At 39.3% G+C, this 144,179-nt stretch overlaps 1 protein-coding gene across 2 annotated transcripts; it reads left to right on the plus strand.

Moving 5' to 3' along the window:
- Positions 1 to 9,050: 9,050 nt before the first annotated feature.
- MRO (maestro) lies at positions 9,051 to 68,784 on the plus strand. 2 transcript variants are annotated; one of them, XM_072606028.1, is made up of 13 exons: positions 9,051 to 9,298; positions 27,884 to 28,011; positions 46,140 to 46,248; positions 46,725 to 46,869; positions 54,427 to 54,578; positions 57,113 to 57,270; positions 57,725 to 57,862; positions 58,084 to 58,186; positions 60,217 to 60,363; positions 62,761 to 62,943; positions 65,292 to 65,447; positions 66,802 to 66,918; positions 68,370 to 68,784. In XM_072606028.1, exons 5-13 carry the CDS (start codon positions 54,429 to 54,431, stop codon positions 68,421 to 68,423), a joined length of 1,206 nt encoding a protein of 401 aa, XP_072462129.1. In that variant the 5' UTR covers positions 9,051 to 9,298; positions 27,884 to 28,011; positions 46,140 to 46,248; positions 46,725 to 46,869; positions 54,427 to 54,428; the 3' UTR covers positions 68,424 to 68,784. The 2 variants fall into 2 exon arrangements, with proteins under 2 accessions (XP_072462129.1, XP_072462130.1); XM_072606029.1 differs by lacking the exon at positions 9,051 to 9,298 and adding an exon at positions 11,517 to 11,768.
- Positions 68,785 to 144,179: the final 75,395 nt, after the last annotated feature.

The raw sequence follows: 144,179 nt of genomic DNA on the forward strand, positions 1-144,179 counted from the left end.
GGAGCACACGTCAGCTTCAGATAATAAGAGCCTGAGAACATAATCCATATAGCATTTTCTCATTCAGCTGAACTGGAGCTTATCAGGAAGGACAGACCAAGGTTACACTTGCCCACTTCATCTACGCTATCATTTCCTTTTCTTATCATCTATATAAGTCTTCATTTAACACAAGGTTAAATAAACACACACACACACACATGCACATACTGCATGTAGAGAATGCATTTTGTTATGTTTCTTCTTAAACATCAATTCCCCCAAGAAAGTTCAAATCATGCGGAAATAAAAAAAGAAAAAGAAAATATATAAAATTTCTTTTAAGCCTGCTGCCTAATTTTCATTAGGTTTCCTTCCTGGATTCCTCAAAACCTGTTCTTATATCTTTTTATATCCTGCATAAAGGGGTCAATACTTATTTTTCTAGCTGTTATTTATGATAATGCTAATTTACTTTTTTTATGTCAAACACAGGCATATTTTTTCCTCACTTATTTAGCCTCTCTTTTGCATGATTTTCTCAATTCTATGAACAGTTCCCAGAGGGTCTAAATCAGTACATCCATGAGGAAAAAAAAAGCTGAAAGGGCTCTCCATCACCAGCTCTATTTGTGACCCTTCTTTCCTCATCAGCTGCAGGTAAGTAGAGAAGAGAAGTGAGAAAAGAACACAAGAGAAAAAAACTCTCTGGAAGACTTTATCCTCTTTCTGAGTTGGAGGAGTTCCCACAATTTTCCTCTTCCTTTCTTAGCCTTCTGTTCTTCACAGAATTCTTCCCTTCTGTTATCAAATAGACTCTGAATTGAGTCCCCTAAATTGAAAAAAAAAACAACTAACCAACAACTTTGCTTGAATGGTTCTTCCTACCATTCATTCTTTCCTCTTCTCACGTCAAGCTGTTCAAACATGGTATCTGCCTGTTGTTTTATTTATTTATTATTTTTTTCACCTGTTTTAAAATTTCTGATATGCTCATTCTCTTAATTCCTTACATTATGGCTCCTTCTTCAGCACTTGAAACTTGACACTGCTTTATGGAAGTGAAATCTAAAGGCCCTTTTTGGATTCCTCCCCCTTTTAGAAGCATATAAAACTATTGACTACTCTGTCCAGCTTGAAACTTGTTCCTCCTTTGACTTTTATGATGCAGAAACCAATTACAGATGGCAGATTAAATATGGAGAATTAAAGAGAAATAAGAATTAAAGATGACGTTAAAGTTTCTAGCTTTGGAGACTGGGAAAAGGATAGTGCCTCTAGCAGAAATAAAAGTAACCTTAGTGTCCAAACCAAAAACTGTGAAGTGATTTAATCAAGTATGTTCATTTTTCTTATCGTTGTTAGAAGAATGCTTTGCTTGAAATTATTCAATAGGCCAAATTACTTGTATCAACAGGGACCCCAGCATGCACAGGAGGGCCTGTTGTACAAGTTCTTAGATCTGCTTTTCTAAAAGGAAAGCAACACCTGAGGGGTCAACAATCTACTTTAATCCAGTACATCCTAGTTCAGGGGGAAACGTCTGCACCCTGAACTTAGGGAAAACACAAGCAGAAATTACAAACAGAAAGACCAACAGACAGGGCTTCCAATTGTCCAATCATAGACAACATATACATCATTACCAGAGAGAGAAGCACCAACATCTGGGTTTTCAAGGGAGGGGAGGGGCTTCTTAAAACAGCTTCCCAGAGTTTTATCTGACTTGATCCTTCTTCCAAAAACTAAGCCCCCAAGGAAAACCTCACCTGAGAGTATATATACTCTTTTCAGGGCTGAAGGGCAAGAAGCATGACCCAGTGCCTCATTAGAAATTAACAAAAGGTGTCCGAGGTCTACTAATGGGTGGGGAAGATCTTTAACTCTTCCCCACACCCACCTTACAATGCCCCTGCCACCTAGGGAACTTTTAAGGCTACAATGATTTGTGTACATATCTAGCCATTCTAGGGGAGAACCAGAAGAAGAAACAGAGAAGTGGGATAGAAAGTACCTGCTAATGCACAAGGATTTCTTCCTATACCGTAAGACAATCAGGGTTTTTCCTTCCTCTTTTGATGAAGACTTTTGCTAATGGAGGTAGGAGCCACACAATCCAATGGTGAGTTTTGTCTCATGCTTGGTTTAGATTCAATCCAGTTGCATTCATTCAGACCCTGGGAAGAATCATTACTACATCTATAATAGGAGAGCAGAGGGCAATTCCTAATTTTTCAATCATTCATGAAGTTAACAGCAATAGCATTAAGTCATCAAGATGCAGTACCTTTTGTGTGCATCTCATAGGCAAAGTATTAATCCATCATATCTTGATTCCCTTTGTGTGGGATGGCTCAGGTCCCTACATAAATCAATTACTCAGAGGCCTCTCAAAGTGATTACAGAAAAGAGATTTATTCGATTCTTGAGAAGCAGGGCTAACCTGTAGGAGTAGGAAAGCCAAAGACAAAGAAAAGGCAGTGATTTATATGGACCCTAACGCAAGTCCCTCCCCCCCCATTGACCATTATTCTCATTAGCTGAGAATACGATCTTACATTCTAGACACGAAATCTAACCAATCCCTTTTGAAATGAAGACATTGAAGAATTAGGTAAACTTTATCCAATCATTGAGACCCTAATGTACTACACAGTTTTATATCCTTATATGGAATTATTCTGTTCTAAAAATATAGTAACCTTGAGCCTCTCAGTCTTACCTCACCCCTGGGAGAAGAATTACAATCTGAGAAGTCTTCACTAAACCTATCCCACTCACCTTGATTGACCACGAGGTCAGGACCAAGCTAGATTCAGCACTGTCCATCCCTAAGATTTTTGAAGGAGGTGAAGTGCTTTGATTGAGGTCATGTATATATAGAGTGTTGGCTGTTAAATTTTCTTCTTGATATCCTCATTGCTTTTACACTACATTGTTCTCACTATAAAATAAAGCTATCTGATAGATTCTGACTGTTTTAAAGGGACGAAATACAGTCATTAGCAACTTGTAAGCATTATATTAAGTAGTTTTGAAACCAAATCTGGAAAATGTCTTGGGGGTGGCTGCTTGGGGATTATTGTAACATGTGAACAGCATCTGGACACTGATTCATGTGAAGAAGAAACAGTATGTTGTTGCCCTCTGGAGGGAATTCACAGTTACCATGGTGGATGGCATAAAACTCTGTAGGGTCTGGACATCCACGAATCCCAAGGCAGAAATGGAGTTAAAATTCATAGCTGTATAGTTTCTTCCACTTCCTTTATCAAAAGTCTGCAATGCAAGGTATAAATTAAAACTTTAATATCTTACAGCATAGAGAAGAATTGTGGAGCATCAGTAGGCATTTTATACCCTATTAATTCCTCTCCATATCTCTAGACCAAGAAGGTCTGGATGTGTGAGTAAACTGATGTGGTGCTATGAGCCCAGTAATCTCAGGCTGTGGTTTGTTTTATGTTTCCTATTATACTAGAAAACCTCCATGAGAGAAAATTAAAGAGGATGAGCTTAATTTTAGACAGGCTAAGTTTGAGGTGATGGCAAAATCTTCAAATGGAAATGTCTGAAAAGTAGTTGGAAATATAGGATTCTAGCATTTATGAAAGATCAAGCCTGGATAGATTTGATTTAAGATATAGATTTGAGAGCTATCTGCCTAGAGAGGCAGAGTAGAGTGCTGGACTTGAATCCAGGGAGACTCTGACACTGCCTAACTGTGTGTTCATGGACAAATCACTTAAGCCCTCTTAACTTTTTGAGTTTCTTCGTCTGTAAGATGGGGATTATAATAAGATTTTAGCTGTAGAGCTAAAAGGACCTTAGGAGATCACCTAGCTTTAGGAGATTCTCTAGCATAATTCCCTCATTTGACCTATTAGGAAATTTGAGACCCACGGAGGTGAGATGCTTTGCCTATGGTCACTCAGGTAGTAAATAGTAAAGCCTGGATATCATTACTACTTGCCTTCTAGAATTATTGTAAGGCTCAAATAAGATAAAGTATATGAAATACTTCCAGGGGTGGGGAACCTGCGACCTTGAGGTCACATATGGCCCTCTAGGGCCTCAAGTACAGCCCTTTGAATCAAAATTTGGGCATCGCTTGAGGCCTTAGAGGGCCACATGTGTCCTCGAGGCTGCATGTTCCCCACCCCTGGAAACCATAAAGTGATATGTAAGTGCTCATTGTTATTACTGCAGAGGTAAAGACACAAAATTTAAAAGGCTCACCAAAGGAGTATTTTTAAAGAAATAGAAGATAAAGGACTGACACTATCCTTTAGAACTGCTGTTCTTCATGGAACATACCCATGAGGAAGTGACTACCCAGAACAGATTCTGCTCCCATTGTAGTATTACTAAAACCTTTGGGGGCGGAGCCAAGATGGCTGCATAGAAAGGCACACATATGCAGCCCATAAAATACCTGTAGAGAGGGACTCTCAACAAATTTTGGAGCAGCAGAAGTGGAGAACAACAGAGTAGAGATTTCCAGCCCAGAGTGATCTGAAAGGCCCAGAGAAACGTCTGTTGCACCAGATGCTGGAGTGGAGCCCAGCCCAGCCTTAGCCATGGCTCAGGAACAGCCCTCGGGGGCAGAATCTCTAGTCACAGCAGCAGCAGTTCGCAGATCCCTCAACCCACAGGCACCAAAGGTCAGTGACAGGGTTTTTCAGCTGGCCAGGAAAGGAGAAGGGCCTTCCCATAGCTCCAGCCTCAGGCAGCGGTTGCAGAGGCCACATCCAGCAGGCGGCAGCAGTTCCCATAGCAGCTCACACCCATTGCTGGATTGTAAAAACCCTGGGGGCACTAAGGAGCTGAGTCTTACCTCAGCCCTGTGTAGAGGCCCTGAGGGAGCTGATCTTTATCTCACACTGAATAGCTGCGGAACTGGAGGCCAGGTGGCTGTGGAGAGGAAACTCTGCTAAGATTCTGGGCACAAAAATCTCTTGCTGTTCCCACACCAGTGTACACGCTTGATTGTGCCACCTTGGAGGAACTGAGATCTTACAGATTCCCAGAGTATACCCTACTCTTGATAAAGGCCCCAAAAGTCAAGTAACTGGTTGGGAAAATGTCCAAAAAAGAGAAAAAAATAAGATTATAGAAGGTTACTTTCTTAGTGAACAGATATCTTCTCCCATCCTTTCAGATGAGGAAGAACAATGCTTACCATTAGGGAAAGACATAAAAGTCAAGGCTTCCGTATCCCAAACATCCAAAATAAATATTCAAAGGGCTCAGGCCATGGAAGAGCTCAAAAAGGATTTTGAAAATCAAGTAAGAGAGGTGGAGGAAAAATTGGGAAGAGAAATGAGATGCAAGGAAAGCATGAAAAGCAGGTCAACACCTTGCTAAAGGAGACCCAAAAAAATGCTGAAGAAAATAACACCTTTAAAAATAGACTAACTCAATTGGCAAAAGAGGTCCAAAAAGCCAATGAGGAGAAAATGCTTTAAAAAGCAGAATTAGCCAAATGGAAAAGGAGGTTCAAAAGCTTACTGAAGAAAATAGTTCTTTCAAAATTAGAATGGAACAGATGGAGGCTAATGACTTTATGAGAAACCAAGAAATCACAAAACAAAACCATAAGAATGAAAAAATGGAAGATAATGTGAAATATCTCATGGGAAAAACAACTGACCTGGAAAATAGATCCAGGAGAGACAACTTAAAAATTATGGGACTACCTGAAAGCCATGATCAAAAGAAAGAGTCTAGACATCATCTTTCATGAAATTGTCAAGGAAAACTGCCCTGATATTCTAGAACCAGAGAGTGAAATAAATATTGAAAGAATCCACCAATCACCGCCTGAAAGAGATCCAAAAAGAGAAACTCTTAGGAACATTGTGGCCAAATTCCAGAGTTTCCTGGTCAAGGAGAAAATATTGCAAGCAGCTGGAAAGAAACAATTCAAGTATTGTGGAAATACAATCAGGATAACACAAGATCTAGCATCTTCTACATTAAGGGATTGAAGGGCATGGAATATGATATTCCAGAAGTCAAAGGAACTAGGACTAAAACCAAGAATCACCTACCCAGCAAAACTGAGTATAATACTTCAAGGGAAAAAATGGTTTTTCAATGAAATAGAGGACTTTCAAGCATTCTTGATGAAAAGACCAGAGCTGAAAAGAAAATTTGACTTTCAAACACAAGAATGAAGAGGAGCATGGAAAGGTAAACAGCAAAGAGAAATCATAAGGGACTTACTAAAGTTGAACTGTTTGCATTCCTACATGGAAAGACAATATTTGTAACTCTTGAAACTGTTTTCAGCATCTGGGCAGTTGGTGGGATTACACACACAAGCACACACACACACACACACACACACACACACACACACACACACACACACATAGAGAGAGAGACAGAGAGCACAGGGTGAATTGAATAGGATGGGATCATATCTAAAACAAAATGAAATTAAGAGGTGAGGGAGATATATTGGCAAGAGAAAGGGAGAAATGGAATGGGGCAAATTATCTGGGCAAGTTAATTAATTAATTAATGGGGCAAGTAAAAGACTTTTCAGTGCAGGGAAAAAGGGGGGAGGTGAGAGAAAAACCATGAAGCTTACTCTCGTCACATTCGACTAAAGGAAGAATAAAATGCACCCTCATTTTGGTATGAAAACCTATCTTACAATACAGGAAAATGGGGAAGAAGGGGATAAGCAGGGTGGGGGGGGATGATGGAAGGAAGAGCAATGGGAGGAGGGAGCAATTAGAAGTCAACACTCCTGGGGAGGGCCAGGGTCAGAAGAGAGAGCAGAAGAAATGGGGGGCAGGATAGGATGGAGGGAAATATAGTTAGTCTTACACAAAATGACTATTATGGAAGTCATTTGCAAAACTACACAGATAGGGCCTGTATTGAATTGCCTGCCTTCCCAAAGGGGATGGGTGGGGAGGGAGGGAGGAAGAGAAGTTGGAACTCAAAGTTTTAGGAACAACTGTTGAGTTGTTCTTGCATACAACTAGGAAATAAGAAATACAGGTAATGGGGTATAGAGAGTTATCTTGCCCTACAGGACAAAAGAGAAGATGGGGATAAAGGAAGGGAGGGATGTTAGAAGGGAGGGTAGATTGGGGTGGGGGGAGGGGAGAAATGGGGAGAAAATTTGGAACCCAAAATTCTGTGGAAATGAATGTTGAAAACTTAAATAAAAAAAACAACAAAAAAACCTTTGTACCATATGTTTTCCCTCAAACCTATCACTTTAACATAATTTCATTTTCTTTCGAGGATATCACCATCCTTCAAGTCACCTAGGTTCACAACCTTGGTGTTCTTGATTCTTTCCTCTCTCTCATCCTATATAGCCTATCAATTTCTAAGCCTTGTATGGTCTGTCTGCAAAGCATCTTTTGAATGCATTTCCTCCCTCTGTTCTACATCAGCCATGAATTTTACCTGGTTAGTGCTAAATAAACATTCTTTGATAATAAAAACTTATCCTAATATGGATTGAACTTTGCACTGAGAGAAAAACAAAATTTCATATGATGATGTAAGAAATTGTTATTATTGTGACCAGATTCAAATGACTCGAGGAGCCACTAAAAGCCATTTAAACAGATGACTAAAATCACTTTATTATTTTTTTATACCATTACGCAGATGGTATTCATAGGTTCTATAAATGAGTGTGTATCAAGTGAGAAGAAAATCAGAGTTGGGACAGCCTCATCAAGGATCATAGGATTTTAGAATGAGAAGGGATCTAAGAGATAATAATCATTCCAACTTCCTCATTTTAGAGATGAGAAAATTGAAACCCAGAGAAGTAGGGAACTTGTCAGAGGGCACAAGGGGAACAGAAAAAGCATTTATTAGGTATCTATGCTGGATCAGGCATTGTGGTAAGCACTTTACAGATATTTTCCCAGTTGATCCTCACCTACCTTTCAAGGTGAATGCTGTTACTATCCTTAAGTTAAGGAAACTGAAGTAGACAAGAGGCTAAGTGACTTTCCCAGGGTCACGTACCTACTAATTATCTGAGATCATATTTGACTGGTCTTTTGACTCCAGGCACAGAACTCTATCCACTGCACCACTGAACTGTGTTGGATTTGACACATAGAGCTCTTTCAAACTAGGCAACTAGTCCAGTCAAGAGTAGTGGGTTTTTAATTTAACCAAGATAAGTAGCCAATCAAATTATTATAGGCTTATTGTGTGCTAGGTACTACTGATAAAAAGATAAAAATGAAATCATTCCTGTTCTCAAAGAGTTTACGTTTTATGGGTGAATAAAATGTGTGTGTGTCTATGTCTATATATTTATGTGTGTATGTATATATGTGTACACACATATGGACCTGAATATATTCTCTCTTCTCCTCCTCTCTGCTCCCCTCCCCTCCCTTACCCTCTCCTCTCCTCTCCTCTCCTTCCTTGCTTGGGTTGCTCTGCCCAGGGTAAGGTACACTTTGATGGCCAAAAGCTGCCTTTTTTTCCTTTGGGTTTACTGACTATATTTCTTGCTCAAAGACCAAGCTTTAAGCCCAATTCACTCTGGAGCTCATAGATTGAGCAACAGGTCCCCACCCTCCTACCACAGAATGAATGTAAATACTACATAGTAACTGTTTCTCTTTTACCCAGGAACCCTGAGTCACTCCCTAGGGTTAAAGAGGCCTATTCATTGAATGGGTGTATCTCACTCAAAGTGAGAATCTGATAAGACCTTATCCACAAAATGGCGAAGGTCTCTCCTTGCATCCTGGGGTGTCTCCCATCTTCCTGATGAATATCTGGCCACTGGACCCAGATGACTCTGGAGTAGAAAGTGAGGCTGGTGACCTTGAACAGCCCTCCCTCACTCAACTCAAAGTCAAGTTCAAATCATGTCATCATCTTGATGTCATGGTCCTCTTTGAGAATGAAGGACAAACACAACAGAATATACTGCATTGAAAGCATAAATTACATGAATATATAGGCCATAGACCTATAGTATTCTGTCCTGGTTTGAGATGAATTAAAAGAGTGCTGAGGTTATTTTCTATTCGGAAATTTTGTGATACTATGATTCTAGCTCTACTCTAGTGTCATTGCTGACTCAGTCTTTATTACCTTTTTTTGTTTCAGGAAGGAGCAGATTGGCATTTCTAAGCACTGACACTGGTTTCATCATAGCAGAACTGGTCTGGCTAGACTTTATGTCTCAGTAGAATGTATTGTAGGAACTAGGCTATTAACATTAAAGAGAGAAGTTTTCAACTGATTCATTTGTTTGCTATCTTGTAGGCAACACTGATTTGCTCTGGCTTCTGACATGAACTGCATAAAAGTAAGTAGGAAACCAGGATTATATCTTGTATATCTTGTATTTCCATGCTCTGACCAATGATCTATGTTGAGGGCCAAGATGGAGTGCAGTTGACAAGTTCAGGATAGACCTTCAGGGAAACTGTTCTTTGAAACTGTACTCATTATTGTCCGGAATGGCTCTCCATGCCCCCCCGGGATGTTGCTGTCTCTGTGAGACAAACAAGAGAACTACAGAATATAAGAGATAGGTAAAATAGATGCTCTCTAGGCTAACAGTCTTTAAGACAATAAGACTGGCCAAATCACTAGGACAGGAGACGAGCAGAATGTCACATAGACTTGCAGTTTCTGTCCATAAATACCCTGACCCTTGGATCAATAAACGGAGTTGCCCTATCTTCTTTCACCTGCCTATGTCTTTCTTTTTCACCACATCACTCAGCTGCGTGGGGATGAAGACCATCTGCCACAGATCTAGATTTTTTAAAATAAAAAGAAAACAGATAGTAGGGTTGAAAAAAACTTTACATATGTGATTATCTCATTTGGTCATTTCATTTTTAAATTTAGGTTCATAGAACCTAGAATGAGAGATCTGGAAGATCACTGAGTTTTCAACCCTCTAATATTACAAGGGAAGAAACTGAGGTTCAGAGTCATGAACTATCTTGTATTGGCTATCATGTTTTTGGAGGTGATAATGTGGATGGTGTTTATTTGTATTTGTGTGTGTGTGTATCTATGTGTATGACTGAATAGATAAATGAGTCTTTATACAATGGAGCTCTTACTGGAGTTCCATATTTTATGGGACTGAATTTAGGAAAACTCTCAACCTTCCCTTTTCTGGGCCTGAGCTACTATTTACTAGTATACTTGAAAAGATTGTGTTTTATTAAGCTGCTATCATGAATAAACTGAGGTTCAAGGAACTGACCTCTCTTTCATGCACTTTTTAATTTCTTCTTGTTGTTGTGTTTGTTCTTTGGTCTTGAAGACGACCATGACATCAGGATGATGACATGACTTGCAATTGACTTTGGTTTGAGTTAAGGAGGGCTGTGCAAGGTTACTAACCTCACTTCCTTCTCCTGAGCCATCTGGGTCCAATGGCATGATATTCATCAGGATGACTGGAGATGGCCCAGGATGCAATGTGAGATCCTGACCCTTTCAGGCTATGGTCTTATAGCATTCTCACTTTACTTATTAGCTTTATTGCCTCTAAAAACTACCCTCAAACTTTTTATGATAGACATGATGACCTGACTGCAAGGAGACATTCAATAGCATATCAGGTTGCCATTGCACATTTGTTGTTATCGTCCCTAATCACAAAATCTTCAGATTGGAAGAGACCTCAGAGGTCATTTAACTTAAACTTCTACTCAATGAAGGAAACTTTAGAGTATCTTTAATAAGCCTTTCCTTGAATATTTTTAGTGATGAGAATCTCAATGCCAAAGGCAACCAAGCTGAGTGGTGGATAGAGTGCAGGAATTGGAATCAGAAAGATCCCAATTCAAATCTAGTCTCAAACACTTACTTGTGTGATGCCAAGTCACTTAACTTCTGTCTGCTTCAGTTTCCTCAACTATAAAATAAGGATACTACTAGCTCTTACCCCCCAGGTTGTTGTGAGGATCAAATGAGATATTTGTCAAATGCTTGGCATGTAGTAGTAGTAGTAGTAGTAGTAGTAGTAGTAGTAGTAGTAGTAGTAGTAGTAGTAACAGCTTAAGTAGTAGTAACAACTTAAGAAATACTTGTTCTTTCCCCTTCTTAATAAAACATTTTGGGGCAGCTCTCTTTGCCCATAAATTTTTCTTTATATAAAAGAGGTGAGTTATGCAAAGAAAGTGATCAAATTTAATGGAGTACATAGGATATAGGCCACTGTTAATTTTTGACCAAATTGAAAAAGATCCTCAGTTAACCTGAGGAGGTTATAGGGTAATGAACATTAGATCAAGGCTGATGGAATACTCAAAACTCTTAGTGATTGAATGACTGAGGATCCTTGTGCTCTATAAAAAACAAATTACTCCCATCCTGCTCAAGCTCTCAACTCTTGAGGACTTGCTCTTCACCTTTTCCCCCTGTACCTTTTCCAGAATACAGCAAGGGGGAAGAAGATTCCCTAGTTCCCCCAATCAGAAACAGTAATGGTAGCTTATGGCAGTAGCACATGGTTATTTGAGACATGCTTATATTCACTTGGAGAGGAGAAAATAATGATATTGTTTCCTAAACTCCAACTTTCTGTGTAGAGATGGGGGATTCTTAATTTCTTAGACAGCATGATTCCATAATCTTGTGTTACAGCAGCAGAAGGAGATTTCAAGGCCAGCACCAACTTTGGGAGTTGCTCCATGAGCCACTTCAAATTCAGGAGTTCGTGGGGGTTCCAGCCTCTGATGAATTCTGGTTTTTGGAGAAGACAATTCACATGGTTCCTGTGCAATATCCTGCTTATAATGTCACTCCAGGTAGAGATTCTTGTTCTGTTAAAAAGAGTATTGCAATGCTCTAGCTGAGGATTTCAGCATAGCCAAAAGCTGGAGAGGGTAGAGTGGAAACTAAAGCCCAACAGACCAAGCAGGGCAACATCTGGCAGATGCTAGAGATCAAGGTTAGGAGAGCAGGTGAAAACACAAAAAGCATCCATATGGTATCAGATCCATGAGCTGCCCCTTTTCACATATGCTTTAGCAACATATATTCCTTGTAAATATGCCTCTTTCTGTGGCTTTTATGTGCATGTACATTCCCTACTGATGCCGAGTATATTTGTGGAAAAGTGCATCCCAGGTTTTTTGGGGAGATATTTTGTGGTGAATTTTTTTACTATGTCATTTCAGTAAATGACTTTGTTTTGAACTAATTGTCAGTCAACAAGCATTTATTAAGTGCCTACTTTTTTCTAGGCATTGTGTTAAGCAGTAGGGATATGAAGAAAAGCAAAAGACAGTCCTTATTCTCAAGAAGCTCACAGTCTAAGGGAGGAGACAACATATACACAAACCATATACAAACAAATCAGAAATAGGATAAATGGGAGATAATTAACAGAAGAAAGGCATTAGAATTAAGGGGTATAAGAAAAGACTTCTTGCAGAAGATGAAATTTTAATTGGAACTTGAAAGAAGCTAGGGAAGCCAAGAGGCAGAGATGAGGAATGAGAGAATTCCAGAATTGGAGAACTGCCAGTGAAAATGCTTGGAGTTGAAAGAGTGTTTTGTGTGTGGAACAGTAAGGAGACCAGTTTTACTGGATTCACAGGAGTGTGAACAATGTATAGTTGTATCCTCTGGCTACACTGAAAGGTAAACATATTGCCACGCGTTTGTGAGTAATGAATTTAGAATTGTGGGACTTCAAAGAATACCTTGAACCTGAGGTCACCATCATCTAGGGGACCCATCCTGTGAGTTGGGGTGTGCCCCAGGTGCTATAACTGCCTATGATTGCTGCCCTCTGGAAGAGGTACAATGGAAAAGATGAAGAACACATAATACAGAATCGAGAGCCTGAGCAGTGGGACCAGTTTGCTTTTATAGACCATAAGCAATATGACTAATCCTCTCTTAACCAGTCACTAGAAATTCCCTGTGTCTTATCACTTGCCTTCATCCAATCCCCAACACTTTATAACCTCATCTGATTGGTGAATTTTTTTCAATTTGATCAGCAATCAACAAATGTCCCGTACCCCGATATTTGATCAGTCTCCCCATATTTATCTTCTTTACATCTATATTGAGCCAAAATCTGCTTGTCTTTAAGTTTCACCCCCTGGGTCTAGTTCTAATCTCTGACATAGTGACATAGTGTCATAGTGACATATGGAGTGACATAGTGACATCTGATTCCTCTGTGGTACCTCTTCAGAGACTCTACTCATTCTCCCACTCCATCTGGGGCCCCATTCCAGTCTCAGCCTTTCCAGGCTAAATATCCCTACTTACTAATTCTTTCTTCATATGATATGACTCCAGATCATTCCTATTTTTCTCCATTAAGACATAATGTCCACGTAATCCAGATGTGGTCGGACCAGTAGTGAGTTGATTAAGGTTATTACCTTTTTTAATCTGGACATTATATGTCTACCAGTGTCCACTAACTTTTCATTGATTACTTTACAATGTGAGCTCAGTGAATTAGTCAACTGAAATACCTAAATCTTTTTTCATATGAACTGCTATTAGGTCAACTTTCCCTCAAGCATACTGAGACATTGTTTTTCTCCCCTTAGTTCAGGGCTTTGGTTATACCTATTAAATTGAATCTTGTAAGTTTGGGCCTATCATCCTAGCCTGTTAAGATGTTTTTGAGCTGATTCTCCTGTTTATATATGCTGCATAGGCATATCTCACACCATTGCCACAACCAAGTTGCTTAATACATTTGTAAATACATTACAACTAAACCCATTCTTATCTTCTCTCCATTTTGTCCTTTTCCCTTTTCTCCTCTTCCTCTTCTGATTTCCCCTTTCTTCTTTCACTTCTCAGTCCCACCTCTCTTCTTTCATAGCCCTTCTGTCTTCTCTTTCACTTTCATCTCCTTTCCCATCTTTCTGCTGTCTCGAGCCCCACATTGGATGCCAGATTGTTAGAAATGCACATGACACCAAATCTCAGTATCACGGTAATTTTTATTGAGTAAGTTCCAGAGGATGGACACTCCTGGCCAGAAGTGGTCTCCACTCCTCTTTGAGAGGAGTGAGCACTGAGTACAGAAGCAAGAAGGCTTTTAAGCAGTTAGCTTGGCACAGTTCCTCCCTTCAGACACGAGATTGGTCTGGTTTCTTTCAGGTTACAAACTTCTGTGTACTCCTCCTCCATGTTTCCCCTTGATATGTGTAAGCATGTAACCCCTACCTCATCATACATCCTATGTTCAAAAATGGTGGCAATCTCCACCTTTAAGGTATGTCAGCTAATATTAATGAAAATTATTAAGCATGCATAGTTGCATTTTGTCCTAATTGCCTAGTTAGTCCTGACTAGTTTGAGCTGGTTTAGCCTATATCTTGATTTTGAGGTTGAAGCAAACACATTAACTTTAATTGATTGACTGCAGGAACCTGCAAGGATATGATTTCTTTGTGTTAGAAACACCGACAGGTATTGAACCTGCAGTTGTGGAGACTTAATCTTTGCCTAACTCTTACAACTCGATCAATAGTAGGTAATATGACTTTCTAATCTGTATATTCCCACACCACCGAAGACTATCTTCTAGCTCTTAGTAAATATTTGTTGAATGGAATACAAGAAGTGAAATCAGATTGAAACAATCTATCAGTGAGCTCACTGCTGGTTCATAGTGATTACTGCTTCCTTTTCTAAATACTTACAAATCAGTGCTTTAATAACTGATCTAGACTCTTACTCAAGATGGATATCAGGCTCATTTAACTGCAAGTTATAAGAATATGCTTTTTTAAATCTGTTTTGGAACCAGGACATTTGCTAATTGCCAATTTTGCTCACTTCTCCCGTTATCTCTAATAAGCTAATATTTACACAACACTTTAAGATTTGCAAAGTGCTTTAAATATGTTAGATCATTTCATCCTCACAAGAACCTTGTTAGAAAAATCCCATTATAATCCCTTAATTTCTCAAAGACGATTGAAGGTATTTCAGAGACCATATTGACAAATTCTTTTAGTATTTCATGATGTTTTCATTGTTCAAGTTTGGGCAGATCTGAATACATTTAAAGTAATTTGGTGCTCTCTTACAATCTCTTTACCTGTTTTGGACTTTGAGTTCCTTTTAACTGTGATTGGTTTTTTTTCTTTCAGCTTCGATAAAGGTAGTATCTTCTTGGTAAGGAAGACACAAGTGAAATAGGCATTCATCACTTCTATTTTCTCTTTGTCATTTGTTGATGGTATATCATCTATCCCAAGCAGAGAATCGACTCAGTTCAACGCAACCCACATTTCTTAAACAGCTATAAAATACTGCATACTATGTTTGATGAATAGGTTACAAACATTAAAATGAGACAGTCCCAGCCCTTGAGGAGGAAACAGCAGTACAGAAATAAAATGATCCATGTGAATTTGAGTAGGGAGGGAGCATTTACAATTTACAATGTAGATTAGGTGGCACTCCAGTTCAGCCTAGAAGGAAGATAAGAGTTCTGAGAGATAGTGATATGAAGAGGAAATATATTCCAATAATGGACAATAGCTTATGTGAATGCCGAAGAGGCAGGCCATGGCGTCTTGGGATCTGGGGACACCTAGTAGTTTATTTTAGCATGAAAAGTAGGGGGAAGGAAGGGGAATAATGTAAAATAAGCTTGGAAAGGCTAAATTGGAGTTAGACTATGGAGGGCTTTAACTGTCAGGCTGGTATATTGTTTTCTTAGAAGCAATAGGAAGCCAGTGATAGCTTTTGATCAGAGGAGTGTGATGGCTAGATCTGTGTCCTAGTTTTTTGGTTTTTATTTTTGGCAGTTATGTGGAAGATGAATAGGAAGGAGGAGAGTATAGAAGTAGAGAAACCATTAGGAGGCCATTAAAATGATCCAGGCAAGAGGTGGTGAGGGCCTGAACCAGGACGGTTAAGGTAGAGAGCAATATACAAAGAATGTTGTTGAGGTGGAATTGATAGCACTTGGTAGTGATGGCAAATGGTAATTTGGAGAGTAGATAGCTCTGCTTTTCTTAGTGGGAAAGCTACCCATGTTTTTCCATTACATATAATGACATCTCTTGGTTTGAAATAAAAATTTCATTTGGATCAAGTAGGATTTATATTAGGAATGAAAGGATGGTTTGAAACCAAAGAAACTGTGTAATATGCAACTCTACTGTCCAGAACCTGACATTCTGAGTTTGCATGAACCTGGTTCAGTCTTTGGAATTCAGTTAGTAATTCTTTTTGGCATATGACCAGTGAAAACATCAAAATATGGCACATTTTTAAGTCTATCTAAAAAAGAAAAAAGTCTTCAGCTCCTATATTAATACTCAGGCTAATAAAACATCAAAAATAGGACACAATTTACTTTATTCTGGAGAAAAAATGCCTAAGACTCACACCTGAGTCTACAAAGTCAAGAGAATTCTCCTTTTCTCTGTGATGAGCCTTGTTCCCATCCTACTCCTGGCTACTCTGTCTTGCTGCTCTGATGATGCAAATTCACACCCCTTCAGCTGCCAGCTTGGCTCAGGAGCCCTGCACACTAGACCACTGCACTATCTACTGAGAAACCTACTCTGATACACATAGCTACATGGAAGGGCTATGTGGACACACAGACTCCAAAGAACCAAGTCCATGCCTACGACTTCTCAGGTCTTGTTCTCTTTCTTTCTTTGCCCTAATCTCTTTTATAAAGACGAAGTCCAAGGGTGCAGTCCAGATTTTGAACTGTGCATGAATTGAACATTCATCTTCAATGTGCAGTCAATGGGGAAAAGCAGAGCCAGGCAAGGAATTCAGACCTTATCAAGGAATCATTTTGAATGCTGATCAAAAGTCCTCATTGGTGGGGCAATGAAGATTTTTATACTTTGTACAGGGAGACATAATCAATGCTAGAATAAAGTCCTTATTATTATGGTCAAAGTGAATTGAGAATAATGCCCAACCATACCCACTATGAATAAATCATATCAATAAGAAAAGTCAAGGAAATCTTATATTGTATCAATACATGTGAAGTCTTTGGTAGATGTAGATAAAGCTATATGCTACATGCTAAGTATAGAAATACAGGCAAAGCATGAAAATCCTTGTCCTCAAGAATCTTACATCCTAACATATTAAAGGGAGCTGAAAGGGGATGAAGGGCCACATACTGGAGCTGGTAGCCAGGAAATGATATAAAATAGAATAACTATTTATCTTAAAAAATACTCACAGGGTTAGAATGGAAGTTTTTCCTTAACATGATAAAAATTACTTATTTATAAATTAATTGGAGTTTTATTGCTGTCCTTATAATAGCTCTAACTAACCATGATTATCAGATTTCCCCTCAAATAAATTCTCTTCTATTATGGTTATTTAAATTGTTTTATAGTGTTTAAATAGATCATATGCATATTTGATTGATTTTGTTATTGTAAATGGCATTTTGCTATCAATTCCTTTTGAGTTTTGTTAATGACAGAGATTACTAAAACACACATATTTTGTAAATCCTTATATATTAATATTCTCATGATGAGAAATGAAAACATTCCATTGGATTGCTTATTGATCCTTACATACAACATTCCATCTCCTTTCTCTATTCCTTTGTATGTTGTTCAGTCACAGGTGATTCTTCATGACCCCATTTGGGACTTTCTTGGCAAAGATATGGAGTGGTTTGCCATTTCTTCCTCCTGATCATTTTGTAGAAGAGGAAACTGAGTGAAGAGACTTCTTCTTGCCCAGGGTTACACAGCTAAGTGTCTGAGATCAGATTTGAATTCCAGGCCCTATCCACTGCACCATCTAGCTACTCTCCTTTGTATTCTCTATCAAAATAATTCTCTCCAGCTCCAAGTCTTCTAGTAAATCAAATCATGGATTGGGCTCATCTTTCCAATGATTGTCTTCCCCTCCCATACCACAGTGAATACTGAGAAGGCTTCTCCTGTAGTACAGCTGGCACTGACTAAGAACTCTTTCAAATTCACAAGACTTCCTCTAAGCCTAGATGTGACCATTTGGGGAATTGCTGCTTAATTACTTATGATCACTCAAAGAAATATCAATCAAAAGAAGCAGCTAGCCAGAGTCCTAGGCTCAGTTTACTGTACTAAGCTTTTGCATTAGCTATCCTATGTGAACAGTCACCATGTTATCAGGGTTATCATAACTCTGAGATGTACTCATGGTTACTATGGTGCTACCTGGAGAATTGAAGGAAGAGCAAGTGAGAGGGTAAGACCACCTTCCTTAAAGGAGTCAGAAGGTCTTCTTGATCAGTGGCCAATAAAGAGATTACTTTCTCATCTCAACATGCTGTGCCATGCTTCTTGAATACTGAGCCATGTGTATCCCTTGTATCCCCAGAAGCTTCTAGAACACACTCCATGTGATAGCCCCTATAGATCTATCCCTGCACAATTTCTATAAGGGTCAACCCCTCCTATGCTACATATGTGTATATGTGTATGTATACATGGACATTTTTACACATGCATATTCCCACATGTATATGTATGCATATGTACATATGTGTATATACACACAGAGTACATTTTTGAGACAGATAATCTATGCAAAGGAACAAGGGCAGGAGAGGGAATGCTATGTACATGGACCAGCAAGCAGCCCTATTTGTTTGGAAGGAAGAGTAAATGAAAAGGGACAATGTACTATAAACATGTAAAGTTGTCCGTGAGGGGCATGGGGCAGGTGCAGGTAGGAAGGGCTTTAAATACTAGAGGAGTTTATATTTTATCCTAGGGGGCAATAAGGAACACTGGAAAAGTACTACAATCAAATTTGTACTTTAGGAGTATCACTTTATCAGCTGTGGAGGATAGACTGCAGAAGGGGTAGAAAAGAGGCAAGGAGACCAATTAGAAGATTACTGTAATAGCTCAGGGGAGAAGTGATTAAGGCTGAACTAGGGAGTCAGCTATTTGAGTAGAGAGATGGGGTTGACTGCAAGAAATGGTGTAAATGTGGACCTAACAAGACTTGGCAATATGCTGGATATGAGGGGTGAATAAAAATAAAGTTCCGAATGGTTCAGAGGTTGTGAATCCTTTAAAATTAAAGTGATGTCAGTGTTCTGAACAGATATAGGGAAGTTAGACTGAGGGGCAAATTTTAGAAGAAAGGTACTTAGCTTTGTTTTGGGCATAATGAATTTGAAATGCCCATGGGTTATCCAGTGGAAAATGTTCCATAGGCCATTGGTTAGGGGAAAGGAGCTCAGGAAAGAGATTGGGGTGGTGTCCTTGCTGCAAATAGGGTCGCCGAGAAGAGGGAAGGTTTTGGGGTAGAGATCATAAGCTCCATTTTGAACATACTGAGTTTGAGTTGCCTCTGAGACATGCAGTTGAAAATGTCTAATGGTGATGTGGAACTGAAGCTCAGGTTAGAGATCAGGGTCAGATTTATAAATCTAGAATTATCTTCATGGAGTTGAACCCATGGGAGTTGTTGAAATCACTGGAAGAGAGAGTGTAGAAATACAGAAGATGGCACAAGACAAAGCCTTGTTAGATGTACCTCGGGGGTACATCTACACATAGCTAGCATGACATGGATGATGATTCAGTAAAAGAGATGGAGAAAGAGCAGCTAGGGAGGGAGAAGCAGAAGCAAAAAAAGAGTATTATAAAAAGTGAGAGAGAAGAGAATATTTGATCACTGTTGTTAAATTGTAGGGTTTAGTATGAGACAGTTTGGATGAAAAGCAGCAGAGCCAAATAGGGAGAGTTATTAACAAAACTTTATTATTACTACAAGGGGAGGAAGAGAATAGATACCAGTGGAAACAGTCTTGGTGTGTGGTACCCATTGCCCTCAACTGAGGTCAGTACATAAGTACCATGACTTCCAGGTGTAAAATCATGCAGTGGAAGTTTTGCCCAGGGTTCCTCAGGGATCAAACTCATTAGAGTTTTAGGCAAAGAACTAGTTGGTCCAATAGGAGAGTTGCCTGTCATCTTCAGGGTAAGATGGTCCAGACCAATGAAATCCTCTGATAAAGAGTGAGGAATGAATGGCAGAGACATAGAGAACTTAGTTCTTATTTAACCATGCCATCCCATATTAGGCACCTAGGTGGCACCTTTGTGCATAGAGCACTGGGTCTGGAGTCAGAAAGACTTGTCTCCCTGAGTTCAAATCTGATCTCAGACTCTTACTTGCTGTATGATCCTGGCCAAGTCACTTAATCATCTTTACCTCAGTTTCCTCATCTGGAAAATGAGCCCAAGAAGGAAATGGCAAATCATTTCAGCATCTTTGCCTAGATCCAAATGGGATCATGAAGAGCTGCACACAATTGAAATGACTGAACAGCAGCAGCAACAACCACATGCCATCCCACAAGAGGCAAGAGGAGTGGGGTAGTGCCCTTTCTTTGGGTATATTAACATTGCCATACATGCAGTCCCTGGCTGGGAACGGGGACTGTAGCTGTAGCAGTCGAAATGTTTTTTTTATTGGTTCACACAGGGAGGTTAAGAATATGAAAAATGAGTAAAAGTCATTGGAACGAAGCCTTGGAGAGACCAGTTTCACGAGTGATGAGATCAAACCCTACATTGCAAAGGAGAGAGGTGGAAGAGGAGAGTGGGTGGAAGCCACCAGTTTATACAGCTCTTTTCTGGAAGTTTGGCTGTGAAAGGGAGGGAAGATATAAAATGGTAATCTGAATGGAAGATGGGAAAACTGAAGTAATTCCCCCATGGTCACACAGATAATAGGCGAGAGAGCACAGATATGAATCCAGGTCCTTTGACTCAGACTCTACCCCCCTTTTCCCTATAGCATGATGCTCTCTGCAGGAAGACTTGTTGGGAGTGGGGAGACATGTCAGGCAGAAAGGCCTGCTACAAAACTGTTTCCATAATCCAAGAGTGAGTTGAGGAGGGATATAGAAGAAAGAAGAGGTGTCATTTAAAAAGTTAATAGACAGTACTTGAAAAATGTAGAGTCAGGGAGTCAAAGAGAATGAGTCAAAAATGACTAAGATTTTAAGCTTAAGCGTCTGAACGATTGTATTACCATTAACAATGGCAGGGAATCTGGGAAGGGAGATATTTTATGGGATGAAGGGGAGAAAAATGATGAGCTCAGCTTTATACACCAAGTGTTTCTTGCTGCTAAACTTCCCTACATTTAAGTTGATCAGACCCACATCTTATCCCCTCTGGGTTCTTGGAGGCAACTACTTAATCCAAAAGTTAATTTGAGTTGCTAGTGGAAACTCCCTATCCAGCTACATAAGGATAGTCATAGTCACTTACTCTGCATGAAGTAAAGGCAATTCTTTAATTTCTGTTTGACCTGAATTATCTAGAATATCTCTTGTTTTCATAGACTGAATTCCATGGAGACTCAGTAAATTGGGAACTATGCACCTGAGGTACGAGGAAGTGATTTTATATGGTAGCAGCCATTTCCTTCCGTAGAATGAAACCAGGACATGCCTCTGATTCTTTTCCTGAACCAGAAGAACTAGATGTTTGGGAATGGAGAGGCCTGAGACAGTCGTTCTTTAGTCAATGTTTTTTTCTACGTGTGATGTGGGTAACATCTTGCTTGCTAGATTCAAATTCCTCCAAGTCAGGAATGAGGTTGTGCTGTAAATGCAGCATCATTTTCTACTTTATGGATAGATTAGGATTATTAAATCAAAACCAGCATCTACAAGTACAAGAGTATGACAGAAATTGTTTGGCAATTCTGACTTATGGTAGGAACATGGAGCTCAGGCCTGAGACCCGGCCAGATCCCAAAGGGAAGCAAAGATGTGGCAAGCACCAGTCTATGCCACAGGCTATGTGCCTGTGATCAGCATTGTTGGAGGGGCTGGCACCATGGGATCATAGATTTGGGCCATAGGCTGTTCTGAAAAGGGTCACTTTGCTGACATTTGGTTTACATTGAGTGCCCTTATCTATGCATAAAATAGAAAATAATGCTGCATTTATAACAAAAATGGTTCCTAACTTTGACCAGCTTAAATCTAGCAAATAAGAAATACATTACCCAAATCCCACACAGAAAAAAAGAAGACTGATTGAATGGAAAGAGGGGCAAGGTCTGTAGCTATTTAGTTATTTGACACGTTAGTGGTGTCAAACTCAAATAGAAAGGGATCGCTGCACCTACATATTGACTTAGAAAAGTTCAAATGAACATTATTGTTGTTGCATTTCATTTTCATTTGTTTTGTTAAACATTTCCCAATTACATTTTATTCTGGTTAGGGCTACACTAGAGAATTTTGCAATTGACCTCCATGAGTTTGATGTCATTTCTGTATTTCATGTTCTAGAGGTAGCTGTGGTGTAGTGGATAGAAAGTTGAGTAAAAGGTGAATACCAAAGATGGATGAGCAGCCCTGGAAAGAGCTGTATAAGGTGTCAGGGAGAACTAGTCTTCTGGTGTGAGGGTCTGCCAAGTTACACAAGTAACAAGTAGCCAGAACTATTTTCTAGGGACCTACATACTTGTAAAGAATTTTTTTTTTCTCCAAAAACAACCAAGTTTTTGATGATTCTGCAACATCCAAGCCAAAATTTGATCTATTGACTTGAGTAGGAGTTATAATAGATCATTTCCAAGCTCTCTGAACACCTTAAGATTCTATAATGCTATGATTTTATTCTACAGCACAATCTATGAACATCCTAATCTAAGGTGGCATTTCATATTCCCTCTTTTGATGCTGTGATGCGTCAGATGCACCAGAAACAGAAAGCTGTGATGCTGGTAAAGCTAACTGGTTAGCAGTCTATATAGAGATATCATAACTTCTCTGAAAATTTGGTGTCATAGCTCTATATTCACAGTAAGAGCTAAAACTTAGGCAAATGGAGAGAGAACACATGGCTTTGAGATTTAATAGCTTTACACTCTAGGTTCATGTGTCATTTGATTGCACGTTATTGCTTTTCCAACCAAAAAGCTGTAAACAGAATATTTAAATATAATGACTAGGAACAGAACTGGGAGCTTAACTACAATTTTTGACACAATCCTACAACATATCATTAAAGGGAGGGATTGTGCATTTAGAAGAAGGAGTGGCAAAGACTATAAGCCAGCATGACTTCATCATAAAGGGTTCATTCCAGATGAACTTCATTTCCTTTTCTGACAGGCTTACTACAATGGTAGGGCAGAGGAATATTGTAGATATACTATGCCTGGATTCTGGAAAAGCATTTAATGAAATCTGTCTATCCTGGTGGACAAGATGAAAAAAATGTGGGCTACATGATAACGCAGTTAGGTGGATTTGGAACTGGTGGAATGACTAGATCTAAAGGATTAAACATTAATGAACTGATACCAACCTGGAGTGCTTTCTCACGTGGAGTCTCACAGGGATCCACTCTTGAGCTTGTGATGTTCAGCATTTTTATATTTACTTGAGTGAAGAATTTAATAATTCTTATTAAATTTCCAAAACATAAAGCTATTCCAGGAGGTAGTTCTCACATTGTATGAAATAATAAGGGCCCAAATTGATCTTTAAATGCTAAAAGTCAATAGGTATACCAAAGCATTGTTGGTAAATTTGTGAACTGGTCCAATCATTCTGAAGAATAATTTGAATCTATGCCCAAAAGGTTGTAAAACTGTGCCTACCCTTTGACCCAGCAATACCACTACTAGATCTGTGTGCCAAAGAGATCAAAGGAAAAGGAGAAAGACCTATGTGTACACAAATATTTATAGCAGCTCTTTTTTTTTGTGGTGGCAAAGAATTGAAAATTGAGGGCATACTCATGGGGAATGGTTGAGCAAGTTGAGGTATATAATTGTGATGGTATGCTATTGTGCTATAAGAAATGTTTCAAAAAAATCTTAGGAAGACTTAAGTGAACTGATGCAAAGTGAAGTGAAAAAAATGAGGAGAACAGCAACATTGTAATGATAAACAACTGTGAAAGACTTATCTACTCTGATCAATACAGTGATCCATGATGATTCCAAAGGACTCATAATGAAAAATGCTATTCACTTCCAGAGAGAGAACTGATGAACTCTTAGTGCAGACTGAAGCATATTTTCCTACTTTATTTTCTTTGGTTTTTTCAAAGTGGCTAATATGGAAATATGTTTTGCATGACTTCACACGTATAATAGGCATCATATTGCTTGCCTTCTCAATAGACAAGGGAGAAACTAGAGGGAAAAAGAGAGAATCTTAAATTTATTTAAAAGATGAATGATTTTTTAAAAAAGCCATAAGTCAAGGAACATTTATTAAATACCTACTATGTGCCAAGAACCATGCTAAGTACTGACAATACAAATAACCTGCAGAGAGTTCCTGCCCTCAAAGAACTTATATTTTAATGGGGAAAGATACTGCATTAAAGGAAGCAATAAAGGGGCTCAAGATATACCTGAGGGTGGCATCTTCCATTTAAAGGAAAACATCCAGGCTGGAAAGGAAAGAAGATGTGACTAACCTAGGTGTTTTCCTTTAAATGGAGGTTCTGGGAGGAACCAGCTAATTAGGGAATGGGGATGGGGCAAGGAGGGAGGGAGCAGAGAATATTTCCAGTGTGAGAAGTTCCAGGGAGAGGCTTCTGTGGTATGATAGGGGAAAACTCAGAGTCAGGAGTGGTGCCTAGAAAGGAATAAGGACAAAATCAGCCTCTGTGTTTTCCTTAAAACAGAGGCTCTAGAACAATGAAACAAATTGAATAAGATTAAATTTAGTTGGAATAAATGTCTTGCACTTGGGTTTAGAAAAAATCAATTTCATAGTTACAGGATCAGGGAGATATAGTTAGACAACGTCTTGTGAAAAATATCTGGAGGTTTTTGGGGAACATGACTCAGCAGCTAAAAAAATGTAAGCTTAGGTGGACTTAAAAGACGGAGTGCCCAAAATGAGGAAGGTGACAGTTTCACAATATTCTCCTGAGGTCAGATCTCAGGTGGTTCAGCTCTGGGCACCACATTTTAAGGTGGGCATTGGTGACCTGGAGAGGATCTAGAGGAGGATAATCAGGATAGTTGTAGGACCATAGATCTGTAGTTGTTTGTCCGTCGTTCTCAGAGGACCATGACATCAGGGAAGTGATGCTATGACTTGCAAGTGAATTGGATTTAAGTGAGGCAGGGCTGTGCAAAGCTACCAGCCTCACGGGAGTCATCTGGATGGCAAGATATAGATCAGAAGGACTGGAGATGTCCCCCTGGATCATAGATCTAGGCCTGGAAGGGACTGCCGAGACAGTCTAGTCCAGTGATTTAACTTCAGTCCAGGGAAGTTAAGTGGTTTACCCAAGGTCATAGAGGATATATGTATCAGAGGTAGAATTTTAACCCAGGTTGGCTAACTCCAGTGCTACCTTCCTAAAGGACCTTGAAATAAATAAAAGGACCTTGCATAATGAAAGAATAGGGATTTTTTTTCCGAAAGAAAAGAAGACAAGGGGAATATGATGGATGTATTCGAGTGTTTTATAGGCTGTCACATAAATGTGGTATTAAAATTATTTTGCTTGAGCCAAATAGGAATCTTTGTATCAAATTTCTCAGACAAGATACATAGATGTAATGAAGTGCCCCAAATTTACACAGAGTCGGCTCCTCACATGTAGAGAGAGCTGTTGTGTGACTTAAAGAGAGACAGAACAGACATCTTGAACCTCTTCTCCCAGCCTTCTTCAAGGGAGATTTTATTTCTGTCAAGAGGAGAAGCCAGAGTTTGGGGCCTGAGGTCACCACTGTTCTCTTCAGAGGGAAAGGAATTTCAGCTATCTGCTCCTTTAAATATTGTTAGTCTAGAGGGTATGATCAGGTTCAGTCTAATGTCTGTTCACTTTGTCATTATGGAGGGCAAGGACTTTTATATCCAAGGCTTGACTCCTTTCACATCTAATACTAGTTTGGCAATGAACACACACAGCAAACAGCAAAAACAAAAAAAACCTCCAATCATTGGTCCAAATTGGTAGCAAAATAGAAATCAGAGAAGATAAACATAGCAGGATATATAGCAGATAATACAGAATGAAGGCATTCTCTCATTGGGAGTGAGATAATTGAACCAAGAGTGTCCTAGATCTCACCCAAGGAGAAACTCCCTGAAGTCTCTAGAGTAGTAAGCTAGGTATAGGGACATGATGGAGACTGTCAGCACCTTTCATGTCTTCCCACAGTCTTTTCTTTCAGTAACCTGAAATAAGGTTGGCCTTTTCCAACTTCCTTCTTGAAGCTCCTGAAGCTTGAAGCCAGAAATTTCAGAAGTGACTCAATGCTTGAAGACTCTCAAAGAAGAATTGAAGCTTGGAGAGTCCTGAAAAGGATTAGCCTTGAAGAGTCCCAAAGAGGATTGGTCAAGAATTTTCTCACCTTTCACCAATTCCCCTCCACTCCTCATGCAGGGCATTCAACTCTACCAGTAAAGACAGAGTCCCCTATCAATGGGCTTTGATATAGGGGTTACATAGACAATTTATATATGCATATAAATACATATGTAATATATGTATGTACATAATGTATATGTAACCAGAAGCCTCTGAGCAGTTCTCATGAGAGAATGGCAAATTGTTTTAATCATATGAATGCTTCAAATAACTAATAAAAAGATAAGCCCAGATCAAAATAACCCTGAGGTTTCACTTCAGCAAATTTGTAAAGGTGATAGAAAATGGGAATAATCAATGCTAGAGGGGCTATGGGAAGATATGCACACTAGTGCATTTTTAGTGCAGTTAAAAATTAGTATTATAAAAATTTTAGAAAGTCATTTATAATTATACAAATAAGGAGACTAAATGTCCATATCTTTTGACCCAGAGATTCTACTATTAGGCATAAACTGCAAAATATCGTGTTAAGAAAGAAGTCCTCATAGACACCAAAATATTTATAATTGTACTTTTTGTAATAGCAACGAATTGTAAACAAAGTAGATTCCCACCAACTGGTGAACAGCTAGGCAAAATGTAATGGAGTGTTGCTCGCCTGAAAGAAGTAACGAATATGATAGATAGATGGATAGATGGATAGATGGATAGATGGATAGATGGATGGATAGATGGATAGATGGATAGATAGATAGAGATAGATAGATAGATAGATAGATAGATAGATAGATAGATAGATAGACAGATAGATAGATAGATAGATAGATGGACAGATAGATAAACATAGACTTACATGAACTGTTACCAAGCGGAGTAAGCAGAGTCAAGAAAACAATATAAACAAAGAATACAGTCATGTCAATAGGAAGAACACACTGCAAAATAACCCAAAGTGAATGTTGCAAAATTACCAAGAATATTTATGTCCCCAAAGAAGAAAAAACACACCTCTCCTCCTTTGCAGAGGTAAGAGGTCCAAGGGTGTGGAACATGGAATGTATTTCTAGACTGTTGGATGTATTGATCAATTTTTCTGATTTTCCCCCTCTTTTTCCTCTTTTTTTCTTTAAAAATTATTTTTTGTAATATGTGATGGCTCTCTAGGAGGGGAATGGAAAGGGATATTAGGAGACATTTTGGTGATGTAGAAAAAGATATAAATAAAAATTACTTTAAAAATAAATCATTCTGCATGGTCTTAAAGGGCTAAACCAAAAGTAATAAAATTTTCAAACAGGTATATTTGGACTTGATGTAAATTTGTGGAGCCATCTTGCTAGGTAGTTGGTACCCCTACATATTAAAAATTTTAAAGAGAAAGCAGAATGACCATTGATTTGAAAGGGGATGCTTTATACTCAGGTTCAAGGTCCTGGAGTTTCCTTTCAACTCTGAGTCTGTTACAGATATAACGCTGATTGACCGCAATAAAAGAATTCAACTACTAGGGATAATCTAAAATAGTTTGTAAATCTATAGCTTTTATTGGTGTCTGAGCAGATTTTAGGCCACAGACTCTTATCAGAGACTCTTCATAAATTTTGCAGGGCAACTGAAGAAGTGACTGAACCTCTTTCTGCCTCAAATTCTTCATCCTGGAGAAGAAAAAGTGGAAAGGTCACCGGATTGTCAATGAAGAGACCAGCTCTTGACCCAGCCTTGTCATTGGTTACCTGTGAGACCTTGGATAAGTTGTTGACCTTTTTGCCTCAGCTTTCTCCTCTGTAAAGTGAAGGTGTTGCCTAGAGGATGTCAGTGTTTCCTTTCAGCTCTAACATTTTATGATTCTTTAAAGCAGAACTCCAAATTTTAGAAGTATTGGTTATTTTAGAACTATCTATCATTTTCCCAAGACAATCCCAAAGGACTCATGATGAAAAATGCTATGAACCTCCAAAGAAAGACTAATGATATCTGAATACAGACCAAAACATCCTTCTTTCCTTCCTTCCTTCTTTCCTTCCTTTCTTCTTTCTTTCATTCTTCCTCTTTCCCTCCCTCTCTTTCCCTTCTTTCCTTCCATAAAATGAATAATATGGAAATATGTTTTACATAATTGCACATGTATAAATTATTTCAGATTGCTTAGTGTCTCAGGAAGCAGGGAAGAAAGAGAGGGAGAGATAGAATTTGGAACTCAAAACAAACAAACAAAAAAACCCTGAATGTTAAACATTGTTTTTTACATGTAATTGGGGGAAAATAAAATATTATTTTAAAAAACTATCATTTTGACAAATTCATGCTTAGAAAAATTTGCTGCATAATTTTCATATTCAGCAATGTTCTGGTTTAAATGACCTGTCATGTGTATATGTCCCTGGAATGATATGGCTTACTGCCAGGCTCAAAATGCTGGCTCTGCAGTATGGCAAAAAGTATCAAAGCAGGTTTTACAGGGTGGGAACGAAAATGACAAATGAAAATACCATAATAATCCCTCACATGCACAGTGGTTTTACAGACATTTCATTTGGTCTTCATCATAGCCCTGTGAGGAAGGTTACGAAAGCATTATCATCTCCTTTCGCAGATAAGAAAAGTTAGGACAAAAGTGATTAAGTGTCTTGTCAACAGTCAGCCAGCTGGGAAGTACTGGAGTCATGATTCAAAACCCGGAACTCTGACTTTAAATCCTGTGCTTTTTCTACTATATTATGTGGTGGAAATTATGTAATTTGTTTATTATTATGAGGATTTGAATATGCCCCAAGTCAAACTGTGTCTGCTAAGATGTTACAGCTACTGAACACTAGCCTTCAATACTGAACCCTGACACCAGGGTTTTAAGTGTTTTTATTTGATATACCAATTCTCTATATTTCAGACGTATTTGTTGTTATTGTTCTTCATGACCCTGCTTGGGGTTTTCTTGATAAAGACACTGGGGCAGTTTGTCATTTCCTTCTCTACCTCATTTTGATGGGGAAACCGAGGCAAACAGGGTGAAGTGATTTGCCCAGGGTCACACAGCTAGGAAGTGTCTGAGGAAAGATTTGAAATCAGGTCTTTCTGATTTGAAGTCTGGTACTGTATCCATTGTGCCACCCAGCTGCCTGCTTCAGACATTTAGGGGCAATGCCAAAGCAGATGACTAAAAACTATGAGAAATCAACGAGTCCTTCTCCAGCTATCTCCATAAGGCATTATGCAGAGGTTACGGGAGAGAGGTAAAAAGATTGCATTATTGTTTAATGGGTTTTTTGGCTTGATCCCCATATTGCTTAATTCCTTCCTTGCATCACTTTCTGCCCCAAGCTGCTAGAGATGAAAATAGGTGACCTGCAGGCCAGAAAATTGGGAGTTAAGTGCTGGAATTTTTAATTAGATTGATGTGTTGGATGATGTTTAGCTTCCCAAGCAACAAAGATATGGTGAAGAATTTCCCTTTAGCATTTTCGGAAACAATTGAGCCTTGTTCTTCCAAAATGAGCAATGCTGGTCCTATTTCATCTTGGAGGCTTTTTGACAATTATATTGCTTATGCAGGATCATAGATCTAGGGTTAGAAGACATCTCAGAGGATATAACTATAATCATGGTCCCAGGACATATACCTCTCTGAAGGATGAGGATGATACTTTTATTGTTTCAGTTGTATCTAACTCTTCCTAACTCCATTTGGGGTTTTCTTGGCAAAGATACTGTAGTGGTTTGCCATTTCCTTCTCCAGCTCATATTATAGATGAGGAAACTGAGACAAACAGAGTTAAGTGACTTGCTGAGAGTCACGCAACTAGTAATGTCTGAGGCTGCAGTTGAACTTAGGTCTTCCTGACTCCAGATACAGCACTCCAGCCACTGTGACACCTGGTTGCCCAAAGGATGAACCAAAGTATGGTTCTTTGAATTCCTTTCCTCTTTCACTTAATCCCATGTTAGAGAGACCAATATAATCCTTTTCATTGATTTCCACTTCATTTTCTACCCCCCCCGACCCAAAACTTGTCCAGATGGCTCTGTAGCTGGCTGAGCTTCATAAAACAAACCAGAAAAATTCCCCAGGAAAAGTTTTCAGGGAGCAGCAGGTCACTCGTTCTTTCTGTGTGAAGTCTACAAAAAAGACTACCAGGTAAAGTGGAAAAGGTTAGCTCTAGAGTCAAAGGACCTGAATTCAAATCATGAGACACATCTGCTACGTGACATTGGACAAGCCACTTAACTATGGATCTCAGTTCCATCATTTGTAAAATGATGAAATTGGACTAGATGACCTTTTTTATGTATCAGGAGTTCTGCCTCACTAGCCAACAAAAAAAAAAATTTCCATCACTAAACAATTTTCCTTAATAAGGAAAGTCAAGATACCTGCAAATGTGCTGAATTTGGGCAAAGGTTCCTCCATTACACATGCACAGAATCAAGCTTTCCAAACTTTCACATGGATTAAAATGAAGCAGAGCGTTGTGTTCAGTTAGGCCTGCCTTTCCAATGTATGGGCCTGGGCACTTACCCTCATGGTTCTGGCAGTATCATTTCTCAAAGGGAGGTCCAGGTGTGACTTTTCTCTAAAGCTGGGATCAGGGAAGTTGGGATAAGATCCCTGCTGTGTTTCTGTTTCAATATGAGCTCAAGTCTAAAGTTCTTAGAGAGGAGAGTCTATAATCAGTTAAAATGAGACTGGAGGTAGAAAAGACCACGATTTTCTGGTGAGTGTGGGGCAATAGACAGAACTTATGTCTGGGTATGTGGAAGAAATCCTGGTAGAAATCCTGGAAAAGAACTCAACTCAAAGAAGCCGTTAGAACTTTTTCCGATGAAACGCCACCACTGCAGCAGAAAGGAATGAGCAGATGCCCAGTTCCCTTTGAAATAAAGTGTAGATCCACTTTTTATCATAGTCATGGAAATTGTCCAGTGCAAAATTTATTGGAAGAGGCATTCTTGGTAGCTAGTGAAATTTTCTCAGTGCTCCTTTTTATAGATGACATTATGCTGATCGCAACAAGCCTGGGAATGTTTCAAAGCACCGAAAATGAGAAATATGTTTACAGGAATATCAAAGTGGATGAGAAATGCCTGTTGTCCAGACTATAATATGTGGTTGGATGAACAACATGTAGATCTGGTCCATCAGCTCATATAGCTTGGAGGGATTTGGTAGACATGGGGCCAGAACTGTATAGGAGAAGAATGAGCTACGTTGCCTTTGGAAAAGCGCACAGTTCTTTTAATGGTCCTGGCTTTTCTCTGTGAAACAAAAGTCCATTTTTAAAAAATGTTATTGCTTTTTGTTTTTATACCACAGCCATCTCCTCTAAACCATATTCTTAATTGTAATAAAGGACAATATCTAAGCAAAGTTAAAGGACACTGTGATTCAGTCTGACAAAGTATGCTATATCCATTTACCATTTCTGTAGGAATGATAGTATTTATTTCAATTCATCAGAGATCAAACTGTTTTCATGGTTGTTATTGTTTACATTATCACAGTTGTTTATATTGTTCTAACGGTCCTCCTTCCTTTATTTTGTCTCATTTCACATGTCTTCCTGTGATAGTCTGATTTCCTCATATTTGCTATTTCTTATAGTACACTAATATTCCAATAGATTCATGTACCACAATTTATTCAATCATTTTCCAATCTGTGGGCATCCATTTGGTTTCCAGTTCTCTGTTATTATGAAGAAGGTAGCTATGAATATTTCATTACCTATAGGTCTTTCCTTTTTGTCATTGACTTTCTTAGAGTATATGCTCTGTAGCAATATTGCTAGGTCAAAAAATATCAAGAGTTTAGTGACTTTTCTTTCATTCTTCTGAACTGATTTCTAGAATGGCTTACAGGATCATAAAAGGCCAGAGATCTAGAGCTGGAAGAGATCTCTGAGGTGATCTAGTCCAACTCCCTAATTTTATAGCTGGGAAACTGAGGCTCAGGGAAGTTAAGTGACTTGCTTACAGTCATATCAATTAATAACTTTACCAACAATACATTAATATGCCTCATTGAACACATACACATGTAGACTTCTGGTGATACTACATGGTTTGAGTTTGGAATACCACGTCACGTATAATCAATGAAGAATTCTATGGGGAAAGATGAATAAATGATATTACTAGAGAAAAATATAATTGGAAAATGAGGAGAATTGTTCATGTAGTGAGAGTAGGATAAACAGTTGATAGTCTGTTGGTAATGACACAATGTCAACAGATCTATCAGGAAGTCCTCAAAACTTCAAGAGGATTCCCTATGGAAGTTTTATGGAAGTCCATTGGCAAGACAGGGCAGATAGGTGGTACCATAGTGCATAGAGTGCTGGGCCTGGAGTCAGGAAGACCTGAGTTCAAATCTAGCCCCAGACAGTAGCTGTATGATCCTGGGCAAATCACTTTAACTCTGTTTGCCTAAATGTCTTCATTTATAAAATGAACTGGAGAAGGAAATGGCAAACTACTCCAGTATCTTTGCCAAGAAAACCCCAAATGCATTCACAAAGAGTCAGACACAGCAGAAAAGCAATGACAATTGGCAAGATACATAGGACCTTGAATAGAGAACTAGATGGAATCTTTTTTTGTTGTTGTTTGGTGAGGCAATCAGGTTAAGTGACTTGCCCAGGGTCACATAGCTAGTAAGTGTCAAGTATCTGAGGTCGTCTTTGAACTCAGGTCTTCCTAACTCCAAAGTCAGTGCTGTGTCCATGGTGGCACCTGGCTACCCCAGCTAGATGGAATCTTGGAGGTCATCTAGTCTAACTACCTCATTTTACAAATAAAGATACTGTGTGTCTGAGAAAAGTTAAATAACTTGCCAAGATAACCCCCATAATAAATGACAAAGGGAGAATTTGCACTGAGGTCCTCTGACTCCCCATCAAGTCTTCTTTCCACTGTATTAGTGGAAAAGCTGGAGGGGGTACCTACAGTGATGACAGCACAGGTCTATGGACTAGATTAGGGACCTCAGAATTTATTGAGTCCTGCCTGATTTCATTGGTATAGAGGGGAACATGTTATAGAGGAGGAAACTGAGGCCAAAGAGATGGAGTAGCTTGTTCAAGGTCATTCCAGGAGTGAACAACAAAGCCAGGATTTGAACCTAGGTTTTCAGACTCCAAATCAGCTTTTCTCTCCGCTGCTCCATGCTGTATCCATAGCCTATGGCCCATTGGGTCAACATTTGTGCAACCTATCATGAATTTCAGACCCCAAACTATTTATGGTAAATTAGTTTAGATAATCTAATGTTAAATAGGAACCTGGGCTCTGGAGGAGAAGTGAGGCTGGTGACCTGGCACAGCCCTCCCTTACTCAAAACAAAGTCACATGCAAATCATGTCATCATTTCTCTGATGGCATGGTCTTCTTTGGGCAACGAAGGATGAACACAATCCTGTGAGAAAATGCAGTAGGCTGAGTGGGGACCCAGCTAGCTGGGTAACTCAGTTCCTCCTCTCCTGTCTGCCTCCCCCTCCCCTTCCTTCTCCTCTCCAAAGGAAGGTAAATTTGGATGGTCAAAAGATGCCCAGTTTACTTGGGTTTTACTGGCTCCTTTCCTTTCCTTTTGTTTGCCTCCCCTTCCTCCCCTTTTCCCTTCCCCCCTTCCCTCCCCTTCCCTCTTTTCCTGCCCTGTCTTATCCTTTCTCACTCTGAACCTGGGATGCCAATGGGCCCCTGCCTAAAGGCTCTTCTGGACCCTCCTGGCTTTAGAGTGACTATCAATAGTAACTGTTGCTGATTCCATCCCAGTCTGATGTCTTTTCTTTTTCTTGACCTCATTAAAGGGGCCATGCCCTGGCTACTTCTTAAACAGGGCTATTCAATGAATGGGTGTTGCCTCATCCTAAGTGAGTACCTGCAAAGACCTTGGCTTAAAGGGTCCAAGGTCTCCCAGTGCATCCTGGGTCATCTCCAGTCATCCTGAGGAATATCTGGTCACTGGATCCAGATGGTCCAGTAGGGGAAGTGAGGATGGTGACCTGCACAGCCCTCCCTCACTCCAAACAGAGTCAAGTGTAAGTCATGTCATCATTTCTCTGATGGCATGGTCTTCTTTGGCGAGGAAGGACAAACACAAATAGGAACCTAATTGCTTGCAAGGTTACTGTTATCAGCTTGTCTGACTCTTTGTGATCTTATTTGAGGTTTTCTTGGCAAAGATACTGGAGTGGTTTGCCATTTTCTTCTCCAGCTCATTTTACAGATGATGAATCTGAAGCAAACAGGGTTACAAGATCTGCCCAGGGTCACACATCTAGTAACTTCTGAAGCCAGATTTGAACTCAGAAAGATGAGTCTTCCCGACTCTAGGTCTGACACTCTATATACACTGTGCCACCTACCTGCTCTGATTGGAAGGTTAATAGTAAAATATGGTAAGATATAGTGATGAGATACCTTCTTCCCATTGGTATTTCTTATACATTAAAGGGAAACTAACCTCAAAAGTAGAGAGAGAGCATGGCATAATTGACAGAGGGTTGACCTGAGAGCTAAGGCAAGTCCCAGATCCAAGTTAAAGTCCTGCATTAGCATATACTGGTTATATGATTCTGGGCAAGTCATTTAATATTTTAGTGCTCTAGGCAGCTTTTAAAATAATATTTTATTTTTATTTATTATGTAATAAATTATTTTATTTAATAAATTACAATAAAGAATTATGATTATTTTATTTAACAAGTTATCATTTAATAATATTTTATTTTTTCCCATTGTTGTTATTGTTTAAAATTTTTGAGTTCCAAATTCTATCCCCTCCTCCCTCCCTGAGATGGTAAGCATTCTGATATAGGTTATACATATGCAATCATATAAAGCATTTACATATTAGTCATTTTGTGCAAGAAGACTCAAAGAGAGAGAAAGAAAGAAAGAAAGAAAGAAAGAAAGAAAGAAAGAAAGAAAGAAAGAAAGAAAGAAAGAAAGGAAGGAAGAAAGAAAGAAAGAAAGAAAGAAAGGAAGGAAGAAAGAGAAAGAAAGAAAGAAAGAGAGAGAGAGAGAAAGAAAGAAAGAAAGGAAGGAAGGAAGAAAGAATGGAAAAACAGTTTGCTTCTGGCTGTATTCAGACAATACCAATTCTTTCTCTGAAGATGGATAACATTTTTCATCATGAGTCCTTTAGGATTATCTTGGATCATTGTATTGCTAAGAATAGTTGTCTTTCACAGTTCTTCATCATATACTATTGCTGTTCCTTTGTACAATATTCTCCTGGTTCTGCTCACTTCACTTTGTATCAGTTTGTTTAAGTCTTTCCAGTTTTTTTCTGAAATCATCCTGCTTGTCATTTCTTATAGCACAATAGTATTCCATTACAATTATATAGCACAACTTTTTCAGCCATTCCCCAGTTGATGGGCATTCCCTCAATTTCCCATTCTTTGCCACGACAAAAAGGGCTGCTGTGAATATTTTTGTACAAATATGTCTTTTCCCCTTAAAAAAAAAAATCTCAAAGCTGTTACAAAGCTAAGAGTAGTATTGCTGGATGAAAGGGTGTGCACATTTTTATAGCCGTTTAGGCATAGTTCCAAATTGCTCTCCAGTATGGTTGAATCAGTTCACAACTCCATCAACAATGCGTTAGGGTCCCAATTTTCCCACTTCTTCTCCAACATTTATCATTTGCCTTTTTTGTTATGTTAGCCAATCTTATAGGTGTGAGGTGGTACCTCAAAGTTGTTTTAATTTACATTTCTCTAATTAATAGTGATTTAGAGCATTTTTTCATATGTGTATAGAAAACTTCAGTTTCCTTGTTTAAAAACTGCCTGTTCATATCCTTTGACCTTTTATCAATTGGGGAATGATTTGTATTTTTATAAATTTGACTCAGTTTTCCATATATTTGAGAAATGAGGCCTTTATCAGAGATACTTGCTGAAAAATTTCTCTCCTCCAGTTTTCTGCTTTCCTTTTAATTTTGGTTGCATTGGTTTTGTTTGTGCAAAATCTTTTTAATTTGATACAATCAAAATGATCCATTTTACATTTTTTAATATTCTCTATATCTTGTTTAGTCATAAATTCTTCTCTTATCCATAGATCTGACAGGTAAATTATTCCATGTTTTCCTAATTTGCTTATGGTATCACCCTTTAAGTGTAAATCATATACCCATTTTGATCTTATCTTGGTATATGGTGAGATGTTACTGGTCTATACTTAGTTTTTGCCATACCATTTTTCAATTTTTCCAGGAGTTTTTGCCAAATAATGAGTTTTTGTTTCAAAAGCTTAGATCTTTGGGTTTATCAAACACTAGATTACTATGGTCATTTACAACAATGTATCGTGTGCCTATTCTATTCCACTGATCCATCACTCTGTTTCTTAGCTGGTACCAGGTTGTTTTGATAATTATCCCTTTATAATACAGTTTGAGATCTGGTATGGCTAGCCTATGTTCCTTTACACTTTTTTCATTGATTCCCTTGATATTCTTGACCTTTTGTTTTTCTAGGTGAATTTATTATTGTGTTTTTCTAGCTCTATAAAATAATTTTTTGGTAGATTAATTATGGCATGACACTGAATAAGTAGATAAATTTAGGTTGAATAGTAATTTTTATTATATTGGCTTGGCCTACTGATGAACAATTAATATTTTTCCAACTGTTTGTATCTGACTTTATTTATGTAAAAAGTACTTTGTAATCATGTTCATATAATTCCTGAGTTTGCCTTGGCAGGTAGGCTCCCAAGTATTTTATGTTGTCTGTATCTAGGAAGCTTTTTAAGAACTTAAGTTTCACAGAAAGTGCTGACTTTCCTCAAAATGGAGAAATTACAAGTTTGGGTGCTATTTTCTGTCCTCATAAATAGTTAAAACTCCAGAGATCACAGAAATAGTATTCAACACATGACCATTTGCTGAAATGAGCTTAGTGCTTCAATTAGAAAACTGCTGTGAAATAAAAAATTACATTTTTTGGCAAACAGCTAATTATTATTCATAGTCCTCTTATGCACAATTAAACTTGAATTAACAGTGTTTTAATTCTTAATGAGCAAAAATGAACTTTAAATATATACTCACAAGAGTAAATATATATGCCATCTGTTTTAATACTTCAGTAGGTCTATGATCTTGATCTGTATATTTCCTCTAGCAGCGCCAGTTGCAACCTGTCCATACTTTCTCATTTTTTGCTAATCTTGGCCATGTCCTTCCATTAGTCCTCTGTAGGGGATCCACTCAGTGTGCTGGGGGCTTTCACTAGATCTTTTGAACTTGAGCAATACTTGGACTCCCTTTCTCTGGCTCCATGACCAATCCACCCCCTTTCCTTTGTGTGTCTCCTAGATCATTTCTTTGGTATGACTCCTTCCATGCCAGTTATTCTAGTATTCCTTTCTGCTAGTTTGCTTCTGCCCACCAGAGGTCTCCCAAAGGCCCTTTGGGCCACCCATAATTTTGATTCTTTGATGATTATGTTGTTTCATGATTCCTAGCCATGATTCCATAACAGAACTGGAATTCTTCAACTAAGACCTGTGATTTCATCAGTGGGGAACTGGCCCTACTTACACAAATAACTTAAAACCTTATGTAATTGTCTGAGGCTCAGTGAAGGTAAATGAACATGGTCCAAAAACTAGTAAATATCTGAAGGAAGTAAACAAGAATTTATTAATAATAATAATAATAATTAGCTTTTATATGGAGCTTACTATGTTCCAGACACTGTGCTAAGCCATTTACAAATATGATCTCATTTGATTCTCACAAAATCCTTGGAGGGAAGGTACTTTATTTTCTCCATTATAGTAGAAGTACTTTCCCAGAGTCATGCAGCTAGTGTCTGAATCAGGATTTGAATCCAGCGCTCTGTCTGCTGTGCCTCCTTGTTGCCTATAGGAGGTTTTCAAACCCAAAGTTACTGACTTGCAGTAATTCCCCATCTCTGGGCCTCAGTTTCTTCATTTGTAAAATAAGGTGGCCTCTAAAGTACCTCCTGCCTCAAAACTCATGAACCCATAAGTTTATAAATTGTCAATTTTTTCTTCCCAATTGGAGATTATTTGAATTACAAAGCAGGAGTTTTCATTTAGGGAAGGTTCAGGGAAATTGTCAAAAGTATTGCATAATTTCCCAAATACAATTCTCACTCTTTCTCCTAATGAGTTTTCTAATTAGTAATATCACATAAAGAATAAAACAAAAAAGATATATGCTCACCAAAGGTATTTACTTCTCTCACTGAAAGTTGAGTACAGAGTCCATCCAGAAACACTGCTTTCTTGGAGAAAAAGGGGTTCCCTGAAATTTTCCAGAAGCTCCAGTTTGGCTATGATGTTGCATAGATGGCACCATATCCCAGAACACTATGAGATGCTAAGTAAGATTCCCCAACTATACAAGAGTGAAAATAGAAGTGAATGCCTATTGTCCAAACTGATATGAAATTGAACTGGTAGCTCATTTGTGCTGGTTCATTGGTATGTGATAGCCATGGGGAATGGATATTGAATTTGTTATTGAACTGGATATTGAATTGAATATTTATGTCAATTATGGGAAAATAAAGAGTAGTTAAATATGACTTGTAAGAGATGAATAAGAGTACAGTCTGACCACCATTTATACATTGCTTTAAGATCTGCAAAGTACTTAAAATAACTGGTGCTACCTTATTTGACAAACTGAAGCTAAGTTCTTAAATACATATAAATGTAGTTCTTGCACATTGGTACAACTACCACTTTTGGAATTTTGGCAGGCACACTTCAGTCTGAACAATGTAAACATGGAAGGCAAATATTGTGTCTAAATGAAAGAAATTCAGTGAGGCAACAGAGAGGCAGTATCTGTGTCACAAAAAGACCTTGCCCAGGAAAGACAGAGATATTGAAACAATATTTAGAACTTCATTTCCTATGAGTAAAAGAAAGGAATGTGTATTATTTGTTACCAAAATGTTTCATTCCCATCCCTGGGCATAGATAAAATGGAACAAAGAAACTATTTAAAATGCGAAACACTAGTGAAGTTAGACAAAACAAAGCAATCCAAGGAAAATTTATTGTGGGCAGAGCGCCTCCGTCTTCCTTCTCTGAAGAATGTCTTTTAGAACATGTCTTTAAATATTTTGTCAAATTTCCTTATATGAGTTATGAACATGAATTTTTCTGTTCTTTAGTTATGAAATCAGAAATGACCAAATGAAATATGAAATAAGAAGTTCACCAAATAAAAATCTTTGTTTTTTTCCTTATTGATGGACATATAGCTAGGCTTCATCCAACTGATGAGAACTATAATCTCATCCATCATCCATCATTAATTTCTCACTTGCAGAGCACAACCCCAACCATTCCAGCAAGGAGTTCTTCAGGAGTTGTCATTCCTGGAAATCTAAGAGAATTCAATTTTGCATGCGTTTAAAACTATGTCTTCAATTTTAGGACCAGTGGCAAATTAGGAGAGAGAGAGAGACAGAGAGAGACAGAGAGACAGAGACAGAGACAGAGAGACAGAGACAGAGACAGAGACAGAGAGAGACAGACAGAGAGAGAAAGAGAGAGAGAAATTCCATTCTATTTAATCTCTAAAATATTTTACTCTCAAGGAGAAAAAACAAACCAGAAACCAGGGCTTTGCAAACCACTCCTTAAGTTTATCTTTGATAGTGATCTCATGCACTGCTGGTTTAACAACTTTTCCAGAACTGGATTAGTCAAGAGAAAGCTGGGTTGAATGGTATGCTGATGACTAAATAAATCCATAACTATTTACTTCTGGTTTATTGGTAGGTTTTCAGAAGGAGGAATGGAGGTGGGGAGGCCAAGAAGGAGTAGGAAGAGAAGGTGATTAAAGTCAGGGTGAATATTTACCTCTGGGTAAAATCTCCATTGTAATCCATTCAAAGTGCATTAAGATTCTACTATGTGCAAGGTACTGTAGGGAGTGGAGGTGGGGGGATACAAAGAAAAAAAAAGAAACAGTATCTGCTTTATCATGAGCTTACCTATCAAAAGCTTCCAAGGGGTAACTGCTATAGATCCAATGATTTTGTTAGGCATGGTACCTGATTGCTTAGAACCAACAACTTTATAGGTTAGTTTATTTCAAAGATCCCTAATTTTACTTGAAGGGGTACTCTCTCCAAGGATACATGTTGAAATCACTGTCCACTCTAGAAGATAAATTTCACATCTGCAGTGGCCAAAAAATGCATCGCTGGGTAACCCAGCTTTTGTTAATGAGTCTTTCCTTAATTTAGGGAGTTGAGGTTCTCAGAATGATACTTTTTTGTTTGTTTGTTTTAGTTAATTTATTTATTTTTAGTTTTCAACATTCACTTCCATAAGTTTTAAATTTTCTCCCCCTTCCTGTCTTCCCCCCTCCCCAAGATGGCATGCGATCTGATACAGGCACTCCATATACATTAGTCATGTTGTATACAAGAATTAGAATGAATGGGAGGAACTATGAGAAAACAAAACAAAACAAGAACATAGTCTACTTAGCTCTGCATTCAGACTCCATAGTTCTTTCTCTGGATGTGGATGGTATTTTCTATCATGAGTCCTTTGGAATTGTTTTAGGTCCTCGCATTGCTGAGAAGGGCTAAGTCTATCAAAGTCAGTCATGGTACACTGTGACTGTTACTGTGTACAATTCTCTCCTAGTTCTGCTCACTTTATTCAACCTCAATTCATCTAAATCTTTCTAGGTTTTTCTGAAGTCTGCCAGTTCATCATTTCTTATAGCATCACAAGTATTCCATTACATTCATATACCACAACTTGTCGAGCCATTCCCCAATATCATTTGGCATCCCCTCAATTTCCATTTCTTAGCTACCACAAAAAGAGCTGCTATAAATACTTTTGTACATATGGGTTCTTTTCCCCTACTTTATGATCTCTTTGGGATACACCCTAGAAGTGGTATTGCTGGGTCCTCAGAATGATACTTGAAGTTTACCCAGCTTACTGGGACCTAGTAGAATTTTTGTTGGCATAACTTTCAAGAAAACAGATAAACCCAAAGACCCCAGCCTTTGGGACAGAAAACCTCATTATTTGGATAAAAACTTCTGGGAAAATTAGAAAACAGAAACTAGACCTATATTTCACACCATATAACAAGATGATATTAAAATGGGTACATGATTTACACATAAAGGGTGATATCATAAACAGATTAGAAAAGCATGGAATAGCTTACCTGTCAGATTTATGGATAAGAAAAGAATTTATGACTAAACAAGATATAAAGAGCATTATAAAATGTAAAATAGATATATGAATTACTTGGGATGAGTAATAATTCTGAAATTTTTTCACTGAATAGTTATTTGATCTACTGACACTAGGCTGGCTCATCATATCTGGCCTCGATGATATAGAACCGGATTGAACTCGTTTCTCCATCTTTAGTTAGTTTTCTGTTGAACGATGGACTTAACATCATATACCTGTGCTTTATTGCTTTTTTTTGTTGTGTTTCAAATTCCCTGGTTTTCAAGAAAATGTGTAAAAATTGTAGCTCTTAAAAAGCACATTTCAATAACTCTGTGTGTGTATGTGTGAAAGCCAAGTGTTTCAGAGCACATTTGAGCCCACAATGAAACCAGATCAGTCTCACTGAAGAATAAAGGAAAATGTAGCTTAGAATGGGAAATGATGCAAAGCCCTGCAAACTATTGCTGTGAAAAAGCCTAATTAATCTTGGCAAAAACAAGTCAGACCTTCAGAGTTGCCTGGCACCTACTGGGGTTGTTATTGCTTCCTCCACGGTAGAGTGTAAGCCAATTGAAGTTGGAAGAACAGCAAGAAGACCAGTAAAAAAAAAAATAGAGTTGGTAACATTGTTATGAAAAACAAGCAAAACAAAGCAAAAAATCTGTGTCATCAGTAAGAAAATACAAAGCCTGGCATACTGAAGATTGAAATAGTACATACATACGTACATATATATACACACACACATACATATATATGCACATATACATGCATACATATATATATATTTTTTACTATGAAAGTTACTTTTTTATTCACAGTTATACCAAACTTCTTGTTAGAAGTTCAGGTGAACCATAGAATCTGGGTCCAACAGACTGTTGAAGTCCACCAGAATGTAAAGAGAAATGCCATTTAAAATAGCTGTAAACAATATGAAATACTTGAGAGTCTACCTGCTAAGACAAAACCCAGAACTATATGAACATAATTACAAAACACTTTTCACACAAGTAAAATGAGGTCTAAACAATTAGAAAAAATCAATTGCTCATGGGTAGACTGAGCCAATATAATAAAAATGACAATTTTACTTAAGTTTATTTATTTATTCAGTACCATACCAATTAAACTACCAGAAAAATTTTTATAGAGTTAGAAGAAATAACCACAAAATTAATATGGAAGAACAAAAGGTTAAGATTATCAAGGGAATTAAGGGGAAAAAAAACGAAGGAAGGTGGCCTAAAAATACCAGATTTCAAACTATATTATAAAGCAGTGATCATCAATATAATCTGGTATTGACTAAGAAATAGAGTGGTGGATTAGTGGAATAGATTAGGTACATAAGATACAGTAGCAAATGACTATAGTAACCTAGTGTTTGATAAACCCAAAGACCCCAGTCTTTAGGACAAAAACTCATTATTTGGACAAAAACTGCTGGGAAAATTGGAAAACAGTATGGCAGAAACTAGATATAGACCAACATCTCATACCATATAACAAGATGAGGTTAAAATGGGTACATGATTTATACATAAAAGGTGATATCATAAGCAAATTAGGAAAGCATGGAATAGCTTACCTGTCAGATCTATGGATAAGAGAAGAATTTATGACTAAACAAGATATAAAAAACATTACAAAATGTAAAATAAATAATATTGACTAAATCAAAAAATTTTTGCACAAACAAAACCAATGCAACCAAGATTAGAAGGAAGGAAAGCAGAAAGCTGGGAAACAATCTTTGTAGCAAGCTTCTCTGATAAAGGCCTCATTCCTCAAATATATAGAGAATTGAGTCAAATTTGTAAGATTACAAATCATTCCCCAATTGATAAATGGTCAAAGGATATGAACAGGCAGTTTTTAGACAAAGAAATCAGAGTTATCTATAGGCATATGAAGAAGTGCTCTAATTTACTTTTGATTAGAGAAATGTAAATTAACATAACTCTGAGGTACCACCTTATTATACCTATCAGTTGGGCTAATACGACAAAAAAGGAAAATGATAAATGTTGAAGATAACGTGTGAAAATTGAGACACTGATGCATATTGGTGGAGTTGTGATTCAACCATTCCGGAGAGTAATTTGGAACTATGCCCAAAGGGCTATAAAACTGTGCCTACCCTTTGATCCAGCAATATTACTACTAGGTCTGTATCCCAAAGAGATCATAAAAAAAGGGAAAGGACCTACATATGCACAAGTATTTATAGTAGCTTTTTTGTGGTAGCAAAGTATTGGAAATTAAGGGAATGCTCATTAATTGGGGAATGGCTGAGCAAGCTGCAGTATATGAATGTAATAGAACAGTATTGTGCAATAAGAAATGATGAACAGGCAAATTTCAGAAGATCCTGGAAAGACTTGGACGAACTGAAATGAGCAGAACCAGGAAAACGCTGTACACCATTTTGGCAACATTATGTGATGATCAACTATGAATGGCTCAGTTCTTCTCAGCAACACAGTGGTCCAAGACAAGTCCAAAGACCCATGAAGGAAAGTGCTATCCATATCCAGATAAAGAACTGATGGACTCTAAATGCAGATCAAAAGAGTATTTTTTCACCTATTTTATTATTTTTCATGTTTTTCTTTTTAATGTTTCTTCTTTCATAACTATGACTAATAAGGAAATACCAAAAATTTGTAACTTTAAGTCTTGTACAAATGAATGTTAAAAATTTTCTTGACATGTAATTGGGGAAAAAGTACTATTAAAAAAATTCACAGAAAATGTTTGGGGATTTTTTACTTCGAGTGTGACTTGCCCCCATTAAAAATAGTATAAACTCTGATAACTATATTAATAAAAGAAACAGAATTGTTCTAGGATTACAGAAATTTGGAAATCAACTTAGAATACTATAACACAACCTTGCACCATGCAACATGTTGCAAAAGGCTAGTAAATGCATGTAAAAGATGGAAGTTTTCATTGAATGTCTCCCACATCAGGGATGCTCTGCCACCTCGTCTTTCTTCCTGGCTTCTTTTAAAGAAGTTAAAATCATCCTTTCCAGATCCGTCATAATTTTAGTGCCTTCTCTCTGTTGGTTGTTTCCAATTAATCCTGTATGTAACTTTTTGCTTAGATCCAGAGTTGAAAGTCATTCTTTACTGAGATTGTATGTACAGATTTTATACACATGCATATAATATATATGTATATATATGTGTGTGTATACATACACACACACACACACACACACACACACACACACACATATATATATATATATATATATATATATATATATATATATATATATATATATATATATATATATATATATATACAAACAGCAGATACAGAGGGAAGATACTTGCACTGAGGGACCAGGAAAGGCCTCCTAAATAAAGTGGGACCTTAGCTGGGACTAGCAGGAAGCCAGGGAATCCAGAAAGGCAGAGATGAAGAGGGAGAGAATTCCAGGTACTAGGGACAGTTAGTGAAAAAACCTAGAGACAGAAGATGGGAGCATCATACCAGGAACATCAGGGATGCTACAAATTTGCCCTTCTGTAAACAATCATTAGGATCTGATACTAATAGCCTTATGGCTACAAAGCACTTCACTTTTATTCCTTCTTTGAGTTCTTTTACAATGGCCCTGTGAGCTAGGTGGTACAATTTCACTCACCCCCTATTTTGTAGATGAGGAAACTGAAACTCAGAGAGGTTAGGTGACTTGAGGACAAAGGTCACAAAGCAAGAGTGGATGGCAAGACCTATACATGCCCAAATTCTTTTCCCATTTTATACCTTTTGTGAAAATTGTCTTATGATCTGCATCTAGAAGTCTTCATAGAACCTAACATTTAGGAAGACTACTTGACACTTGAGTTATAGCTGGCACCAAGGCTCTAGCCCAGATCTCCCAGCTTTTCATCCCATTCTTCTATGCATTTCTTCGCTTCCTTTTCATTGATCTTTTTTCTTTTGCCAGTAGCATTTGCTTTTTGAGTCAGAATTGCTACGTCATCAACTCAATTAGCCAAGCTATTTACTTATAACAGTACACACATATGTATGGCATCTACCACAACTGTACCTAATGGTAAGAGACACAAATTTTAAAAAGTGGGAGAAAATTGTTTCTTAAGCTTTTGAGAACAATGAATGTCACAAGCTGGGATTTAGGCAGAAAGTTTTTTGTCTGTCTTGAAATTTAATTTATAGTGTTTGTAAATTCAGTTCAATGAACATTTATTAAGCACCTACTGTGTGCCAGGCACTGTGCTAAGTACAATGGATATAATTAAGAAAAATAAAGACAGTTCCTGCCCATAAGGAGCTTACAATCTAATGCGGAAATGCAAACACAAAAGGAAACTTGAAAGTGAGGGGTGGGGAGAGTTTTAAACGGGGTGAGTGTAGCATCTTATTCTGTTGAGTTGAAACTATTATCAATGAGGCACTGATTACCTCATTAGGACCTCATTAACTCTGTACATCGTCAAGAGAATTGGGTAATGTATCTAGAGTTGTTTGCTGGAGGTCAATAGTATAGGGGAGGAGAAAAGTGAGAGTGAAGAAAAAGAGTATGAAACTAGAAGAGGAGAGAAAAAGGAGAAAGGAAAAAATGCATTGAGTATGTCTGAGTAATAGAGTATTGTCCTTTGATTTCAGGGACACAGGTTGCTTGATGCTCAGAAACGCCAATTTTGAGAAATATCTGTGCAGGACCAGAACTCAGGACACCTGGGTTTTAGGCTCAGTTCTGTCTTTGACTAGCGAGGTAATCCTTAGTCACGTCTCTCAACGGCATGAGAGATAGAGATGATGTTACTTGCTTCTTATACCTCCCAGGATTATTTCAAGGATAAAATGGGATATCAAATATGCCAATGTTTTGAAATATTGTGCTGAAAATACAACATAATGTGTTTTTCTTTGTTCTTTTTAATCCACTTTCAATCCTCAGAATTTGTTCGAGTAAATTTATATATTATGCCATGGCACTGGTGTTTGGGTCTCCCTGTGTCACCCTGGTAGGGACCCAATTCTTTTTCAACAGGGGACACCTAGAGCTCTCACTCACTGGTCACCTCCATCCATAGGCAATCTAAATAATCATTTAAATATTATGATATCTCAGTGTCTGTAAATAAATGACTTCTAGCCATTAGCTGTGTCAAACAGTCTGCAAAGTTTTTTTGAGGCATTTTTTCTATTGTGATAAAACTCTAATCTGTTCTATGTTTCCTTTTCAAGGACAGCTGCAGCACTGTGGTCTACCCCCATGCTTTCTTCAAGAGCAGAGAGCTTTGTGGTTTTCATTCCATACAGCACTCATCAGGATAAGCACTGAGGCAGAAACAATTGATATCATATGCGTGCTTATAGAGGACTACCTAAGGTAAGCATTTTGGAAAGCTTGGAAGCCAGAAAGAACCATAAGCATTTCTTGATTTAAAAAGTTATGTTAATATTAATAGTTTAAAATACTTGATTGTTTTCTGTAGATTTTATCAACTGAGGTGATAAACATATAAGCTTGTTTTGAGATGATTAACCTTGCAACTAAAAATGGTATTGAAGAATTTTTCTCCTTGTACTTGTGCTAACATTTTTTAAGTGTTGAAATAAATGCTACAGGAATAATAGATAGAGCTGAAGAAGCAAAAAAAGAGTTGCCAGAAAACTGAAAGATCCAGAACTGGGAACTCCTCTCTATTCCTAGAACTGTAGAATGGTCATGGACTTTGGAAGTTAGAAAGTCCAAGCCAGTCATTTTAACGATGAGGAAAAGTAAGATTGAGGGATGTTAAGGGACAAATCCAAGATCACAGACTGGTAGAATCACAGCTAGAAGTCTGATCTCTTGGCTCCCTGTTACGTGCTGTCTTATCTCTACTATACTGCCTGGGTGAACAATTAGTCAGCAGTAAAGATCAAGGAATCCTGATTAATCCAAAGGGAACTTGGTACTGCTCTGCTGCAACGTAGTTTAGGTTTACTAATTTACAGAATCATAACATTTTAAGGCTGGAAGAGACCTTAGAGATCATCTAATTCAATCTTCTCCTTTGGCAGAGAGAATACCGAGGCCCAGACAAGTGAAGCAATTCATGTGAGGTCACATATCTAAGTAGTAGAGAGAAAATTTCAATTCAGGTCTCTTGACTGACCACAGAAGCTTCAATGAGATCCTCATGCCTCTGACTACATAGAGGCAAACCTCATTCATTTGGGTTTCATGAATTTAGAATTTGCAATTATTTTGATAGTAAATGGAATGCAATTTATTGTTTATTTGTGAATAATGATAATACTAGTAGTAGTAGAAGTAATGTAGCTGGGAAAAATGTTTAAGACAAGATAATGAGCTGAATTCAAGATACCCTGGGTTCTAGTTTAGACAAATTCATGTATCAGCAATTGTGTATTAATTAGAAGGAATCATTATTTATTCACTAAACCAATCTATTAGCTTAGTTCTAGTTACTGAATATATCTAAAAATAACAAGTCTAAATTTTTAAGGAATATGCATTTTTGTTGTTCATTTGTAACAAAACTCTTCACGAGCTCATTTGAGGTTTTCTTGGCAAAGATAGTGGAGTGGTTTACCATTTCTTTCTGCAGATCATTTTGCAGATGAGGAAACTGAGGCAGAGATTAAGTGATTTACCTAGGCTCACATAGTTACTAAGTGTCAGGCCAGATTTAAATTCAGGAAGATGTGTTTTCCTGACTATAGGTTGGGTACTCTATGCACATCACCACCTCTCTGCCTCAGGAATATGCGTAGGAAGTGAGAATTAGGAGAGGCTTCTGAAATGTAGGATAGTAGGATAAGTTTTAATTGTCTCTAAATTCTAAATAGTTCTAACATTCTAGGATTTCCACAATATTCTGTACTTGAGACTTACTTATTCAGAGTGATCTTTTCCTCAAGTTAGGTTAAATTAGTGAAGTTTTACTAAGCCATTTTTAAAAATGAAATTCTCTTGTAAAAGACTTAAAGCCACTTTCAAATTGGATGTAGGATTGGAGAACACAGTAGGATGGGAGAACAAAGATTCTGTGTTGTCCTAAAAAAGACACTTGCTGAGCTGAGGTTTTTAGATCTTTGTTTGATGAGATAAATGTGTGTATATTTGGATTTTTTTTCCTTTTTTTTTGGTTCTCAAAAGTAGCAGGCAGAACGCTTTGCTAGGAAAGGAAATGCTCTGTCTGTCCTCTAATTACATCTGTGATTTCTAGTTATATTTCTGTCCTTCACTAAGAAATTATTGGCAAAAGACTGTATGTCTGTGCTCCAAGGAAGATTCTGGCTAAGATTAAAGAAACACTCCCAGGAGGCTCCCTGCCTGGATGACGCTGTGCTTTTCTTCTCGGGATCTTCTGAAAGGTTCTAGGACAGTGTAGTAGAGGGAACGTAGTCGTCACAGACGGAAAGGATACTGAGAGGCAACCTTGTTTAGTGAATTTAGTGTTTCAGATGTGGCTTCCCATCCTACCTCTGGCAATTGCTAATCACTTAATTGCCCTGAATCTCAGTTTCCTCCAGTTTAAAACTGAGTCAAAAAACACACATAATCTCTGCCTCAGGGTTGTCTGTGATGGTTGAATGAGTTAATGTATGAAAAGTACTATGTGCCTGTCAGTTATCCTTACCCATACCAATGAAATCCTACTTCTGCCTACATAACTACATATACTACAACACGTAAACCAAATGTGTCATATAGAAATTAAAAATGCCTTCCTTCAACAACCATACCTTCTATGCTCAGAACCCTGTACTAGGCACTGGAGCAGATACCAGGATTAGGTAAGACCTGGCCCCTTTCCTCATGTAGTTAACGGTCACTGGGGGGAGATCACACAAAGACATAGTTTTTTTACACAATATTATATGATAAGCACAGTGAGGAGTTGCAACACAAAGTGCTTTGGGAGAGAGAAGATGATAACTGAGGCATGAATGCACAGAATATTAGGGAGGGTGCGATCAGGTAAGGCCTGCTGGAAGAGGTGACATCTGATTCGGATTTTAAAGGGTTGATAGGAATTTGAATCTGAAGAGGAGGAAGGCGGGCATTGCAGGCCCAGGGAGCAGAATAGGTAGAGGCTTGAGGAAAAGTGGGTAGATGGGACATTGTGAGGGAGAGAGGGAAGGAATAAATAAGTCTGGCTGTTAAACTAGCAGCTTAGAATTTTTTTTTCCTCAGATCTACAATTCAACAAATTTCACCTTAATCCATTATTTAAGTGATTAAAAAAAAGACAAATAAACTATGAAGTTTTAGGAGGCATTTAAAATAAGGAAGATTAGAAAATGAAAAGAAAGCAGAATGTCAGTTTTCACAGGATCAGTTTAAGGATCTTTGGTGCATATCTCCCAGTTCCCTCCCACTCTCTCCATCCGCTCTGTGTGAGTCCAGCATTGTTCTTAGACCTCTCCCCCTCCCTGTGTCACCAGGGCATCTGCTCTCTGCTCATCTCCTCTCTCTCTCTCTCTCTCTCTCTCTCTCTCTCTCTCTCTCTCTCTCTCTCTCTCTCTCTCTCTCTCTCTTTCTCTCATACACACAGACATACTCTTTCCCCTCTCTTTCTTACAGATATACTCATTTTCCCTCTCTCTCGCATATCCCCTCTCTCTCTCTCTCTCTCTCTCTCTCTCTCTCTCTCTCTTTGTGTCTGTCTGTCTGTCTGTCTGTCTGTCTCTCTCTCACACACACGCACACACACACACACCCTTCCTCCCCCTCTTCCACCCCTGTTCCAAGTCACAGAGCTCTGTACAGATGAGGTTGTGGGAGAAGCATCAGTACTGTGGTCCCACCACAACGAGTGCCTCTGCTGGCACACCCTCAGCATGACAAGAATGGGGCCATAGCCAAACCCAGTCAGGGTATTGGAAAAGAGAAAGTGAAGGAGTAATTAACTATTTCTAGGCACAAATGGAATTGTAGCTCCTCAGGAACTTGAAATAGTATAAAGAATTTGAATTGAAGAGGATGGGGAAAGGAGTGAAGGAAGAAGGGAAGGAATGTGAAGTGGTAATGAGATGCCAGTGGTAAGCAAGGGACATTTTGCAAGGACTTTTTTTTAATTTTTAGCTGGTATGAATTTGAGCAGGAAAGCTGAGGTTATTGAAAGGAAAATGAATACTCTGAAGGTCTGTGAAGGAGAAATGACAGATTTTTTTCTTATGTTTGGAAGGGTAATTGAAGGCAGGACTGGGCCCAGACTGGGCTGTTGACTGAAAAGCCCCACCTCCAAGGAGGGGTCCAAAATAAACCCGTTGGGACAATTTCCCTAGCTAGTCACACACAAGCACATCTGTAGTGGGGTCATTCTGAAAGTATTTCAGGCAGTCTCTGTCCTGGTGATTAGTCACTAGGTCTTATATCAAAACAGAAGAATTGTTTGCAAGTGTAATGGCTCATTCTTTTCACCAATAATAGCAACTCTGTAAGAAAATGGGTTACATCTAAATACATGTCCTTGTCCCAATAGGCTGCATGTTGTTGGTGATCAGGAATATTAATCAATGGTGAAAAATAGAAGTCATGTATAAAATGGCGGTATCTAATTCTGAGGACATAATGCCATTCTGAAATGTATACGATGCCATAAAGTGATCAAAGATGGCGTCTCCCTCCCCAAGCCAAAGCATGTTTGGCCTCAGACTCAAAGCAAAGCAGGAAGAAAGTAGCTGAATGGGCTGGCAGCCACTTAGTGAAAACCTTAGATTCCCTTGGGCCTTAAAACTTCATTCCTGTGCTGGTGTTGTGTCTGCATCTTATTTGAGGCTATTAGCTACCTTCCTTTCACCTCAGAGAAGTATTGAAAATATCCACAGGGTCAAAAATAGTAATGCCCATAGCAGGGATCAGAAAGGACATCCTGATGCTAACCCAGGAGCTGACTCTGGATTTCTCTGGGGCCATAAGCCACAAAAGGAGACAGATGGCTATCCATTTTCATTCCCCATAGATTAAATGGGGGTGGGGTGAGAGGAGGGAAGAAACCTTGTTTCTTCAAGTCAATCCAATTTCTCACACATTTATGAAGGTCTAGGCACGAACAAAGAGAGCTAAGACAAAGAGAGCTATGATATGGATCTTGCTGTCAAGAAGTTTATTGCTTAATTAAGAGTGCGGAGGGAATGACAGGGACTAGGAGATAGGCCTGAATAACCTGAGGTATAAGGGAGAGAGAGAAGCACAGAAAGGATAAGTAGGCAAATACTGTGAGAAATGGGAGGAGGGAGAGAACAATCGCTTTCACATGGAGGTGAGAGAGGCCAGGGAGGCCTTGAAGGAAGAGATGGCATCAGAAGTGGGCCAGAATCATGGACTCTCAGTGTGCAAAGGGACCTCAGTGACCTTCTGTTTGCCCTCATACCAGATAGAGTCACTTCTCCTACAGACAGTGCTGATGAGGTATCACCCAGCCTTCATTGGAAGAGCGAAAACAGTGTCCCCTTCCTCCTCCCTCCTCCCCAGGCAGCTCATTCCTCCTTGGGAGTCTTTCTGATTGTTAGCAAGTTTTTTTTATTACATTCATCTAAAACTTCTACATGAGGCTCTTAGTTCTTCCTCAGGGAGCAAGCAGAAAAAGTCCAGCTCTCTTTTGTGTGACAGTCTTTCATACTCGTGAAAATGGTCATCCCATTAAGTCTTCTCCAGGTTAAACAATGCCATTGGGACACCTACGTGGAGCAATGGATAAAGCACTGTGTTTGGAGTAAGAAAGATTTGAATTCCAATATGGTCTCAGATACTTCCTAGCTGTGTGACCACACCAGTGCTCCTCCTCATCCCAGCACTGCCACTCAGAAATGAGACTATAGATTGGCTTCTCAATTCCCCTAGGGTCTTTAGGCCTATGGTTCTAAAAGTGGATGCTGCTGCTGTAAGTGGCTGCCAGTGCTCTGGGACCTCACGGCCTCTCACTCAGGTGAAAGAGCTTTCTTACTGACCTTTGAAGCTATCTTTGGCATTTGTGGATTAAAAAATCTGGGAACTGCAGCTGCTACCTGTGATTCTGAGCCCTGAAGCCAGTCCTGTCCATGCCACACTGCACAGCCAAAGCTGGGCTGTGCTCTGAGCCTGGTGTGATAGACCTTTCCTGTCGGCCTTCTAGGCTGTCTTGGGCTGGAAATCTCTTTCACTCCGTCGTTTTGTGGCTTCTGCTGCTCTAGAATTTGTTTAGGGTCATTTTTTTATAGGTATTTTATGGGTTATTGGGGCAGAGCTAGAGTAGATCCATCTTTCTACTCCACCATCTTCTCTTACTGAATCTTTTGCTGCCAGACTTATCAAATAAGTAGTTAACGATCATGACCTTCCTAAAAGTTTTAAAAGCTAGTGTCTTCCACCACTGTAGTACTGAAATAGTACTCTTAAAAAGTCCCTTCTAGCCAAATCCCAAAGCTTTTTTTCCTCTTTGACAGTAGCATTTTGTCAGCAGCATTTTTGCTGGCCCCCACACCCCTGTCCTGTCTCATCTCTTGGTACATTTCTTCTGTTTTACGTGATACTATTCTTATCAGTTCTACTTCTCTGATCTCATCTCTTTTTGTGATTCTTCTTCTTCTTATTTCTTAACTGTGGATGACACCCACAGCTCAATTTAGTTCCCTATCTTTCTCTTCTTCATTCATTAAGAATTATCATCTTTACTTGTGATTTCAGTGAGGCTCATGCTGCTAACTCACAGATCCACATCTCTAGCCCCAACCTGATATGTCTATTAGTATATTCCACCATTATTTCAAATTAAACATGCGAATTTGGACAAGTTTCTTAATCTCTCTGGTCCCTAACTGTTTGCAGATTGTTTGTAAATTGTTTGGGGTATTGGATTTTGAAATTCTTTAAACTGTAACATTTGTTTGAATATTTAGAATCAAATGCATGAGAGGCAGCCAACATGGGAGAGTGGATAGAGAGCCAGAGTCAGAAAGTGCTGGGTTCAAGCTGGGTCTCTGGCACCCATTGGTTAAATCACTTAACCTCTCAGTTAGCTCTGCAAGTCTATAGATTACTGAACAATTGCTGATCTGAATTAGTAGAGAATTTCCTATGGAAATAAATCAGATTCATATCACAAGAAGAACTCATTATCTCCTCTTTTTATCTCCCAACTGTATTCCCCTTCCTAATTTTATAATTTTTTTAATTAAAATTTTTTGTTCTAGTCACCCAGGCTTTTGAATCATCATTGACTCCTCCTCCTCTTCCCACCTCTGCGATCAATTCCATTCCTTCTTTCTAACCATGATCTTCTTTCCCCCTCCATTCTCAGTGATATCACCCTGGTTCAGGCCCTCATGAGACCTGAATTACTATAACTGCTCCTAATTTTTTTTTCCTGCCCTCTAATCTTTTTCAATCTGTCCCATGTGATTCACTGGGGAGAAGTGGAAGGAATTCCGGGTTTTAAAGCTCTGCTTCTTTTTACAATGGCTAGTCACACTAAGCAACCATCAGGGCATCCAGTGTCCTGTTTTGTAGATTGAATGCTTCTCCAACTAGGTCATGAGAAGGGAGTTCTGGCACAAGCTTTGGGGGTTTCCAGCATCCCTGATATGGTTTGGTAGGATGCTGCTGCCATCTGGTGCCTTCATGAGGAAATAGTTATACACAGGGTACTTGGCAACAGAGAATGATGAATTCAGTGCAGCTTCTTGGCTTGGAAAATGTTGGTGAGACTCAAAGAAAAGGACATTAGAGACAAGGGGAAAGAAAGAGCGTCTTAGCACTCCTTTGGGAGGTTCAGTTGGCATTTGTGGATAAGTTCAGTTACTGATAGTTGCCCAAGAACTGCAGAACAACCTTGGCCACAACTGGGCTTCTGATTTGACCAGAGACGTTGGGGGTGGGGGAGAGGTGCCACTAATTCAGCTACCAAAGCTCCCTTTTCAAAATACTCTTTCTTTTGTGTTTTAAATGCAGGAATGGGGAAATTGTATGAAGTCATCACATTTATCTACCCAAAAGAAGTTCACCGGGTCATCTCAAGAGTTACTGTGAGGCAGCTGTCCATGGCATTTTCTGCAGGAACTCTTCATATCCTCACCAGCCAGTCCAGGCTTTGGGAGTTGGAGGTGAGAACCAGGTTTAACACAGTGGTCCAAAATTGACTTGTATGTGAGGGGAGCAGAAAAAGCCTTCCCTTCAGGTGCATTGCATTAAGCCTTTCCAAATCCTGGTAGGGTTATGGTAAAACTACATTCTGAATTAGGGCATGGTCTACCAAGTACTGTTCACTTCAATGCAGTCAGAAAGAATCCAGTTTAGGAATCTTATATCCCTTGCCTTTTCCTCATTAGTTACATAAATACTGATTATTATACAGAATCCACAAGTAGAGATGGAATGTCAAGATATTATAGGGGAGACAGTTCACTTTCACCATGATATTTCTAGCTTGTCATTCAGAAATATTTTATGATTATCTCCTATACTAAGGGCTATAGGCAGAATCATTAGACTTAAAAATATATAGGGCTGGAAGGGACCTTAGAAATCAGCCAATCTCTTTTACCAATGAGGAAAAAGAATGACTGAGTCAAGGTCACTTGGTAGATACAGTTAATAACAAGGGTCAAAAGGAAGCTACCATTGAAAGTCAGATTCAGGAGTGATGCTCATGAAAATACGCTTGGATATCAACCACAGGGGTGTGTGTATGTGTGTGTGTCTGTGTGTCTGTGTGTCTGTGTGTCTGTGTGTGTGTGTGTGTGTGTGTGTGTGTGTGTACCTATAATCACTGATAGCCATTCAGATCAGTATTTGGCCATGGGGCTGTTTGCCATGCTTAGGCTGACTAGAATTAGGCAGAGTTAGCCTGGGAAGGACTTAGAGAAGCAAGAGAAGAACATTGGTTGGTGAGAGGAGAAAGCAACACATTTATGGCAACCAGGAGGAGTGGTGAGTATTAAGACAAGTGAGTCCTCTGGGGGAAGTCCTAATCTAGCAGGAGCTGAGAGGTAAAGGGTGTGAGGAGCAGGTAGGTCGTGTTAGCAGAGAGTACTATTTGGTGGATGATTCATTCTTCTGCTGAAGTGCTTTAAGAGATTGGGTCCCTGGGCAGGATTTTTAACAGAAGACTTGATTTTACTCGAATGTAGAATTCCACATATCAGAATTATTTGTTAGAATATTAGAATGCCAAGCTCTTATGCAGTTAGGTGGCACAGTGGATAGAGCACAGAGTTTGGAGTCAGGGAGACCTGAGTTCAAATACTGCTTCAGACTTAGCTGTGTAATCCTGGGCAAAGGACTTCACCTCTATCTGCCACAGTTTCCTCAACTATAAAATGGGGATAGTATTAACATCTACTTCACAGGGTTGTTGTGTAGACCAAATGAAATTTTATATATATATACATATACATATAGCTTAACACAGTGCCTGGCACATAGGAAACATTTAATAAATGCTTATTCCTTTCCCCCCTTGTTGCTCAGCCCTTTCTCCCTATGCCCTAATCTAGTTAAGCTCTGCATAGTACAAGTAGAAAGAATGCTGCATTTGGAATCAGAAGGCCTGGGTTTGAATCCTAGTTTGGCTGCTTATTGCCTGTATGACCATAGCTTATTCATTTCACTGTCTTGGCTCCAATTCCCTTATCTGTAAAATGAGGCAGTTAGACTATACAGTCATTAAAGTCCCTTCCTGCTCAAACACTCGAATCTTCATGGTTAATGTAAAAAAAAAATAATGTAAAAAAATTAATATGAATATGTATGTAGAACCCATATCAGATTGCACACTGCCTTGGGGAAGGGGAGAAAAATTAAACCTCAAAAGCTTGTGAAACTGAATGTTGTAAACTAAAAATAAATAATAAATTTGTAAAAAGTAGCAATAAAGAAAGAAAATGCCATCCACATCCAGAGAAGGAACTATGGAGTTGGAATGCAGATTGTAGCATATGATCTGCTCTCTTTTTAAAATTTAGTTTAGTTTTTCTTTCTTGTGGTTCCTCCCATTTGTTCTAATTTCTATACAATTTGGCTAATGTGAAAATATGTTCATAAGAATGTATATGTAGATCCTATATCAGATTGCACACTGTTTTGGGGAGAGGGCAGGGTCGGGAGGTGGAGAAAATTTAAAACTTAGGGAAGTGAATGTTGAAAACTAAAAAAAATGAATTTATAAAAAACAAACAAACCCAGAACTCAACTCTTTAGGGGCAGTGAGCTCAGATAACAGATACTCCATCATCCTGGACGTATCTTACTTTTAGAACTTTCTGCACGAAGGATTGAGGTCAGTCCTAAGATTCTGCCAGGATTTAGACAGTCTCAGATCTGGTGTTACACAGCCCAAAGAAGCTACAGATATCAATCATGGGAGAGAGGTAAAGACCTCATATTTCTCTCCCCCTAACTGAACCTTTTCCACTGTTCAGTTTCTCTCTCATTCACATTAAACTTCTCTGGTGCCCATGCTTGTCATCAGACCTCAATATAGAATTTAAAAGTGCTGTCTGTCCTAATTTTCAGCCTCTGAAATCCAGGAAAGCCGTCACTTGTTTGTGGCCAGAGTTTGCTAGCCTCTGATCAAATTATGAAGGAAGCCAAAAAGATGAAAAAACCATTGGTAACTTGTGTTTGTTTCCTTTCCTAGCCGACAGCAGGGACAGGCAGAATTTTCCTGTGTCTCCTTGACTTGGACCAGAGAAAACTGAGCTTTGTTATCATGAGCGATGCCATCTCCTTCTTGGAATATCAACGGCTGGAGGAAATTGTTGCTGTCCTTTTAAGCAAGTCCAGTCTATTTGTCAGGTACCTTGTCAGGGCTGACCCAGAGTTTCCATCCTGATCAACGAGAGGTTTCAGGGGAGCCTGGGCTGGCAGTTCAGAAAAAGCTCAAATAGAGACAACCATGAATGTTTTCCCTTGGTTAAGAGTGAAAACGAACTCTTTATCATGGGGACATCTAACATAATGATGAGAAGTGGTCTGCTTCTCTTCATGGTCACTATTGTTGGCTAGCCTTTAGGTTAAAGGAGAAAATTGGATTGTGAGCTCCTTGAGGGTAGGGACTCTCTTTTGCCTCTTTTTGTACCACCTGAGCTTAGCACAGTGCCTGGCACCTGGTAGGCACTTAAATGTTTTTTGATTGTTGGAAATCTTGAATTGGATAAATCAACTGTGGTAGATATCATGTGACAGTCTTGCTTATCAGTGACTTTTTCCCATGTTGATAGCAAGTGTGACTTTGTATTTTTTATTTTAGTTTCCCTTTTGAGGTGCCTGGGGACAAGCCAGACCAGGCTGCAAGAAAGAAAATGTCTTTTCAGCTTCAGGAGAAAAACAGTTGGGCTCTCTTGGGACGTCCTCAACTACATTATGCGGGAGCACTCATTTTGGCTAAGTATGGGACAATGGTGATGGCGGAGAACCAGATTTCTATTCAGTTTTGTGTGTGTTATATAAACATGCTTTCTTTCCATCTGGACTCTAAGTTTCTTGGAGTACAGAATTTTTCCTTTGTACTTTGTACCCCTAGCACCTGCAGGCACAGTGCCAATAGAATATTGGATAGGATTTTGGAGTGTACTTTCTGGGATTCATATGGTGATTTTTCTTTTTCAGATCTGTGGATCAACCCCAAAGAGAAATCCCAAGTGACCAACTGCCTGAACCCAGCTCTCCAGCTAAGAAGCAAAGGATATCTCTAAAGTCTCTCTTTTCCAAGGTTCAAGTCAGAGAAATGAAGGCTAGGCATAGGAGAGCGATTTTTATTTGCTCCTTGGGGTTTCTTCCTATGCTTAGAGCTTCCCCATGTGGAGGGAAGCATGTCTCTTTTATGTCACTTGGGTTAACTGAGCCCCACTGCCTATACTGCCCAAAGCCTTACTTGGGAGTTTAAATCAGAGAGTTAATAGCAACAATACCACCCCACTTTTTTCCATAGTAAATACCAATGGGTGGGATCTACTTGGTGGTAACTGGATTTAGGACATAGGAATTTAAGAAGAAATAAATGGCTCCTGAGATATTAGCCTTATAAACTCAAACCTTCTATGCCAGCAGTCGTCACAATTTTATACTTTTCAAAGTTTGCGGAGATATTATCTTATCTCATCCCTTCAGCTTAACATTTTCTTCTCATAGAATGCACTGCAAGCCTTAAGGAATGATGGTCCAATTTCTAAGTTTTTGATGGTTGGGCAATTTTAGAGAATAGGGCTGGCCTCAGCCCTGGTATGGGAAGGCACTATCCTAATTAACCCCCCCAAGTCTCTTCTTACTTGTTAGCAAATGCTTGAAAGTCCAGAGCTAATTCACTTTAACTCAACATACATTTCTGAAGCAGCTGCAATGTGCCAGGCTCTTCTGTTAAGTGTCTGGAGGGGTTGGGGAAGGAAGGGAACCTCTGTGCCAGGCACAGGTGCCAGGTTAAGTGCTTTACAAACATTATTTCATTGGATCATCACCACAACCCTGCACGAGAAGTGCTGTTATTATCCCCATTTCATAGCTGAGGAAACTGAGTAAAACAGTGGTTAAGTGACTTGCTCAGGGTCACACAGCTAGGAAATGTCCAAGGCTGGATTCGAACTCAGGTTTTCCTGTCTCCAGGCCTAGTACTCTATCTACTGTACTATTTAGCTGCTTTTATTAAAGCACTTTACGAGGTCCTAGGGTTACAAAGACAAAAATGGAGAAAAAAATAGAAATCTATTCCTTTTGCCTTAAGGCTTTATTATTTTTATACTTGTTTTGTTAAAATATAAAAAATAAAAATCCCTTGAGTGGGGAGGGGATCATATATGTTATCAGCCTTTTATACTTTAGTAGTACTGATGGGGAGTGGTGTGTGCATGTGTGTGTGTATGTGTGTGTGTGTAGGGAGAAAGCTGGGCACCTGAGGAGTGAGAAAGAACTGTCACTGAGGGGAAAATACAGAAGCGTTTGGGGTAGGGTGGGGTAAAAACAAGCTTTGAAGTGTTGGATAGGTCCAAAAGAAGCTTATCTGTAAAGTAAAGGGTGTGGACTATATACTTTTAAGACCCTTTCTAACTCCAAATCTGTGGTCCTGGTCTAAGTAGCATTGCCCAGGAAAGGCCAGGGAGTCCTCACAGCAGCCAGGGGTTAATATGTACACTCTTAGATATGGTAGTGGGGGTTTGTGTGAGGGAGGGAGGATCACTTTGAAATTAAGGAAGCTAAAAGGGGTGGAGGGAGGATGTTGAGGACAAACTCTGCCTACTTTACACTTTTATCCAGAGCCGACTCTGAAGGGTAAAAGTAAGTTCTCTTCTCATGTCCCAATCTCTGCTTCACCATCTTGTATCTGCTTATCCTCTTGGTCTCTGTTCATCAAGTGCATCAACTCTTTTGCCATATCACATATTCACCTGTAGTGACTTTCCCAGCAGAATTAACAAAGACATCCTTGAATCCACATGGACTCTCACTAGAAAAATATTGGCTAAATTTGGTGAATGAATGTTGGAATTAAAAGAGACAGTCAGACTAGTCAAGGTCAATTTTACATAGAGGGAAAAGGAGACTCCGGAGGGTGAGTGACTTTCCCAAGATCAAACAGTAAAATGGTAAAACTAGGACCAGAAGCCAGGCCTCTTGACTCCTCCCAGTTCAGACCTCTTTCTACTACATCACACTGCCTTCCTTTCTATTTCTTATTTCATATTCTGTCATTACAATTAATGAATGATTGATTCAGCTTCAGCTGAGACCTAATGAGTGTGTTGATTACAGATATCACGGAAGCTCAGGCTTCATAACCGGGAGCCCCTGAAGAATGTGTTTTACCTTTTGGCAGAAAGGGCTCGGGATACCAACACCAAAAGACGTCACATGGCAATTAAAGGCTTAGGAAAGATGGCTTGTGAAGCGCCTGACAAGGTAAGAATTAGGAGATTCTTAGTCATTTCTCTACTTACCCAACCAGGTATCATCCATATGGCAGAATTTCCCAGTGCCAGGAATGAGGAAACTAAAATTTCCTGGAGAGCAAGGTTGCTGGTAGTATTTACCGCCACACCCTTCTTGTGCCACCCTTCTGGGTGTATTAGGTATCATCTGTACCCATTTTTTACCCAAGGCAAAATGATGTACTAGAGAAACACTCTCTTCAGCCCTCTCCTGTGTCCCTGTGTATACTAGGGGGAATGCGACATGGGGAAGAGGAGAACATCAGGGACACTCCCCTACATGCACTGCCCTCAATATATTTTGACCAGGCGATTCCAAGAGAGGTTAGAGAAGCATTGAACCAGAGAGTGAAAAGGAGCAAGTGAATTTGCTTTGTGAACAGCTATACCAGCATTTCAGAGATGAGCATTTAGTTGGTGGTGAAGTAAGATGGTACTGTGTAATGTAGTTGATGTAGAACTAGTCTCAGAACCAGGAAAACTTGGGTTTAAGACATACCTCTTACTCATCCTGGCTGTGTGATTCTGAATAAGTCCCTCCATCTCTCAATATTTTAGGCAACTCTCTAAGAACAAAATTTGCAGAAAAGATGCTGATCTGCTTTGGTAGAGGGAGTTTCCTCGTCTGGGAATTCTCTATCAATGGTTCTCAAACTTTTTGGCCTTAGGACCCCTTAGTGAATTAACTCCCCCAGAGACTGGAGACACTCCCCCTCAACCCCTCTTCCTCCCCCCTGCTCCATGGTCTGGTTTGGAGGTGTTATTTTGAGTAGATAGAAGCAGGGCAGATGGCAAGATGGCTGGGGTGGATAACTGAATGGGATGTGAATCGTGGCCTAGTTTAGTGATCTGGGGCTGGCTAAATGTAGCGGGCCTTGATGCTACAAGCTATTTTGAAGGTACAGTTAGGGCCAGAGTAGTGCTAAGAGTGGTTTTTAGGATTCCTCAGCCTTCTGAAGGGAGCAAGGCAGGAAGGAAACCCAATTGAAAGAAGATGTATAGTGTGTGGGACAAGGGGATCTGCTAAGAAGTTTTTCCTACATGCAGTTGATAATCTAGCAGAGAACCATAGATTACCGAAGTGCTGCCCAGAATGCTAAGGAAGGAGAGATCTTTGCAGGCCTTGGTTGTTTTTCCTTTGGGGCATATGGGGAAGAATGCTAACTCTTGGAGAAAAAAGTGGGGAGGGGAGGAAACAAGCATTTATTAAATGCCAACTCTGTGCCAAGGACTGTGCTAAAGCACTTTACAAATATAACAGATTTAGAACAGATTTTAGAGATGGGTCCTATTCATGTAGCAGCAAGAATGGGGCCCTGTGGAGTGGAGGGTGGCCACATGAAGATTCCCTGTTATTTATGATCATATGATCCCTTTGGACAGGCAATGAAAGCCAGGGGAAGCCAGAGATAAAAAGGGGAGCTGGCTGAGCTGCCATATAAGTAATAGCTCAATCACTCCTAACATAGAGAATCAGCATTCAGTGAAGATATTTAAAGAGGAGGGTCATTTAGAGGGCTGATCTGTATTGGTAGTTGGAGAGGAATTCTCAGGTAGGCCATCGACAGCCTGGGATAGGCCCAGATGAGGCTATGGAGGTAACCTGGAGTGTGTCCTTCCATGAGTGTTTTACGTGCCCTGGACAGATGACAGTGGTGATGGTGGTGGCAGAGGTACAGTTGTGATGTGTCTGTGTCTGCCCTTTTTCCTGCCCCCTCCAAGGGACTATGCCATGGTTGTGGGACCTTTCTCAGTGTATATAAGGATGTGATGGGGTAGGGGTGTGAAGGTGAGCATAAGAGAAGAACTGGGAGTGTGAGGAAGGGGTGTTAACAGAAGGATAAATCTGTGATGCCAGAGTAATTCAGATACATCCTAGGCTGAATGTCTGATTAACAGAGCTCAAATTCTTCTCAGTCCCTCTAGTGGCCCATTTGAAAGACTGAAGTGTGATACAGTGACAGCTTATCCCTTCTGATTTCTATGACACCTTCCATGCCCTCTTGGCCGCCATTTTAGTTCTTTCCCAAGGCCTATACTCCCCAGGCCAGGCTCCAGACCCTCTCCCCACTTTATATACCTTATTAAAACTTAAAACTCTAAGTCCTTTCAAAAGGACATCTTGGGGCTTGCCCTCAGTCAGTAGCACTTTGTAAAGTGCCTGTTAAAGGACTATACCCTAAACTATTGAGGATGACTTGATCTTCTCAGTGTTCCTTATGTGAACAAGGAACCCCAGTAGAAGATGAGCAGTCTGTGGTTGCTTTTCTCTGTGAGTACTGAGAGGGCTGGGTGGCCCATCTCTTGTTAACTTGGAAACAGTAGTTCCTGAATGATTAATGCTGTTAAATGTCTTGTTTGCTTACAGGTGAAAAAGTATAAGAAGATATTGCTAGACTCACTGGTCCATGGCCTATATGACCCTGTAAGCTCTGAGATCATTCATGAGAGTGTGAAGGCATTGACCATTATCCTGGGCAAGATCAAGGGGAAAGGTTTGGGCTCCTTCTTCATAGACATCACCCTTCAGACCAGGACTTTATTAGATGATGTAAGTGATTCAAGAAGGATAAATGATTCCATTCTTAGTGGTGAGGTAAAGTGGAGTAAAGACTTGTGATTTCTGGGTTGCTGGTCATAGTATAAGGATTCGCTAACTAGTACAACAGACGTTGAGTGCTTATGATCATGGTAGGTGCCCTGCGGACATGAAGATGAATAGGACATGTTTCCTGTTGTCAGGAAGTTTTCAGTCTATTAAGAGGAATAAGACATATGCACAAATGACTACAATCCAAAGTAAAATATAATGAATATCTTAAGAAAGCACAACTACAGTACGGGAATTCAGATGGAGGAGAGATCACTTCTGGCTGAGGAGGTCAGAGAAGGCTTCGCTAAAGAGAAATTGATCAATTAATTATTTATTGAGACAGCTGGTGGCCCAGCGGATAGAGCCGGACCTGGAGTCAGGAAGATGTGTTCAAATCCAGCCTTAGACACTTATTAGCTTTGAGACTCTGGGCAAGTCACTTAACTCTGTCTTAATCCAGTGGAGAAGGAAATGGTCATCCACTGCAGTATCTTTGCCAAGAAAATTCCATGGACAATAATGGTGTGCTGTGGTCCACAAGGTCATGAAGAGTCAAATGTGAATGACTGAACAACAAATTTGTGAAGTATCTGCTTTGTGTTAGGCACTGTCCTAAGTGCTAGGGATACAAGCTCGAAGAATTCTGTGGTGTTTGAACTGGGCCCTGAAAGATGGATCAAATTTTCATAGGCTTTAAGAGTTTTGCTATAGGGGAGGGCATCCTGAGTAAAGGCATATGAAAAGCTCAAGGCTATGATTGGAGAACAGTGAATAGTCTAGTCTTGGCAGGCTCATAAAAAGGTGAAGGGAAATAATGGAATGTGGAGCTGGAACCGTGGTCTGACACTAGGGACACTGAACACGTCACTTAAACCCCCTTGGCCTTAGTTTCGTCATTTGTAAGATAAGGGGTTTGGCTTAGATGGCCTTTGAGGTCCCTTGCATCATCAGAAGCATTGATCTTGTGATCTTAGTATGCCTTGAATTGAATTAATTCAGGGACAATGGGAATTACTGAAGAGTTTTCGTTGAGTGAGTGACATTGTCAGCTTTAGAATGTTAACGAGCAGTGTAAACGATGGATTGGAATAGAGACAAGATTGGAGTGGGACCATGAAAGTCTGAACCAGAATGGTGGCAGTTTGAATGAGGAGGGTAAATTTCACCGAGTTCACCTCAGGGAGGTCTCAACAGAAGGTGGTGACTGTTTAGATTTTAGGGGGTAGTGAGAGGGAGATGGAAGGGTAAAAAATAACACTGAAGTTTCAGGTTGGGTTGATCAGAAGAATGAGCACCATTAGTAAAGATAGAAATATCAGAAAGAGCAGGTTTTGGAGCTGCATGTGCCTGGTAATGTTAACTTCCACTTTGGATCCAATGCATTTGAAGCACTTAATGGATCTAGTTGAAATAAAGTTAGAAATAAAGAACTGAATTCTGGGAAAGTAGTCAGAATTGGAGATACACAGTTGGGATTATGATAATTTTAACAGACAATAGCAAGATTAATTTATACTTGTATGTTGCTTTGAGGTTTAGAAAGCACTTCGATATGCATGACCTTATTTGAATCATAACAGCCCTGTGAGGTCTGGGGCAGCTAGCTATTTTATTCTTACTCTACAAATGAGGAAAATGCCCTAAGCCTGGACTCAGACTGTCTCTCTCTGACCCAGACAATGTGTGGATAAGTATCTCATTTCCTTGAATCTCACTTTCCTCGTCGTACTTGTACTTCTGACCTCACAAAATTGTTGTGAGGAAAACATTTTGTAAACTGGAAAGCAATATATGAAAATGCACTATCATTATTATTGCAAGGTGCCAAGGTCTCTTTAGGAGATGACAGCCTTGGGCTGAGTTTACTCTTTGTCAAGTGTATTTTCTTTTACCTCTGGGAGGAAGGGAAGAAAACCTTAGTTCTTTACACCCATTGTCCTCTGAGGCAGACTGGGACAAATTAAACAACCAAACTAATAAGGTTGCATTGGGAAGGAGAGGGAACTGGGTGGCATCATAATGATCCCCATCTTAGATATGGAAAAGCAGACCTGGTGTGGTGAGCAGTGATGTTAAGGAGCTGGGGCTAGTATTAGTGACTTCTCAGTCCTCCTTTTCTTTTGTAGTTGAGAGTTTTTACAGGATGAATCTGGCCATTTATTTTGCATTTCTGTATGACAGTGGTGTATTCTAATAATGTTACTTGTTTTTGATTTATTCATTCATTTTTACCTATGTGTTTAATCACGCATGAGTTAATTCATTAATATGTATATTTGGGGGGGGGGGTCCTGGTGGCTCTACAGGAAAATGACAGCCTGAGGTATTCAGCATTTGTCTTGTTTGGGCAACTGGCTGCCTTTGCTGGATGGAAATGGAAGAAATTTTTCACCAGCCAGGTTAAAAGGACGAGGGACTCCCTCCTGGTCCACTTAAGGGATGGAAATCCCCAAGTTGCCATGGTAAGACTCTAAATAAATAACTCACAGAAATGAAACCTCTGCTTCCTCCACAAAGAACCTTATGGTGTAATCCCCACTTGTGCTTAAATTACTGCCCTCCTGCTGGCTCAGTTATGAGGACTCCATTTCCATAGCAGCAAAATCCCTCTGATTCTTCAGCCTATAATCTCTCACAAGTTCTTGCGAATTCTCATTTTCTCTTGACCCATGCCAGCCCAAGACTAACACCAGACAATCCTAGACAAGCCAGTGTTAATGGAGTTTCTTTCATCGGTGGGCTCCCATCTGCTCAGTGAAGAGACTTTTATGCTTTCCCTAATTTGGGTCACTGTTAATGTTACATATTTCTGCTCTTCTATCCCCCCCTCCCATTTCCCTGATGTGCAGTTTTAAAAAATCATAGAAAAAGGAGTTCTCATATGAAATTGAAATCCTACATATTAGTCATTAGAATGCTATATTAGGGTAACTTATGAATATTGAATATTAAATGTGAATTTAAATGATAGAAGTTCAGCAGCGGCTGTCTGTCTCTTTGGCCTCCAATTCAATGAAGTGCGGCAAAATGCAGCAAAATTCCACCTGGGAGGATGGACTGTACACTGCCCTGAACCTGGGTTCAGCTTTTCTGGTTATATCATCCTCAGGGGTGAATATATCTGTTCCAGAGACAAGAAGGTGCTTGGTGTATCAATATAGAGTACAGGATTTTTTTTTTAATCTATCCATCAGAGAGTGGGTGGAAAGAAAGTCAGCCTCAGAGCCAGGAATCCTTGAGTTCTGGTCCTGTCTCCGACATATACTGGCTATGTGACCCTGGGCAAATTATTTAACTTCTTGGTGTTCTAGGTCACTCTCTAATACTGTGACTTGTAGAAAAAGTACTGTCCTGTATTGGCAGAGGAAGTTTCCTTACTGAAGTTTCCCCTACAAATGAAATCCCAGGTTTAAGGACCTATTCCAAGCCCCTACTGACCCCCTAAGACAAAAGACCCAAGGACAATTCTCTCTGCTGTTTGCTTCACTCTACCTCAGCCTTGCATAAAGCATCACAAATAAAACCTCCACCCCCACCTCACTAGCGTGTATGGGAAGAATAGTCCTGTTTTTGCTGAGGCATCGCTAATGGAGAAAATACATTTATCATAAGCTTATGTGAAGTCATAGTTTAGACATGGTCCCTTGACAAAAGCAGATACTCCCAAGGTCCATTCAGTCTGCAGTGTTGCAGCAAAACCCTTCATTGCACACCCATCAGGGCTCCCCAGACTTGGAATTATCTTGCTCCTGATGAAGGACTGTCCAATACTCTGATTCCCTGACCAGGACAAGGTGACCACTTTCTTTGCCCTAGGCCTGCAGAACAGCTTTTCATGCTTGTTCCCCTTTCCTGAGATTGAAGAAGGAGAACCTGGAATATACCATCCAAGCCCAGGAAGAGCAAAGGAACCCCAAACTCTATTGGCAACTGGTGAGCAGAGTTTTCTCTTATCTTAATTAATTAATAATGAGTCGTTAAACACATTATGTTACAAATACTACTGGGTTAAGAGCAGGGGACACAAAAGAATGGTAAACAGCTGGTCCCTGGCCTCAAGGTGAATACATTCTAATGGGGGAGACCCTTCTCTTATGTCTCAATTAGATAAAGGGCCTATCCATTCCACTGGAAAATCACAAATCCAACCTTGTCTGTTGTTATATAGCTTTTAAGTGCCTCCTATGAACTTTATACTGGGATTACAAAGCTGAAAACTGGTTCAGATTCTTTTCATTTCACATGCTATATTGTTCCCTTTTACCTTTTACTACCCATTCTGTTTTTTAGAGTCTCCCTATCATTCATAACTCAGCCCCAACCTTTCTTTCAAATTACCTTAGAAATGATGACAGTTTTAAGAATATGGATAACATTTTCATAACATTTTGGCCTCAGTGAATGCTTTATAATTAGTCTTCAATGTTTTCCTCGTATTTCTTCTATATCTTTTATATCAAATTTTCCATTGAGTCTTTTTGTTACAAATACCTGAAAGTCTTTCAGTTTGTCAAATGTCTTTTTTTTCATTTAGGATTATACTCAACTTTGCTAGATAAATTATTCTTGGACACAACCTCAGCTCTTGTGCTCTTCAAAAATATAATTTCTAAAACCTATGGTCTTTTAGAGTAGAAGCTGCTACATCTTGTGAAATCCTGACTGTATTTCTGCTTTATTTAAATTTTTGTTGTTGTTGCTTGCAATATTTTCTCCTTGATCTGGGAATTTTGAAACCTGCAAGAAATTTATTGTCCAGTGGGGAGAAGTGATGAAAATCTAAGGTAGAAGGTGAGAGAGGCAAAGCTGAGTCAGGGAAAGAGCAGAAAGAAAACTTAAGGAGGGTGCAGACTGTACTGGACCATCTGCAGTTGTCCCAGAATATTGTGCAAATGGCATAAGGGATGGAGATTTCATGCAAATTATGCCTTATTTCAAAAGGAAGTAGGAGAGCCCCAAGTTATTTTGTTATATTAAGTATGGATTAAAATGACTTCCAAATGGAAATCTTTTAAAAGCTTTTTCCCTCTGCAGAACCAGCTTGCATCATTATACATTTTGGAAGAGCAGGTAATGGTTTCAGATTGTCTAGCAACATATTCTTATGTAAATTTCACTTCTGATTCCTCAGGACAATTCTCAAGAGATCTGTGGATATCTAATAACTTGGCCGCAGGTTTAGGTTTAAATGAAAATTTGATGCATTTCCCACCTCTGGGAGCTGGAGGCAGGTTTGCTCCCTAGCTGCTAATCTGAGTGCTCGGTGGCATGTTCAACATTTGACAGATGTACAGTCATTCTTGTGGTTAATAGTTTCTTCAAAGGGAAAGCTAGCTTTGTTGCATCTCCTCCTCACTCATGTCTCTATCACTGCTTCCTTTCAGAGCTACTACCACCCAGAGCTCCTGCAGTTCTTCTATGCAAACAAAATCCTATAAACACAGAGCATCATGGAGGAGGCATCTTAATGATCAGATATCCTGAATTCTCATCATTTTACTCATCTGAATTCATATTCCATTTCCCACTACATATTGAGGTGAAAAAAAACCCAATGCTGGTTGTGATAGCAGTTGATAGTAATTATTTCCGTGAATCACAGTATTTAAGAATTGCGTAATTAAACCAAATATACCTGAAGACTTTCAAGTAGAATTGTAGAATGCTGGAGTTGAAAGAGACATTAGAAATTATCTAGACTAAGCCAAGTAGGTTATATAATAAATCATTTTGTCCTCATGAATTTTTATTGCAAATGTTATTTCTAGGGTGGCATACAAATAAATATTTTAAAATTTATACGTTTATAAATTCCGTCCTTATTTCCTTGCACTTTCCATTTATTTCCATCATTTACCTTTTTTTTCTTCCTAAATATAAGCTTTCTTCATCTCCACATAAGTGCAACTCTTAACATAGTTTACCCCTTTCAGGTTCTCTAGTCTCAAGTGTTTAAAAATAAACTCTGGTTGTGAAATTTTAATAAAACACAAAAACTCTATGCATCCCACATATGACTATTAAAATTATTTTTAAAATTTCAATTTACCTATAGATGGATTAGTGACTATTTTATTCAGTGCAATGAGTTTTTATTAAGCCATTTGCTATGTGCAAGCCAAAGAACATGCAATGATAAAAATGGAACACCCTGCCTTTAAGAAGTTTATATTCTATGCTCCTTTCTTTCATTTTTACATTTTACCGGTTCTACTTATGGTTCAAGTCTAGCTCTCTTTTTTTTTTTATTGGGTTAAGATTTTAGGAGACAATGTGGTACAAGAGAAAACTGTTGACTTTGTAATTAGAGGTCCTGGGGTCAGATCATAACTCTTCTATTTATATCTTGTATGACCTTAAGCAAATCACTTCATGCCTTTGGAGTCTCACTTTCCTTGTTTTTAGAAGGAGGATGCTGGACAAGATAACTTCTAAAATCTCCTCCAGTTCTAAATCTATGATCCTAGGAAAAGCCCTTAGAGATCTTCTTATCTAATATCCTCATTTTACTATTGAGGAAGGGCAGCTAGGTGGCACATTGTATAGAATACCAGTCTTGGAGTTAAGAAGACCAGAGTTCAAATCTGGTCTCAGATACTTACTAACCTTGTGACTCTGAGCAAGTCGCTTAACCCTGTTTGCCTCAGTTTCCTCATCTATAAAATGATCTGGAGAAGAAAATGACAAATCCCTCCACTATCTCTGCCAAAAAAATATGAAATAGGTTCATGAAAAGTTGGACACAACTGGAACAACCCAACTACAACTTCCTATTTAAAGTGCACTCCAATGCAGTTTAATCTGTATGGAATGTAACCATAAGTTCCTTGAATATCTTATTCATTTCTGTGTCTCACTGACTAGTATAGTGTTTTGCCCAGTATTTGCTGAACAAATGACCCATAAGAATCTTTAGTGATTTCTTATTATCTATTGAATATAGTCTAACCTGGCATTCAAGGCCCTCCAAGGTATTGTCTCAACTGACCTCTCTAGCCAGTTCTCTCACTACTCCCTTTCATAATACATTAGCCACTATTGAACTCTTGTGCTCTTTGGCCTTTTTATCTTTAATCATGGCATTCCTTCCACCTGAAATGCACTCTTCCCCTCTTCCTCAACCAAGCCCTTTACATGACATAGGTGCTATATAAATGTCAGCAATTAGTATTCATCTTTATAAAATCTTAAAACATTTTTACAGTAGGTGGTGCATGGATAAGAGTTCTGGACTTGGGCCTGGGAGTCAGGAAAACACATTCCTGAATTCAAATCCAACCTCAGACACTGACTAGCTTTGTTGATGAGTTTTTTGTTTTTTTTAAAGTTGTGTCTAACTCTTCATGACCCCATTTGGAGTTTTCTTGGGAAAGATACTGGAGTGGTTTGCCATTTCCTTCTTCAGCTCTTTTTAGTATCTGAGGCCAAATTTGAACTCAAAAAGCTGTCTTCCAGATTCCTACCCCCCTATCCACTGTTCCCTCAGCTAGCTTTGTAACCCTGGGTCAATCACTTAACCTGTTTGTCTCAGTTTCCTCATTGCAAGAATGGAGATGATCATAGCACCTCCCTGGAAGGGTTGTTGTGAGGATCAAATGAGATAATATTTGTTAACATATATGTAACAGTGCCTGGCACATAGTAGGTGCTATAGAAATGTTGTTATTATTATTATATAACTATTCAATAACTATTGAGTGAATGAGTTAGTGAGTGAATGAACAAATAAATAAAACCATGTCATCTGTGGATTCTTATTCCTTATTCTTTCCTAGGCAGAACCTATTTTAACAAGAAAGGATATTTCTAACTCCTGTGTTAATAATTTGGCCCTTCCCTACAGTTGATTTATATCTTTTGTTACTTGTATATTTTAAAGTTGGTAAGCCCATTTTTATTTTAACTATCCATGACATAGCACCTCTCCCTCTTGATTTGTAATTAAGCAATTTAAATTCAGAAAGCCAAGTTAAGGGCAGTGCTTTTCAGGCACACATGAAATAACAGTTACCTATACGGTGCCTTGTATTCATTCACCTAGACCTGGTAGAGACTAGAGAATTTGCAGTTTCATCTTTGGAAAAACACAGCAGACTTTGGTCAAATGAAGATCAGTCTTGAAATGAAGCAGTTGAGGCAAAGCCTAAATCAGATCTTCAGAGAGTGTTCAAAGTGGCTGTAATCTGGAAAATCAGGGCTGCTGGTTGCTTAATGTTAACCAGTGTATTAGTACCATAAGCCTTTATGATATTTTTCATCCGTTTGTTCATTTGCTCATTCATTTATTCATTCATTTCACCTGTTCCAATCCTTTCATTTTACAGATAAGGATACTAAGGTCCAGAGAGGTTAAATATTTTGCCCAAGGACACACAGGGAGTGAGTTGCAGAGTCAAGCTTCAGACCCAAGTCCTCTTGTCACCAAATCTGCCATTCTTGTCATTCTACAATGCTCTTGCCTAGAGACAACTTCTTCCTTCCCCTAAGCCTTTACACTTTTACTATACAATAGTGCTGCTCTGTGGTCCTCTCCTTATATGAGTTATTAGTTTTGAATAAGTGTATCCATCTAGGGCCATATCCTAGTCATGCTCCTATCCCACCAAGCCCCTACCTAAGCCTGTTGATAAATTATAAATAAAATGGATTGGGAAAGATTATACGTGGTGTTCTAACTGAAATGATTTGTCTTTGGATCTTGGGTTTAGGTAATATGTTGCTTGTTCCTTAAATATGACATGCTCACAGTTAAACCTAACTTTTTTCCATCAAAATCTTCCCTTTCTTCTGACTTCCTAGTTTCTACTGATCATAATATTAATTTTTATAGTATAACCCATGACCTTATATATAGACCAATTCATAAAATTTAGTTAATAAGCAAGGTGGACTAGAGAACCTAATTTGTGGTTATTGAGTTATTTTTCAGTCATGTTCAACTCTGTGACTCCGTTTTGGGGTTTTCTTGGCAAACATACTGGAGTGATTTGCCATTTCCTTCTCCAACTCATTTTATAGATGAGAAATTGGGGCAAGCACGGTTAAGTGACTTTCCCAGGATCACACAATTATTAAGTGTCTGAGACTGGATCTGAACTTAAGAAGAGTTTTCCTGATTCCCAGTCCACTGTTCTATCCATTGCCCTATCTAGCTGCCCAGAGAACCTAATGCAAGGAGGTAAATATGATCCAGTAGGTAGAGACTTGGTGGGATAGGACCATGATTAGAACATGACCATAGAAAGATATACTTATTCAAAAGAAAAGTTCACATAAGAGGAGGATCACAGAGTAGCACTATTATACAGTAAGAGGATAAAGGCATAAATGGAAGGGAGCATGTTGACTCTAGGCAGGAGCATGGTAGAATGAAAAGAATGGTAGATTTAAGATAAGAGGACTTGGGCTTGAATCTTGGCTCTGCAACTCACACCCTGTCTGACCTTGGGTAATATATTTAACTTCTCTGGACCTTAGTGTCCTTATCTGTAAAATAAAAGGATTGGAATGGCTGAAAGAATGAATGAATGAATGCTGTTGTTGTGTTCATCCTTCATTGCTGAAGAAGACCACGCCATCAGAGAAATGATGACATGACTGGCACTTGACTTTGTTTTGAGTGATGGAGGGCTGTGCAGGTCACCAGCCTCACTTCTCCCCCAGAGCCATCTGAATCAGTGACCAGATATTCATCAAGATGACTGGAGATGACCCAGGGTGCACTGGGAGTCTTTATGAATGAATGAATGAAAAGCATTTATTAAGTGCTTTATATATGCCAAGCATTATGTTAATTTCTGAGGATATAAATACAAAAGCAAAGACAGTCTCTCTCTCTCTCTCTCTCTCTCTCTCTCTCTCTCTCTCTCTCTCTGTTTATATTCTAATAGGAGGAGACAACATGCAAAGGGGAGTCATGGCCAGAGTAGGGGATGATAGTTGGGGAAGTTTCCTGGAAAGGAAATTGAGTCATAGGGGAGTAGATTGACATACCTTGTCCAGAAGCAGTACTGATTTGACACATGGAAAGTGGGGTAGGGGTAATAAGGCACCAAGGTGGGGGGGGTGTCTCTATGCAATGGTGGCTGATGAAGAAATTCCTTGAGAGTAAAGTGAGGCTTGGCTAAGAGTAAGCTAGGCATAAAATAGCAGACTACCTGTGACCACTAATTAAGACAGAGGAGCTCCAGGGAGGAGTTCTGGGGAAGAAAAGGCAACTCCCCTTTCAGTGAAATATCTATGATCCTATGACATGTAAATCCAGAAAGCAAAGGAAAAAAACACTGTGGAGAGCATTTGGGATAAGACCAACAGAGGCAAAGACAGAACCAGTACTGTTATCTGAGTATGTACTGTAGGACACTTGGGCAGATGAAGGACATATCTAAGGCATTCATAAAAATAGACAAGAAAACTGGGACAGAAATATAACATACTAGTGATAGGGGGCTTCCATTTTTATCTTATTAGATTAGATTAAATTTCATTTTTTATCAAATTCAGTTCAGTGTTCTAGCCTGCTAATACATTTTTGAATCTTAGGATGTTAATCTCGATTCTCTCATCCAATATGTTAGCTATTCCTCCTAGCTTTGGGTTATCTGAAAATTTGATAAACATGCCATCTGTGACTTATCTAAGTTATTGATTAAAAATGCCAAACAACATAAGGTAAAGGACATATTCCTAGGGGTTCTCCACTAGATACCTCCTTCCAAGTGGACACTGAACCATTAATGATTATTCTTACCCTTACCTACCTCATTATGGTCTTTCCCTGGCTCCTATCTTCTGCCCTTCTCTTCCACTGTACCCTTGGGAACCCTCATTCTGCTCATCACAGAACTTTTCATGTTGTTTCCATCTTCTTGTGTCTTTGGCTCACACTAACTCCTGCTTCTCTCATACTCCAGTATACCAGGAAGTGGATTTAGCATCCTCCTTGCTACCACTGCCACTTCTAGATCTTTGAAAGTTGACTCCATCCACCTTTATACTCTGTTTAGCAATCTTCAGTTTATTATCTCTTATTTCTCAAAGAATTTAGTCCCAGAATCTTGATCTGTACAGCAGATTCAGGTTTCCTTCTAACCTGCAATGTGGGGGGCCTGTTTGACCTAGATAAGAGCCTACCTCAAAATAAATTTAGGAATGTTTGGGGGATTCCAAATGACAGAGCAAGAAAAGACAGCAATCTCCTTAATGTGCCACTTCTGTTGTTAAAGGAAAAATTTAAGGGGCACAAGGTTCGAGGCAAGGGATCTAATCACAATCCTCATTTGAGAAGAAGGTAGTGCCAGTGTGGGATGTGTCTCCTGATCCAGCCCTTGCATTCCGCGTATCCTAAACTGAGGCTTGGTAGGGATGGCTGCTGAGTTGGTCATAGATCTGAGTGAGGACTGATGTTTCTTTTTTTCTTTTTTTTATAGTTTTCTTTACTTATTTTTAGATTTCGACATTCATTTCCACAAAATTTTGAGTTCCAACTTTTCTCCCCATCTCTCCCCTCTCCCCACCCCCTAATACCTTGCATTCTGATTACCCCTTCCCTTAATGTGCCCTCCCTTCTATCATACCTCACCCTTCCCTTATCCCCATCTTCTCTCTTTTCTCGAAGGGCAAGATAGATTTCTATACCCCATTACACGTATTATTACCACTTATATACAATAACAATTCTCAATATTTGTTTCTAATACTTTGAATTCCAACTTCTCTCCCTTCCTCCCTCCCCACCCATCCCCACTGAGAGGGCAAGCAATTCGTTATAGGCCATATATGTGTCATTTTGCACAAGACTTCCATAACAGCCATGTTGTGTAAGGCTAACTATATTTCCCTCCATCCTACCTTATCCTCCATTTATTCTATTCTCTCATTTGACCTTGTCCCTCTCCAAAAGTGCTTACTTCTAATTATTCCCTTTTTCCATTTGCCCTCCCTTCTATCATCCCCCTCACCCCACTTGTCCCCTTCTCCCCTACTTTCCTGCAGTGTAAGATAGATTTTCATACCAAACTGAGTGAGCATGTTATTCCCTCCTTAAGCCATATGTGAAAAGAGTAAACTTCACTTTTCCCCTCTCACCTCCTCCCTTTTCTCCTCCATTGAAAAAGATTTTTCTTATCTCTTTTATGAGTGATAGTTTGCCCCATTCCATTTCTCCCTTTTTCCTCCCAATATAACCCTCTCTCACTCCTTAATTTTATTTTTTATAGATATCATCCCTTCTGATTCAACTCAATGTGTGCTTTCTATCTGTATACGTGTGTGTATAATTCCTCCATCTACCCAAGTACTGAGAAAAGTCTCAAGAGTTACACATATTATCTTTCCATGTAAGAATGTAAACAGTTCAGCTTTAGAAAGTCCTTTACAATTTCTCTTTCCTGTTTACTTTTTCATGCTTCTCTTGATTCTTGTGTTTGAAAGTCAAATTTTCTCTTCAGTTCTGGTCTTTTCATCAAAGGACTGATGTTTCTAAGGAGAAAGTTGCTATGTCTAGGAGATGAAGAAACTGGTAAAAAAAAATGCAGCACAAGATGGAATGGTCAGAGAGAAAAGGAAGCAAATTTTTTTTTTTTGGTGGTGAGGGGTGGTTGATACTCACAAAACAAATGAATAGTTAGGAAGGATGGCGCACAGGGCAGTCTACTGGGATCCTGGAAGCATCTGGGCACCCAAAACAGGTTAAGTGGGATGAGTTTTTGTTAGAGTTTTTATTTGGTTTGATCAGGACCTGACACTGGGGAGAGTGGGGACCAAGGTTTGGAAGTGGGGTGGGAGAACTGGCAGCTAGATGGTTTTCAGCCTCCTTACCTACAGGGAAGAAAGAGACTTTTAAGCATTACTGTTGGTGTCATTCTGACAGGATGATTCAAGTGTTTTGAACTTCTCAGAGGCTTCTTTGTTTAATGGAACAGGAAAGCTATCATACTCTTTATAGAACCTGATAGAATCCTAGAAACCCAAAGGATTTGACTGGTTTTGGTGTCTCCCTCCTGCCATTGGAAACCTTAGCAGAACCTGACCTATGCTCCCTGACTGTCCTTTCCTTGTGATTACCTTCCCTCAGTAGCATTGGCTCATTTTACTTGCTGCTGACTCCAAACTCTCTTGTGGTGCCCCACCCTTGCTTGTGCTGCACTTTGGAATCCCAAACCTCACTTAAAGACACCTGCATTCAGTTATCTCTACACAGGTGATTCTCAAAACTATATGTAGCCTTGATTTCTCTCCTATAAGGCAAGTATCCATCATCACCTGTCTACTAGGTAGTCTGATTTGGAAGGCACCTCCAAATCGCTTCAGAACTGCACTCATCGCTCTTTATTCAATCCACCACTTCTTTAAACTTGCCTATTTTTGTTGATGGCTCCATCACTTTTCCAGTCACCCTTGGAGACAGGTTTGACTCTTCCCCAACTAGTTCCTTACTACTCCCTCCATTCCAGTCTAATCAGTTGCAAAGTCTGGTCAACTCTACCTCCATGCTATTTTTCGCATCCATAGTCTTTTCTCCACTCCTATGGGCACCTATATTGCCATTTGCTTGGACTGTTGCAATAGTCACCTCATTAGTCTCTGACTTCTTCATTCACATAGCTTCCAAAACTTAATGAACAAGTCTCACAAAGTCAAGTCCCCTGCTCAAAAGCCTTCAGTGATTCCCTGTTGTTATTAGGATAGAATAAAAAAAAACAACCTTATTTGACTGGAATTTAAAGCTCTGCATGATCTACCTCCAACTCAACCCTCCAGTCCTATGTCATGTTATTCTGTAGGCAGTTAGATGCAATGGTGGTTAGAGTGTTGTACCTGAGTTCAAATCTGGATTCAGATATATACTAGCTGCAGCACCCTGGATACCTCTGTCTGCCTGATCTATAAAATGGCCATAAAAACAGCACCTACCTGGAAGGGTTGTTGTGAGGATCAAATGAGACACTATTTGTAAAGTACTTAGTGCAGTGCCTGGCAAATAGTAGGTACTTAAGGAATGCTTGTTATCTTCTCCTTTCCCTTTAGCAAAAATATGCTATTGGATTTACCCCAACTTAACATTTCATATCTAATCTCTGCATTATCTTCCTTTTCGGTTCAGGTCAAGTGCTGTTTCCTTAGCCCTGCTCTGGCCAGATGAAGGTGTTAGCTTTATCTACATATACCCTCAGGGCAGTTTGTATTATCCCTTGCTCTTATCTGTCCAGATCTGTTATTTTACTTATCTGCATGCTTATAGTCACAGACCTGGAGTTCCTTGAAGCATATCCTTACCACCTTTTATGTATTAAATTAAATCTCCTAATTTTGGGGGGGAGGGCCTGGTGAAAATCTACTGGTACTTCAAGTTTTAGCTCAAATTTCACTGAATCCATTAAGTTTTTTATTGATTCTCTCTGTCAAAAATAACCCTTCCTTCTGTAGAACTCTACTATTACTTTGTGTCTCTTTTAAGCATCTATCAAGTTCTATCTTATATTGTAGCTGTTGGTGTCCATGCTTATCTCTTCAATTCAATTGAATTCATTTTAACAGGCATTTAATAAAAACTGTCTCTGTTTCAGGCACTGGGCTGAACCAACATATGGAGGAACAGGCACCTCAATTATATCTTTGTCCTTGCCTTATCAAAAAGATCTAGGATTCTCTTTCCTCCCCTCTCTCTTCCCCTCCTCCCTCCACCTGCCTTTCTCTTACTCTCTCTCCCTTCTTCCCCCGTCCCCCCACTCTCTCTCTTATCTGTATTGTTTCTCTGATTTCTATTTGCTATTGCCTTGGGGCAGCTAGGTGGTGCAATGGATAGAGTGCAGGAGTCAGGAGGACCTGAGTTCAAATCTCCTCTCAGACACTTGACACTCACTAGCTGTGTGACCTTGGGCAAGTCACTTAACCCCAATTGCCTCATCTTGGGCTGTCTCCAGTCATCCTGATGAATATCTCGGATTCAGATGGCTCTGGAGGAGAAGTGAGACTGGTGACCTGCACAGCCCTCCCTCACTTAAAACAAAGTCAAGTGCAAGTCTTGTCATTATTTCTCTGATGGCATGGTCTTCTTTGTCAATGAAGGATGAACATACAATCTACAATGTCATTCAAATCTATGACTGAAGTACAAAATTGAAGAGTCTGGGAAATTCCTCTGGAGATTTCTCTCCAGGTTATATTTGTCTCTGTCTTCTTTCCTTTCCCGAACACACGCTATTACCTTGAATCAGTGATTTTATTTTTCATTCACTATCTCTGGTTTTTGTGTAACTGGTATTTGGTGGGAAGAGAGTAAGGGTTTGGATACATAACTTGGGACGCACCTTCCCTGTTAAGTGATACAGATAGTGATCAGGAGCACAGCTTGAACCTAAAAATTATTTACTCTAGATTAATAATATTGAGGGGAAGGAATAGACATAATTCTAGCCTGGCTCTCTCCTCTCTGATAAGAGCAAAATGACCAGCCTTCTGGCCCAAGTCATCTATTTCCCCCTTGGCAGGAATCAAAGACTCCTTTGGAGAAGGGTAGGTGGAGGAGGTTGTCTAGAGACTATCTTCCCTTTCAGCCACTTCTAGACAGACCTATGTGAACACCTGTAACTTACACATCGACAACACTCATACACACACACATATGTATACACACAAATATACTCTACAGAAGTTTAAAGTGCACTTGTGTAACATAGGATTGTATTTTTAAGCAATTACAATAATTTATTTCAACTTTAAATGTATTTTGTGAGCGCCCAGTTAATATGTAGATATCTCTATTATGGGCAGATATGTAGATGAATAACAATAGTTAACATTTATATAGCACCTACTATGTGCCAGATACTGGGCTAAGTACTTTGCAAATATTATCTCATTTGATCCTCACAGCAACCATGGGAGGTAGGTGTTGTTATTGTTTCTATAGATGAGGAAACTGAGGCAGGCAGAGGTTAAGTGACTTACCTAGGGGCATATAGCTGAAGCCAGTTTTGAACTGAGATCTCCCTAACTCCAGACCCAGTGCTTTATCTGCTGAGCCACCTAGCTGCCTTCATAAGAAATTATCCTTGTGGGGGCGGAGCCAAGATGGCAGAGTAGAAAGACGCACATACACATAGCTGCGAACCCACAGCCCATAGAACATCTGTAAAAAGGAACTCACGGCGAATTCTGGAGCAACAGAGGCCATAGAACAGTGGAGTGAAGGAGATTTCTGTTCTAGAGGGACCTGCAAACCTCTCGCAAAAGGTCCTTCACGCCGCGGACTGGAAGCCCAGCCCAGCCCTGCCGCAGCTGCAGCACTGAGAGGAGCAGATCTGAGCAGGCTTCAGGGACGGGATCTCCAGGATCAAAAGAGAATAGAAGTAATGGGGGACAGGATAGGATGGAAGGAAATATAGTTAGTCTTATACAACACGACTATTATGGAAGTCATTTGCAAAACTACACAGATTTGGCCTATATTGAATTGCTTGCCTTCCAAAGGGAAGGGGTGGGGAGGGAGGGAGGTAAAGAAGTTGGAATTCAAAGTGTTAGGAACAGCTGTTGAGTACTGTTCTTGCCACTAGGAAATAAGAGATACAGGTAAAGGGGTATAGAAAGTTATCTGGCCCTATAGGACAAAAGAGAAGATGGAGACAGGGACAGAGAGGGGTGATAGAAGAGAGAGCTGATTGGTCATAGGGGCAATTAGAATGCTTGGTGTTTGGGGGGGGAGGGGACAAAAGGGGAGAAAATTTGTAACCCAAAATTTTGTCAAAATGAATGTTAAAAGTTAAATAAATAAATAAAAAAAGAAAAAAAATAAGAAATTATTCTTGCCCTCAGTTTTAACTATAATCTAGACAAATAATAACATCACTGAGAGAACAAGGAAAAACTCATTTTTCATTTAGACTAACATAAGACATCACAGGGAAAAAGGTTACTGACCAACATTTTCTGTTTTGGGGATTCTTCTTATCTGTCCAGTCAAACTATTCAAACTCTACACTTGCCTTTGTAGGGTTTCCAGGAAAGGGACCGTTCTTATGGAATGTTTCTTATCTCAAATGTTTCGTGAACATGACTTTGAATTGTGGCCTCTCTTGCTGAGGTGAGAATATGGTCTTCCAGCATCTTAGAGGGGTAGGGAATTAAAAACCCACCAGTGAAAGAGCTAGCAAAACCCCAAATAAATAGAAGAGTGTAGATATGGTCCTCACTCTATCCTTTTTCCCCTCCTGCACCTCCCCCTCAAAATATTAAAGAGTGAAGAAGTCTGGAAACCATTTCAGGGTAAACAATCTCCTGCTGTGGGAAGGAAGGATTCTGGTCCATAATGAAGCTAGGATTTGGGTTTGTTTGTTCACTTTGCCACTAGCAACTGCAGGTTGCTTTATTTGCTTATTTTACATTCCACTCATAAGCCAGTTGGCATCACCCCAGCCTGCAGTGCCTATGGTTAGTCCTATTTCTGTTCTGGGACTTGGAGCGGCAAAGTTGTGGCTGGTTAATTTTACAGGTTCTTGCTTTGCTCCCCACATCTGGCCTTGAGACCAAAACCTGTTAATTGCCCTTGATTTCAAAGTCTGGTTTTGGTTTTCCATTTTATCATTAAGGTAACAAAAACTTACTGGAACCACCTTTATTTTTCTCCTTATTTGATTCACTCATCAATCAATCCATCCTAGATCATAATTAATGCTTCCCATTTACATGGGATTTTAACATGAATAAAGCACCTCACACACATTAATCTCATTTCATCTTCAACAAAGAAGGCAATGAAAAAATGTATCTATATTTTACAGATTATATAAAAAAGTTAAGTGACTTGACCAAGGTCATATATTGAGGCAGATATGGAATTTAACCTCAGGCCTTCTAACTCCAGGCTGTGTGTTTGACTATAGCAGGTGAAGATCACCAATGTGGAAGTTTAGAGGTTGAAAGGAACAGACCTTATTATTTAATCTCTTCATTTTAGTGACTTGTTCAGAATCTCACAGCCAGATGAGGAACCTAAAAACTAGGGAAAGGAAATACTTTGATGAGGCCAGACAAATAAATTAGGTTTATATTCGTGGGGAGGGGGGAAGGGAAAAAGCATTTATATAGGAATATTTTCAATTGCTTTTCTTTTTAAAATTAACTTTTTTCATGAAAATTCAAGTTCTCTCCCTCCCACTTCCTTCCCCTACCCCTCACTGAGAAAACAAGCAAACCAAAATCCCTATTATAAACATATGTAACCAAGTAAAATAATCTTCCCATTGGCCATGTCAAAAAAAAATCACATTAATAAATTATGCAAGATATTTCAGAGAAACATAGAATTTCAGAGTCATCCTGCTCTCTTCAAGAGCAGACAAGTAGCAATCAACAGTCTGTGAGTCCCCCTTGGGGACTCAATTGACCACTTCTAATTGGGCAATGTAGATACCTTCCTTCCTTCCTTCCTTCCTTCCTTCCTTCCTTCCTTCCTTCCTTCCTTCCTTCCTTCCTTCCTTCCTTCCTTCCTTCCTTCCTTCCATTGTTCCTTCTTTCTTCCCCTCTCTCCCTCTCTCCTTTCTCTCTGTCCACATAGGGAATCATGCCCTTTCTTGTCGGTGGAAGGGTATCTCTGACCTGTAGGACAGCTCTGATCAAAGGAATAAATTTTGATCACTAAACCTCAAGATATCTTGGTGTTTATGGGCTAGATTTCTTTTTTAAAGGAATGTACCTTAAACCCAAATCACTCTGACTCTCATTGATTGGCCAGCAATAGGTCCCAGCCCCAGTCTCATTTGATCATTGAGCTCAGATGGTTCAGAGTGAGCTTAAATAGCCATTGTTTCTGTTTTGGCAAGAAACCCTGAGGGTCTTCCTCTGCCAAATTGGTTTGTTTCTAACTAGGTGAAAGAGACCATTCTTTGCCTCATTTATTACCCAGCCTCAATCATTGAATGGGCATTACCTCAGTCAAAATGAGACCTGTTAAAGACCATAGGCCAAGGTCTCCAATGCATCTTGGATCATCTCCAGTCATCCTGATCTCTATCTTGCCACTGGAGCCAGATGACTCCAGAGGAGAGAGTGAAGCTGGTGACTTTGCCCATTTGCCACAAAACAACAAAGTGGAAGAGATTCCCAGTCCAAGACAGCTTGGAAGGTAAACAGGAAAGGTCTTTCACACTGGACTAGGAGCAGAGTTGCAGGCCAGCCTTGGCTGGGCAACATGGACAAGAGCTGCTTCATTTAAATCCAATTCATTTGCAAGTCATGACATCACCTTCCCCATGTCATGGTCCTGTTCAAGGATGCTGGGCAAACAATAACAACAGTCCCATCCATATCTGAACAGTAATTTCCTCTTTAACACCCCCAATATGGGGTCATTCAGTCTGAATGAAGAGACTCTTTGAGGACTCCTTTACTTCCTCATTAGGGAGGAGGTGAGAGGGGAAAAGTGAAGCTTACTCTCTTCACATATGGCTTAAGGAGGGAATAACATGCTCACTCAATTTGGTATGAAAATCTATCTTACACTGCAGGAAAGTAGGGGAGAAGGGGACAAGTGGGGTGAGGGGGATGATAGAAGGGAGGGCAAATGAGAGAAGGGAGTAATTAGAAGTAAACACTATTGGGGAGGGACAAGGTCAAATGAGAGATTAGAATAAAAGGGGGGACAGGATAGGATGGAGGGAAATATAGTGTTACACAACAAGACTATTATGGAAGTCTTTTGTAAAACTACACATGTATAGCCTGTTTTGAATTGCTTACCTTCTCAGCGGGGATGGGTGAGGAGGGAGGAAGGGAGAGAAGTTGGAATTCAAAGTATTAGAAACGAATGTTGAGAATTGTTAATGCATATAACTGGGAAATAAGAAATACAGGTAATGGGATATAGAAATCTATCTTGCCCTATGAGAAAAGAGAGAAGACGGGGATAAGGGAAGGGTGGGGTGTGATAGAAGGGAGGGCACATAGAGGGAAAGGGTAATCAGAATGCAAAGTGTTGTGGGGTGGGGGGAGGGGAGAGATGGGGAGAAAAATTGGAACTCAAAATTTTGTGGAAATGAATGTCATAATCTAAAAATAAAAAAAAATAATTAAAAAAAAGAATTGGAAAGTGAGGGGGTATCCATGTAAAGCCAATCACAGGCAGAACACTTGAGGACTGATGCTATGAATGATTTCAAGGGTGTAATCACATAGTACAATGAACTCTATTTATTCGGCAACAAACTAAGCATTGTTCAATAAAGTAAAGCATGACATTCGTAGCAACATTCTTAAGTAAAACACATCATTCAGTCAGTGTATATCTCATAACAATAGCAATATCCTTAATCAATATCAAATATATAAGTAAAGTCCTTTTTCAAAATACCACATTATCGACCCTAGGTCACAGTAAGAACAATGTCTTTAATTGATATCAAGTATCCAAGTAAAGTCCTCTTTCATCTTAACTCAGGGTTGACTTCCAAGTCCCATGCCACTTCCTCTGTAGACTGACCACTCCCAACTGTCACTGAGATTCACACATAGGTAGCTCTCTACTCCTGCTCCATGTCTCAGTTCACGGGAACTGCTCTACTCTGAAGCTTCTGTCTCTGGGAAAACAAAGCTCAGCAGGACAACAACAATATTAACACATACCACCTGCACCATTATCTCAATTCACTCACAAAGACCACAGACATGACTTCTGTCCCAAGAAATCAACATAGATGAACAGACGGGGCTTCCTCCTTTCTATCATAGGTGTCCTCTCAGCTCTCTTCTTCTCAATGCTGGCTCTCTTCATGTTTGCTTCTCTCAGTTCTGGCTCTCTTTGATGTACAGTTCTAATCAGCATCTGACTGGCTAGAGCCCACATGTGTCTGATTGATTAGAGTCCAAGCCAAGCTTCAATCAGAGGCACTTAATTGTCTAAAACAAAAACATCAAAAGATCCTACTTTGCTTGCCATTACAATCCATTGTTCAGCAATTGGAGACTTGCTCTAGCTCTCCCTCATAGCCCATAAAATACCTGTAAAAATGACTCTAAAGAAATTCTAGAGCAGCAGAACCCACAAAATGATAGAGTGAAAGAGATTTCCACCCCAAGACAACCTGGAAGGTGAACAGGAAAGGTCTATTGCACCATGATAGGAGTGGAGCACAGCCCCAGTCCAGCCTTGGTCATGCAGCACAGATAGGACTGGAGCAGGTCTCAGGGCATAAAATCATGGGTAGCAGCTGCATTTCCCAGATTTCTCAACCCACAAATGCCAAAGACAGCTTCAAAGGTCAGTAAGAAAGCTCTTTCACCTGGGTGAGAGGGGAGTATGGTCTGGCCCCAGATGTGGTCCCAGGATGGTAGCAGCTATCCACTTTTAAAGTCCTCAGTCAAAAGACCCTGGGGGAATCAAGCAGTTGATCTGAGTCTCAGTTCTGAGGGGCAGTCCTGGGGTGAGAAGGAGTGCTGGTGTGGTGGAGCTGGTGGTGGAGAGGGAGTCCTACTTGCAGATCCTGGGCAGAAAAGAATGCTTGTGGTTGCTCACAGATCAGAACACAAGTCAAGAGAGGAGTAAACTCCTCTCCCTTGCTTGTTCCACCTTGGAGGACCTGAGAACTTACAGTTCCCTGGTCTATAACCATTTGAGAAAGGACTCAAAAGTCAGGTACCTGACTGGGAAAATGCCCCCAAAACAGGGAAAAAATAAGACTATAGAAGGCTACTTTCTTGGTGAAAAGGTATTTTCTTTCATCCTTTCTGATGAGGAAGAACAAACCATACCATCAGAGGAAGACATCAAAGTCAAGTCTTTCACATCCAAAACCTCCAAAAAAAATACAATGGTCTCAGGCCATGGAAGAGCTCAAAAAGGATTTTGAAAACCAAGTAAGAGAGGTGGAGGAAAAATTGGGAAGAGAAATGAGAGTGATGCAAGAAAATCATGAAAAGTGAGTCAACAGTTTGCTAAGGAGACCCCCAAAATGCTGAAGAAAATAAAATAATACCTTTAAAAATAGACTAACCCAAATTGCAAAAGAGGTCCAAAAAGCAAATGAGGGAAAGAATTCTTTAAAAAGCAGAATCAGCCAAATGGAAAAGGAGGTTCAAAAGCTCACTGAAGAAAATAGTTCTTTAAAAATTAGAATGGAGCAGATGGAGGCTAATGACTTTGTGAGAAACCAAGAAATGATAAAATAAAACCAAAAGAATGAAAAAATAGAAAACAATGTGAAATATCTCATTGAAAAAACAAGTGATCTGGAGAATAAATCCAGGAGAGACAATTTAAAAATTGTTGGTCTACCTGAAAACCATGATGTAAAAAAGAGCCTAGACATCATCTTCTAAGAAATCATGAAGGAAAACTGCCCTGACATTCTAGAACCAGAAGGTAAAATAGAAATGGAAAGAGTTCACTGATCAGCTTCTGAAAGAGATCCCAAAAGGAAAACTCCTACGAATATTGTAGCCAGATTCCAGAGGTCCCAGGTCAAGGAGAAAATATTACAAGCAGCTAGAAACAATTCAAGTATTGTGGAAATACAATCAGGATAACACAGGATTTAGTTGCTTCCACAGTAAGGATCAGAGGGCTTGGAATATGATATTCCAGAGGTCAAAAGAGATAGGATTAAAACCATGATTCACCTACCCAGCAAAACTTAGTATACTATTTCAGGGGAAAAAATGGAATTTCAGTGAAATAGAGGACTTCCAAGCATTCTTGTTGAAAAGACCAGAGTTGAATAGAAAATTTAACTTTCAAATACAAGAATGAAGAGAAACATGAAAAGGTAAACAGGAAAGAGAAGCCTTAAGGAACTCATTAAAGTTGAACTGTTTACATTCCTACATGGAAAGATATTATTTGTAACTCATGAGACCTTTTTCAGTATTAGGGTAGTTTGACAGAATATATATATATACATATATATATATGTATATATATGTATACATATATATGTGTGTGTGTGTGTGCACATATGTGTGTGTATGGGTATGTATGTATGTACACATTATATATGTGTAGGTATATATATGTATCAATATATACATGGGTGTATGTGTATATGTGTATATGTATATATTTATACATAGACAGAGGGCACAGGGTGAGCTGAATATGAAGGGAAAATATCTAAAATAAATAAAATTTACTGTTGAATGGAATGTACTAGGAATAAGATAAAGGGAGAGGTAGAATGTAGCAAATCATCTCACATTAAAGAAGGAAGAAAGAACTTTTACAATGGAGGGGAAGAGGAGGGAGATGAAAGGAAATAAGTGAACCTTACTGTCATGGGATTTGGCTTAAAGAGGGAATAACACACACACTCAATTGGATATGGAAGTTTATTTTACCCTGCAGGAAGGCAAGGGGGAAGGAGATAGGAGAGGGAAGATAACAGAAGGGACAGCAAATTGGGGAAAGGAATAATCAGAAGCAAACACTATTGTGGGAGGACAGGTCAAGGGAGAGAATGGAATAAATTGAGGGCAGTATAGGACAGAAGGAAATGTGGTTAGTCTTTTACAACATAATTATTATGGAAGTGCTTTGCATTGATACACATTGACCTGTATTGAATTGCTTGTTTTCTTGATGTGGGTGAGTGGGGACGGAGGGAGCTAATATGGAACTCAAACCTTTAAGAATGAATGTTAAAATTATTTTAGCCTGCAGCTGGAAATTAAGCTTTACAGGCAATGGAGTATAGAAATCTATTTTGCCCTACAGGAAAATACAGGGGAAGAGGGATGGAAGAAGGGTGGGTAATAGAAGGGAGGACGCATTGGAGCAAGGGACAAATGGGGTGCTTGCTTTCTTGGGGTGGGAGGTAGGGAGAGATGGGGAGAAAATTTTGAGTTCAAATTCTTGTGGAAGTGAATATTAAGAACTGAAAAATAAATAAATTATATATTAAAAAAAAGAAATATTGAAAGGGATGATTTCAGAGCACCCTGGGAATCCTTGTAGGGCCTACAGGGATATAGAGTGAGGTGAACAGAACCAGAACAACTTACATAATAACAATACTATGAAGACAAACAACTCTGAGAGACTTAGGAGCTCTGATCAACACAAGAACTAATTACAGTTCCGGAGGACTCGTGATGAAACATGCTAATCACCGCCAAAGAGAGCAGATGGACTCAGGGGCCTCAGATTTAGGTTTTTCCTGCCAATTTGGCTATACAGAAGTTCGCTTTTCTTGATTGTGGATAGAAGCTGCTAGCTGGCCACAGTAGACAACATACCAGACCCAGAGTCCAGAAGATAAGAGTTCAAATCTGGACTTAGACACTAACTATATGAACCTGGGAAAATTATTTAATCTGTATTTGCCTCAGTTTCCCCATCAGTAAGATGAACCCTACCTCCCAGGGCTGTTGTTGAGTTAAATAATTGTAAATCACTTACAGTGCCTGGCATATAACAAGTGCTTCATAAATAATAACAGTAACTTATTTGAAATGAGTTTTATTATTCTTTTTTTCTCATGGGGAAAGGGAAGATGAAAGAGAAAATTCAGAGTTGTAATAAAAATAAAAAAAAAGAAATCTGCCAATTTTGATACTTTCATCTGGTGTTCTTCATTTAGCCTTCTCTGGCCAAGTGGAACAAGACTAAGCCTTCCTTCCTCATAAATACCAAATGCTTAAATACTCAAATGGATTTATGGGTGTTGTATGTGAATTTTCCCTTCAATAATGCAGATTGAAACCCATCCTCCCAGCCCACCCTATTCAACTCTTTTCCATATATTCCAATAAACTTGCCACTGGAAGCCCACACAAAATATTGGAGGCTTTCCTTGCACTCTCTGTCTCCATAAGTATTTGTTAAACATTTATTCTGTGCAGTTTGCTGTGTGGGTCTCTGGAGATATAAAGACAAATGTGGAAACAGTCAAACTCAAAGAGTTTATATTTTGTCCAATCAGGAGAGTTTCTTGGATTTTATAATTTTCTGTTTCACATTTATCATAGATCTATAACAATTAATAAATGCATTTTCTAGGAGTACCTAAGCTACTTTCTTAAGAATTTAGGGGTGAATTCAAATATCCTGGAGCCATAGTCAGGATCACATAAGATTTAGCGGCTTCCACATTAAAACAATATAAGGTATGGAACATGATATTCTAGAAGGTAAAAGAGAAGATTACAACCAGGGGTAACCCACCTGGAGAGCTTACTATAATCCTCTAGGGGAAAAAAATGGATATTTAATGAAATAGAATATTTTTGAGCATTCCTGATGAAAGGCCAGAGCTGAATAGAAAATTTAACATTCAAACACAAAATTTAAGAGAAACATAAAAACGTAAACATGAAAGAGAAATAATGATTCAATAATGTTAGACTCTTTACATTCCTATTTGGAAAGATGATATATGTAACTCTTAAGAACTTTATCATTATTAGGGCAGTTAGAAGACAGAGATAGAGGACATAGGTGTCAGTGAGTTATGTTGGCTTGATCTGAAAAAAAATGAAGGGCTGAAAAGTAGGGAGGAATTGGGAGAAGGGGTAAGGGAGAGGTAGAATGGGGAAAATTATCTAACATAAAACCGTAGTACAACAAAGAGTTTTTATAGTGGACCAAAAAATGGAGGGTGTTGGGCAATGTTTGAAATTCACTTTCATTGGAATTGGTTTAAAGAGGGAAGAATATATATATACACACTCACATACACACATAGCAGGGTACAGAAATTGTGAAATAGGAAAACAGGAAAGGTAAGAGATTAGAGATTTGGGGGGGTGATAAAAGGGAGAGAGGATTAAAGGAAGTGGTCAGAAGCAAAAAAGGCATTTGAGGAGGGACAGGATAAAAAAGAGAGAGAAGGATAAACAGAAGGAAAAAGGATGGAAGAAAATATAGTTAGTAACTATAACTGTGAATGGGGAGCTCATCCATAAGATGGAAGCAAATAGCAGAATGGATTAGGAACCAGAATCTAAAAATATGTTGCTTACAAGAGACACATTTGAAACAGAATGACATGCACAGAGTTCAAACAAAGGGCTGGAACAGAATCTATTATGCTTCAGCTGAAGTGAAAAATAGCAATCATTATCTTAGACAAAGTAAAAGCAAAAGTAGACCTAATTAAAAGAGATAATCAGGGAAACTACATTTTGCTAAAAGGTACCAACCAAGACAATGAAACAATATAAAAACAATTTTATAGCAAGTTTCTCTGACAAAGGCCTCATTTCTCAAATATATGGGAAACGGAGTTTGAAACTTCTGGACTAATCTGAATGAGAAACCTTGTCACTCTTTATCAATTCATGAACTATGTCCATCATTGAAATATTTTTGTATCATTCTTTCAAAGATCTAAACAGTTTTTAATCCACTCACAGTCTCTCTCTCTCTCTCTCTCTCTCTCTCTCTCTCTCTCTCTCTCTCTCTCTCTCTCTCTCTCTCTCTCTCTCTCTCTCTCTCTCTTCTCTCTTTCTCACCCTCCTTGTCTCCTTCCACCCCCTCCACTCTCAGGTCTCCTTCCTGAAGTGATTAAAATAACACATAGATTAAGAGTAGGAAGAAGTCTTTGGCTACTTCGGTTAATAGAAATACCCTATAAATTCGCTTTTGACCAAGTGTAAAGGATAATCCTTAAAGGGAATGGTCAAAGAGGTATTGAATGGTTTTAGGAAAATTATTCTCTAGGGTGCGCCTACACGTTAAGTTACTTTTGTTCTGAGGCTGTTACCTAAACTCTGAACCTTTGCTCAGACTTGATTTATTCTCTCTGGGCTTCATTAGTAGCATGTAGAGTTTGGGATTAGATAATATCTAAAGTCTCTTTATTTTGATTCTAAGTATTGCTTAGGGCAATAGAGAGCAGCAGAGCAAAATAAAACATACTGTTTCATGGGATAGAGCATCTCCAGGAGTTTCTCCATTCCTGAAGATTTCTATTAACCACTCTAACACAACACTAAAATCTCCAGATGTTTTCCTCAGGAACTGTTGCCTAGTCATACCTGTCTATTGTGTACTTTTTCAGGAACCCACATAGAATGCTCTCGATTCTATGTGCATATGTGTACACATGTATGTATGTATCTATCAACACACACATGAAATTCTGCAGTCTAAATTTACCATCTATGTCTCTGCCATGGATAGCTTTCGTCATCTCTGCTTCTCTGGAATCATGAACGGTCATGGTGTTGATCATGGTTCTCACGGCTTTCAAAGTTGTTTGTCTTTACTATGCTGTTATTGTAAGAATTGTTCTAGTTCTCATTTCACTCTTCGTTAGTTTATAAAAGTCTTCAAAACTCTTCATTTTTATAATATTGATGTTATGGTATAAATTGTTCTCCTTGTTCTATTTAATTCACTCTAATACTAATAAAATAATTATAACTAAAATTTATATAGCACCCAATGTTTACCAGGCACTCTGCTATGCGCTTTACAATGATCTCACTTGATCTCACAACAACCCTGGGAGATAGATGCTATAACTGTCCCCATTTTACAGATAAGGAAACTGAGACAAACACTTCTGCATCAGTTCATGTAAATCCATGTCTTTTTGAAAGAATATATTTTCATATTTCTTAGAGTGTACTCTTTCACAATCATATCCCACAACTTACTCAGCCATTCCGTAATTATTGGGCATTCCTCTAGTACTAGTATGTGTTTTATTTTTTGTTTTGGATGATAGTAATCCTTTCATTTTACAGATGACAAATCTGAGGCTTGGAAAGATGATTTAACTTGTCCAGATCATGTGGGTAGGAAGAACTGTTAATAGAACCTGGGTTTCTGACTCCAAATCCAAGACCTGGTCCATTGTACAATTCTGTCTTCAAGGCCAGTGTGTTATCTTCATGGCAGGCCAGGCAAGGCTTAGGGTTCAGCTTGATCAGGAAGGCTATTTTTCTGGCAAGATTATTATCCATCAAAGCTATTTCCCTCGTATAATTATATATCCATAGTTCCTACATCCTCACCAGCTCTTCCTTCTTTCCTTCCTTCTTTCCTTCTTTCCTTCCTTCCTTCCTTCCTTCCTTCCTTCCTTCCTTCCTTCCTTCCTTCCTTCCTTTCTTTCTTTCTTTCTTTCTTTCTTTCTTTCTTTCTTTCTTTCTTTCTTTCTTTCTTTCTTTCTTTCTTTCTTTCTTTCTTTCTTTCTTTCTTTCTTTCTTTCCTTCTCTCTCTCTCTCTCTCTCTCTCTCTCTCTCTCTCTCTCTCTCTCTCTCTCTCTCTCTCTCTCTCTCTCTCTCTCTCTCTCTCTATCTCTCATTGAAACACTTGGGCCACTCTTCAGTTAAGCATTGTTCAGGGACCATTTTATTATCTGGTTTAATTTTAGTCCTCTCTTCCAGTGCTAGATTTAGAGCCAAACTTAGTGGTCTTATGCCCTTTCAACAACTATTTAACAGCATGAGGTGTATTAACAGACTCTCAGAGTTTGCAAAGATAGTGAACATTAGTGAACTTCTGTACATAGCACTGTGGCTTCTTGCCAAAGCTGAGCATATTTTCCTGTTTAGATTCTATATCACTTGTTAGGTCTTATTAATTTGTGAAGTGTTGTGCTTCCCTACCTAAAAAGAGAAGACAATTGGAAAGTGGCTCAAGTACTGAGAAAATAACTAGACTGTGTGCTACTTTCTAATGGTTCTAGTTTTTAAAACTGAGTACTTCTCTAGACTACCAGAAACACGAGTTAATTGTACATAGAGCTGCCAACTGAATAATAAAACCCAACCCAAGACTGATTTGTTCATTTATTTTTTGGCCCTCTTGCTTTAGCAATACTAACCTTAGTACAATTCAAAATCAGATTGCCTTAGGAATAGATGGCCCTTGAAGCCCAAAATAGTATTTCTACTGAGTCTGGTTCATTTGCTGAGCTCATTTATTTTCCTAAGATGACCTATACTGAGGATGCCAGGAGAATCATGATGTCGTGTAAGGGAAGTGCCTGGGAAAGGTATTGATGTTCCATAATTGGTACTAGTTGATACTCCACATATCAAAGAGGAGTTTTTTGATTGGCTTCAGAGGCATTCAAAAAGGTTTATCAATAGCACTTACAGACTCATGCACTTCGGCACAGTTTTGATGACTATGGCTTCCTGTGAAGGAAGTGGAATTCCCAAACTTGGGAGAGTGGGGCAGAGGAAACTGAGACTTGGTCTATAAAGTCGACACAACAGTGATGCCCTGGTGAGTGAGGGGTGATCTTCTGGATCAACCCGCTAGACTGCAGTTTAGAAGAAGGATTCATCTGGCAGTTGTCATGCATCTAACATGAACTTGGTGAGATTGCTGCTATGGAGGAAGTACACTAAGTCTGGAAGCTAATTTGTACTCTTCCTCCTTCCTGATACAAACTGGTGTGTGTGTGTTTGTGTGTGCGTGTATGTGTGTGTGTGTGTGTGTGTGTGTATGTGTGTGTGTGTGTGTGTGTGTGTGTGTGTGAATTATGCCCCTGAGGTGCTGGAGGAAATGTTTATCCATTTATTCTTGCTCTATGTGCGCAGTAAATATCAATGTTAACTGGTATAATAATAATAATAATAATTATTCGTTCAAGAGCAGTTGCTTGTTCTCCGTTTAGGAAGAGGACCGGGCTGTCGTGAAGGGGATGCCTTGACTTGCACGTGAATTGGCTTTAAGTAAGGAAGAGCTGCTCGAAGTCATAATGATAGCTAACATTTACGTATTGATGACCATGTTTTAGACACTGTGCTAAGCACTTTACAATTACGATCTTATTTGATCTCCACATTCACTCTATTATTATCCTCATTTCATAGATGAGGAAACTGAGGCAGGCAGAAGTTTAATGACTTGCCCAGGGTCATACAGCTAGTAAGCATCTAAGGCTGGATTTGAACTCAGGTCTTACTGACTCTAGGCCTGGTACCCTATCTACTGCACCTTCTAGCTGCCCCAATATGGCTGGAGTGCTAGTCACTAGTCCCTTAAAAAATGAGGGGACCATAGTCTACCAGGGACTCAAGCCCAAAGGAGAAAGGAGAAGCCTCAAACGATTGTGGGTACTGAGAATCCTGAAGGGGACGTGTAGCAGGCCTGGCCCTCAGACACTAGGACCAGAGGCATCCAGCTTCTGTCTTCTTCATCAGGCTTTGCAGAACTGCTTCTAAGATTCTCCTTATTCTGTTGGCCCCACATGGTTCTATTATCCAAATGGTGTTCTCAGAGCAAGGCTCTCTCAGCTTTCTGCAGTGGCTGCAGCTGCTGAGTGAGGAGGAAAGGTGAGCAGATACAGTGATGCCTCATCATCATAATGTCAGGAAGAACCAACTCTAAGCAAAAGCATGGTATTCTCCTTTGTCTTTGGGCATGCCCGCCCTCTCCCTGTACAGGAGGTGGATAGAGGGTGACTGTATTCCTCCTCCTGTATCCTCTATTACCTTGCCTTCCCTTCTGCCCCCACTGGAATAGTCATTTTATTCAAGTGGGAGACTGTAGTCATGGGCATAAATAACCTCTTGTTATCTAATTAAGCAAGTTGATGGAGAGGCCGTCCATTGACCTTCTTCCTTTGATGTCCCAATTTAAATTGCAGAAATCTCAAGAGATCTAGAACTATGGAGAGGTAAAATGGTAACTATCTTTGGTGTGCCATCTTGGAGGGGTAGATGTGTAATGAGAGATGCTTACATTTTTTTTGGTCTATAGGGATTCCCAGTGAGGAAACATCTTGTTCTTTCTGGTGCTTCTGTTGTTACACTGGTGTTACACTGTTGTGTAACTTTCAGTATTAGAGAGTTGACTAGGACTCTTAGGACTGCACAATCAGTTTGTGTAGAAAGTGGGATCTGAAACCAAGTGGTCTTTCTGACTTTGACTCCATTAAACCATGCTTCCTTTAATTTCAATGTTACTTCTTCTCATTTCAAATATTATTCTTTATGTCATATTATTCTAATGTCATAAAATCATATTTACCATAAGTGATAGGACTAATATTTACTAGCATTTCTCTGATTTCTTCTTTTCCCCTGTTCACAACATGGGTTGAGCCCAGTTCCCTCTTCCCCTCATTCTATAGGGATTAACTTTCCCTAAAAAAAAAGACAAAGATGCCCCTAGTACCATACTGGCCTCTGCTTCTAGATGCAGTTCCTGGTCAGCTAAAGGCATAAAAAGTCTAAGCCATGGTCACTCAGGGCCTCTCTGATTTGGTGGATTTGTGAATGTCATTCCCTGGTGATCAGACATATTCCCACCTAGAGACAAGGATAGGGGGAGCACGTTGTTCTGAGAATTCTGAGTGCCACTGTTCCTTGTTGTATGTATATTATCCTTGCTGTATGAGGACAAAATAAACCTCATTTTTTGGATAAGTTGTAGCTGTATGGTGCTGATGCTGAGTGTATTAAAGGGCTAAAGTCCAGCAGAAAGAGCAGTCAAGGGACCTGGGTCTGAGTCTAAGCTTGAACTCTTGCTATTTGGGTGAATATGGAAAAAGTCTTCCCTATATAAAATAAGGATAATACTTGAGAGGCATCTTGGCTTAGTGGATAGAGACAGCTGGTACAGATGATCTCTAAGATCTCTTCCAGGTCTCCTAAAGAAAATCCAAAATTTTTGGAATTAGAAAGACTTGGGAAAGTTACACACACAATTTTACACTGTTTTTTACCTCTCTCTCACTAAGCATGTTTCATCAGTTGTCCTTTGGGATTATTAACTGATCAGAGTTACCAAGTCTTTCCTAGTTGTTTCTCTTTACAATATTGTTGTCATGGTATAACTTGTTCTCTGGGTTCTATTCACATTTTGCATCAGTTCATACAAATCTTCCCACATTTCTCTGAAAATATCCCCTTCATCATGTCTTACAGCACAATAGTGTTCTGTCACATTTATGTACAATAACTTGTCTAACCATTCTCCAATTGATGTGTATCTCCCTCAAGTTCCCATTCTTTGCCACCTCAAAAAGAGCTATAAATTTTTTTTGTAGGTCCTTCATTAGAGTTTGTTTTCTTAGGATTAATATCTCCCTTAATCTGTTCTCACTCTAGTTCCTTCTTCTGCCTTCTCCTCTATTTTCCTATTGAGTGAAACTATATTTCTGTTTGTTCAATTTAGATTTTAGAAAGATGTATAGAAGACAGAAACAAGACCAGATAACAGAGAATTTATATGTGTGGCACCACACTATATAAAAAAGTACCAGAAATGCAAAGATCAGAATGAACTGAGATGTTGAAGGAAGCCAAGGACAGTTACGAGAGGTTTTTTTAAATTTTTAAAAGTTATTTTGGGAGAAAAAAGGAATTAAAGAAGAGTTAGTTGGGAAGTTTACTTGGAGCGGATAGCATGGTAACTGATAACAGAGGGAAGGTAGAACTGATCATTTCTCTCTATTTTCTCCTCAAAGAGCAGCCTTTATATTAAAAATGACAGAACAAAAAAAAGTAACAGGGAGTTGATACCCAAAATAAGGGAGGAGAAACTAAGTGAGCTGCTAGCTGCTCTTGACAATTTTAAATCATCTGGTTCAGATGAACTGCACCCTCAGTCCTAAAGGAACTGGCAGATGTGATTACAGAGCCTCCATTAGAGAAATATGAAAGATCATGGAAAATAGGAAAGGTACCACAAGATGGGAGCAGGGGTATATTTTGTTCCCTCTTAATAAAAGTAATAGAATGGTCTTCAAACTCATGGGTCATTAAGTTTGATTTCAATTCCTGGGAAAATTCTCAGATGGATCACCAAAGAGATGTTTGGTGAACATCTAGATACAAAGAGACATCATCACTTCATCCATAGCATGTCATGCCAGACTAGCCTCATAACCTTCTGCAGCAAGATTACTAAGGTAGTAGATTAAGGAAATGCTGTGACTATAGCTACCTAGATCTTAGCCAAGCTTTTGATGGAATATCTTGTACCATTCTGCTGGATAAGATGGAGATATATGGCTAAAATTAGTAATATAGTCTATTAGATTCATGATTGGTTGGAACTTTGAATTGTACAAAATTACTTGGAGTAGTTGTTAATGGTTCAATGTCTAAGGGGCAGGATGTCTTCAATGGGGTATCACAGGAATCTGTATATGGTCCTGTTTTATATATATATATATATATATATATATATATATATGTGTGTGTGTGTGTGTATATATATATATATACATATACACACATATATGTTTTGTTTTATACATATGTTTTGTTACATATATATATTTACAAATTAATCCATTTATTTTTAGTTTGCAACATTCACTTCCATAACTTTTAAATTTTCTCTGCCTCTCTCCCTTCCCCCTCCCCAAGATGGTGTGTTGTTTAACATTGTTATCAATTATTTTGATAAAGGCATACGATGGCATGCTCATAAATTTGCAGTTGACACAAAGCTGAGGGGTCTAGTTAACCGAAGAATCTTGACAGGCTAGGGCACTGGGCTGAATGTAATAAGATGGAATTCATTAGGGATAAATGTACAGTCTTATATTTGGGTATTAAAAAAATCAACTTCAAAATTATATGATGATGGAAGCATGGGTAGATGGATGCTGCACTGATAAAGATCTGAAGATTTCATGGGATCCCAAGCTCAATATAAATCAGCAATAGGATGTAGCAGTCAAAAAAGCTAATGCAGTTTTGGACTGCATTAAAGGGACAGAGCTTCCAGGAATAGAAAGATGAGTCCCGCTGAACTCTACCCTCACCAGTTTGCAGTTGGAATGCTGTGCTCACTTTATAGGGACCACAGTTTAAGAAAGATATGGATAAGCTGAAAAGCATCCAGAAAGACGAAGTCAGGATGGCAAAAGGCCTTAAGTCCTTGTTGTATGAAGGAGCTGGGGATATTTACATGGCCTATTTATCAAATTTTGAAGGGTTATCAGAGGCAGTGTGGTGCAGCAGGAAGAGCACGGAATTTAGGGTCAGAGGACCTTGGTTCAAATCTTGTCTCTAACACGTACAATCTGTTTCAATATAGGCAAGTCACTTAACAGCCTCTTTGCCTTGAATCCTTATCTGTAAAATAGAAGACTGAGAACAGATGATCTTCAAGGACCCTTTCATCTCTAAATGTATATATGATCTTATGAAACTGGAGTAATACAGCTCTGGAGTAATACTGCTTTGGGCAGTAGTTCTCAGACACTCTCAGAAATTATTGAAGACCCTCAAAGGCTTTTGTTTATTTGGATTATACCTATGGATATCTACTGTATTAGAAATGAAAACATCTTAGTATTACTATGAAAATAGTATTGAGTTTGTGGAGCCCCTGAAATGGTCCACAGACCACATTTTGACAATTGCTCCTCTAGGGATTCCCAGGTGAGGAAATTCCCTCTACTAGGGCAGGTGGGCATCTTTTGAGGAACTTACATACCCTTAGAGTTGTCTAAAGCCCCAAGGGGTTAAATGACTTACCCAGACTCACATAACAAGTATTTGTCAGAGCAGAACTTGAATCCAGATCTTCCTGGTTCTGGGGTTGGCTCTCTATCCACTATGCCATAGTGTCAGTTGAATATATTGGATGATGATGGAGATTCACAAAGATCTCAACAGGCTCCATGAGCCAAATCTAATTCAGTTAATTTGATAAAGATTAATGCAAAGCACAAAACACTTGGATTCAAACACTCAGTCACAGAAAAATACAAGATGGGGGTGAGGGTACTTATGGCTGGATGATCATTAGGGAGAAAAAGTCAGAGATCTTAATGGCTTGTGAATAACATACTTGTCAGTGGGGTGAAACTGGTAATCCCCCAAAAGCTCCTGCAAACTTGGGAGCTTGCTTAGTGTCCAGGCTGGGTGAGGGGACAGTCCTCTTGTACTCAGGCTGGGTTAGACAACATCTGGAGTCTGCTGTTCTGTCTTAGGCTCTTCGTTTTTAAAAAAGCACATTAATACTGGAGCATGTCCATAGAGGATCAGTGGAAATGGCTCCTGGAATTTAAAGCCAACAATACAAGAATAAGTTGAAAGAAAAGAGGGATATTAAGGTAGGAGGAGAGGTTTAGTGTAGACCTAATAACTGTTTTCAAGTACTCTAAGTGTTGCCAAGTAAATGAGAGATTAGTTTTTTTTTTCTTTTTTAGCCCCAGAGGGCAGAATTAGGATCAGATGGATGGGATTTGTGAGGGGAAGATTTTAGCTCAATAAAAGGAAATTTAGTGGAATTTAGTACTCTCCTTGAAGGGTCGCTAGGTGGCACCATAGTGCACAGAGTTCTGGGCCTGGAGTCAGGAGGATTAAACCTTCCTGTGTTAAAGTTGTGCCTGAGACATTTACTAGTGGTGTGACCCTGGGCAAGTCACTTACCCCTGTTTGCCCCAGTTTCCCCATCTGTAAAATGAGCTGGAGAAGGAAGTGACAAGCCACTCCAGTCTCTTTGTCAAGAGAACCCCAAATGGGGTTACAAAGAGTCAGACGCAACTGAAATGACTAAATAGTCATCTCCTTGAGGAAATAGGTTTCCTGTGACTGGAGATGGATGTTCTTGTGTCAGGGATCGTAGGATCATAGATTTACAGAGAGAAGGAAGCCCAGAAGCTATTGAAGTCCAATTCTCTCATCTTATAGACAAGACTTGGGGCCTAGACAGATTAAGTGACTTGCCTAGGGTCACACAGGGAGAGAGTACTGAGGGAGGATTCAAACTCAGGTCTTCGACCCCAAAAGTCTTTTTTCTACACATTCTCTGTTAAAAGAGGATTTCTGCTCAGATTTAGGTTGGAGTAGATGACTTCTTCAGTCTCTGTCAGTTCTGAGATTCGATGAATTATATTTTAAATTGAACTATTTTATAATTTAAATTCTTTGGAGGCAGAGACTGTCATGAAAAAAAAATTGATTTCCCTGCATGGTGCCTTGAACATTTAATATTGTCTAATCATTTGTTGAATTGAGTTACACAAAAATTTAACTCCAAGGTACAATGGTCCTGTCAGAACAGGCTTGCGGCCTTTTGAATTTCCTCAGGTTATTGCATGTAAGTGGTAACTTATCTTGCTTCTGCTTAAGAAGCACATCCAACCCTCTGTGAACTTCCCCCATACAGACAGCCTATTTAATCTCAGACCTCATTTGCTCCTTTCATTCTCTCTCCTTTCTTCTTTCCCTTCCTTCCCCAATATGCCTGAACGATTTCTCTTTCTATCCTTGACATACAGAGGAGTGGCAGGGAATGGAGAGGGAGATCCACCCAACCTCCCCTCGCTAGTTCCAGGGGTCAGCTCTTGACTCCCTAGTCTGCCATGGAAAGACAACTGCCATTAGTGTGAACGCAAAGCGTACCACTGAGACGTTTCTTTCACACCCTGTTTACTCCAGTGCTGACTGACCCAGGGTCCAGGAAGCTGGGGGACCGAAGGAATGCTGGCCTCCAGCAAAAAGAAGTCAAGTCAGCCCCTGGCACCATTCCGTAGCCAGGAGAGGGCAGCAAAACGCTCTCCTTCTGTCTCTCAAGTCCCATGCTTCCAGTGGCACATCCAGGAACGGTGGATGCTCTGGAATGAAAACTGGATTGTCACAGGGGACAGCCTCTTCTTGAACTCGATAGACATTCATTAGGCACCTATGGTGTGCCAGGGACTGTGCCTTTCCCAGCCTTCAGGGGCTCTGTGGGTCATGGAAAGGGCAAGAGGGTCCCTGTCAGAGCAGCAGCATTTGATTAATTAATCTATCAAACAAGGGTTGATTGTTTGCCTGCCAATCATAAGCCTAACTGTTGAGCAGTAGAGTAGAAAGCGCATTGGATTTGGCATCAAGAAGGCCTGGGGTCAAGTTGTGTTCTCAACACATTAGCTGTGTGTCCCTGGGCAAATCACTTAAACTCTCTGAGACTCAGTTTCCTCATATATAAAACTGGGATAATAAAAGCACTACCTTACATGGTTATGAGGATCAAATAACACAGGCACGTGAAGTGCTTGGCAAACCTCCAAGTGGTACAAAAACGTTAAATATTTAGCTGTGTTTTAAGTATCACTCTGTATCTTACCACTGGAAGCTAAAAACCTTTGGGTTAGAGCAGGCATGAGGAACCTGAGGCCTTGAGGCCACAGGGGACCCTCTAGGTCCTTGAGTGTGAGACCTGTGAAGTTTGGATTCAGCCAAAGGGCTGCACTCAAGGGCCTAGAGGGTCACATGTGGCCTTCCCTGAGTTAGGTGGAATACATCTAGATCTGTGACTCAAGGTCAAGCCATGTGACATCTCTGAAACTCAGTTTTCACCTCTCTAAAGTGGGGATAATAATAATTAAACTACTTGCTTCGTAGGATCTTTGTGAGAAAAACCCTTAAGCTGTTATATAATTGGGGGGTACTATTATGAATTGGTTTCTTTTTTTAAAAAATTGTTTTATTTGTTTTTGGCGTTCTACAATCACTTCCATATATCTTAGATTTTTCCCCTTGTCTCCCCTCTTCCCCCCCACTCCCTCCCCAAGACAGCATGCAGTCTTATATAGGTTCTACACATACATTCCTATTAAATATATTTTCACCTTAGTCATGTTGCATAGAAGAATTAAAATATCAATTGGTTTCTACTTGGAAGATGGAGCTTGAACTCTGGATTCTTAATGTGCTCCTGCAGGAATTTTGTACTAATGTGTTCCCCAGATTCTGGGGAACCTCTCCTTCTTTCTTGTTAATGTCACTTGGTGAATTATTGGTGATTCAGCATTAGGCAAGACAGTTGTGGGAGACAAACAGTAGGAGACAGAAAAATCTTGGCAGATGTTTCCTCCTCCCCTTTCCATGGGTGGTTTGGCACTTTACAGAGTGTGTGTGTGTGTGTGTGTGTGTGTGTGTGTGTGTGTGTGTGTGTGTGTGTGTGTGTATGTGGTGGAGGGTGAAGAGTCTATTAACTTCACTGGTCCTTAATTTTTTCATCTGTCAAATGAGGAGACTGGACTAGATAAGATGTGAGATCCATTGCACCTGTAGAGTTATGGTCCTATGAGCCTAAATGTGACCAAAGGAGGGACAGTGGAATAGCACACCTACAGTTCTAAGAGAGATTCTCAGTCAAGTCAGCACACATTTATTTTAGGTACTTAATATGTGCCCGGCACCGTACTATGGCCTGGAAATACAAATACCAGCAAAAAGGAAGTTAGTCCCTATAGTCTAGGAAGAAGGTAATACATAAAAGGAAAAGGTAGATCAGGCAGGGGCAGTGAAAGGGAGAGAGATGCCTGCATGGTGGTATGGTGGAGATGTTCAGAGCCTTGGGAGCTGACTCAGGAGAGGATTGGGAGGGAGCTAGGCTGGCCTGGGCACTCCCTTGAAATGGAGTAATTCTGTTTCCAGGAGGAATTCAACAATTGGAGGAGGGGGCCATAGGGTCAATGTATCTTTCAAGTTGATAAGATTTCAGGGTTGGAGGCATCTTTCAGATTCTGGGGCATGATGGAGAAATCTGGTCTAGTGTCTCCTTTACTGCCCCTTATATATTAGAAAGCATGAGATTATGCTCCCAGCAGCAGTCATCATCCAAGAGGGCAACACTGCGCAATATCTCATGAAACTCTTTTCAAGAGTGGCATAGGATTGTTCGTGAAGCTACTTTTCTTTTCTTTTTTTTTAAATTTATTTTTACATTTTCACATTCATTTCCACAAAATTTTGAGTTCCAATTTTTCTCCCCATTTCTCTCCTCCTCCCACCCCATAATACCTTGCATTCTGATTACCCCTTCCCTCAATGTACCCTCCTTTCTATCACACCCTACCCTTCCCTTATCTCCATCTTCTCTCTTTTCTTGTAGGGCAAGATAAATTTCTATACCCCATTACCTGTATTTCTTATTTCCCAGTTATATGCAATAATAATTCTCAACATTTGTTTCCAATACTTTGAATTGCAACTTCTTTCCCTCCCTCCCTACCCATCCCCACTGAGAAGGCAAGCAATCCAATACAGGTTATATGTGTGTAATTTTGCAAAAGACTTCCATAATAGTCATGTTGTGTAATACTAACTATATTGTCCTCTATTCTCCCCTGTCCCCTCCCCTTGTTTTTTATTCCCTCATTTGACCTTGTCCCTTCCCAAAAGTGTTTACTTCTAGTTACCCCTTCCTCCCATTTGCCCTCCCTTCTATCATCCCCCTCACCCCACTTGTCCCCTTCTCCCCTACTTTCCTGAGTGTAAGATAGATTTTCATGCCAAATTGAGTGAGCATGTTATTCCCTCCTTAGGCCATATGTGGAGAGAGTAAGGTAAATTTCCACATTTAAAATTTTTTAAAAACCAACATCCCAAATCTTGATACTGCTCTTAAGTGGAAGGAAACTGAACATTTAGTATGTTTTCTGGGAAATTTGCAATTAGCACAATGTTCTACCCTGAAGGGAAGTAGAATTTATAAAATCAGCTGGCAGAACTTGGCCATTAAAGTGTCCATTTTAAATGTCTTGAATTTTAAAAAGACTCGGTCTATCAGAGTTTGGGTCTTGTAGGCTCTTGGGAGCCAGGGAGGTTCCCTAAGGATATCTGCTTTCTTCTGCTAGTTTTGCATTTTAGCAGAATAGTAAGTTTCATCTCTCACACTTCTTGGCCAAGTTGCTTGGCTACAACATTGTGAAGGGCTAGGGTGGTAAACATCCCTTGTTTCAAGTAGGCCCTTCTCTTTATCCCCAAAGCAGATTATGTGCATCCCTGCCTTTGTTCATACTCAATCCAATTCAATTCAAAAAATATTATTAATCTCCTAGGATCTCCTGGGGATATAATTCATAAAAGGCAGACCCTGCCTTGAAGAGCTGACAATTGAAAGGGAGAAATAGAGGACAAAAGGAGGCAGGAAAGTGAGTTGAAGAGGAACACCAGAGGGTATCCATTGTCCTTCTCTCAGGAGCTATTTCTCCTTTCTGGACCCCCTCCCTTCCTAACCTTACTTAACCTCAGTTTTCCCATCTGTAAAATAAGAATTATACTAGCTTCCTTCCCAGGGCTGTTGTGAGCATCAACTGTGATATATGTAAAGTATTTATAAATATTTTTGTTGTTGTTCAGTCCTACCCAACTCTTCATGAACCTATTTGGGGTTTTCTTGGCAAAGATGATGGAGTGGTTTACCATTGCCTTCTCCAGCTCATTTGACAGATGAGGAGCCTGAGTCAAACACGGTTAAATGATTTGCCCAGGCTCACTCGGCTAGTAAGCCTCTGAGACCAGATTTTAACTCAGGACTTGGCACTCTACCCACTGTACCACCTAGTTGCTTATGCAAATATTAAAGCCCCTTGTAAAAGCTAGTTGTTATTGTTATAATAATTATCTAAACTCTATCCCATTTCTCAATGTCCAATGAGTCCCACCTCTTCCTGGAAGTCATCCCTTACCACTTCAAACCATACAGATCTTCATCCATCCGTCTATTCGTCTGTCTATCCATCTGTCTGTCTATCTATCTATCTGCCTATTTGTCTGTCTACTTCTCAGACCCTAGGTTAGGAACTCCAACTAATTGTCTCATTTAATTTTTTTTTAACTTTAAGTTTTATTGATGTGTTTTTTTTTATATTACAAATATTTATGGATGACATACTTCATGAGATCAACTAGTCTCAGGAGAGTGAATGAATGCCATCATTTTCCCCCTATTCTCTTATTTTTCTGGATCCTACTCTCCTTAAGCTGTCTTGAAAAGTGATCACCAAATGCCTGTACTCCAGGGTGAATTTTCAGGTTCAACTCCTTTCTAAACTGAATTTGCTTGAGGATCATTTCCACTTCATACAGTACAGAAGGTGTTAGGAGTTCATATCTATTGGTGACACTGACTTCAGTCACAAAAATAGATTGCTATAGAAACTCTGGCAAATCTGTCCTTTTTTTCATCTATTTGTTGTTCTCCTTCCAGTTTCATCTATAAATCCTCTTGCATTGATCTGACTTAGTCAGGTCTCATGCCAAATTTCCTTCAGATTCATTTTCCCCTCCATTACTTTTTATTGTTTTGTGAGATGTTATTGCGAGCAATCTGTCATCATTTTCTGAAATGTTTTGCAAATAAGTTGTCTTCTAATCCATTTTTTTTACTCTTGGCTGCAGTGTCTTTCAACTTGGCAAGGAGATAATATGTTTTTTGGCTGAGATAGTTTCTGGGCTCTTTTGGCATTCTCCTTGTGGCAATTATTTTTAGAATGGCTGAATTTCTCAAAAAAATAGTTATAATCAGAGTAGCTGTCTTTACTTTTATCCATTTCACATTTTTTCATAGTTTTGTTTAAACAGATTGAGTTGGAATTGTTGATTTTGCATTTAATATCTCTACATCTTTAGCCTTTTTTTCCCCTTCTATTTTGGCATTGATTTTAATGGTGACTTAATGATCTGACCACACATAGATAGATGATTCTGTAAGGATTGCCACATCAGCAACCATTTCATAGGACCATAGTTTCAGAGTCAGAAGGGACCTTAAAGGCCATAGAATCGAACCCTCTCAGTTTACAGATGCAGAAGCTAAGGTCCAGAGAGGTTATATGACCTACCCTAGGTCACACATGTAGTAAATGACAGAATTTGGAAATGAATTTGGATTGTAGAACTCCAAGTTCAGATTTCCAATTAAGTGCTCTTTCTTCTGTACCATGATATTTTCCTATCAATTGTTTGTTAAGATATAGCTAATTTCACTTTTTTATGTTATTCAGTGCTTCCAACTGAACATCTGGCATCTAGTCTTTAAAAAAATGATACATTGCTGTCAAGCTTCTGTATAAACTTTGACCCCTTTTCTTTACCTGGCATAATATTTAGAAATATGTTTTCATTTGTTCCTCTTTCCATTGAAGTTATCCAAGATCAACTGTATACTGATGTGACTTGGAAAATCTTGTCAAGTTCTCTAGAAAAATTTTTTACTTCTTCATCCCCTAGAATAGATACTAGCGTACAAATGACAATGATCTTCAAGTAATAATAACCATAGGATCAGAGATATAGAAGTATAAGGAACATTTTCAGCTTATGCTCATCACCATCATCAAGGTGAGATGACCATGAAATAGCAGCTTTTGTTGCCTTTGGGGGCATGAAAGAAAAAGCTCAATTGCCTTCTTTATCTCCCTGTGGAGAACCTATGAGTCATTTTTCTAAAGACATTCCATTCCATTTTTCCATTTAGTATTGCTATTGAATGTCTTCTAGTTTCTTTTTTAATGAAAATGTTGGTATGGATGTGGTTTAGTTCCTCCAGAAGTATATCAATTTGTTGGTCATTGGATAAAGTTCTTGAATTTATTGTAATTAAATTAATGTTTGTAGACATTGCAATGCATTGTACAGCACATGGTTAGGGTTCTTATGATCAGGATCCATGGGTGAGTGTAATAGTAAGCACCCTGGCATACATAGGAGGGCCTGCTGCACAGGTTCTTAGATCTGCTTTTCTAAAAAGAAAGCAACTTTTGGGGGGGACAACAATCTTCTTTAATTACATTCATCAACAGAGAAAATACAAGCAGAAAAATAAAAACCAACAGACAGGGGTTCCAACTGTCTGGCCATAAGCACACCACAGATCAACAGACGGATCCAACATACAAACATAGCTACCAGAGAAAGAAGCACCAACAGCTAGGTTTTCAAAGCCATGGTGTTTCTTAGCAGCTACCCAGAGTCTCATATGGCCAAACAAATACTTCCAGTGAGTAAACTCCAAAGTAAAACCTCGCCTCAGAGTATTTATACACTTTTCAGAGCATGCTGCCAAGACCCTTGAAACCAGTGCCTCAGTGGAAATTAACAAAAGGTATTGAGGCCTATTAATGGGTGGGGAAGATCTTTAGCTCTTCACCCCCACTCATCATTAACCTTACATTAACATTACAATGAGTTGAAGAATATTTGATACAATTAATGTCCATATAATTATAAACACATGTTAGCAGTAAGGATTAAAAGTATCCTTCTCCTTCAGCACAATGCCCATGTTAGAAATAGCTCCATTTCCTTTTGAAGATCATTTGCCAAGCAGCCTTTGTATAATTTGCATGATCCAGCCAAGCTGCCCTAGGGGAAAAGACAAGGAAGGAGCAGTCTCAAGCTTTTAGACTCATTGACCAGGTTGGATCATATAGCTCTGATTCACCATAACCCTTTATTGGTGAAGTATACTTACGATGACACTTAAGACCACAAAAGCAAAAATGAAACAGTATTTGATTTCAAGGAGAATAGAATTTATTGGATCCATCAATTAGCAAACACTTATTCACCGCCTAATGTAAGTTAGGCACTGGGTGACAAAGACAAAAGTGAAACGGTCCCTCTCCTTTGAGGTTCTTGTGGGGGGAGTCAGCATGGACAGCATATAGGTGTATAGGACACAAAATAAATTCAAGGGTGCAGGAGGGGCAGGGAGGCACTAGTGGTAGAATCACAAAAGGCTTCATGCGGAAATCAGAACTTGAGCCATGGCTTCAAGGAAACTAAGGATTTTAAGAGGCAAAGAGGAGGAGGGAGCACAATCTAGACATGGAAAGAATGGAAGGTGTGGAGCTAGAGATGGAAATGGATAGAAACTCATTTGAATAGTGCAGAAAGAAGCATCCCCATGACTTTCTGAAAAGTCTTTGGTGTAAGAAAAGAATGGAAGACAACTTCAAAAGACTCATAATGGAAAATGCTGTCCACATCCAGAAAAAGGACTATGGAATCTGAATGCAGATTGAAGTACACTATCTGCTCTCTCTCTCTCTTTATTTTTCTTTCTCATGGTTCCTCCCATTCATTCTAATTCTTCTTTACACGATGACTAATGTGAAAATATGTTTACTAAGAATGTACATGTAGAGTCTATATCAGATTGCACACCATCTTGGGGAAGGAGGAGGGAAAAGAGGTGGAGGAAATTAAAAACTCAAAAGTTTATGGAAGCGAATGTTGAAAACTAAAAAAATATATATATATATTTTAAAGAGAGAGAGTGGCTGGAGGACCTGTACACACAATAGAAGGTTTAGAGTGTAGAAGTCGTATTTTTTCCCCCTCTCTTTGACTTCCTAGGAATATATGCCTGGCATTGAAACCTCTGGGCCAAAGGGGACATGCATTCTAATCACTTTCTAAGCATATTTCCAAGTTTCTTTCCTGAATGGAGCCCATTTCATGCTCTGCTGACAGTACATTAGGGTGCTTATGTTCCTGCAAGTCATCTGACATGGATTGTTCCCATCTTTTGTCATTTTTGCCAGTTTTCTAGGTGTGAGCAGGTGAAACTTCAGAGCTGTTTTATTAGCATTTCTCAGAGTGGCTTGGAGAAATCTTTCAAAGGTTTATTTATAGTTGGCAATTTTTCTTTCATGAACTATTTTGTCATGATTTTTGACCTCCCTTCCATGGGGGAATAACTCTTGTTTTTTATAGATTTGTGTTAATTCTTTATCTTGGCTATGAAGCCCTTTGAAGAGACATTTAAGGCAATTCCCACCCCCTACCCCCATGCCCATTGGCAACATCTTTTCTTATCCTAGTTGCCTTGATTTTGTTCACACGAACATTTTTCAGTTCATGCAATTAAAATGATCTATTTTATATTTTGTGATCACCTTGGTCTCTTATTTGGTTAAAAATTCTGCTCCTCCTCCCCAACTTCCCTCTTCTGGGAAAGGTCCCTATTCTAGGTCTCTTCTAATTTTTTTCATTGTAACAGAAAGCTTTGAAAGAGATCAAGCCCTGAGGTTGACTAAAGCCTGTGTTTTTGAGTCAGTCAGGTGAGGCAGACTTCAGAGTGGTTGTCCCATATAGACCAATTAGAGAACTAGTCCTCTGCAGAAAATAATGAGCATCATTTGCCAGAGAGCATAAAATGTTCAGATATCAGGAGTTAAAGTTATGGATGAGTGCAGTGATTGGAGATGAGCTCTAAGAGGCAGGTCTACAATGGTGCCAGGAACTGAGCCATTGGAGGCAGAGATATGGAGGACAACAGGTGGGTCTTACAGAAATAGCTACCACTTATTGGGATCTTAGGGAGCTATAGGAGATGGAGAGCGACACAGAAGACTAAACCTTGGCTGAACACAGAAGGCTAAATCTCTCCTTGCTGGGTAATGATGTCACAGAGCAGTACAAATTTTGGGGAAGAGATTACCCATGAGGCAACAATGTCTTTTGGCTCTCCAGAGGCTCAGTCCCTTCTGCATCTAGGAATTTTAGGTCAATCAATCAACAAACATTTATTGAGTTCCTATTATTTGACAGGTACTATGTAAATAGAATGGTTTTATGTAATATTTTATAATCCCGAGTGCTTATAAGAGAAGCTAGTGGTTATCCTCTGGGGAAAGCCAAATGCTTATATGATCAGACTCTACCTATGTGTACAAAGTCTCCAAAGCATATCCAGGTCCTGGGAGGAAGAAGCTTCTAATACTCTATCTGTCTATCTATCTATCTATCTATCTATCTATCTATCTATCTATCTATCTATCTATCTATCTATCTATCTGTCCATCAGTCTGTCTATCCACACACACATACACTTATATACACATGTGTATGTATATGTGTATGAATGTATATGCACATATACATATACATGCACACACATACACATGTATATACACATAATTTTGTCTATTTCTTGGGTCATATTATTTGTATTATGCCAATACCCACTTCAACAAGCCAGTAAGAACATGAGTGGGCTTGGATTGCAGCCAAATAACATAATCTAAAATGTGAGATGTTAAACCTCAGGATCACAGAAGAATCCAAGAGAATAAAACAGAAAATATCACTACATAAGGAGCAGAAATGTGCAGGGAGAGTACAGATCAGCTTGTAAAAATGCAAATACATACTTTTACATCTCCAACACAGAGTCGTTTAGCTTCTGTCCAGATCTTTCCATCTTGTCCATAAAAATAGCACAAGAGACTTTGAAATGTTTGCTGAAATTGAGGGAAGTTATATCTGTAGAATTTCTCTGATTGACCAATTTTGAAACCTTATCATAAAGAAAATGAGAGCAGTCTGCCATGCTGTGTTATTGCTAAGGCCATACTGGCTCTTTGTGATTTGTTGCCTTTTCTGATGGGGGCCATCTCCAGTTGTCTTTATCTGTATCTTGCCAGATGGCTTCTGAGGAGAAATGAGGCTGGTGACTTTGCACAGCCCTCCTTCACTTAAATCTAATTCATTTGCAAGTCATGGTAACACCTTCCTGATGTCATGTCCTCTTTGAGAATGAAGGACAAACAACAACCTTTTCTGACTGACTGCCAACTCGCTACATGACATATTGGATACATTACTCAGTTAGGAAGACCCGAGTTTGAATTCTGCCTCTGACACTTACTAGTCATGTGACCTTGGGAAAGTCACTTAACATCTCTCAGTCTCAATTTTCCCTTCTGCAAAACAGGGATGATAATAGCATCCACTTCACAGGATTGTTGTGAGGATCAAGTGGCATAATGCATATAAAGTATTTGCAAACTTTAAACAGTTACGTACATGTTAGCAAATTATTATTCCTTTAATAATAATCTAGGATATGACTGGGAAATAACATGAAGCTTATTAGTCTACAGTGGGTAGACTTACTACTCTACTTAGTTTCGAAAATGCAGATACGTCCCATCCCCAGTCTTGCAGCAGCCTTTCAGATATACCCAACAGTGGCTCAGCAGTAACGTTGGCCAGTTCTGTCAGTACCCTGGGATGTGGTTCATCTGCGACTCCTTTTAGCCATTTTCTCTCTCTTTTCCAGTCCAAATAGCATTCTCCCTTATAGAGAAAGAAAGAAATAAAATGAAAGTTGTCCTTCATCTATTATTTTCTCCTCCATCTATTATTATCATCTCATCTACTCTGAGCAGTGGTCTTAATTCTTCTTTGGTCTTTCCTCCAACCTACCTGAAATAAAACCCCAGCCAACCCATTTTTGCTGTCATTGTTGTGACAGTTTTGTGCCAGTCTCAACTCTTTCTGAATTTTGGTGTTGTTGGTACTATTTTTAGTACCAAACTTTGTTTTCAACTTCTCTTTTAAAAGTCTGCATTGGTTGATGTGCATCTGTATTGGTCTTTTGACTGCTCTCCCTTTTGATCCTTAGCAGGACTACATGTTTTTATTTTCAGAAATTCATTCTTTATGGTGTCTCATTCTTTCTGAGATGACTTCTACTGTAGAATTGTCTGGTTCGTTTAGGGGAAGATTTCAAATGGCTATATATCCTTTGAAAGATTTAAAAAATCCAAGTGTTTTACTTGTAAGGTCTTTTTTATTATGTAGAACTGGCAGCCAGTGAAGCCTACAATCCACACCATGAAGTTCTGGAAACTAGGGGTCTGAATCTGAAGCCTCAGTCATCCTGTGGTAGAGATCTATATGTAGCCTAGCTTTGTTCCAAATTCAGATCTTTAAAAGAACAGATTGGTCCTGGGAGGCCTCCATTCCACACCGCCATTCCTAACAGTTGAGAACATGGCCACTCATGCCACTTAGATAGTTCAGGAATCACCAGTTTCAATCCTTCTGGGAAAATAGTGGACCATCAGGTCTTTCCATCTGCTCTGTTGTTGGACCCTCTGGAGACTGTCTTATGATCTGCCATCATACCCTAAAGGTCAGAACTTTGCAAAACTTGACAGCTCTACCTAAATGTTAACTATTATCATTATTATTTTATGTGTTATCTCCCTTAATTAGAAGGTGAACCCCTTAAGAACAAAGATTTTCTCTTTTTCGTCTGTATTCCAGGGCTTAGCACAGTGCTTGGCACATAGTAAGTGCTTAATGCTTTTTCACTCATTCATTCAAGCTTCTAAGCTCCTCTGGGTGAGGTTCAGAGCATTTAGATTTAGTATGAAAGCAACCACCTAGATTAGAAAGACTTAGAACTAGTAGAAAGGGATAAGGTGAAAGGTATCACTGAATTATCTAAGGGATCTCTAGGCTTTCCCAGGGTCCAATGAGGGCCCAAAGTTGTCCTGCTTGGTTTTGTTTTGGATCTAAAACCATCACTAGAGTTCCTTGGCCCTTTCCTATTCCTGCTCAGTGAGAATTAGTCCCCAGGACTAAAAAAAAATTTTCCTTATCATTCTTGCACCACTGTTAGCCACAACTGGTCAAAGTCACCTGGCCATCTACTTTCAGGGCTAATATAGTCACTATCTTAACAGCACCTCTAGAGACATCTCTATCTTAAATGTAGAAACATATTACTTGTGCATGACCCGTGGTAGAACCTTTCAAGCTTGTATGGGATATTGGTCCTCTTTAAGTATGAAGGACGAACAACAATCTCCTGTACGTAAGACCCTATGTTGGGATCTGTATGAGAAACTGACCTTGCTTCCAGGGAGCTTCATTTCGTTAGGTTATCTGGTGGTTATGTCATTGTATACTCCTTAGTGGAATCTAGTTTCTACTGTCACCACTCAAATGTTTGTGTTGACCAATATCTTTTCTAGGTTCTGATTAGAATCAACACCAGCAGCCTTTGTTTGGTCCATCCTGTACCACCAGTTTGACTAACTAAAAGTTATTCAGAAATGGACACAGAACCAGTATAGAGTAAGAGGGCTCTGCTCCAAAGTGATAACATAGGGCTTGTGTCTCCTCCCTGGGGAAAAAAGGATATATTTCCATGTCTTGCCCCTGACCATTGTTTGTTTTAGCCTTCCCCCCTTCTCCTCACATCTTGGCCCCAACTTGTACTCATTTAGAAACCCTGGTACAACCATCCCATGGGACTCTCTTAGAGCCCTTTCCCACTAAGTTTTCTGGTCAGGCTTGTTTTCTCCCCATACATTAAGTATATTTGACCTAAGGGTGAGTCAACTAGTTAATGCTTTACTTCCAAGGCATTGGGAAGTCTTTGCCTTATCCATTTGCAATCTAAGAGATTTCATCTTCCATCTGTGCCAGCACAAGGCATCTTTCACCTCCTTCTGCCAGGAGAGTCTTCCAACTGGGATGTGGAGAATGCCCAGTGCAAAGAAGAGCAAACCTATTTTGACTTCATATCTTCTATCTCCTGTTGCTGCTGTCCTTTCAGGGTAAAGGAATATTTCCCTCCCCTCAAAGATTAACACTCTCATACTTTAGCATACTATTCACATCCCAGTGACTCTGAACTTCTGAACGTCATCATCCATATCCCCTTTCATACCCTTTTCCAGTGGCTGCTCCTTCATTCATTCTCCTTGGCTCACTAGGGGAGGTGGGGAGAGTTGGAAAACTCCTTGCTCTCCATTACCACTTTCAAGTTCTTCCGCTTCCTTCATCACTCAGTAACCTCTTTTCCTTTGAGGTTCATGATATTTCTGTCTACTCCCTAATCAAAATTTTAGAAACTGCTATCTACCTATCTACCTACCTACCTACCTACCTACCTACCTACCTACCTACCTACCTACGTATATCAATGAATTCTATAACTGGCTCACAATTTTTCTCTCCTCACTAACTCCTGTCCTCAAACTAGGGGACTTCAACAACATGCATATTGATTCTCCTAACCACTCAGATCCTCAATCTACCCATCGTGTCTAAGCTACTCCTCCACCCATCTTCAGTCACACACAAAGATAAGCATATGCTCAATTTTGCCATCACATACACATTTGCCTCTTCAAAAATGAAGGACGAACAACAGTAACATACAAATTTACCTCCACTATGTTCAAGAATTGTGAAGTCTTTTTATCCAACCGTAATCTATTTACTTTTCACCTCTCCCTCTGCTTTCCCTTGTACAACTTAACTCTTCATCTGCACCATGATCTAGTGGTCACCTCTCTCTCTGCTATTCCTTACAAAACCTCACTGTGTCTACACCATGATCTCCAATCCCTTGACCCTTCAGTTTTCTCCCAGGCCATCTCCCTTGCACTAGCCACTTTCTCCCCTTCTCCCCATCTTGATCCCTTGTTGGGCCAATTCAACTCAATATTGTCCTTTTCTCTTGAATCCCTATCCCCTTTATTGTATCACTGATTATACCTAAGCAAGCCTCAGCCTAGGATGACTCCCATAATTTGTTGCCTTTGCTCCTTCACACTCACTGCTCTATGAAGGTGGAAAAAAAAAATCATACAACCACTGTGCCTGGATTCACTACAAATTCATGTTACATAACCTTAACTAGGCCCTCCCTGTTGCTAGGCAATCCTACTATACCTTCCTAATCAGCTCATGATCCTACTCTCCATAGAGGCTCTTCCAAACCTTTTCATACCTTCTCAAATCTCCCATGGTTCCCTCTTCCTTCACTCTTTTACCTGAGAACTTTGCCTCATATTTAACAGAAAAAACTAAGGCCATTTTCCATGAGTTCCTTTCTTCTTTATCTCCTGTAATTCAGGTGCTTTTTGCTATTATCTCCTCCTTCACCCCATCTCACAGGATGAAGTGCTCTTACTCCTTACCCTGTTTAAGAGATCCTATTCCATCCCATCTCCTCCAACAGATTACCCCCTCTGTCATACCCACTCTTACACTTATTATGGCAATCTCTCCCTCACTACTGGCTCATTTCCTACTGCCTACAAACACGCTCACGTCTCTTCTACCCTGAAAAACCCCTCACTTGATCGTTCTATTCCAGCTAACTATTATCTTATATCTCTTCTGTCCTTTGCAGCTCATCTCCTCAAAAAGGCCATCTACAATAGGTGCCTCCACTTTCTTTCCTCTCAGTCCCTTCTTAACCCTTTATAACCCGACTTCTAATCTTATCTTCCACTGAAATTGCCCCTTTCAAAGTTATTAATGATCTCCTGGTTGTCAAGTCCAATGGCCTTCTCTCCATACTTAGTCTCCTTGACCTTTCTGTGGCCTTTGACACTGTTGATCACTCTCTCGTCCTTGACACTCTCTTCTCTCTAGGTTTTCAGGACACCACTCTGTCCTGGTTCTCCTTCCACTGTCTGACTCATCCTCTCCATTTCCTTTGCTGGATCCTCCTCCAATAGGTGTTCAGGTTCTATCCTGGGCTGTCTTCTACTGGTGAGATACGGACAAGAATCACGTAGTATTAGGGTAGAGTATGAAAGGCTTGCTATCTAGAAGAGTAAAAGGCATACCCCCATGGATGAGATCACAGGTACATCTAAATAAATACATCTTTTTCAATACTTCAGGAATATTTTACCTTATTGAAAGTAATATTTAAAGTAATATTTAAGTATTCCTTTCACAGGTATGGACCATAATTCATTCAATTCAATGATGATCAGTTGAATTCAATAAGTAATAAATAAACACCTACCAATAAATAAACAACCAACATATGCAAGGGCAGGGAGAAGGGGGAAGGGAGAAGGGGAGTACAGTCAGACTTAAGAATGAAAGAGACTTGATGGAGGAAGGAACAATGATCAATCGCTCAATGCTATTGCCTGACTTCTCAGTTGCAATTAGTAAGGGAAGGCCTTGTCATCAGCTGTTAGGTTTCTTCCATGAATCGTTCAGAGACCTAGTCTTCAGTAAACTTCCCTTTTCCTATCTATCTTATTTTCATCAGGCGTGGGGTGGGGAAAAAACAACAACAAAACACAATAATCTTGTTCTTCTTCCTCTCTTTTCAAAGATGTTATCACAAGTTATGGCTAAGCAGGCCCTAGAGTAGATGCTGACTCCAGTAGTCTCTTATGTTTAACACCTCAGGGAGGATGTTGATACCAGGAGTGTCCACAAAACTCTGCATCATTTGATTAGAGAACAAGAAATGATTAGGGATGCAAAAAAAAAGAGCGCAAAGAAATTTTGTTCTGCAAGAGCACAGACAGAAAAAGAGCCAGGGATCTAGAGTAAAACTCAGTCACCACAGTTTCCTGGGAATGACTTACCTTAGAGACTTTAGCAGGAGCTGACATAATACTGACAAAAAAAGAAAATAACACCCAAGGATAGAAAATGTGATCTGATTATTTGATACATATTTTAAAAAGCAAGCAGTATGAAATGGAAATTCGGAGTTTCCTATAGAATTCTCTTTTTTTGTGTCCTCCTGTGTGTATGAAAATGGTTTTTTTTTGGTGTTTAAGTTTAGAATTTAAAAAAACTCATTTTTATTTTTAAAAAGGAAATGTGATTTGAATACTTGGGTAAAAATCATACTACTCTGTCAGACAAGCAGAGCAGTAAGAAGGTATAGAAAGGCTACATATACTTGGGGAGAGTTATTAAATTTATTTCACACCAGACAGACCATTTTAATAGGAAAAATTTGATTAAAAAGGGTTCCAATTATCTGTAGGATGTTAAAGGGACTGTGAGTTCTAGGTCTGACTCAACAACTTGATTTGCTGGGTATCCTTGGCAATGTTCTTCACCTTTCTAGGACTCAGAGGGTGCCAGGTAATACAGTGTGAGAACATAAGAAGTGCTATAGCAGATCAGATTAGTAGTCTATCCAGCTTTCTGTTGTTTCTCATAGTGATTCCCAAAGGACACATGGCAGGGGTGAGGGGAAGGATGGGATATAATCACTCCCCATGCCATCAGTCTCTGTGGGTTAGGAATGAAGGTGCAGTATCCTTCCCCTTCCTCTAGGAAGTCTGTAACTCACCTGTGAATTTGGCTATACAGTTTATATACTTCTCTTCAATAACAAGAACAACAAATTCCCTTTGTCTGTCTCTCTTTGTCCCTCTGTCTTTCTCTTGTCTCCCCCTCCCTCTTTTTCCTTCCCTCTCTTTCTCTCTCCCTCCCCCACCTCTACACACACACACACACACACACACACACACACACACACACACACACACATACGGATATTTTACAGAGATGGACATTGATCCCAAGAGAGGGGAAAAGGCTTCATAGGATCGTAGATTCTATGATGGAGAATACCTCAGAGACGACCACTCCAAACTCCGAATTTTATATATGAAGAAACTGAGCTCTGTAGAGGTTGAATGTTTTCCCCAAAGTCAAATAAGGCAAATAATAACATCAGAGGCAAGATATGCGCCTAAGTCCTTTGAATTCAAGACAATGCTTCTTAACTCCTAGCCTATCGCTCCAATAAACATTTTTACAAAGAATTGGAGGGAAGAGATCAATGCAAGAAGCAATAATAATTGATATTGAGGGTGGGTGCTGTTACTGTCTTGAAGGGGGATTAAGTGGGTTAGATTTCAGTTCTGATGTGTTTCAAGATTTGAGAATTTAAAAGATCATGAATTATTGCACACCTAGTACAATACTCTCATTTACTGAGACCTAGGATAGGAGCTAATCCTTAGAACATGTGACAGCAATGAAAAGATTGGAGTAGTGGGCAGAATACTGGACTTGGAGTAAGGAAGATCTGACTTCAGATCCTTTCCCAGTTGATTGCTATATGTGTGACCCTGAGAAAGTCATTTAAACTCTTCTGCCCTCAGTTCTCCACATGGAACATAAGGGAGGTTGAACTAAATGGTCTCTAAGGTCCTTTCCAGATCTAAGTCAATGACTTTATGATTAGAACTGGCCATGTGCCTAGACAGAATAGACCATGTGCCCATGTGCTGTGATCATGAAGACCTAGGAGGGACCATGATGTTCCCTAAATTCTCTATGTTGTCTGACCCCTGAAATTTGACATCGAGAGCTTCATTCATTTGGGTTATGGCTTTGACCTTAAACAGCTTGGTTTTATCCAAATCACTGCACATGTCTCATGTGTGACCCAACCTGACTTCCTTCTATTTAATTCTGGGCCAAGTTCCTTGTTAATTTATTTATCTTCCACCCCTGTCCAATAAACTTACCCTTATACTTAGTAGGTGAAAATTGAATGGCAGAGATGTTTCACAATAATAAAATGAATATTAGATCTGGAGTAAAAAGACAGAGTTTCTAGAAAAAATCTTGGAGTTTTAGTGGACTTCACTAAGAATCAACAAATCGAAACAGCAGCTTCAAAAGTTAATTTGATCTTGGGTTGAATTAAGAAAGGCACAGTGTTCAGAACACAGGTGATAAATTCTCTGTTTTCTACCCTGGTCAGACCACATCTTGAGTATTGCTCTCAGTTCTGGGAGTCACATTTTAGGAAAAGCAGTAATGATAAGATAGAGATGATCTGGAAAGTGGTGATAAGTTTGGGCATGATTCAGATTAGATTTAAGGGAAAGCATCTGAACAATTAGAGTCATCAAAATGTGGAATGAGCCTCTTAATTCTACTTCCACAATATTTTTGACATTTATGTCCTCTCCACTCACAGAGTCACCACCCTAGTACAGACCCTTATTATCTTTTCTCTTGATTATTGTCATAGCCTCCTGACTAGTCACCCTGCATGCAATCTCTTCCCTTTCTAATCCATCCTCCCCATGGATAATAAATTGGTATTCTTAAAACACAAAATCACAGATTGACCATATTCCTCCCCTACTCAAGAAGTTCCAGTGGCTTTTAACATTCTTCATTCTCTGACTCCAATCTGCCTTTCTTGGTTTATTTCATTTTTACTTTCCTGCCTGTATTCTATGTTCTAGTTGGCCTACTGTGGCTTGCCATATACAACATTCTGTTATGGAAGAAATATCTCCTCTTTGAGTTCATGTAGTAGATTACTGCTGCTGAAATAAATCTCTCACAATGCAGAAATTACAGAGGTAAAAACTTAGGTTTTATTGTACTTAAACACAAGTCTGGGAGGTAGAAAAATAACCCTGAACAAAGATTAGGATTCTAAAGAGGCTTTTATAGACAAAATTATGTTAGAGTGATGGAGAAATAACTTCTTTTACATATTACACTCTCATACATTATTTTAGGCTATAAAAGTAAAAAAAAAAAAAAGACATGGACATAATCCCATGCTTCTTGTCACATTATAAAAGATGAACAAGCTTAGGTAAACAGAATCATAATCTCAACATTTCCTAAGGAAACAAACCTAGTTTAACAGACTGTGTAGGTAAACTTAATCAGGTTGCAAATTAAATACTGAGTTTGCAGAATCTTATACTTAGAAGATGTTATATTTTAAAGAAATACAGTGGAGTAATTGAGAGTAAAGGATTTACAGATTATGAAGATTCAGAGTCAGGGAAGTCCTTTCACAAATAAAATCTTTTTGGGAAGTTCTAAGGATGCTATATTCCTTTCTTCTCATTTGGTTTCTCATCTCAGGAATGTCAAAAATCTTCCTTTGACAACATTTGGTTCTATGAGTCATATTTTATTCAGGTGAGGCCAATATTAATAGAAGACAGGTTTTCAGTTAACCAGAAGTTCAGGGGGAATGCCCTTGAGTCTTGAATAATAAGATCCAATAAAAGAAATAAAAACCCTCATAACAGTTTATAGAATTCTCATAGCAATCTTATCATCCTGCAAAAGCTTTTCTCATGTCAGTGTAAGAAACTATCAAAATGTTGGCTGCTAAAAAGGGCAGAAAGAGAATGTTTGCATAAAGAAAACTAACCAAATCAATTTGCAAAGAAACACGGCCTCTCTGATAAGATGTGGAGAAGAGATATAGTCCATTCTGAGGACTAACTATAGAATTGATGCTCAGATGAATCTTCTGAGAGGACCTGTTTGAAGGGAAAGTAATAACTTAGGTAGTAATGACTACAGGGCATTGTGGTCCATCAATTCATTTACTTGTGATTGCTTTCAGAATTTTGAAATTGATAACTGAGGAACTCTAAAACAAAAACAAATAACTGTTAGGAGACCATGAGAATATTATGTAAGAACTACCGGGTTCATAACTGACAGAAACATGGATTTTTTGAGTTTTTCCTCACAAGATACCTTTGGTAAGTGACTGACCACTGAAAAGGAAAGAGTTGAGGCTTTGGAAAGTATAAGAAGTCAGAGAAGAAGATATGAGAAGAAAGAAGAAGCTAGACAAAGAGAGAAGAATTAGGAGATAGGACAGAGTGCAGAAAGAATCATGAGAAGCAAGGAACAGAAGACATAGAAGGCTTCCCGCTGAGACAGATGACTCTGTAACTGCTTTAATGGGAGCCTGCTGATGGGAAGAAAAGTATCATATAGTTGATTGGCTGGAAAAAGGTGGGGAATAGTTGAGAGATCTCTTCAGCTGCTGTGCTGAATAGAGAGCTTAATCCTGCTGCTGTGTAGACAGCTGGTTGGGCTTGTCAGAAAGTCAACCTGAGGAGCTTTGCTTTTTTCTGGCTTAAGAAGATTGTTTGTCATTGTACAAGTGCAACATTAATTTCTCTCTGTCTCTGTCTCTCTCTCTGAGAAAGCAAAACATTTTCCCACCATCTTGTTAAAGGTGACTCTGATAAAAGATGTTGTTACTGCTTCATTGGCTTAAGAAAATGAGAGTAGCAAATTTTAAAATCCAGCAAAACAACAACAGAACAATAGGTCTGTGAAGCCACTAGAGGAATAGCTTACAGAGAAGCCATTTTGTATTGTGCAGATTGTTCCTGAGTGGACCCAGAATATGGGTTTCTTTATTCACGAACTACCCTGCTAAGTTTCTGTAAGTGTGTACTTCCTTTCCCCCAGACACTGTGAACATTGGTAGGTGAGTGTGATCCAGGTTTATGGATGAAATGTGATATTTTGATTATTCTTGCTTTCCCCTTCTATTGAGTAATTGTGACTGATTATTCCTGCTTTTGCCTAAAATTGAGCAAATGTTATAATTAGTTTTACTTTTACCTTATCATTAAGTAAATGTTTTATGTTTATGTATCCTTGTGTCATAGCTTTCCCATCTGCTAACAGGAAGCACACAGATAGGGATTTTAGGGGGTACAGAGGCAAGTAGTAGGGTTATATACCCCTCATATCTGCATTAACCCTAGGACCCTAGGAGAGAGCAGTGAGGAGTAGTCACATGTTATGTCTTCCTACACATTCCCCTACCTACCCCCACCTGCCAGCATGAGTTCAGGTGGTGGTGAATGAGTCAACCCAGAGAGTGAGATTAGGAGGTGAAGTCATACTCAGGCTAACCTTCTCACCTCTGCTCTGTAGAACCCTTAGCTTTCTTTAATGTTCAATTCAACTGCTACCTGTGCAGAGGCTCCCAAAGTGGGCAATGCCACCCCATGGGGAGCACCCCAGAATGATTGGGGGGCAGTAGTAGTCTTGGGTGTAATTGTTGAATAAAAATAAGGGGATGGTGGAAGCACAAGGAAAAAAGAGAAGAATATTTTGAAAAACTCTTCATACATGTTTCATCTGTTGTATAATAGAGTTAAAGGCATAGTGATTACATTATTTTCCAAATAAACATACAAAATTCAAGTTATAACCAATTAGCGGTCAAGTCTGCTGACAGGTCTTAACAAGCAAGTGTTGGGAGGTGAGTGTGTCCCACATTGTTGGGAAGTCCAACATGCACTGGCAGGAATATGTGTGCATGTGATGACTTGTTTACAATATAACACTATACTGTTACATGATGCAATATTGCATCATCAAAATTTCAATGCAGGAAAAACCCCACAAACTGACAACAAATTATTAAATTTATAATAAATTACCAAATTTAAGATGCATAATTAAAAATATATTTAAATATTTTTGAAATGATACAAATTTTAAAAAAACACTAAAGGGTTAAAGAAAGTAGATTTCCAGGTGGACACTGAATAATTTTTTTCTTTTGAAAAGGAGTTGATAGGCCCAATAAGTTTGGGAACATCCGTACTAGAGGAAGCCTACCAGATGACCCTAGTTGCTTATGTTCTACTTTGCACATTACTTTGCATCAACTCAGCATTTAATTTGCTGTATATATGTTGTTGCCTTACGAGTGAACGCAAGGTTTCTGAGGACAGGAATTGTTTTCACTTTTGTCTTTGTATCCTTAATGACAAACGCAGTGTTTAACGCATACTAGATGCTTAATAAATTATTTTTAAGCAAGTTAATGGATAGCCTTAGAAACAAGTGTGCATTCCCTCCCCTGGAAATCTTCAGGGGAAGACTTGGGGATATTATGGAGTATATTCATATTTAAGGTAAGTGCTGAATCATTGCACTATCCTAACTGATATTTTGTGACTCCAAACCTTGAGGATCCTAATAAGCTGAATGGCATGCCTGATGGGTTTCAGGCAAAGGCAGATAGTCTATAGAAATGGGAGATGGAAAAGGACAGAAATAAGCCAGAGATACAAGTAGGTGCGTATCATAGGTTGTTATTCCCTACTTTCCTCTGTTTGACCTGTGTCGATTTAATTAGATTATCCCTAATATCCCTTTCATCTCTGATGTTATGTGATTCTGGGGAAAAATAAGAAGCACTGACCCAACACATCTTGATTCCTATGTGATAAAGTAGCTTTGAAGCCACTTAATCTTTTAGGGGCTTAGTTTGTCTACAAATAGGGATAGTATCTGCCTTCCATCCCTCACACAAATCTGAATTTGAATGAAAAAAAACCCAACAACCATATATTAGTAACCTAATATTTTCAAAGCACTGTCTAAGTCACCCCGGATGCATGCTCTCTGCCAAACTACTACTATATTCAGGCTTTATTCCTTCATTTCCCCACTCAATTCTTAACCCTTTACAATCCTACTTCAAAACCAATTGAAGCTGCTTTTTCATAGCTTACTAGTGACCTATTGTCTTATCGTCTTTGAAAGGTCCTCACCCTATATTTGACTTCTCTAAAACTCTCAATACTTTTGATGCTAACTCTCTTTCCTCCCTGACCTTAGAAAGCACAATCCTCTCCCGAATCTCCTCCCAACTGTCTTCCTGTTTCTTTTCTATTTCGCTAATCAACATTTATTTCCCACTTCTAAGCTGGATCTCTCTAGGTGGTCTTTAGAAAAGAGATACAGTCTTGTGGGAGGGGCTGCAGTTTCATGTGCAATCATCTTTTTATTTTATTCCACTATGTTATGAAAATGCTTATTTTATTTCTTAAGTTCAGAATAAAATAAATAACATTTTTAAAAGGAAAGAAAAAACATAAATGAAATATTTTTTAAAACAATAAACAAAAGAGAGCAGAAAGAAGTTCAGAAGAGGACACCAATAGGATGAACAGTGTTGCTAATACCATGTTAAATTAGATCTTTACTTTTCAAAAGGTGTACATTAACCTTTTACAATCCTGTTTCTAAACCTACCACTCAAATGTAACTGCTCTTTCAAAGGTTACCAATGATCTCTTCACTCCTAAGTCTTGTAGCCCTACTATTAGCCTGTACTTGAGCACCCTGTAGTTCTCAAGATAAGAGAAGATAAGAAGATGAGGGGAGAAAAAAGTAATGAAGACTAGAAGTACAATTGAATTATATCCAATTATCTTGTACTATCCTTATTTATATAAAGAAATGTTCATGCTAAAGGCTGCCAAATTATGGATATAATGTAATGTCTCTTCTCAATTTGTTGCTGAATTAAGATTACTCAGAGTTCTAAGAAAAATGGTTACTAAAGTGTTTAATATCTGACTCAGAGTTATGAGACAAGCAGTTGCTCAGTTTTGAACATGACAGGCTGTTACATACTGAAGTGATATGGACAGCAGTATGATTTGGGGACAAATGAAGTTTATTAGATTATACACAGAGGGTGAGAATTTGATTCCTAATAATAAACTAAGGTGAGATCATTGTAGAAAATACACAGAGGTTAAATCCAGAAAGAAGAGAGAGAGGGGAATAGACAAATTTCAAAACTGAATTATTTAAATTTGAGGCTACAAATAATGGATACTATAGTTGTTGTTGAGAAATAAGTCTAGCTGAGCAAGGGAACAGATTGAAAACTGGAAATCAGAGAAGTCACTTCGTGGATCAATAGGTTCGGTAGAGATGTTGTGTCTACGGAAATGTTGGTTACATACAGCATGGATCAATTCAATTAGCAGTGAAAGCATATATTCACCAAGTGACATTCATCAAAGAACTCTTAGGGCCAGTTTATGAGACAGAAAGAGAACCTTGAAGTTTGTAGTTCTAGAGTTGGGAGTAACCTTGAGAACACTATAAGTGTATGCCCACTGTCCTCCACAACTGAGCGGTGAAAAAACAAGCTAATGTCAGGGATTCCCAGCCACATAGCTGCCAGGTGGGCAGAGAAAGATTGCTGATGGCAGACAGCTGACTGCTACTGCTTCCATCACTCCCGACTCTGCACTACCTGAAGGCTTACATCTATTAATTCATTTGCCACTAGGAAAGAGAGCAATTTCATCTGTTCCAGTCTTTTGTACGCACACAGTTCTGGCATAATTATCAATTAAGAGGCTCTTCATTGCCACACAGGAAGCTGACAGCAAATGGTCAGAAGATCCCTACTGAAGTCATGAAGGAGAGGGTCCCTCCATCATATGATTCTGGAAGGAGGCTCATCAAGCCTCTGTGGGTTGTTAGACAGAGCACACCACACATGCTCTCAGCTCAGGATTTCGTTGACCATTTCCCCTGTTACATAAAAAAGACAGAGTCTATTGCAGGAATGATGAGTAGAGAGCCTTTCCAGCATGGCAGACCCTGCTGGAGCTTATGTTCTACTGGCAGAACTTTTGAGCATCCAGGCTGATGTCTATGCCATGATGGAATGGGGCTTTGAGGAGTCATTGTACATAGCAGGTGTTTAAGTACTGGGATTTCTAAATTTCCAGTTGCCTCAGTCCACTAATGCTTTCAATTCTTGTTATCCATCCCAGGCTCCTGTGTTGCTGACCATCCATTTGAAATCATGGCTACTATTTTATAAAGCTCCAATTGAGTGCATTTTCTGCTTTCCTATGACGTTTAATCTGTTTCTGCCTTATTTAATTTCTGACCAGAGTCTAATGGGGCTTCTGCTTCATTTGCCATATTCAAGCATCACTGTTTTTGTTGGCAGCCCCCAGCAGTTCTGCGCTCATATAAAATAATGAGACAGAAAGGAAGGGAGAGAATTGCTGGGAGTGGAGGGAGGGGGAGGAAGAAAGATGGAAGGAGAAAGAGTATTTTCAGGAGGAAACTAGAAAAAGCAAAAAAAAGAAAATAAGAGGGACAAAGTGAAGGAGACAGGAAAGAGGAATGGAAAGAGAGACAGAGAGATAGAGGCAGAGACAGAGATGGAGACAGAACTGATATTGACTGAGCCTTTGCTTGCCCAGACCTGTGAGTTCACAATGATTGTAATGTCACTCAGTATGGTCAAACATTGTGCAGAAGCAAACATTTTAGAGAAATATTGAGGAGGAGTCCCTCAGACTGGGAGACGTGCTCTCCCTTTGAAACTAATTCTTAGGCAAATCCAGTCCTTGTTTATCTCACTTTCTGGTCATCAGTTTTCTAATGTTGAAAATATCTAGTGAATTCTCCCCTCCCTCTCCACCTCCCATCCCCCAAGGTGCTTTATGTTTGGGGCAGCATTGGGAAAAGCTGTACAATCCGTGGATAAAGGGAGAAGCATTGTGAACTTATTTTCAGGGATACTCAACAGGGCAAATAGTTAATGGTATTTGTGTGTTATTACAATTGATGTGAACACATAATGCTAGACAAGCAAAGGTTCAGGTAATGTCAACTCTGTCTCTGTCTCTCTCTCCATTCCTCTTTCTTGTCCCTTTCACTTTGTCCCTCCTATTTTGTCTCTTATTCTTTTTCCCTTTTCCATCTGAAAATACTTTCTCCTTGCATCTTTCTCCCCCTACCATCTTTGTCTTCCTTTCTGTCTCATTCTCCTTTTTTCATCCTTCTTACCCTCTGTTCTCCTCTGGGACATTATCAGGTTTGGAAAGATAGACAAAATTGGGAGGGCAGCTAGATTATCCTTCATTTCCTCCACCATTCCACTCCTCTACCCCCTGCCTCTTTTCCATATTCATTCAGGGTCTTGATATCTACCAGGTTTCCCATTAAAATCAGATCTCAGCAAACTGCTAAACTCCATCTCACTAATGTACAGCTAATTCTGTGTACTTGCTTCTATATGTCTTATATTTGTACACTAATATAAAAATTCTTCAGTCAAAGGTAGAGTCTCTAATTATGGAATTGCAGGCATATAGAATTTCTTGAGTCAATTTCATAATCCATCACATCAATCAATCATAAACCATTTATTTGGTGCCTACTATGTGCCAGCATGTATATGGGTGTATAAGCAGTCACCTACTCTACTTATTCATAAAATCTAGCCTATTTATTACTCATATAATTAGCAACATTTTAGATATTTAGGAATATTAGTGCATAGGAATGGTCATTCTCTCTTAAAAAAATATAGACTAACAATGATCAGAAGCAAATTGAGACCAGATATTGATTTGAACAAATATAACAACTTGGCCATTTTTGTGCTGGAGGAAATAAGCCACTGTTTGGATTTGTTTCTCTACCACTAAGTAGGAGGGCTCTTCTTGGCTCAGTTACTTAAGGAGCAGGTGGCCAGGCTCTGTCCACAGCTCTTAGCCCTGCAAAGCCAGATCTAATTCTCCCGCTTTCCCAGCAGGCACTCTCAAGATGCTGGCTGCTTGTTCATCAACTTTCTCTCCCCTACTGCAGTCCATGTACTTCCTTGGTAATTCTATTACCTGACATTTTATCCAATTTTGGGTTCATGCCTTCCATGGGATACCAGATGGAAAGCATGACAGTCTCAAGGGAAGACTTGGTTGAAAGTTTATCATCTACTTCAGTCTGGGAATGTGAATAACAAGGCTCTCTCCCGCTACAGAGTAATTGCCGCACTGACCACTTACAGAGTCCATTCAGGCCAACGTGGCCTTGAGCATTGAGTTCCCAAGAGAAGGCTCTGTTGTGGGAGGGTATGCTTGCTCGTCCTGACATTAACCTTAAAGATTGGATCTTAGCCTATCACTCATATATCATCCTAGTTTTTCTCATGGTACTATCTCCTGGGAGTAACAAGCTCTGTAAATTTAATATCCCCTGTGAAAGATAGATATTAGAACAAAGGATCATAGATCATAGAATTACAGTATTTGATTTGTCCTTGATATTTGTCCTTCACTTGTTTAAGTTTCACACTTTGGCCTGAGTGTTTTGGGAAGGAAGGAACCCTTGACCCACCAACCCTCAACCCACCTTAACACCCTCCCCCACCCATTCACTCTGATCTTGATTTTACAAATTCCGATCATGAGCTTTCTTAGCTTTTATTTTTGCAGGCTAAATGTCCTAGTCTGTCCTTACACAAAAAAAGCCCCCAATCCTCTTCTCATTTGGATTGTCTCCGGACCTTTTCCAAGAACCGTGCCTAGATTCAGTGGTGTGAAATTCAAGCAGAAACTGGGACTGTTAATCAGAACATAAGGATCCCTGAAGGCTACATATTGATTTAGTTTTTTAAAATCGAATGTTGTTTTGTTGATTTTTATTTATTTTGTTAAATATTTCCCAGTTGCATCTTAATATAGCCCGTGGGCTGCATCTTTGTCACCTCTTCCCTCCTTCTTTCCCATGCTCTTAAAATCGTCAGTATTTTTCAAAATCCCTCTTGGAATGAAGACTAGATTTGAAGATGGAGGATCTGTGTTAAAATCCTGGCTCATTTATTTACTATTCCTGTGAGCTTCGAAAGTTAATTTGCCCCTGCAGACTTCAATTTATTGATTTACAAAATTAGCGGTAGAGCTGGGAGTAATATTGTACTGCAAAATTTCTAAGTTTCCTCTTGCTTAAAATTATATGATCCTATGATCATAATGGCAGAGATCAGGCACTGATATTCCACATTTTGCTTAATATTACTCATATTATTAGCAGCCCTAAAACCCATTCCTTCCATTTCCTTGGCAATTTTATTTCATCCAGTTTGGGGTTCTTGACTTCCAGGGGATGCCAGATGGAAATCATGACAGAGCCTAAGTAAGAGATTGATTGTTGAATGCTTATTGAAACTTTGAGGTTATTTACATTGCTCTGACAATTAGCTGCTAGCAGAATGGTTGATGTTAAAATTATTATTTTTTTCTCCTTTAATTGATGGGAAAGGGTTGAGGGAGCTTCATACCTGAAGGAGTCCTTTGGTAAGCTGGCCAGGTGTAGCTATGGAATTGACTAATAAAATATTTGCATATTACCTGTCTTATGGGGTTTTTGTAGGGACAGGAAAAGCTTTGCAAACCTTTGTAAACAATCCAAATGAAAAGAGGAGTTGAGGCTTTTCTGTGTAAGGACAGACCAGGACACTTAGCCTGCAAAAATAAAAGCTCAGAAAGATCGTGATCGAAATCTGTAAAATCAAGATCAGAGTGAAAGGGGGGGTGTGTGTGTGTTAAGGTGGGTCGGGGGGAGGTGGGTCAAAGGTTCCTTCCTTCCCAAAACACTTAGACTGAAGTGTGAAACTTTAAAAAGTGTAGGACAGATATCAAGGACACTTGAATGAGTGATAATTACAGTTGAAAAATGTTTATTTTCTGGGTTGTATCATTTAGTTCACAGTATCATAGAGATAGAAGGGACATTGGGGTCATTTAGCCCATTCCTTTCATTTTGGAGATGAGGAAATGAAGTCCCAGAGATGTTAAAAAACTTGCTAAGGTCCCACAGGTAGTGAGTTGAAGATTTGGAGTTCAAACTCAGATTATCTCACTCCTAGTTCAATATTTCTTTCACTTTGAATGTAAATTCCATTGAGTTATTCCATTAGTACATCCAGGGACTGCAGATAAGTAATGAGCTAGGCCCAAAAATTAATGGGAGAAAGAGCTTGGATCACATTTGAGAAAAGCAAGAGAATACTATATACAGTAACAGCAATACTGTTTTAAGAACAACTTTGAGCAAATAAGTTATCTTGTCTATTATAAATACTCAAATTAACTATAAAGGACATATGAAAAAAGATGCTATCTGTATTATCCAGAGAAAGAACTTATAAGTAGAAGAATGTATAGAATAATTTTATATCTGTATACCTATTTGTATATAGTGGTAACCATCTCTAGAGTGAGAGGGTGGAAGGAAAGGAAAAAAAGAAAAAAGAAATCTACATAATAATTTTGCTTTATAATTGAAAGGAACAGCAAATTATGCATAGCAGATTTGCAGTTCCATATACAATCATCTTTTTTATTGTACTGTTATGAAAATGCTTGTTTTATTCCATAAATTAAAAATAAAATTAAAAAAAGAGAGAAATGGTGAAGCACTTTTTATTCAGGCTAAGCTGCTTGAGAATCCTAGAACATCAAGATTTCAGAAGAATCAAAGGATGATAGAGCTAGAACCCTAAGAGTCTTCAGAAGCCATCTAACTTAACTCCCTCTTTTTATATGTAACTCTTGGCTCAAAGGGTATTTGCATGGGGCTCTCCTCATTGGTTACATGGAGATTGATTATCTGGTGCTCCACACCTGCATGAGGGGTGGAGCTGGTGAGAACTAGAGAGAAGACATGCTTGATCTTCTGACTCCCAGGCTGAAGAGAGAAGATGAAACTCCAGATTCTCTTCAGATCCCTGAAGGGAGAGAAAGATTCTGGGAAGAAGTTAGTATGTAGAGGAGCCAGAATATTAATTACATCCCTATTCTAGCTTACTACACTAGAGACTACAAGGAAATTCCACTTGCATGAGACCTGAGACTCTCAGTAGAGATGAGTTATCTTGTTTCTGATGGGACATCGCATTTACTCTGTGTACTGTCTAGTATTATATGTATTTTCCTATGTATACTTTCCCTAATTCCTGTTTTGTTATCAATTTGACCAAATGCATTTATTTACTTATTCACTATGTTGATGCATTTTGGAACTAGCATTTGGTGGGAAGGGAGGCAAGCCTTGTATATGTAGCTTGGGGCACTCCTTCCCCATTAAGGGATAGTAATTAGGAGCATAGCTTGAACCTGAAAACTATGACTTTTAGACTAACAATATTTAAGAGAACATCTGGTTATAACTCTAGCCCAGCACTCTCTCTTTTGAGAAGAGCAAAATGGTGGCTTCTGACCCCATCCTTCTGCTTCCTCTCCTGGAAGGAATCAAAATGTACCTTGGGAAGGTGTAGGGGAGGAGATTCTAGAGATATCTATTCTTTCCTCCCTGTGAACCACATCTATACAGACCCATGTGGGCATGTATAACATACATGGGCAACAAAACACAGCCCACCTACCCCCTAAATATCATGAGGAACTTGAGGTTTAGAAAAATCAAGTGACTTGCCAAATGTCTTAAGGTAGTGTCAGAGGTGGGATATGAACTCAGTCCTCTGACTCTGGGTGGTGCAGTGGCTAGAGCACTGTCTAGAGAGACTCATCCTCATGATTCAATTCCGGCCTCAGACATTTACTAGTTGTATGACCCTGGGCAAGTCATTTAATCCTCTTTGCTTCAGTTTCCTTATCTGTAAAATGAGCTAGAGAAGGAAATGGCAAACCACCCCAGTATCTTTGTGAAGAAAACCTCAAATGGGGTCATGAAGAGTCAGACATGACTGAACAAAAACAATCTGTGATTCCACTGCCACTTCACTTTCCATTATACCATGGAAAAATATGTGGGGGGGGTACACACACTTCTGCATGCAACTGATAATCATATGTACACCAGAAAGCCATTATCAAGGATCAGAAAAGGAGCTGGTCATGTATTGAGATTGAGGGATAACAGATGGACAAACTGAATGTTGTACTGCTACCTATGAAATATTAAAAGAGCCAGAGGAAGTTCTTGAAGATGTTGGGTAGATCTTCCACGGAGGATTTATGGGAGGACACAGAAAAGAATTGCACAGGTTGAGATAGCATGGATGGGTTGATATTTGTGTCGATGGAAGAAGTACCCACATCACTGGTGTGAGAATGAAAATTTACTGTTTTTACTCAGCCTTTTTTGGTAATAGCAGTCTATCCCTTGATATTAAGCCTTTAAGAGCAAGAATCATACAGCTTTCTACTATCTATGCCCAGCACAGCACTTTGCATAATAATTACTGTTGGTGATGGCATCACCTGCAAGAAGTAGGATATTTCCTGTGTTTTCCTGTTTCTCTGCCTTTGTCAGGTGGCTCTCTGTGTCTGGAAGGTTTTCTCTTGTCTCTGCTTGTTGAAATCCTGCCCCTCTTTCAAGGTGTCCTTCAAATTTTACCTCCTGCTTGGAGCCTTTCTGGTATGTCCCCCTCCCTAGGTGAAATGTAATTGATCTCTCTCTTAGCCATTTATTTTTATTGCTTCAGGTATTTTTTTAGTGTCTTCTTCTGTACAAGTGTATATATCTCCCCTTTTAGAATGTAAAAACCCTGAAGGCAGGGATCTGTCTTATTTTCCTAAAGCATGATCATGCCACTCACTCAAAAGCTCACAAAAAGTAGTTCTCTATTGTTTTTAGAATAAAACAAATACCAGTTTGGCATTTAAAAGCCTTTGCAATTTGGCTGCAATATACCTTTCGAAACATTTCACATTATTCTCCTTTTATATACTCTTCCTCCCAGTCCATTTTGGCAGTTTGGTTCCCTTGGCATTCTCTTACCTACCATCCTGCTTTTGTACAGGCTATTTTTCTCATACTTGGAACATACTCTTTCTTCATCTCTACCTCCAAGAATCCTTAGCTTTGCCTTCACAGCTTAGATGAGGTGCCACCTCCTATTTAAAACTCTTTCTGATGTTCCTGGTTATTAATATTCTTTCTCCTTCCTCCAATCGCCTTGCAACCATCTCCAACAATCCATTTACATATTGCATGTCCCAGCAACTTAAGTTCTTTAAAGCAAAGATGGCTTTATATTTTTGATTTTGTGTCTTCAACATAGAAGAGAGTACAGTACATACAGCAGGTGCTTAATAAGTGTTGCTGTAATGAAATAGAATATATCCCCCATCGTATCTAGCATATAGTAGGAGACTAAAATATGTTTGCTGTTTTTCTTGAATAGAATTATGCTAACCAATCTACCAGTCTCCTTACCTGTAAAATACTTCCCACTTTTCCTTTCCCTCTATTGAAATAGATGATTTCCTTCTTTTTACTTCCCTAGCAGCAGTGGATTATACCCAATGGATACCAAAACCTACTAGGCTAGATGTATATAAAAGCAGTTGGCTGTGAATCTCTATTTTTATCTTAACCTTCATAAATATATTTTAAAATTCCTATGTTCAACCCACTCAGCACCTCTATTGCAATACCAACAACCTGGGTTTTGAGAGCTATGGAACCTTTGGCAACATATGCCCATAGTACTCTTCTAATGGGATTAGATGGTACCTACTGCGTGGGCTGAGGCCTATTTGATAGAGGTCAAAATTAAGGGCCAGGGGGGCAGATTTGCTCAGTGCCAGAGTGCCCAAAGCTAAGGGAGAACAGAACCTTGGTGAGGTTAGAAAAACTCCTTCAATACCAGCAGGCAACTAGCCACACATCTTCCAGCATGACTGGTAAGTGACCGATCGGGTTTCTTCCTCTCCTAGAAGGAGGTAATTCTAGAGATTCTGGACCGCATGAATATTGATGATTAATTTGTCATTCTGTTTGTTGAGTGAAATGTCAAGGCCAGGCTGCAGCCCAGGAGGAAAGAAGTGATCGACGCTGGGATGATTTATTTTGGTGGATGCCCATAGAAGCAGAGATGAGAAACAGAAAAAAAGAATCCATAAAGCAACTTGGAGGCTTTCATGGCAAGCAGCCCAAAATATATGAATGGAGATCATTCTCTCCTTAGAACCGCTGGAAGAATTCAAGAAGCCTCCTTTTGCTTTCTAAGAGCAGGGAGTAGGGGAAGAGGTGAAAGATAGGACAGCTAGCTTTATTATTAGATAATCACCTTCACAAACTGAGTATATATAAAAAATTAATAACAGTTTCACGGAGTCCAATCTTTGACAGTTAAAAAAAATACCAAATAACTTCAATAGACGATCAAGTCAAATCATTATTTGCTTTTTAATTTTCATTCTTGAGGGGAGCAGTAAGACTGTATGAAAAATTATCCAATGAGAGATTGTTGTCAAGGGTAGATTCTCCTTAGACTTAATTTGTTCTGAGCTATGGTGGGAATCCAGACAAGGTAGATTGAGACCGAAACCCTGGGGGAGATAGCTGTGTAGGAAACAAGGTATGATTTGGGAGCTGAAAGGTCATTCAGTCAGAAGTCATTTATTTTTGTCGTTAAATTGTTTCAGTCACGTCCAACTCTTTGTGACTCCATCTGGGGGTTTCTTGGCAGAGATACTGAAATGGCTTGCCATTTCCTTCTCCAGTTCATTTTACACATGAGGAAACAGAGGCAAACAGGGTTATGTGACTTGCCCAGGGTCACACTAGAAGTGTTTGAGGCCAGATTTGAACTCAGGAAGATAAGTCTCCCTGACTTCAGATCAGATACTCTGTCTACCGCACCACCTACTTGCCCTATTATGTGCCAGGTACTCTACTAGTGTTTGGGATACAAATATGAAAAAGAAAGGTAATCCTTACCTTCAAGGAACTGATCATCTAACAGAGGAAGCTAGAAAGAAAGAGGTAGGGGCATAACATAGAAATCCAATGGAGACCAGCCAAGGAGAAAACAAAGCAGTCACAGACACAAGAGATTTTTATTGCTCACATCTCAGGAATAGTCTCTTCCTCCTTTATCTATAGGAATCCTGTCCACTTTTTTGTTTTTTAAGACTCTGCTCAATACTACCAATAACTGGGAGAACTGTTTTGAAACTCCACCCTTCTAAGAGTGTTTTATATTATGCCCTCTACTGAGGCATTCTTAGACTTCCACCCATAGTCAACCCCTCTTGAATGGGAAACTTACCCTGTTCCTATGTAATTTTCCTAAGGTGGTGTCCATTGGCTTACTAGAAGCTGGCCCCCATGGCACTCTGGTCAGGGACCACTCACCTCTAAGGAGGTAGTCATCTGGATGTTGGTTCAGGAGGATGTGGAGGTCTGGGGATGGGTGGTCCTTTGCTGAGGAAGTCCATCTGTGGAAATCTTACCAGGGTACCTGAGGGTATTCCTTCCATGAAGGTCTAGCCATCAGCTAGAGACTTGCAGCCTCAGTCCCTTTGTTGACTGCCATAACTATTATGGTAGAATAAAGAAACAGAGTAGTTACATCCAGACAATGATTTGCCAAACGATTCGAGGAGCTGCAGAAGGAAATCAGGACCAAGGCTTTTGGTAACTAAGGACCCCTACCCACTTTTGAAAGACCAGTCCAAAGTCTACCTCTCCTTTGAGCTCTTCCCTGGGCACCTCAGCCCTCAGTGACTGAGATTTCCCTTCTTGGGACTTAATGGGGGCTTTGCAGAAGAACTAATAATTGGAAAGAAATGAGATCATTATATGGCACATTTTAACACCTGAGCTAAAGTTCTATGAGGAAATGCAAGGGCATGAGGAAAGCAGTTCATGTCAAGGGATACAATCAAACCTGGAGGGGACAGACAGCTAGGGTGTAGATCACAGACACAGAGTGACATACTTTTTGGACACAGCCAATGTGGAAGCTTGATTTGTTTGACTATAAATATTTGTTACAAAGGTCTGTTGGTTTGTTTTTCAGTAAAGGGAGGGGAGGTAAGAAGGAGAGAAAAGAAATGCTTGTTAATAGAAAAAAATTAGAAGACTATAGTATATCTAGAATTCAGGAGCAGGAAAGATATGCAAGGCCCTTTTTGTTTGTGTGGGGAGGGGGGTAAAGGAAGAAAGAAATTCAATGTTGGTCCTATGGAGGGGCTATTCCTTGGTGTTGGTTCTCCCAAGCTGTGACTTTGGGATCATTCCTCCTTATCAGTGTGGGAAATATCATTTCCATGGCAACATTGCAAACTCCTCTGCTTGGGCCACAAGCTGACCTTCCACACAATGTTCCACTTCACATACTAGGACAGTCTAGGGCAGCTAACTTCCTGAAGAAAATGTGAATCTCCTAAGTGTTAGTTTTCTGAAGAATGGATCCGTGGTCTCACTAAAACTGTCTGATTGACTTTTCATGTCAAATGTCATAGGTAGGAAAGTACCAACTACTTAAGGCAAAGTTTCAATGGAAAATGGATATTTCTATCTTAGTAGGTTTCAGACTTAATGGGATTACAGAAAAAAGTTAAAGGCCTACCAGACAAGAGAAAGGAATGCATCCAGAGCAGAAGCAGTCTGTCATAAGAAAGACTGGTTTTTGTTCTGATCTGTTCTTGTTTGTTTTTACTGCTGTGCCCTGGTCATTTATATGAGATTGAGAAAAGTTATGGAGTCAAGTCAAAGAATTTCAGATTTGGAACTGGGGTGTGTGCTGGTAAATATTTAACAAGTGGAGAGAGAGAGAGAGAGAGAGAGAGAGAGAGAGAGAGAGAGAGAGAGAGAGAGAGAGAGAGAGAGAGAGACAGAGAGAGACAGAGACAGAGACAGAGACAGAGACAGAGACACAGAGACCGAGACAAAGAAAGACAAAGACTGAGAGGGACTAAGACAGAGACAGAAAGAGAAACAGACAGAGAGAGAGAGAGAGAGACAGACAGACAGACAGACAGACAGACAGAGACACAGACACCGAGACAAAGAAAGACAAAGACTGAGAGGGACTAAGACAGAGACAGAAAGAGAAACAGACAGAGAGAGAGAGAGAGAGAGAGAGAGAGAGAGAGAGAGAGAGAGAGAGAGAGAGAGAGAGAGAGATTGAGAGAGAAAGAGACAGACAGATGGAGACAGAGGGAGAGAGACAAGTCTAATCTTCATTACTTGTATTTTATCCACCACTTTCTTAAGACTATATGATCAACAAAACAATAAATCAAGCTGTGATTTATCGAAGTTTTAGATTTATATGAAATCTATATGCTTGTGTTTATTTATAAGAATATATGTATATGTTTATTTATATGAAGTACATGTATATGTGTGTATGTTTGTATGTATAGAGTAAACATATACATAAAAGCTCACACTTAAAAAAATTAGCAATTGGGCTCCAAAGCCCCTACAGCCTCCTTTGAGCTGGCTTCAGCACCTGCCCCTTGGGAGAGAGCTCAGAGGTCATCTAGTCTACCCTGAACCTGAAGCTGAATCTCCTTTATATATCCATTAAATGATCATGCACCCTCTGCTTGAACACCTCCAGTTAAAGGAACTCCCTCCTGAGAAAACCCATTTTTAGACAGAAAAACTTTCCTTATATCAAGACAAAATCTACCTGTTTCTATACGTGGCTCCTAGTTGTGTCCTCTGGGGCCAAGAAGAAATGTGATTTCTTCCAGATGACAACCCTTCAAATAACTGAAGACAGCTGTAAGCCCCCTAAATCTTCTCTCCTCTAGGTTTAACATTCTCAGTTCCATGTCTGGCATGGCTTTCCTATCTGTCTCCTCATCAAAGTGATTGCCCTCCTCTCGACATGTTTCAGCTTGCAAATGTAAGGCATGGCTCTCAGAATTACTATGAATCCTCTAGAGCAGGATAGAATGCAGGGGCAGCATTGCTTTTTTCCCTCTGGACACAATGTAATCTAGGATGGTTTTTGTGGCTGTTGTGCCACACTTGACATATTGAGCTTACGGCCACTACAGTTCACTCAGTTGGACAGCAAGCATTTGTTAAGTACCTACGATATGCTAAGCACTAGGGATACAAAGAAAGGCAAAACACAGCCCTTGCTCTTAAAGAGCTCACATTCTGATGGAGGAGACAACATACAAACAACTATGCACATACAAGATGTAAGTGAATTTCTGGCTTAATTTTTTTTGTTCAGTCATTTCAGTCAAATCTGATTCTTCATGACCCCATTTGGAGTTTTCTTGGCAAAGATACTGGAGTAGTTTGCCATTTCCTTCTGCAGCTCATTTTACAGATGAAAAACTGAGGCAAACAGTGACTTGTCCAGCCTCACATAGATAGTAAGCATCTGAGGTCAGATTTGAATTCAGGAAGATGAGTCTTCCTGACAGCAGGCCTATCCACTGTGCCACCTAGCTGCCACATTACCACCATTTACTTAATATAAACACCTCAAAACTCACTGGTCATAACAGACACTGTTTTTCAACAATCCAAAAAGCGACTCTACACATGGACATCATCACATGGTCAATATGAAAATCAGACTGATTATATACTTTGGAGCCAAGAGTGGAGAAAATCTATACAGTCAGTAAAATCAAGACTTGGAGCTGGCTATGGCTCAAATTATGAGCTTCGTACTGCAAAATTCATACTTAAATTGAAGAAAGTAGGGAAAACCATCAGATCATGTAGGTATGACCTAAGTAACATCCCTGAAGAGTGTGAAGTAGAGGTGATGAGTGGAGTTAAGGGATTAGATATGATTGATAGAGAGAATACCTGCAGAACCATGGACAGAGGTTCCCAATATTGTATAGGTGGCAGCAACACAAAGCAATCCAAAGAAAAAGAAGAACAAGAAAGCAAAACAGATGTCTGATGAGTGCGACAAACAGCTGAGGAAAGAAGGAAAGTGAAAGGTAAAAGAAAAATATAAAGATATGTGCAATGGAATTCAGAATTCCACAGAATAGCAAGGAGAAGTAAGAAAGTTTTCTTAAATGGGCAATGCAAAGAAATAGAAGAAAACAATAAAATAGGAAAGACAGGAGATCTCTTCAAGAAAATTAGAAATAGCAAGGCAAAGTTTTGTGCAAAAATGGGCATAGACAAAAATGGTAGAGACTAAGCACAAGCAGAAGAGATTAAGAAGAACTTGCAAGAATACACAAAAGAACTATCCAACAAAGATTTTTTTAAAAAGAAAAATATTAATATCACCAATAACCAAGATGAAGTGGTTCCTGATCCATACATCCTGGAGGATTAAGACAAATGGGCTATTTAAAACCCTAAAAGATGATGCTGTTAAAGTGCTGCACTCGATATGCCAGCAAATCTGGAAAACACAACAGTGGCCACTGGATTGGAAAAGATCGATTTATATCCCTGTCCTAAAGAATGGCAATGCCAAGGAATGTTCAAATTACCAAACAATTACACTCATTTCACATGCCAACAAAGTTATGCTTATGATTCTGCAAGCTAGACTTTAGCAATATGTGAACCAAGAATTAATTACCAGAAGACCAGGGTGGTTTTTGAAGAGGCAGAGGAACTAGAGACCAAATTGACAACATTTGTTGGATTATGGAGAAAGCAAGGGAGTTCCAGAAAAACATTTACTGTTTCATTCTCTGTACTAAACTCTTTGACTGTGTGGATCACAACAAAGGTGGCAAGTCCTTAAAGACATGGGAGGACCAGATCACCTTACTTGTCTCCTGAGGAACCTGTATGCAGGCCAAGAAGCAATAGTTAGAACTGAACATGGAACAACTGATTGGTTTAAGGTTGAAAAATGAGTGTGGTAAGGCTATATATTGTTACCTACTTTACTTAACTTCTGTGCAGAATACATCATGTGAAATGTCAGGCTGGATGAATCAAAAGCTAAAATTAAGGCTGCTGGGAGAAATATCAACAAGCTCTTATATGCAGACAATACCACTCTCTTGGCAGAAAGTGAAGAGGAATTAAGAAGCCTCTTGATGAGGGTGAAAGAGGAGAGTGTAAAAGCTGGCTTGAAGCTTAACATTAAAAAAACAAAACCCTAAGATCTTGGCAACTGGTCCCATCACTTCCTAGCAAATAGAATTAGATGAAATGTAAGCAGTGCCAGATTTTATATTCTTGGGCTCAAAGATCACTGCAGACAGTCACTGCAGTTATGAAATTAAAAGACGCTTACTTCTTAGAAGGAAAGCTATGGAAAATCTGGACAGCATACTAAAAAACAGAGATATCACCTTGCTGACAGAGGTCCATTTAGTCAGAGCTATAATTTTTCCAGTAGCAATGTATGACTGTGAGAACTGGACTATAAGGAAAGCTGAGCACTACAGACAAGATGCTTTGAAATTGTGGTGCTGGAGAAGACTTCTGAAAGTGCCTTGGGCAGAAAGGTCAGATCAAATTAAACTAATTCAGACTATTTGCTAAAACGTCAAATACCGAAGCTGAAGCTTACATACTTTGGCCATATAATGAAAAGACAGGACTTGTTGGAAAAGACCTTGATTTTGGGAAAGATTGAAGGCAAAAGGAAAAGGAGATAGTAGAGGATGAGATGGAGAGATAGAATCATGTAAACAATGAATATTAGCTTGGATGAACTTCAAGAGATAGTGGGGGATAGAAGGGTCTGATGTGCTATCATGGGGTCCATGAAGAGTCGGATACAACTGATCGATTGAGCAATAACAAAAAATATGCTAGAGTTTGTCAAGTAAAGCTTGAGATACCAGCTCCAGGTCCTGTGTTAACTGACTAGTTTCCCATTTAACCCAATATAGATCTTCCCCTTCTGCCATCTGTTCTTTGATCTATAAATCATTATCTTCCTCTATTGTTCTTTGAAATTCCATTGTATCCATCCTGCTTATGTAAACAAAATCTATAAAATCTTAAAACTGGTGCTTAGGGCTTATTGACCTATTGGTAAGTGTTTACAGCCTGTACTTTGACATTAATAGACTTTCCCTCTTATTTCTTTTTTTTTCTTCTTTCTTTATTTATTTAACTTTTAACATTCATTTTCACAAAATTTTGGGTTCCAAATGTTCTCCCCTTATGTCCCCTCCCCACACCCCAAAACACCGAGCATTCTAAACGCCCCTATCACCAATCTGCTCTCTCTTCTATCATCCCTCTCTGCCCTGGTCTCCATCTTCTCTTTTGTCCTGTAGGGCTAGATAACTTTCTATACCCCTTTACCTATATTTCTTATTTCCTAGTGCCAAGAACAGTACTCGACAATTGTTCTAAAACTTTGAGTTCCAACTTCTCTTCCTCCCTCCCTCCCCACCCCTTCCCTTTGGAAGGCAAACAATTCAATATAGGCCAAATCTGTGTAGTTTTGCAAATGACTTCCATAATAGTAGTGTTGTGTAAGAACTAATTATATTTCCCTCCATCCTATCCTGTCCCCCATTACTTCTATTCTCTCTTTTGATCCTGTCCCTTCCCAAGAGTGTTGACCTCAAATTGCTCCCTCCTCCCCATGCCCTCCCTTCCATCATCCCCTCCCATGCTGCTTATCCCCTTATCCCCCACTTTCCTGTATTGTAAGATAGGTTTTCATACCAAAATGAGTGTGCATTTTATTTCTTCCTTTAGTGGAATGTGATGAGAGTAAACTTCATGTTTTTCTCTCACCTCCCCTCTTTATCCCTTCACTAATAAGTCTTTTGCTTGCCTCTTTTATGAGAGATAATTTGCCCCATTCCATTTCTCCCTTTCTTCTCCCAATATATTTCTCTCTCACTGCTTGATTTCATTTTTTTAAGATATGATCCCATCCTCTTCAATTCACTCTGTGCACTCTGTCTCTATGTGTGTGTGCGTGTGTGCATGTGTGTGTGTGTAATCCCACCCAGTACCCAGATACTGAATAGTTTCAAGAGTTACAAATATTGTCTTTCCATGTAGGAATGTAAACAGTTCAACTTTAGTAAGTCCCTTATGACTTCTCTTTGCTGTTCATCTTTTCGTGCTTCTCTTCATTCTTGTGTTGGAAAGTCAAATTTTCTTTTCAGCTCTGGTCTTTTCATCAAGAATGCTTAAAAGTCCTCTATTTCATTGAAAGACCAATTTTTCCCCTGAAGTATTGTATTCAGTTTTGCTGCGTAGGTGATTCTTGGTTTTAGTCCTAGTTCCTTTGACTTCCTATTCCATGCCCTTTCATCCCTTAATGTAGAAGCTGCTAGATCTTGTATTATCCTGATTGTATTTCCACAATACTTGAATTGTTTCTTTCTAGCTGCTTGCAATATTTTCTCCTTGACCTGGGAACTCTGGAATTTGGCCACAATGTTCCTAGGAGTTTCTTTTTTTGTATCTCTTTCAGGCGGTGATCTGTGGATTCCTTGAATACTTGTTTTGCCCTCTGGTTCTAGAATCTCAGGGCAGTTTTCCTTGATAATTTCATGAAAGATGATGTCTAGGCTCTTTTTTTTATCATGGTTTTCAGGTAGTCCCATAATTTTAAATTGTCTCTTCTGGATCCATTCTCCAGGTCAGTTGTTTTTCCAATGAGATATTTCACATTATCTTCCATTTTTTCATTCTTTTGGTTTCATTTTGTGATTTCTTGGTTTCTCATAAAGTCATTAGCCTCCATCTGTTCCATTCTCATTTTGAAAGAACTATTTTCTTCAGTGAGCTTTTGAATCTCCTTTTCCATTTGGCTAATTCTGCTTTTGAAAGCATTCTTCTCATTGGCTTTTTGAAGCTCTTTTGCCAATTGAGTTAACCTATTTTTCAAGGTGTTATTTTCTTCAGCATTTTTTTGGGTCTCCTTTAGCAGGGTGTTTACTTGTTTTTCATGCTTTGCTTGCATGTCACTCATTTCTCTTCCCAGTTTTTCCTTCACCTCTCTAACTTGATTTTCAAAATCCTTTTTGAGCTCTTCCATGGCCTGAGCCCACTGAGTGGGCTGGGATACAGAAGCCTTGACTTCTGTGTCTTTGCCTGATGGTAAGCATTGTTCTTCCTCATCAGAAAGGAAGGGAGGAAATGCCTGTTCACCAAGAAAGTAACCTTCTATAGTCTTAATTTTTTCCCTTTTCTAGGCATTTTCCCAGCCAGTGACTTGACTTCTGAGTGTCCTCTCCATCCCCACCTCACCTCCAGATCTGCCCAGCCAGCACTTGGGGTCTGAGATTCAAATGCTGCTTCCCAGCCTCAGGGCTTTGGGTGGGGGTGGGACTGCTCTTCAGTGTGAGATTAAGTTCAGGTTCTCAGGTCAGGGCAGGGCCACCACACGGGCTCAGTTCCCTCAGGGGGTTTATGCAGAGACCTTCAACAGTGGATCCGGGCTCCTTCCTGCTTGGGGAGCCTCGGTCTGCTCTTGCCTCCGCTCCTGCCTCCCGAGGGGGCCTGAGTTATGGGGGCACCCCACACCCTTCTCTACCCACTGAAGAGACCCTCTCACCAACCCCAGTCACCTGTGGGTGCAGGACCCGCGCGGCCACTGGAGATTCTGTCCCTGAAGCCTGCTCGGATCCGCTCCTTTCTGTGCTGCACCACCGAGGCAGGGTTGGGCTCTGCTCCGGGTCCGGGGCGTGAGGGACCTTTTGCGAGAGGTTTTCAGGCTCTCTGGAGCAGAAATCTCCTCCTCTCCGTTGTTCTGTGGCTTCTGCTGCTCCAGAATTCGCTGGTGGTTCTTTTTTTACAGATATTTTATGGGCAGTGGGGTCGGAGGTAGCGTATGTGCATCTTTCTACTCAGCCATCTTGGCTCCGCCCCCCTCTTATTTCTGCATCTTTGATTGATGATTGGCCACAGTATCCAGCCAATGGACCTCCAGACAATTTCATCACAAGATCCATACAGTGTAAATGCAAGGTAATCTCAAAGGAAAAGGAGTAAGGTGAGGGAAGGAGGGAGAAAAGCCTTTTAAAGAAGTCAGGATTTGAGTTTACTTGTAAAGGTAATCATGCAAGTTAGGAGTCAGAAATGAGGAAGGAGAGAATTTCAGTCAAAGAGAATGGTCAGTACAAATACATAGAGGGTGGAGATGGAATGTTGTGTGTGAGGAGCAGTAAGGATTCTGCAGAATCATAGTATGGAGTGGAGTAATTGTTTTGTTTTTTGGTCAAGTCACTTTATTTTCTATTTTATAGACCTTAATTTCAACATTTGAAAATAAGGAAATTGGATGAGATAATTTCTAAGGTTCCTTTCAGCTCCAGATCTTATTATCCTCTAACTGTCTATTTGTGCAGCTGATTTTTTAAGCCATGGTGTAGGGCTTTACATTTGTTCTTGGTAAATTTCATCTATTTCGATTTGACTCATTTTTTTCACCTATCAATATTTTTAAAAATCCTCACATCAAACACATTAGCTATACCTTCCAATGTCATGCCTTCTATATCTATTCTGTATATATCTTTCACTTATGTATATTTACATGTTGTCTCTCATTAGAATGTAAGATTCTTGAGGGCAGGGACTAATTTTGTCTTTCTCTGCAATCCCATCACTGAGCTCATTGTACCTGGCATATAGAAGGAATTTAAAAAATAGTTATTGATGTCCTGTCATGTGCACATTTAACAAACAAGTAATCTACAATGTCTAGGGGCAACTGGGTGGTGCAGTGGATAGAGCATGAATGCAGGAGTCAGGAGGACCTGAGTTCAAATCTCACCTCAGATACTTGACACTCACTAGCTGTGTGACCTTGGGAAAGTCATTTAAACCCCAACTGCCTCATCCTGGGTCATCTTCAGTCATCCTGATGAATATCTGGTCACTGGATTCAGATGGCTCTGGAGGAGAAGTGAGGCTGGTGACCTGCACAGCCCTCCCTCACTCAAAACAAAGTCAAGTGCAAGTCTTGTCATTATTTCTCTGATGGCATGGTCTTCTTCGGCAATGAAGGATGAACACACAATCTACAATGTCATTCAAATCTTTGACTGAAGTACAAAATTGAAGAGTCTGGGAAATTCCTCTGGAGATTTCTCTCCAGGTTATATTTGTCTCTTTCTTCGTTCCTCAGTATTTCCCAGAAAAAGTTCTAATGACATACTTAACTGTCCATCAACATTTAACATTAACAGCTACATCTATTCTGAATTTGACAGGTTAGTGGAGGGGAACAGTGACACGGATAATGCGAAACAGTTGACAGTCAAATTTTTTTTAAAAATGTCTTTGCAATGAGCTTTTGAAAAGTATTTTAGCAGCACATTTATCTTCTTCATTTGGCCTGGTCAGATAATTCTATCTGACATTTGTACTGTTTCATATTTTACAATGATCTTCATGACCATTATCTCATTTTTCTACATTAGCTCCTTTGGTGATTCCATCAGTTTCCATTAATTCAATTATCTTCTCAAATGGAAGACATTAAAAGATATCTTCCAACTCTAAAACCAGCCCTAATCCTATTCTTGAGTTCTAGTCCTATCACCAAATACCTCCCTGACATCTTTTCTTGGATATCCTGGAGGCATCTCAAAGTCAACATGTCAAAAAAAAAAAACCAAACCAAAACTAATCATATTCTCTCCTATACCTTCTCATATTCTCCAAACTTCATTATTTCTGTGGAAGACACACTCCCCCCCCAACCCAGGTTTATTACCTATGAATTAGCTCTTTGACTATTCCTTAGTTAGTTTAACTGTCTAGTCTTACTGCTGTCCACACAACTGCCAAAATCATCTTCCTAAAGCAAAATCTCATTATAGCATGTCCAAGCTCAAAAATCTTTGCTGGATTCACCATTGACTATATTTTTAAAATTTAATTTTTATTTTCCATTCTAAATTTCCTCCCTCCCTCCACATCTTTACCCCTTAAGAAGGCAAGCAATATGATATTATCTATCTGTATGATGCTACATATGTGTGTATGTGTGTGTATCTCTCTGCAAAACATATTTCTACACTAACCATGTTGCAAAAAGAAAAGAAAGAAAACTAAAGAAAGGAAAAAATTGTTTCAGTCTGCACTCAGAGTTCATCAGTTCTCTCTTTGGAAGTAAATAGTATTTTTCATCATGAGTCCTCTGGAACTGTCTTGGATCATAGTATTGATCTGAGGAGCTAAGTCTTTCACGGTTGATTATCATTATAATTGCTTTTACTTTGTATAATGGTCTCCTAGTTCTGCTCACTCCACTTTTTATTAGTTCATATAAGTCCTCCTAAGATTTTCTGAAACCATCTCTGTCATCATTTCTTATATCACAATGATAATCCATCATAATCATGCATCACAACTTGTTCAGCAATTCCTCAATTGGTGTACATCCTCTCAATTTCCCATTATTTGTCATCATAAAAAGAACTATCACAAATATTTTTGTAAATATGGGTCCTTTCCCTTTTTTCCTTCAATCTCTTTGGAGTGTAGACCTAGTAGCAATATTGCTGAGTCAAAGGGTATGCAGTTTTATAGTTCTTTGGGCATATTGCCAGATTGTTTTCCAGAATTTTGGACCAGTTCACAACTTCATCAACAGTGTGTTAGAATACTTATTTTTCCCACATCCCCTTTCTCCTTTCCATTTCTGTCTTTTTAGCCAGTCTGATGGGTGTAAGGTGGTAACTCAGTTCTTTTAATTTGAATTTTCCTAGTTTTGGGTGATTTAGAGCATTTTTTAATTTGACTATTGATAGTTTGACTTCTATAAACTTTCTATTCATATCTTTTGATCATTTATCAACTGCAGAATGACTCTTATTTTATGTAATTTGTCTCAGTTTTCTATGTATTTGAGAAATGATATCTTTACTAGAGAAACTTGCTGTAAAATCTGCTCCCCCCATTTCCTGCTTTTCTTTTAATTTTGGCTGCATTGGTTTTTGTTTGGA

This window comes from Notamacropus eugenii, chromosome 4 (genome assembly GCF_028372415.1).
Source record: "Notamacropus eugenii isolate mMacEug1 chromosome 4, mMacEug1.pri_v2, whole genome shotgun sequence".
Classification (NCBI taxonomy): Eukaryota; Metazoa; Chordata; class Mammalia; order Diprotodontia; family Macropodidae; genus Notamacropus; species Notamacropus eugenii.

Excerpts from the sequence above, each read along its gene's own strand:
- MRO (XM_072606028.1), top strand. The coding sequence starts at position 54,429 with ATGGGGAAATTGTATGAAGTCATCACATTTATCTACCCAAAAGAAGTT. Across the intron at positions 54,579-57,112 it reads CCAGGCTTTGGGAGTTGGAG|CCGACAGCAGGGACAGGCAG; the intron begins GTGAGAACCAGG and ends TTCCTTTCCTAG. Across the intron at positions 57,271-57,724 it reads AAGTCCAGTCTATTTGTCAG|TTTCCCTTTTGAGGTGCCTG; the intron begins GTACCTTGTCAG and ends TTTTTATTTTAG.